This window comes from Gymnogyps californianus, chromosome 2 (genome assembly GCF_018139145.2).
Source record: "Gymnogyps californianus isolate 813 chromosome 2, ASM1813914v2, whole genome shotgun sequence".
NCBI classification, from domain to species: domain Eukaryota; kingdom Metazoa; phylum Chordata; class Aves; order Accipitriformes; family Cathartidae; genus Gymnogyps; species Gymnogyps californianus.
In genome coordinates this window covers 43,683,619-43,827,797 of record NC_059472.1, presented here as the reverse complement: position 1 = coordinate 43,827,797, position 144,179 = coordinate 43,683,619, and the positions used below count along the sequence as shown (strand labels likewise).

Genomic DNA, 144,179 nt, shown 5'->3' with positions numbered 1-144,179 from the left:
TGAGTTTTACTTTTTTTATCTCCTCCCCACCCCACTGGGAGGGGGAGGGGGAAGCGGCTGCGTGGTGCTTAGTTGCTGGCTGGGGTTAAACCACGACACCCACTCACTGACATAACTAGAAGAAAGTTTACAGAAGGCTTGAGGCTAGGTTTAAATCTATTCATTTCAAAGGCAAGGCTGTGGTAAAGTGAAAAATCAAAGTCAACATGCCATAAAGCAACAAATGCATTTTAATATTTCATCCATAATTTGCAACTGTTGTATAGGCTCTATTCTGGAATAGTTATCTTAGTGATAACATAAATTTGTTGAATCATGACAGATACGTAATACCTTTGTCTCCTGGTTTCTGGCTAACTTGCTACAATGCTAATTAGAAAAAATTCTTTTGTAAAACCCAAACATTTCATAATAACACACAAGTATTAAAATACAACACAATCTCTCAGTAAACAGGAATTAAATCTTAGAAGAATAAACATGTTCTCAGGCATATAAATAAGGGCTACAACTCAAAGTACTTTCTATTAAAACACTGTGCACAGTTCTAACCTACAAAGTTTACAAAGGGTAAATGTAATAAAGTGCAAACTACCAAGGTAATATTCTCAGCTGAGAAAAATAATTCATCACCAACTCTAACTAAATTTTGGAGTTACTATAGCTAGAGTTAACCAAGTTATTAAGAGTATGAGCTGCTGCAAAGAGATAAAAGGTGGTCAAAACAGTAATGCTACAGACACAGACCATAGAGATATACAACTTGATGGCAAAAGAAAACGGTTTACATGGCTCACATACCAACATTCACCTGGGAAGCCAAATGCCCTAAATAGGACGTTGGGACAAAAAGTAGTTCCCTAGTAGGCAATATGTATATTCCCTTCGAGACACAACATCCTTGATCCACTTCCTTTTGAACTCTGTCTCGGTCCAATCAAGAGGATGGTCAAGTCAGATGATCTTCGTTTCAGGAAGGAGACGCTGGGAGAATAAGCTTCACAACCCTCCTGTTCCCTCTGACTCACTTCTCTTGCCACTTTTCTTTCTAAAGGGACCTCTCAGCAGTTATCTGTCATAGTCGGTAGAGACACGTAAAATTCAAGAACGGGAAAGGCTTTATACCCATTTAACTATCTGTTGCACTGACTGAGGCACAGAGGTAGCACAAGTAGCTGGTACCGAAAGAAACAAAGGTTCGATCCACCTCATAAAGGAAGGGGTCTGCAGTGACGCCAAGGGAAAAATGGGATTTGTGCCAATTGAATTTCAGGTTGGATTCACAGAGTGAACTTTTCCGTAAACCTCTTAGTTTTCAATTTCATCAAAAGCTTTTAATGCAGCTCTAGTTTAAAGGTGATATTAGTCCTAATTTGCACATGTTTTACTGGATGAAGTCCACCACAGTTAATGTAAATCCCACAAGTTGATATGGAACAAGGCAGTGAGAGACCAATGGATTACACAAGGGGAGAAGCCTGGCTGTGAAACATTTATGCAGAAATTTAATCTCTCAAAATTATAGCAACATCACTCCATTGTACTCAGTACTTACTAAAATAAAATCACTCATTTTATCTGATTTTATTGTGGTTCCATTGCTTGTTTAAACATGTCTCAAAAGAATCCTATTACATCAGCATTTTGTTTAGTAATATGATTAAGTTTGGACAGAGTGTCTGTCTAGATTAACCCCTATAACACTTCAGCCAACAGGATCCTTGACATGACATAGCAGGTGAACACATTTCCATGGGGTTGGAAAATGGGCTTGCACTGGTCTGATAATTGAAATGGCAACAAAGATGTCCACTTGAGCAAAAGGATATGGAAATTATTTAAACAGTTATGGAGTCTTCAGGATTCTTCTTTAATCCATTTTTCTCAGGAGACAAAACTTAGACTTGTTTTTGAAAAGAGTATGTGCGTTTGTTCAGTTTCACTCTTATGGTGTCGTTAGTGGAATCAAAACCAGAACAGAATTCACAGACAATTCTCCACCTGCCATCATGAAAAACCAATAGTCTGAATGAACCAAATTCTTCTTTGCATTAAATCTGTATAACTCCACTGGGTTTGATTGCTTTGTACCATTGCTGAACTCAGCCCCATGAAGCTACTAATTTAATTCATTAAGTTGTTCCTTCCTCACTAGGCATAAAACTCACACATATATACACAATTATAATTATAATTGTGCCTGCCTTCATCCTCCTTTTCTAGGCCAGAGTCACCTTGGCCGGAGATGAGAAGTACAACTGGTGTGTTGAATAAAAAATACATGCCATGGACAAGAACAAGCAGAGAAAAAAACACTCATACCGACTGAGAAGGAGTAGAAAGATGTCATCTGTCAGTCAGAGGGATCAGAAAGTATCCACACATTTTGTGTAAGACAGATAATAAGAAAGAAAATGCAGACTCATAACTCAATAGGCATTTTCCACCCCCAGTTTCAGAAACTGCTGATTTACTATTAACCTGGTATTACTACCAGAAAAATAGTTACTGCTATAATTATCCTTTAAAGAATGTGTAAAGAAAGTTCTACTTAGCTGCTTTAGCTCTATCACTAAAGAAAGTGGCCACCACTCTAATATCTCACAGATACATGAATAAGTGAAGCAACATCTATTTGATAATGAAAAGCAGTTACCATATACAAACTCTCCTATTGTGTTTCTACCAACAGAATATTCTTTATGACCTTCTTACCCCAAGGCTATACCCTCCAGATCCTTATAAAGTAAATATATTCTCAAGACAAAATTATCTTTAAGGAAATTTATGTGATTTAGAGAAGCCCTGCCATGTAAGCTTGGAATATTAGCTATGTAGTTATAATCAGACTTTCTTTCACTTGCTGATGATTTGATGAATTTTACATAATTTTTTTGTTACAAGGCTTTGAAATGGTCACTGTTTCTGTTAGCTGCTACACCCTGGGATGAGTACTCAACCTTTCACTGCTGTCATATTCTTCTTTGGTCATGTGGTTGTGAATGATTTGCTGTTCCCCAGATTTATTCACGGTGACATGAAATTAAAAATGTTTCAACTGAAGTGTTTCTTTCCAGTGTTTCTGCTTTCCTTTGCTGTTATTCTGGCTTGTCACCCACCAGACTGAGATGCAGAACATGGAATAAGGAGGTCAGGTCAGTGGGTTTTGGTAAGTAGAATCTAGGTATCACTGGAGTTGTGCTGTTAGTTTGAGGGTAAAAACGAAGATGGCAAATGCAAGATCCTTTAGCCATGTGCTCCAGCATGACTTGTGTTCCAGACAGAGCAGCCCTTTCTGGAAGGTTACTAGAGCTCTTTTCACTGTTCTGAGTTTATTGAGACTGAAATTAATTGACCCATCTAAGGAATGCTCAAACTTGAAGAAGTCTCAAAGTTTTTCTTTGAGGGTCTCCTTGGAATACAGTGCCTGTCCATTCGGCAGTAGGGACAAGAGTATGTTTCATTCAGCTAAGAACCACTGAGCAAATTCCTATATTTTACCTCAGGTTGACATGGAGCTCTGAGTACCTGATTGCATTTGTGTGATCTTGAACTGCCACTCAGCCACTCTGTGCCCCATTTTCTTATCTGTAAAATGGGGTAGAATTGCTTGAGTAGCACCCTGAGATCCTCAGCTGAGAGACTTTATATAAGTGCAGTTGTGCAGTTCTTGTATGTTCAGGCTAAGTGGTAACTGCTGAAAGCCCAAAGCAATAGCTGAGCTCTCAGAGCCTGATGCCTGCAGGAATCACACTGGGTGCGAGGGAATTGTGTCAGTGTCTCCTCTGGAGGTAGCCTGCAGCTAGTAAATGCTTCCTCTTTCATTAGCAAAGATGAAAGCAGAGTGAGCTTATGCCTTGCAGGCACAACAAAGAAATAGCACTGCCTTCCCCATCATCCTTCCATTATAGGTCATATTGCTATTCTCCTACTTGCCTTATATATGGATTGATGGTCCAGCATTGGCACCATGGGAAGCATACTCTCCACTGTCTGCTTTTAGAGGAGATCAGTGTTACTCCTTCTGCTTGCAGTTCTCAAGCTCCCTCTTCTCATAGGAAAGTAGAGCTGGAAGCAATTACTACATAACATCTAGTCTCACCCTTCTCCAAAACTCACCACTGGCATTTCTGACAGATGCTTGTCCAGTCTATTCTGAAGAGCCTACAGTGGCAGGAGACTCTCCCATCTCTATAAGCAAACTACTTCAATGCTATAAGAAAGTTTTCTTCCCATATAATTTATTGTCATTTACTATAACTTAAACCCATTATTCCTAGTCCCACATAAAACAGGGTGAGTGTGCTTATTCTTCCATGTCTACCTTTAACATAATTGAAGGCTATTATCAAATCTTCCTCAAACCTTCACTTCCCTTCAGTAACATCCGTCTTTGGGGAAGACTAGTGACTGTGCTGGTTATTTGTTTTCTGAGGGCCAATGGCATAGTAGGAGCCCAGGAGAAGCTTTCTGCCTTCTTATTGTTTTTTCCTGCAAGAGAATTGTTCTGACCATTGCTCCAGGCTTGGCTCTGGGAATGGCTGGTACAACAACAAAGCCTGCACCATCTCCTGAAATATATCGTTATTTGAGATTTTAAAGGCAAAAGTTATTGTCTGGAAAAATTAAATCATATCACTAAGAATTACCTAACCCTTGAACCAGGTTTTAAACTGTGATTCACTGAAGACATCAATCAATGATAGAAATAAGCATTTTTCCAGGAAGGCAGAAACTACTTAATAGAAGACTAAGGCCAATAAAAAAAGATCTGTCTCTTAAATCATAGTCCACCTTACAGAAAAGCCAAGAATCTATAACATTGCTGCATTACTGAAATTGCCTATTAGAGTCCTTGGAGAATTTCCCTTAATACTTTTGAAACATTCAGACTGAGAAAGGAACAAGAAGAAAACTACTCTTGATTTTCATCTTGTGTTATTTAACTTGAGAGCAAAGATAAAGCAAGGCAGTGAATTCAGCTGGAGGCATTATTTTTTGGAGGATGTATTTACTTGAAATATTCTGACACCAGCAGTTAAAAAAAAAGGGAATTTTACTGTAAAAGTATCAGCATTTTCACAAATCTGGGGGTCTTCTTAGTGTTGCTTTGCCTTAGTTTAGCAAATCTGACTCTAGCTTCACGAAGAGGCATACTGAAAGGGTTCATCTGAAAACTAGGTATCTCAAAATCCCCTTCCTTCTCCTTCCCTCTTCTGTCCAAACTGTATTAGATGTCAATCCCAAGCACGACTCTTTCAGTACATGTCCATCTACAAACAATACATTTGGGTAGCAAACAGATATGAAGAAATAGAGTCATTACTTAGTGACCAAACCTCCATTCTGCTGTATGCTGAAAAAACAGACTAAGAGCACAGTGCTCTCTCTAGAAAGCTCCAAATGAGGTATCTGTCACTATAAGAGGAAAGGGATTGAGGTTTTCCCATAGAAATGGTATATCCCTGTTCATGCAAGCCAAAGTGAAATGAAAAATTGCTGTCACTGTGTAGGTGATGTACTACCCATAGAAGACGGATTTTCTCTCTTTTACTTACTAAATACTCAGAAGTCCACAGAGAAAGGTGATATGATCACAATAATAAATTTTACAGCTCTTTTGCTCTGATTTTCTGTCTGGGAATTATATATCACTTTTAAAATAGAAGCTTATCAGAGAAGAAAAGGCAGTTCCCATTGGTATCTCTCTGTGAGCTGACAGATTATGAAATAGACTCATAGAAGAAATTTGTGTAATCTGTCTAGAAAAGGCATTTTGTTGCATGGTATAAATTTCTACTGGATAACCTGTAAGAAAGGCTAAAACCCCTTAACTCCTCAGTGAACTTCTTAAGCCTACTCAAGAAAAAGCACTGGGCAGGCAGGAGAGAGGTGTGAGTTTCCTCCTCCATCATCTTACACTGCTTATGAAACAGCCCAAACTCCTTAAAAAGATATTGATCCACCAGGCTTCTTCTTCCTCTTCCTGAGATGAAGTGCTGAAATAACTGGGTGCCACCATCTTCCTAAGCCCTGCCGGGAAGAAGAACCTAGCTCTTGCATGTCTTGCTCTTCAATGGCTGCGAAACAGCAGCATAGCAGCATGCTCAGTGCACACCACCATGGTTTTATGTCTTTAAAAATGCAGTTTGTAACCTCTTTTCCTTCCAAAGTGTCTGCTTGTTTCCCAGGTATTGCCTTGCAATTAGAGCATGCGCCTGGGAAGCGGGTGCAGGGGCCATTTCTCCAGGGGTCCCCTAACTCACATCCTCCACCCGCAGCTGAACGCTCAGCCCAGTCCTGGGCCAAGCGTGCAAAACCCCTGTGTATTACAGTACCCATGCTCTAAGTAGCTAAGCCACTGACGTCCCCTGACCCTTTGATACTAACTGTACAGGTACTTGTTATAGCCAGCATCTTCATCTTCAGCATGTTGCTTATTTGCCCTGTTAACCTGAAACGTTAGTCCAGAAATGAAAGGGGAAAAAGATATATGATAAAAAAAAAATGGAATAAAGATTGATAATATGCCAATGACTTTATGACATTTTTAACGAGATGAATAAGTTTATTTTTAAGTATTCTGCCTCAGTGGATTTATATTGAATTATTAATCTGCTATTGAATTATGGATCTATTATTATTGGTACTTTCTGAAAAACATTCTGAACCTCTTCTTAATCAGCTAAGAACTGGAAATGTGTTTTCTTACAAGCTTGTTTATATCACAAAGTACTAACTGGGAAAAGTTGGAAAGAAACTACTAGAATCGTAAAAAAGAGCGCTCAAAACAAGCCAAATATTCTATTCTAGTCTAACCTGCCCAAAACCTGATAACAATACCTAGGGCCAAAGTTTTCATGGATGGTTTTGTAAACGTGGACAACAAAAGTTTTGTTTAGGTACCTGAAATCAAGCAAAATGTTGAACAAATCTAGAAAGAGAAAAAGAACTGAAGTCAGTATTTAGGTACCCAAGTTTGCAAATTTCGGGCTTTAACTATTGCATCTTACAGTCAGAAAAAAAACAATAATACACTCACCAAATTTCTCCTCAAAATTAGTGAAGTATCTTCAATCACTAGAAGTTCTGAAACATTTTCTAATCTTCAGTATTTGGCAAATAATACCTAATACATAATAAATAAGGATACTACTTGTATTTTTTCTTTAAATCATAAAGGTACCAGCTATAACAGGTATAACAGAGAAACAAGTATGGCAGGCATTATACAGATACCTATAATGTGTAATCCCCCTCCTTAAAAAGCTTGAGTGCTTCATTTATATAATATAAATATATATATAATATATAATTATAAAATACCATTTTCTTCCCCCCAAAAATCAAACCATTTTAATTTACATAAATGAAAAATTTACCAGTGCAAGAAGGAAGGTGTAAATAAACTCAAATCTGGAAAGCAGGCTATATCTCCATAATATATACTAGTTTTGAAGGCTAACCCTGGTATCACTATAATTTCTGCCCAAGGATATGCTTATGAAAACTTTTTCAAAAGAACACTTCTTTTCAAGAAACAATGTTCCCTTTCTGTGTGGCAGATTCTATTTTCTCTAACAAGTTAATTCAATTACAAAGACTCATTCAGCAGTACTAAATATTACAACTCAGATTGCAGTATGAGCTGTTAGGAAACACTTCAACGTGACAGCCAGAAGTTTTAAGCCCATCATCAAAAATTCAATTGCATAACATAGGGACAGGAGCTCGTTGCAGGTGTAACTCTCTCTCACTTGATGACTCATTTCATTGACTCATTTTAATTATTTTAATGACTCATTGTGATGATTCCAGCAACGTAAATTCAGTTTGTTTTGTCAGCAACATACAGATATGAGCTAAACGCTCCAGAGAGAATCAAATAACATAAGCAGCTAAAATTAAATAAAAACTTTTTTTTTTAAGAGTATTATTAGCACTGATGTCAAACACATAAAACCAGTTTTGTTTACAATACTCCTAATTTGCTTGTGGCATTCCTCCCAGAAGAAAGTGGCTGTTCACTTGTTGAACGGTGTTTCGCAGACCATACTCTTGCGTTTCTTTTGACCTTGATTGATGAAGGCAAAGCTCTGAAAGGTCTAGGCCGCTGCTGTTTAGCTACTGTGACTCTCAGCATGTAATTTCAAAGCATTTGTTACAGCTGATGTGTTCATGCTAGTACACTTTCGCTCAACTGAATACACTAATTGCCCTCTCCCTTTGGGAGAGGGGTGACGGGGCAGAGTGGAAGAAGAAATCGCCACCCATCTCCTCCCTTCTGCAGGCTCTCCACGGAAGCTGCCAGACATACACCCGTTTTTCTTGAACTGCCTGAGTCTGCAGCACCCACTTTCCCTAAGGGGTCAGTAAAACCCCAAACCAGTCTGTATCACCATTTCCTGCTGGAGCTGAGAACTGCTAAGATGGGAAATATTTCAGTCACATACCAGTTGTCTATGGGTTACTGAGTGGCTGGGCAGGAGGACACCAACCTCGTTCCCTGGGTTGCTGGTACTCACAGAGGTCCTCGGTAATGGGAGTGCCGAAGGAGAGATGATTTCCATGCCTAAGACGCAGAGAAATATTTCCTAAATCACATGCAGGCTACCCGGCAGCTTGGGTATCTACACATAGATTCAGCCATAACTACCAATAAACTAAAACCTTACAAAACAAAATCATGAACCAAATTAAAGCCATGAATCGTTTAGCTCAGCAGCAAACAAGAACTGTGGACAAAATGCCTTCAACTAAGCCATAGACCAGTCCTCTTTTAAATTTTCAGTACCCAAAGTCTCAGTTAAGCTCACCTTTAAATTCACCTTTGAAAAAGTAGGCTAGTTAGTGTAAAGTATTCTCAGACATGTACCATGCTGGAGATTAACTGTCATCCACTTCACTGAAATCACAAAAAAGGGATACTGTGCTGAAGACAAGCCTATTCTCATTTTTTATTCTACAGTCTTAATATGCAAAACCTTTATCATGTCAAAAAGGCATTTTGTTTCCAATACTGACAAATAAAACTGTAATCTGTAAAATGTATCATATCAAGGGTTTTCACGGCACTTAACAGTCCTAGAGTTCCTAGTGAAATACTTCAATTTTTCAAATTGTTATTTTGAAAAGATCTTCAAATTTTGTTATCAGGGTGTCCTGGTTTTGGCTGGGATAGAGTTATTTTTCTTCGTAGTAGCTGGTACAGTGCTGTGTTTTGGATTTAGGATGAGAATAATGTTGATAACACACTGATGTTTTAGGTGTTGCTGAGCAGTGCTTACACTAAGTCAAGGACTTTTCAGCTTCTCATACGACTTTGCCAGCGAGTAGGCTGGGGGTGCACAAGAAGTTCAGAGGGGACACAGCTGGGACAGCTGACCCAAACTGGCCAGAGGGATATTCCATACCATATGACATCATGCTCAGCATATAAAGCTGGGAGAAGAAGGAAGGGAGGGACGTTTGGAGTGATGGCATTTGTCTTCCCAAGTAACCATTACGTGTGATGGAGCCCTGCTTTCCCGGAGATGGCTGAACACGTGCCTGCTGATGGGAAGTAGTGAATGAATTCGTTGTTCTGCTTTGCTTGTGTGCACGGCTTTTGCTTTACCTGTTAAACTGTCTTTACCTCAACCCATGAGTTTTCTCACTTTTACTGTTCCAATTCTCTCCCCCATCCCACCGGGGCGGAGTGAGCAAGTGGCTGTGTGGTGTTTAGTTGCTGGCTGGGGTTAAACCACGACACAGGGATAAACCTACATTTTTTTCTTTCCATTTCTTATTAATTTTTCTCCATCTCAGATGAGAAAATATTTAACAGCAAAGCAGTCTTCCTCATTACCTATCTGACTATTCAAGTATTGACATTTTGGTCTGATCTATTTTCCTTCACATTGAACATTTTCACATAGCAGTTTTACTGCAGATCTGTGGATAACATGTCTAAAGAGCATTCTCTTGGATTTGCTTTCACTCTTTCTGTGGTAGACACCAGCGTCTGAGCAGGAAGAAAAACTCTTCAGAGACCAGCACGCTGCAAACTACCATGCAAAATGGTGTGCTGCAAAGAAAGTTATGGCAAAATAGATCAAAATGTGTGACACATTTTCACTGCTGAAACCACATCACTTTCATGTGAAAGTAATCCCTAGTCTGATGAGGAGAAGTTACAGAAAATAAAAGTACACAAAAAAAACAATACACACATGCCTCTGAAAGTTAGTGGAAAAGGCAGTTTTTTGTGGGCCTGATCTACTAAAACCATTGCAGCCTAGGCTGGCTTAATATAAATCAAGGTAATTTCACCTAAATAGCAACTTGATTATATGATCTATTAATTTTAGTTCAAGCACTCCACCCCCAATGCCTGACCCCAACTGCCCCATGTACCAGGAGGCATCTTCTTGGAAACAGGTACTGAGCTGAAGTTTACTGTGCTGCAGGAGGATAAATTGGAGGGCAGGGAATATTTATTATCATTTTAACTTTGGAAGAATTCAGCATTAACAAACAGATCTGGGCTTTTTGTAGTGCTAGCATTGTGGCTAAAGTAGCCACAGCAGGATGAGCTTCTAGTAGTTGTGAAGACTGCAATATTAGCGACAACATTAGCGACAACATTAACGACAGACATTAGAAACAAAAAATCCTTCCTACCCAGGAAACAGAAAAAGAGCATCAGGAGGACAGAACATTTCACCTTTGCCCAGTAGTAAAAAAAATGGTCTCCAAGGGATAGATATTAGTTTATTGATATCCTGTTGATTGGTTGATCTTCTATGAAGTTTTTCTTAATTTTTCATTTACCACTGGGATGCATGGGGTCTGTCTGGACCTATATATACATACCCTATTGATTTGTTACTTGGATCAGTAAGCTGTCATATCATTGCTGTTTTAATTTCTACTTATATGGGCAGCAGAGTGACACAAAAGCCAAAGGCCCTGTCATAAAATGGTTTTCTGAAACTTCTTTCCCTGCTTTATTTGCTGTAAATTGAAAAAAGCACTGTCATCACATGAGGATTAGTTAACTACTGTGAGAACATGGGGAGCACTATCCAGACGGATTGCTTTTTCCTTTTTTTTCTGTGGTTGCAGTCACAAACCAACTGGAAAGTTGCATATAATTCAGGATGAGCCCATGTCTTCCAGGAACCAAATGCAGTGTACAGGATTTCATGACTGACCTTAAATCTCATTACCACCAACTACTCTTGGCAAACAACTTCTTGATGAGCTAATGGCTCTGGCTTTTTGATTAGTTTTCCTTGATAAAATGCAACTATGCACTGTGCTTGTCTGTTCATAGAACAGATGACCAGAAGCATTTAAATACATATTTGTTGATCTCGGACACCACAGAATCTTCACAGACTCCTAATTTATAGAAATTCAAGTTATTTCTCATATCTAAGTCAAAACTACCTTTTTTTTCCTATTCTTTATCTTCTTCTGTTGCCACATCAGGTCAATAACATTGAATGCTTCTTTTCATCAAATAAACAAAGTGGCCCAGCCCTGTTACAAAAACCATCCCAGCAGCTCCTCCTAGCTCCACTGAGAGGGACAATACAAAGATGTCCTCCCAGGAGAGCCCTGAAAGCAAGTACACAGTTAATCACGGCTAGAAGTCCAACTAGTTTCTTTGGGATTGTTCAACTGGACCCACTTTTCTCCTCTTCAGTACAGGGCTCCACATCAGCAGAAATGTTTCTAAGGGTAAGCAGAAGAGATAACACCCTACTTTAATCCAGTTTTTGCAACAACAAAAGCAAAATAAACCATCACCATTTGGTCCTTCTGATCTGGTATCGTGATGGGTCTTACAGATAGAGAACTACTAATAACTTGGTTTGGGTTTTGTTTTTCTAGTAGACGTGTGCTCAGGAAGATAATTTTTCTGAAGGATTTATCATTCTCAGAACCTCTTGCTTTGTGTAAGTTTACCACAGTATGAGACCAGAGCAATGTTGGTATGGGGTAAAAACCCAATAAAAGATAGCTAAACTTTAAAAATAAAGCTTTTATTTACCATGAATGAGCAGTCTGGGTCAGTGGGCATCCAAACCATTATATCTCACTAACTTTAAGAATCACGTCCTTTGAAACAAAGAATTGGTTCTGTTTTGCAACGCTGCTAGTCGAGGCCAGCACTTTGGCCTGCCACTGCAGCAGGCTGAATGGTGTCCAGCGAGCTTGCAGGTGCTCCTTTCTTGCTCTGGCCTTACCCGCTGACACTTGCTGTTGGGGACTCTGCTGTAGTGCAGAGGCAGGTTTTGTCTGTGTGAATGAGACCAGTCCAGCAGCATTTGACTTCAGGAGGGAAATACTTGATAGTTTACCAAATATGAAGTAGAAGCAACTCAGACCTGCCTGGTAAGTTTACAGCTAACCATTCTGGTGTAAGACATCATTTTGGGAACAAGGAATCAGCACAACTGCAATGAGAGGAGAGCAAACAAATTTAGGAACCCTAAACTGTCACTGCTTCATCAGTCAAATGGAACTGTAAAGGCTTTAAAGTCAGACACCTTAATGTGCATTAGTGACAGAAAACTGCTCAGGCCTTCAAAGCACAAAATCTACTGAAAATTCAGTCTTGCTGCCTGTCCTGGAACTAGTTGTGACCTCTAGCAATCACCAAACTCTTCAGCTGAACAGGAGCCTTCAGGAACAAGGCACTAGTTTAAATTTTAAAACTTCTTTGAGATTAAATTTAAACTTAAAGAAAAAATCCCTTTAAAGTGGTGTCATCAAGAAGAGTTGTGAACAAGCGTTTCGGAAAGGGCATCATCAGGTGTAAACTAACATATGAGGAATATGTCCTAAAAATGTCGACTAAGTCCAGCCCATATTAGCAATGGCCAACAAACATAAAGGTGTGGGAAATTTGGTGAATAGTTCATTTTTCAAGTGACAAGGCAGAGAAATGACATAATTGTTGGCACAGACGATGGACTGTCTTAAGAGGAAATACATCCCTACAGTCCTTCGAGGCCAAGAGCTGTTTGCATTATGCTGGGCTTGAGCCACGCTCCCAAGACATCTGGAGGAAGCTTGCAAAACTCTTCCATGTTATACCTGTTCCCTAACTAGACAGCAGCTTCCAGACTTCAGGGGTTCCTTTTTGGTATTTTTCCAGCAGGGCTAAAGTATGTTTTTTACATTGAAAACAGGGAGCAGGGCAGGGTGTGGACTCTTTTTGGAAGAGACTGGGTTGGTATGCAAATACTGGAGAACTTCAGACCTTTGGCTACACTCTGATTTCTCTACAATAGTTAAGAAAAGGTCCTCAGCCTGTAAACAATTTCTTGTGAATCTTACAGCAGTCAGGTCAGGTAATAATTATCATTTGGGAAACTAAGGCAGAAGGTAGCCTCCAAATATCTCTGTTCTATGTATTATACACCCCAACTGGGAAATTTTGCAGTTTCTCATTTCCAAATTGACCTCATCAACCAACACACCCTTTAAAGAGGCAACAAAAAGTTAAATTAAAAATGGTGGGAATAAAATGTAATTTCTTGATAAGAGGGTCAAAACAGGAACTTCACCAAAAATTCTGTCAAAAATGTCAGAGAATATTTGAATAGTTGTTTTAAAACAAGAGTCCACTTACATACAGTAAAGTAGATTTCTGCAGCACCAAGCCAAATAACATTAGGGACAGCAATTAAACCCCCTTCTGTTTTCTGTTCATTTTTAATATGTGAAAAGGGACATTTTTTTCCTATTGCAAAAAAATGCAGGTTTTTGCGTATTTCTGTTCTCTTACTACTTTACTTATTCTAACAATTAGGATAAAGAGGGTCTTCAAAGAAACATAACTTTAAGGATACCCTTATGATAAATAACTGAATTCTTTCCATATGAAAAGAAACACTTACTTTTTACATGTCTATTTAGTCAGTTCAGCCATTAATCTGAAGTGTGTAATTGCTTCAGTTAGCAGTCAGAGAACTCAGAAGTTTATACCAACCAAGACTATGGCAGGAAATTACCCAGTTTATTACGATTTATAAGAGAGATGAAGGAATTGAAATACTAAAGGATTGCCTGGGAAAGACTGTCTTTTCAATCAAGTGCAAGTACACAGAGCTTAGCTGGAATCACTCCTACTAAACTTCCTTTAATCATTCACACTTCACTATTTTTTTCTTAAATGATAAGTTCCTGTTTGAGTATTTGTTTTTTCACTGGTACATAAAACCAGCCAAAATTTCTGAAGAATCCTCCCCCCGCCCCATTTAATTGTAACAGTTCTGGTTCCTGGTGGCAATAAATATTTGAATTCCCCTAAAAGAACAGTTTAAGGTTGTTGGGAGGGGGATGTCTTCAACAGCAACCAAAAAAAAATCCAGTGAAACAAGAAAAGTGATTTTTATTCAATTAAGAATATGTAGCTGAATTCTAACCTGATCTGTCTGCTATTACTACAGCTGAAAAACATTTCAATCAGAACTAACAGAGGTTTAATTCTAACTTTTGTAGAAATATAAAGAAGTCTTAAATCACTATTTAAAGGTGAGCAACAAACCCACAAGCTTCTGAAACACCATCTGCAGTGCCCAGAAGGTAATAATTAGAGCTTGTCTACTTGCTGTTTTGCCAGTCCGTTCGTAAATCATAAGACTTAAGCATCGGATCTGCTCTGCATTTATGGAAGAGCTTGAACAGTTCCACAGAAAATGCTGTATCACAGCAAGTAAACAGGCAACCAGCTAAGGAAGGATATTACACACTTAATCAAACAGTAGTATAGGCTGTATTTCAGATCTCAAACAATTACACAGTTACTTTCATTTGTGTTGGTTTTTCTAAAAAGTTGGGCTCACTCAGAGGGAATGGTTTGCTCTGTCTTAAAGAGTGGAGGCAGCTTAAAAGACAGAATTTTTCTGAGCTTGTTTTTTTCGAGTTACCATAAAGTTTAGGTTTATAATACTAGGAACACAGTATAAAAATTTGAGCATTCTTACAGATATCGCTAAGTCCTTTAGATTTTAATAGTCTCTGGCACATATTGATTTCTCAGTTTATTTTATTTGCATAAACTGGTCCACAATCTAGATAGAAATACACCCACAGGGAAAAAATAGAAAAGCCTATTCAAATGCCTTTCCCTCATGAGCCCCTTGTGGTCCAAAAGTAATTTTAGTAGAATCTGGAGAGAAGCCAGAAGGTCGCTAACACAGACCCACATCTTAACAGGGTTGCTGGCGTTTCAGTAGTTGCTTGTGTGAATGTCAGAAGCCACAGATTACACCCTGTAACTTAAGTAACTAAGACAAAAGAACACTTGACTGTGCAAAAATACAATCTTACACAACTATTTAAAGAGAGTAGCAACATTTAAAAATCAATATTAGTGGTATGACCCAGGGACTCCTCTCCGCAGTAGTTACAGACCAGTTTCTCCTCCATGTTCCAGACTGTTTGTTTGCTGTCCTGTGCAGGTCCAGCTGAAAAAGAAAGCATGAAGATTTTAATCAAGGCAAAGATAAATTCCACTCAAATGCAACAAATTCATCACACTAAGTGAAGTAAGCTGTGTCACATGCAAATGTCGAAAGACATTTCGCTGTGGTCTGAGTCCTATATTAGTAGCAGGTCCCATTTGCAAACACCACTGGTCAGACTATACCCACCCAAGAGGTAAGCTTGCAGGAATGGGGAAAAGGATGCATAAAACTTCTTGGGATTTGTCTTGGTGTTTCTCTTCAAAAAGCTCTCCTGAATACACTTTACTGTAAGGACTGAAGCTTCCCCAACCAGTTCAGTTATCTTCACCTGTAATTAAGGTTGACTCTGAAGTTACCCACTAGTTCTCATCCACAGTTCATTCCCAATTTGACTCCCACCATCCTGTCAGCCTGAGCCTCGAGTTCATGCTGGGCTACTGGGTGCAAGCCTTTGCCTGGTCCCGGTCTTTGCAGTGCTGGCAGTTCCAGGACCTTCAATAGAGCAAAACCAACCAGTGCTTGCTGCCTTGCATTTGGCCCTTCTGAACACTGGTTTTTCTTTTCTTTTTGTGCACAGAGGCAGGCATTGTGCAGAGCAATTCCTAGTAGGACTCTACAAGGGAGCCCATCATACCTCCTAGTAATGGGCCAGTAGAGCAAATGGCTGCTGCATTTGATATCGAGCAGGGAGAAACAGCGCACGTGGTCCAGACTGACTGAGGCAACTTGAAGGCTGGCCCTCAGCTGAATGAGCACTCCCTGGTTTCACCCCTGTGATCAGTAGGGCCACCTTAGGCTACTTTGTCCCCTGCCACATACTTCAGCCTTTTGTCACATTGGATCTTAGCTCTCCTTACACTCCCAAGATAAGCAGATGGAAATCAATCCCTATTCCTCTCAACACAACTAAATTGTTATAGCTTTTTGGACAGTAAGATGCTACCAGTGTTTGCAGGAGGAAAATCAAGTGGAGTTGCTGGTCTTGCCTTCATGCTGCACCATCTGTCTGAGCTCCCTCCCGTAGTACCTTCTGCACTGGGAAGCCCTCCCTGGGGTAACAGTTGGCAAATGCCCAAGGGCTGAATAATCTGCCCACATGATCTAAAATGCAGACAAAAATATTCACAGACATCAGAATAAAAGTTATTAAAAAAAAAATCACAAATGAAAAATAAAGGATTTTCTTATGTGTTTTATGTGTAAAGAACAATTCTAGCACTTCTAACTGGTGAATTGGTATACCAGCATTTATCATCCAACAATTTTATCATTCAGTTTACCGTACCTCAGAAATCATCTCCGTGTGTTGAAGAATCAGTATGACTGACATGAACAAGAAAGATTGCAAAGCTTTTCTATAACTCAAAGTCCTACCTCAAGAAAAAACTCTGCTTAATATATGTTTGTTCTTTTAATATAACATTAGCCTTCTCTAATGTGAGCCCAAAAGCCTTTGGTCTTTTTTTTTTTTTTTTTTTTTTAAAAAAAAAACCCTAGAAGTCAAGGTCTGTTCTCTTTCTTTGAAGATGTAGGGGAAATGGTCACGTGCAATGGGAACTTCAAGGCTTTCTCAGCTGATGATCTGAGAACCTTTGGCTTACACTGGTTTCACTGGATAGACATAAACTCAGCCCATCTCAATGCTGCCTGGAGCCTTACAGAATCAAACCCGCATTTGTCTGAAAGTGCTGAATACACCACTGATGTGCCGTTGCTCTAGCTGCCCTAGGATTGACTCTGAAATAAAAGCAAGACATTTGATGAGCATATGGATGCAGGGATTTTCATGCTGAGAGTCATCTGAAAAATGCAATAAAAGCAATAGATCAGAGAAAAAAACCCCATCACTTTCTTTTTATTTACTGTTTAAAAAATTTCCTTTTTTCCCCTTCTTTTTTTTAAAGGGATACTAAAGGGAGAAAAAAGTTTCCTCTTTAAAATGCTTGGTACTGAATCGTTTCCAGATAAAGTGTGGTACCTGATTGGGTACCTGAGAAAAATTACATACTTTAGGTACCCCGTTTTCACCTCTATTATTCGCAGATGCTTTCACACTTTGAAAACCACTGTTGGATCCTGTACTGTCAGATGAGCAGTTGCTTTTGTGCCCAGAGTGTTGCTGCAACACAAGTGAGAAGATATGTAATGTACTGTTGCAACTGCAGGTTTGGAGGGTGGGGGAGGTTGGTTGGTTGGTTTTAACTTTATACAGGACCACAGGCACTTAGCTGGTGGAACACTTGTGAAAAATTGGAGTAATCAATAATAATTCTTGAACTGTTGTGTGCCAAATAACTAAATCCCTGCAAACCTCCACCTTCTCAAGCTAAGAAAGTGGGAATGGCCATATGATCCACACAAAGGTCCTTAGCTCAGGTGCTCTGCCCCAACTAGTTCTCATGATGGCCAGTAACAAAAGCGAAGGGAAGGATTTTAAGTGTTAACAGTGTCTGTGCTCAGTTTCTAGCACCCCAAGGTTTAGAGACTTCCTGAGCCAGCAGTTATATTGGTACCTTCACGTACAGATATACCTTACTGCAGTAAGCAACACAATTTTATTATGCTTTGTGTAAAAAAACATACTATCTTTTGCTTTACACTTGCTGCCTAGTAATTCCACTTGGTTGCCCCACTTTTTATATCAAGAAAAACAGTGAATAATCATTCCCTGTATATAGCTCTACGGCAGCCTTTGAGACAGGCTGCTCCCACCCACAGGCACATCACAGCACCACACAACTGGGCACTAAGGAGTCACCCATCTGGCTGGTAACAACGGTTTGCAAAGCAACCAGCATTGCAAAGCAATTACCCTCATTTGACAGGCATGCCTAGTGTTTCAGACACAGCAAATGGATTGCTGAGAATAGCTTTCTCCTACTGTGAAAGAGTAAATAAATGATTTAAAACAACCTGACATGTTCTAAAAACCAGTTTCAGATATCCCAGGAACCCACGTGTGATCCTTTGAAAGAGGGGGAAACGCTGCCAGGCATATAACTGGTCCTTTAGCTGCAACTATTATACAAAAATAAGCAGTACAGGCTTAACTGTAGTTGGAAATGGAGATCACAGCCCTCAGTGGTGCAGGAGTGCATGTGGTTGTGCTGCGGCAGAGCGAGAGGATGCTTTGCCCATCCCAGCTGGTACCTTACCCAACCTCCGCATCAGCTGCCTCAGCATTGTCATGGGGAAGCACTGGCAGGTGGCACAGCTTGCTGGCTGTCATGCCGGCTTCAGGTGGATCTTGCTGCTGCTGCACCCGACCCCTGTCACCCCACAGCCTTTCCTGAGGAAATACAGTCTCATCCACATCTAAAATTTTTTCACTCCTCCATTTCCCAGGTCTGCTTTCCTCTTCTGTAATCCAAAGCTTTGCTTGGTACCATGAATTTTGCCCCTGAACTTCTCTCCCCTGTCACAGGCTCTCCTACATACCTGGCCACCATGGCAAGTGTCTGAATGTCAATAATAAATTTCAGTTAACTCATTGGGGCAAAAGGATAGCAAAATCATGAATTAATATGTGGTTGCAGTAGGGCTGCAGGTTAGACCAGGAATCTGTAGTCACTGTTGATTTTAACAATGGTCTGAAAAATATGGGGTTTGATACGCTTAAATGAAAAATTAATCTCAACCAACAAGAAGCATGGCAAGCCTGTATCTGTGCAACGACACAGAAATGGAGCTGGCTGCATTGGAATGAAGGTTTAAGTACTGTGCCCTGGTTTCAGCTGGGATAGAGTTAATTTTCTTCTTAGTAGCTGTGTTTTGGATTTAGTGTGAGAATAATGTTGATAACGCACTGATGTTTTAGTTGTTGCTAAGTAGCATTTATCCTAAGCTAAGGACTTTTCAGTTTCCCATGCTCTGCCAGCAAGCAGGTGTGCAAGAAGCTGGGAGGGAGCAGAGCCGGGGCAGCTGACCTGAACTAGCCAAAGGGGTATTCCATACCATGGAATGTCATGCTCAGTATATAAACAGGGGGGAGTTGGCCGGGAGGGGCGGGTCGCTGCTCGGCCACGGGTCAGCGGGTGGTGAGCAATCGCATTGTGCATCACTTGTCTTTTCTTGGGTGTTATTTCTTTTTTTGTTGTTGTTATATTCCTTTTCATTACAATTATTATTATATTATTATATTTTATTATTATTGTTATTATTATATTTTATTTTACTTTAGTTATTAAACTGTTCTTATCTCAACCCATGAGTTTTACCTTTTTTCCCTGATCCTCCTCCCCATCCCACTGGGAGGGGGGAGCGGCTGCGTGGTGCTTAGTTGCTGGCTGGGGTTAAACCATGACACACTGACCAGTAACTTATCAGCCACCGGGTCACTTGTGGTTCATTGATGACCAGTGGGAAGTGAGGAAGGAGGAGAGCAGGAACTGCAGGAGAGAGGCCTGCCTAATCCCAAACTTCAGGACATATTAGATTGTGTCCTCACATAAAAATAGTCAGACTAAGCACAAGTAGGATGGACAACTACCAATTTATGCCCCTGTCTTGCACAGACATTCAGGTTATAAGTGTTTCAAAGCAAAAAAGTCTTGATACACCTATGGCATCAGCTGAAACAATGATAAAAGCATTGCCAAACCAGCAGTGTAGATACACTGTAGGATATCCAGAACCAGGGATATTACTCTGTACTTACAAGGCCTGTATCCCTAGCCAGCAATTCATAATCCCACAACAGCTGCAGCAGTCCAAGACCTTTCCAGCTTATGAAGCCCAGTAAGACAAGATTGCTCCATTTAGTCTCCCAGGCAATCATGATCCCTTCATGGTTTTAGTTAACTGCTGCTTCTGTTTTGAAGCAGATAATAAAAACTCTTTTATAGAACTTAGTCAACATAAATAAACTCGACAGACCAACATGCAAGCGCTCCCCAAAACACCACTGTTCGTCATAACAAAGATGCCATTTATAATTTCCTAAATTGGATGCCTCCAAATCAAAGAAAGGTGATTGCATCCTCTCAACACCATACTTAAAAACTATGTCAGTAAAGTTCATGTAGTAGTTTTAGAATAGGTTTTTCTGTAACTGGTGATCTGTAGCCATCTAACACTATGTTGATACTGTAAAACATTACACTATTTGTAGTGTTTATCAGCTCTTGGAAAACTAGGGGGTAAAATTTTTATTACAAAATTGGAAACAGTTATAGGAGGAGGAAAATAAAGTATATGAAAATTTATTTCTGCATCACACTTTATAATAGTTTCTTCTCAGACATTTCAGTATTTTGTCTCGGATGGGGGGCCTGCAAACTTTCCTGCTTTCTCTGTCCCTCCCAGCACCTGAGACATCCTTTCTCTAAGCACTTCTCACTGCTTTTATTAATGATGAAATTGCCTCATGCTCTCCCATCTCTCTCTCTTTGAGACTTTCTTTGCTGCTATTCACCCCAATTAGCAAAAAAGTCCTTACTCTGCCTTGGAAGTTTCTCCGAATCTACTATCTGCAGTGTTTCTCACTTAACACATTCCTCCTGCCATAGGCAGTCCTGAACATCAGTGTCAGAGACGTGGCCAAACATAGGAAGTCTAGCAGATGCCCTGAGAACGATCAAACATGAAAAAATACCCTCGATCATATGAAGTGAGATTGCAAAAAGTAGCCTGAGAAGGAGATGAAAACTTGGTGCTGTGATAACAGCATACAAAATAACTATCATAGAAATAACCAGTGCTCCAGTGAACGTAGACAAGAAATTTCTGTGCTCCTTCCCTGTTAACACAGGAACAAAGTAGCCTTCCAAAGCTGTTTTCACTCCAAGTGCAATTAAAGTGTGAATAACGTACTGCCACAAAAAGCTGTGAAGGTCAAGAAATCTGCAAAGTTTGAGGAGAGAGTGGTCATTTCTGTGGATGACAGGAACATCCACAGAGTATCATAATTCATTACAACTGATTCAGTGCAAGAGACGTTAAACCACAGCCTTCAGGATTTAAGCCAATTTCAAATGATTACAACTCAGAATAAGACTTCAAGTGTCTGTGGATGAGCAAAGGCCACATAATCCCATTTTCGTCTGAAGTATATGACACTAATCATTGCTGGAGACGTGGTATGGGATTAGGTGGGGTTTGGACCTAATCCAGGATGGTATTTCCTATACGCCTGCTCAGTTCTACTTTTAGCTTTTCTGCTAACCCCCTTCAAGGTGCCCAGAAGCAAAACAACCGTTGCCTGCATTTGTCTTAGCTTGCAACCTTGAGACTAAAATGCTCTCAAAGACACCCAAAGACACAGTGCATCATATAAGGGTCAGGAAATGAATCCTTCTCCCCCAGGAAGAAACGCTATCAAAATATCTCACAGTTTCCATAATTTTGAACACTGCAAAGGGAGAAGCAAACATTCAGGGAAAGTACAGAACAAAGCAAAACTTTTTAGAAGTTCAAATTGTTGTCTGAACTATAATTTTCTATTTAATCATTGTTTCTCAACTCTACTTTTTTCACGCTGGACTTGGATGGAAAGGGCAAAGACTTCTAGCCAACTTTTACAGTGTCAAGAAGGTTGTTTTGAAATACATCAGGATTTGAGAAACCTGGGGAGATCAAACACTGGCTATTCCAAGCATTCTAGTACTACAGGTCAGATCCCAAAGCATCATTTCATAGGCTTAATAACATAGGAATTTTAAAAAAATAATTAACTTTCGATCTATTTTTCTTCTGAAATTAGAACATTTAGTCAAGCTATTTTTGCAAGTTTACACATAAACATAAAGCATTAAATTCCATGGTTCAAGGCTTTAAAAAAAAATAATCACAAGATTACAAGGGCTGGGAGTTCTCAGTTCTAATGCCACTACAAAACAGCCAGCATGCCAGCACTTTTTTCTTTTTCCCTCTGCTCTGATCAAGCTGTGAAAAAAATGAAAAAACAGGGCAAAGTCCTGATATCAAATAAAAACCTCCTATTTGATCTCCTGGAGCCAGACTTTCATCTCATGAATTGTTATAACATGGCCAAGAATTATACCCAGCTATTGTTCAGCTAATCCAACATCCCCTTGATAGCAAACCCATGAGATTCAGTATAAGTCAGCATCCAGAACTATGAAAGGATTCCTGGGAAACCCCTAAGTCATCAACTCCGTTAGAAATAAGGAATGTGATTAAAGAAAACAAAAGTATAAGCAGGCCCTCACAATATTGTACTTTTCTTCCTGGAGCTTTTCTTTACCGTTCCAAATTAAACAACTCACACGATATCTTTTTTCCTCTTTTGCACGCCCTGTTTGCAAGCACATATTGCATCTGTCTTCTCTTCCAATTTCCTTGCTGCCTCCGGAGCTGCTGAAGACTCATCTTCACCTTTTTGATATTTCCCGACTGCTAGTATACTTCACACATCTGTTTTTCCAGAGTAACAGATGTTGTTGCTCAACGAAGACAACAGTCTGTATGTTTAGGCTAGGAAGTGCAGAAAAAGCATTTAGAGCTAGTTTCTGCTTTTTCTCAGCAGATGCTTCAACAATATATAGATTCTGTAAATAAAGTGTATTTCCAGTGCATGTGCCCAGGGTTTACAAAGCAGACCAAACCGCAATGGACCTAGATCATTCTTGCTGCTCAAGAGGGCAAAAGGCAGCATCTTTCTCATATATAAAAAAAATCAAAGCTTTAGCCCTCAAGTGGGCATTAATTGTATGCAATTAAATCCACTATAATTATTTGATTTTGAACAAGATATTAATACATAATGTATTAGTGCATACTAATTGCATTAATGAGATTCTGCTCTATTCTTTTGCGTTCTGGTTTTGGGCCTTGTTGCTCACTAACGTACCGCACCATTTAGCAACAAAATATCTCCAAACTGAGACAGAGAAAATAGATTTCAACTGACATCTAGCAACCCAGCCAGAAGTACTCAGAGATTATCATTCTTCTCATGATTGTTATTTCCTTTCATGACTGTTAAGTTATTTTCATGGATTAAATGAGCGCTTCCTTTCCTGAGATTTTAATACCTTTGTAAATTATTCTATGTCTTTAATGAAACCATAGGTGTGTCCTATATGTGGTTGCAGTATAGCTTGAAAATTATGTGGCTCCATAGAAGAGTTCTTAAGTTCTGCTAAAGTGACATGACTGTGCTAGAAGCTGACATAGGCATTGCTACTCACTCAGTAAGCCAGAGGTCTGTGAGGGCCAGCAGTTTCCCTCCCACATTTAAAAACATGCATCTGATACGTAACATGTCTGAGGAAGCAAATGCACCTCTAATCCTATGAGAATCCACTAACTTCTCTGTTACTGATGACTGACATGTTCTGAATCAGGAGAATTATAGTCTTCTTTTGTTTTGGTTTGTTTTTCTTTCCTTTAGTTTTAACTGTGAAAGCTATATCTGCTATATAGACATACGTATAAAATGTATAAATCCTCACCAAATTAATACTATCATAGAAGTGCTGGTTGGAAGCTACCTCTGCAGGCCATCCAGTCCAGCCCCCTGATTGAGTGGGAGGACCATCTCCAGCACTAGAGCAGGTCAGTCATGGCTTTGTCCAGCAGAGTCCTGAAAGCCTCCAAGAGTGCCAATCCCAGCTCCTTTTGGCAACGTACTCCAGTGCTGCACCACCCTCCTAGACAAGAAAGGCCACTCTGAACTCAGGTTGTGATTTGTCCCATGCTTCCCCATCTTTCACTATCCAAAAAAGCCTGGCTTTACTGTGCTTGTAACTCCCCTTCAAGTGATCTGAGGCTGCCAGCAAGCCTGCTCTCCAGTAGTTTTATCCTGCCATTAACAACCTCTCCCTGCCATAGTCCCTTAGCACCCTTAGCCCCTCCCTACAAGTTAGGTACCTCTGACTATCTTGGTAGCTCTCTGATAGACCTTCTTTCAGTCCCACATCCTTCTCGAACCAGGGGACCCAGAAGAGGACACACTACAGCAGCCTCAGCAGTGCCAAGCAGACAGAATAAAACCTTCCTGCTGGCCATGCTTCTCCCAAGGTAGCCCCAGCATGGGTTTGCCTTACTACTGACAAGAGACCACTACTGACTCATATTAGCCTGGTTTCTGCTGTAACACCTGGTCCTTTTTTATCAGAGCCATTCAGCTGGTCGTGCCACAGACTGTGTTGATGCATGGAGTTTACCTCTGAGGGAACAGAGCTTTGCACATCTCCCTGCTGAAACTTATGGGGGTTTCTTTTTACCCAAATCTCAATTTTCTCAAAAGCCGTCCTAATTCAATGTCATGCACAAATCTACTGAGGGTATGCTCTGCCTCATCACATGAGCCACATCGTTCACGATCTTTCCAGAAACGGGGGCAAGTCAACCTAAAGCTCCCCTGATCCTCTGTTTACGTTTCCCATCCACCTTCCATACTCTGTCACCTGTTGCTCTCAGTAACGGCTCTCCCTCTTCTTCACAAACCATGATAGGGTTGGTGTTCCTGTGAAGAGGATGGGGGGTTGGGGGAGGAAAAAAAAAAAAAAAAAGTGTTGAGTACTTAGTCTTCTCTGCGTCATCCCTCCCTCAGTTGTCACCCACCATTCACCCAAAGCCCACATTTTCTCTGAGCTTCTCTGTGAGCAAACTTGTAAAATACTTCCTTTATGCCCCTTACTACTCTTAGCTCCAGCTGGGCTTTGGCCTTCCCAATTTCATATCTACGTGTCCAAGCAATGCTTTTATACTGCACCTCTGCAGCCTGCCATCATTTCCCCTTTTTACGTGCTCCCCTTTTGAATTTTAGTTCATCAAAAAGCTCCTTGCTTATCTGTCTTCCTGTAAAATGGGATGATTTACTCCTGAGCTTTCAGGGCATTTTCTTTGAAAATCAACTGCTTTCCTGGGCACCATGGCAGCTTCTCAGCATTAGATCCCCTAAACAAGCCAAAGTTTGCTCTCTTTTAAGGGGTATTGGAAGGACAGACAGATTGTCCCTGCCTTTGTGGTATCTTTCCATAACATTAAATTTCCTGAGTTCTGTGTTGACAGAGAAGTTCCTAGCATACCACTCCACTCTGCTGCTTTATGTGTGTACTGTCCCTTTTACATATCTTCCTTCTACAACAAACATCCCATTACTCTCTTCCACTTCCTTCTTGTTTTCCCCCCCAAAAATGGAGCCCTTTTTTCTTCCTGTAGCCTTGACTATTCTCACAATATTATGTGGAACTGCCCGCAAGTTCTACAGAAAAGTAGAATAAACTGCTCTTAATGCAAATATTCCCTCACTGGTACTTTATATAACAGTTATTGAGGGCAAAATACTGGAAAATTTATTACTTAGAAAGATACGGTATTTCTTGTAGTGACCACCAGCTAGCGTTTCCTGATATTCAGTAGTGTAGGACAGTGGATGTCTGGGAATCCTGGACAAATAGGCACAACATGGAGCCAGTATGGATCAGGGGCATGACTGACCATGCAACAACACACTGCAAAGCGTGTACGTACTGGGTACCATGGATTCACTCTGTAATGCAGCGCAGGGTCTGCTCCCACACGTACCCTAACCACAGAGCATCAGGAAGGCACGGAGCCCAGAGACTCCTTGCTTTCTCCAGTATGCTTTCAGGCATTGAAGGACATCGCTCACTATCCCACTCCAGATACGTCCTGGCTGCTTCTTAGACCACACTGCATGTTAAACAGAAGATTTTATTACAAAGTCTACAGACACAGGCCAGCTGTCTCTTAAGTAGAGATGTTAAAATAATATAAACAATAGAAATGTAGTAAAATGCTCCTTAAGACTTCCTTAGAAATAAATGTCTGTGATCCCATAACTTAATTATCTCATTTTCTTAGAACTTTGCTGTTTGCCATCAGAACTTGCATGCGCTTGGAAAAAACTGTTTGCCCATTTGGGTTTGTTCAACAGCTATAATAAGAACTTCCTGAATTTCTGTACTGCTTCTGTGGAAAAAGTGTCACAGCACTCAACTGAAAATAAAATATTTCTAGATGGTTGTGGGTTTTTTCCCTTTATAGAAACCTGCTGATTTTCTAATTATCACATTTTGAAGGCTGCAAGTCTTTTCCCATAATACATTTTGGAAAATATTCCCCCCCACCTATGACATCTCTAACTCATTCTGCTAAGTATCCACTCTTACGAATATTGTTCCAACTTTAGCCTCGCCATTCTCCTTCACTTACTATTAGGGCTACTTTCTCCTATGTGTTAGTTTCTGCAGATCTGCTGCAGCACTGCTTTTTTATTACCCATATTTGGGTAATATTCCTTCCAATTTCATTTGCCTATCCCTCCCAGTTTCAAGAAGAAGTAATAAAAAGGCTGAGAAAAGTACACGAGAATGACCAAAATGATGCACAGGTTTCATTTTGGCAGAAGGTAACATAGCTCCAAATACTTGATATTGCTATTTCAAATCAGCTTGGTGCATAAACTGTTTACAGAAGGCCTCAAAGTCAGATTGTATTTAACTAATTCGTATTCACTTATTGTTATTCTAGGAGAGAATTGTTTTTAAGCTATTAAACAAGGCCAATAATTTCTATGACATAGCCATATTCAAAATGTATGTACGCTGCACCTACATGTTACTTACTAATCTGTAATTTAATCTATTACATCTATGAACAAACTTAAATGTCAGACAGTGAATGCATATAAATTCATTATGCCATCCTCTGAAAATATGCCCTCACACTTGTAGCAGTGTAAAAGCTGCACCTTTCACCTGAAAACGATAACAAAATGGAAACACAATACTGCCCTCCACCTGCAAACTCTCATTGCTCTCAGCAGAGCCCAGACCTGCGCTGTTACAGCGCAGATTTCTGATATAACAAAATGCTATATTAGTCAAAGATTTTTATAAATATGGGTCATGTCTGTGCTATGATGCACTTCACAGCTGTGATGCACTTGTCTCTAATGCGATAAAACTGTCAAAGCTGAAAGTTTCTTGCAGACAGTTTACATTTTGTGATGACATTCCCTTGAATCTTAAACGTAGCAGCCTTTCTTGTTTGTGGGCTTAGAGCTCTCCTCCGGGAATGGAAACATTAGCTACTGATGAAAATATTCATGAACTCTTTGTCATGCTGTTTTTATGGAAGGAAATTCCATCTATATCATGATCATGGAACTGACAAGTAAACTAATCTTTGCTCTTATTAGTCATATTTTCCCTTATGTTCTTTGTAGAGCAAGTGGCACATGCGTATTTAATTTAATTCTGTGTAAATATTCAACGGGGCCTTTATCATTTCACCTTGATAGCTCATTTGGGCTAATAGCATTTAGCCTTAGAGCCAGAAAAACAATAAATTTTTTACACTTACTACAACAGCATGTGACGTTTATCAGCACTCTGCCTTGCAGAAGTGAACGCTGATTTAAGAATAACTAATCCTAAATCTGCACGTCTTTTTAAGAAACTGACCAATGACAACTAGGATTTCCACTTTATTGTTCATTTTCAGTTACACTATTCATCGATTTATCTGCAGATTTTACTCATCATTGCGTGCAAGCATTATTCAAAGAAGCTTTCAAGCGATGATGCACTTGACTTCTCCAGTTAGCACGTCAGTTGGTTTTCTGTACATTGTTAAATGGTTAATAGTGGAGAGTAGAGTACGGATATATCCTGCGTATGATGGTGATTATTATTTAATATTCAGAACAACTTTGTGACACAAGACAAATAAAACAAAACCTCTCTAACATGCTTATTGCCCTCAGAACAGTGCCTGCAGCTTTCTGAAGGGATTTGTGGTTCCAGCTCACCAAAGACCTCTGAGAAACTTTTCTATCTGTTTTGCCTTTTATACATTGCAGAGAGAACTTCTCATTTACATCTTCATCAACAGGACAGATTTCTGCATCACTATTAACATTACATTTGCCATTAAAGGTGCAGGGCAAGCACCTTCACTGCACGTAGCTACACAGTTTTCGTAGGAAGTGATGGGGGGAAAGCTTCCCACCTCGTTTGCCTCTTTTTTAGAGGATATACCATCCAGCGCTCCAACCCCTCAAAATGCAATAGATAACAGGGATGGGAGGAGAAAGAGTCATGACCTTGCAGCTGCACTAATTGCATGTTGGATGGGGCACAGAGAAGCAGCCTAGGAGCTCTGTGCATGAACTTGAAATCCCTGGCTCTACTCCTGCTTACCATTGCCAATATTGCATCATTCCACTAGGACAGCCAGATCAGTTTTCAAACTGGCAGTGAACTGGAGGACAACTAAGTTCATCTTTCCCACCTGTACTATTTATAGGCAAGATTTTCGGGAAAAGTATATTGCACACTACTCTATTTCTGACCCAAACATATGCTTGCAAGGCAGCCTGCGATCACGTACAGCTTAGAAATACAGTGGGACGTAGGAAGGAAAAAACCCTTACGTAAGCTCCAGCATCACTTACACTGTAATACCAATTGAATTTGCCCTACAAGCCAATGATAGGGAGTTCAGCCATCTGAGGAATGCGCCTGGGCAGCCAATTTCCATGATTACCCATTCTGCTCCCTGATGCCTTTCTTACACGGGAAGATGCTCTAGCTGTTTAACTTTGTCTCACTGGAATGTGTTTTTTCAAATGTTTTAGTAAGTTATGACCCTACTTGTCTATGCAATGCAGTTCCTCAAATACTTCAGCTGTGCTCCTCTCCTCTCAGCTGTTTAAGCTGCAAATTCCATAACGCCTGGGATGTTTAGGAAAAAGGGAAGTTTATACCTTGCTAAATAGGGCTGTTGCTACCCCAGTGACAAATTCTCTAGCTGGATTAATATTCGAGAGGACTCTTTTTTTTTTTTTTCCCCCTCCTTAGAAGCATGTTTGTTATCTTTCATGACTCCTGAGAATCCTTCAGGCTGCGCTGGACGTTTTCCACCTCCCACAGTGCGAGTGTCACAGGAGATGTAACCTGCTTGCAGATCTCTCCACATCTGGCATCTGCAGCAGCTGAAGAGATGCTCACAGAGAAAGACGACACTACCTCCCACTTAATTGCTTGTTCCCAGCATTGGCATCATGTCCTGCTTAGGCACAAGTCCTAAGGTGTGGGAAGCCTTGCCGTTCATCAGCTATCAAGGGGCCTCTGCCGGCAGGAGCAGCTGTCAGAGGGACATCATCTGTGTTTGAATGAATTCTGATATTACCTATACCATCTCCCTGCTTAGGTAATCATTTTATTTAACAAAACAAGATCAGAGAAAGATCAAAAGGCTAAAAGTGGCTCCAAACCAAGTTGGAGGAAACAAACCCCAACAACAACAAACCCAACGTATCACGCCCATCACATTTCAAGGCCAGCCTGAAGAGACTGTTAAAAACTGTTTTGAAGGAGTCTGAAAAGTGGAAATCAAATCAGTTTTTGATTTACTGAGCCAACAGCAACAAATGCCTTTGAAGATGTATTAAAACCATTATGTCTACATGAATGCTAAAAGTATAAGTAGTGATACTTAACATTAACTGTTACTGCCTCGATTGCTTTGATGTCTCTTGTGTGTTTCCCCTTGCTAAGGCCTTGAAATGCTGCATGAATTGCTTTTTATATGATTTTAAACATTATATTGTTCTCTCTTCTGAGCAACCCAGAGTCTCGTTTTCCAAAAACCAGCCTGACCTTTGGTCTCTGCAGCTTTCAGACAGTAGCAGCCAGTTAGCAGAAACATACTCGTCACAGCGCTTCACTGCAAATGAGACACCAGTGTGGGATGTGGAAGCAAGATTGTCAGTAGGACCTAGGTTCTCAAAATGACTTTGTTGCAAGCTAAGCACCTGGCAACCTAAATAATGCTAAGGACAGACAGCAACATAGGTGTAAGATAAAATATATTCACAGAAGACAACTCACATAGTGGAGGTCCACACGCATTCAGAAGGAAAAGTGGAGGAAAAGCATGAGGAGTCTCAGGGAACTGGGTTTTCTTAGGCAACACCCCAGCCACCCCACTAGGCAAACCTGGGACCTCTCCCAATGACTCGCATCCGCCAACTATTCCCAACTGTGTGGGAGTTAGGATAGCTAAACCAGACAATTGTTCACAAAACAACTGTGAAAGTGCTACCCTCCTCCTGTATAGAGGTTTAAATCACAGGCCTGGGTAACAGGAGACCTGAACAATTGGCTCTTTCTGTTGCCTGAGGAGACCTGAACAATATTTTTTATAAACTACTTATTTACTGAAAATAACCTAGCATTCCTTTGAGAAGAAAGGCCATCACAGACCAGCAGCTGACAGCACATCACATACCTCAAGGAGACCTTGGCCATGAGCAAGCCTAGAGATAAATCAAATGGTTGACCAATTTTGGCTGGGGGGAGAAGAAGGGCACACAAAACCTCCACAACTTAATGTAAAAATGCAGCCCCAAAGTCCTCTTTATAACAGTTAAGCCATTAAACTCCAAAACAAAGGGCAAAAGCAAAATTCCTGCCCCTGCTTGGGGAGATCCGACTCCACCTCTTCCACCATCTAACCATTTTGCCGTCACATCTAAGAGGACTTGGAGGGAATCATCTCCTGGGAGATTTGTCAGTCACCTTTGTGTGTCTGTGCACTGACACCCATAGTCACTTTTTATTGGTATTTAACCTGCTCAACACACTGGTTTTGGTTACTGCTTTTGAATGTAATAGACACTAGTTTTAAAAACATTTGCAATATTTCTAAATAAGTACTTCAGTATGATGTCTACACATCCAACACAAGGAGAGCACCTTCAGCCATTTTCTCCCCTGGCAACAGAGCATTCAGCCAATGCAAATCTGCCCTAGAGACAATTTGATATCCACCCTCAGGATGACAGTCTGCTTTGGAATTTCTAGTCACAGAGCTGAAGACTGGACAAACACCAAGTAACATGTACACAGACACACAATGGATGCAGGAACTGGACCACACATTCCCTCCTGAGAGATGTGGAGTCTTTGCCCTTGGAGGTGTAGAGCAGTCAGTCTGGTTGGTCGATTTTTGTGAAGGTACCTTAGACATCTGCCCTGCCACAGGCAGAAAAAACCAACCCCAAACCCCATACCTCTTAAATACTTCTTGAGATCAATCTGTGCAAGTCAGTCAAAGAGAAGAATAAGACACAAGTATCTTCAGGAGGGGAAGATGCTTTCCTGCTTCCCATAGCCCAACAGACACAGGGTCACTCAAACATTTTTGCATACAACATACCCCCCCGGGCCCTGTCTAACATGCTTTGGGCCAGAGACCAGCAAAATGAGAACATGGGCTGGAAACTAAGCCACACACATTAGATTTAGAAGTCAGGGCCATTTTTTTTGTTCTTCTTTTTAGAAAGTAAGATTAATCCCTGTAACAAATAGCTAGGAATTAGTGGGAGTCTTGACACCAAGACCAAGTGTCCTTGTGGAAGACAGGCTCGTGTTGTAAGTTATTTTTATTTAGGCAGGTTGTGTTCAATTCAGTCCTAATGGAGAAAAATATAATGGCCTATAGCATACCAAACTACGGTCTAATCAGCTGACTTAAACACTATAAAATTACAACCACCCCAAACATATGAAAACACTCAGTAGAACAGCAGCAAGAGAAGTCATCCTAAGCTTTTCTGGCAGATGGAAGAATTGCTCATGCTGGCTGAATGTGCAGTTATTCTAAAGCCTTTCCTCAGCACTGTAGAAATAGATCAGTCTCAAGAAAAACTAATTATTTACTTTTTAATATAAGGACCTCTATTGACTTACTTAAAAGAAATTCATATTTATCCATAATTGAGACACTTTCTCACCATGAAAATTACTCTAAGAACATACTTGCTAGCTAAAGTTCACAGCTCAATGGATATTTTTGTTTTTTAAGGCACTTCATCTAATTAGCTTGTAGTGGAAGACCACTCTAAAGGGCCAACTCCCAAAATAGTTATCTAGATGTTTCAGCTCATTATAATGAATGTACATTTGCTTAGTCTCACAGCACAATGCCAAGAGATTTAACATGACTATTTTAGTTTTCCCAAGATAAATCAGCATCAGCTTTTTTCTTTTTCTCCCCCCCCCCTTCCAATACCTGTACTTTCCTCAAATATCAGAGGTGCAGAATGATTTTTAAGGACACATTTGGCATAAACCTGTGAAAAAGTATTTTAAGTGAGACTAGATTTTAATTGTTGAAAAACCAAGCATTAAATTAGATAGAACAGATATTGAGAGCTTTAGCTTATACATGAGTAAAAAAAAACCCCTTTAAATTGATATACCTTTAATAAAATCCCAGAAGGCAGCCTTTCTCATGAAGCGTATTTTTGTTTTGACACATGTATTTCTTTGTAGATGGTTGTTCGTTCCTTTTATTATTCTAAAGATGTTGGAGAAAGGCTCTAACAACATTTTTCTGATGAAGCTGGCCACTGCATGATCCTGCAACATCTCCCATGGCGTGTTTAATATGTAGGACTGCTTGAATTCTTGCAGAACACTCCATATCAGTTAGACTACCTTGTCCATGGCATTGCAGATGTTAGAGGAGTCAAAGGTTCATCTCAGCAAGACGCTAATAGAAACCATTCTTACTAAAGATAAGGCTTCTCATGAATAATGAAAAAAATCAAAGGCAATTTCATCAGTTGTCTTTTGGCTCGTATTTCCTGTCACAGATGACTTCTTCCTAATTTGGAAAAAAAAAAGTATTTCAAAGCAACAGCAGGTTTTTCTATTAGTTTCATAACTTCATGGGAATTTCCCACTATTGTGGCTGTGATATTCAGAGATTTAAAGTACCAAAAAAGTATCTGCTTTCCTCATGGATACCCATCCAGTTGCCACTGCATTCCCTAGCAGAAAAATCTCTACCCCTTTCTCCTGCTAGTCAAGAAACAGTTTGTAAAGCTACAAATTCCTACTACAGCCAAAAGAAAAAGAAAAATAAGATAAATCTGCGCCTCCTAAAAATTGGCAAAAACCATTCCAAACTCTGAATGGTTAGGACCGGTCCACTAAATTCAGTTTATAGGTGATGTTTTGCTGTTGCCTGGACTTGCAGGTCTTCCTTTAAATAGCACTGCTCTGCCATCAGGAGGCATTACATTCATTTCATTTGGCATCACTGGGCCTCAAAGCAAGAGAGATGCTTTCCTCCAGCAGGATGGAAGATCTGGCATTTTTAATTTACTTTCTTTTGTGTCTTGAAGTCACTTAATCCTCTATTTGTCCACCTCTGAAGATAATCTCATAAGAAAATGAAGGTATCTTATTTGTAAACACTGTTATCAGAAAGCACCACCTTTCTCCCTGCACACATCATGCTACTGCCGCAGTGTCAGCTGCTGGCATCCTAAATAACAACAGATTTTTTTTTTTTTTTTTTAACCATTGTCTGTTTTGACACTTCAGTGTTAGAGGAACTGCAGATAGGTAGGTTTCTAACATAGTTATTCTGGGTTTTCTGTTAAACAAATCCGAAAACGGCAAAATAACTTGAGAGTACAGATCCTAGATTTTTGATGGCTTTGGACATCATCTTCCCCCCAGTGCTTCGGGATGAGGAAAACGAGCACCTGAAATCATGTATCTAAGCCTGAACTTCTCCGCAAAGCCCTGCATTTCATGCTTAAACTGTGGCTCATTACAAACATTAGACTATCAGACATCCTTCATCTGAAGCCACTGAGATGTTTCTCTGTAGTAGGTGTCTGTACTAGGTAACATTACAGTGAAGCCTGAACATGGATAATGGTACAAGAAATTAAGGGTAAAAGTGTAAGGCAAGTGCCTATTCCCCCCCCCTCCATGTAACACAAACCAGTCAGGATAACTTTGATCTTCCCTAAGCCACCAGCTTGGGCTCTCTTGCTTGTCTTGGCCTTTATTTTTAGCATCTACAGCAGAGCCTTGAGCATTTCTTCAGTAACTCTAGTCAAAGCAGTATGAAAAGGCCTTCTCAAATCTCTGAACTAGTCAGAGACTTTCATGTATCTTTATGTAACACATGAGGGATCGCCATTCTGCTCTGGAAATACAGCCGCACGCAGGATCAGATGTCTTTCATTACTACGTATATTTGCATCTTGTGAACAGTGAGGATTATGGGAACCTTTTTCCATGCTAGAAAACCAGAGATACTGGGAAAACCAGGATCCATCGGACTATTTGGTGAAGCACATGGGAGCCTTCAGAAAACATCCATAATCTTCAGCACAAACACAAAGCAGCACAGCTCACACTGAGCCATGCTGCGGCTGTGTACGTGGCTGATACTACCAGCACATAACTCTTTTGTCAGTGTGGAAACACACATCAGCAGACACTGCTCTGCAGATGTCAATGGGCCCCCTGAGCTCCGCTGGCCTCCCTCCCTCTGGTGGTCTGCACCCAGTAATCTTCCCCCAATCGTCCTTTTGGCTGTGGCAAAATAAATCACAATTTCCTTCCCCCTTCGAAGTTGACAGCTATTTCTGTCACGAGAATATCCAATCTGTGAACTTTCAGGATTATTCTAGAATCTGTATCACATTGCTAATTTCCACCTCAAGCCTGAATAACATCATTTCCACTCTGATATTTCTTACGAATACTGAAGCTTTTTCAAGCAGCTAATACCACGAATTACCAATTTTCACTTTTACCCAGAAGATAGCAAAATTTTTCTTGCCTCTTCATAGTTTTAATATCTTCCTGAAATGGAAGCAGCCATTTCCTCCTTAAAATTGCCATCAAAGAGGCACTCAAAGTGTGAAGTCTTCAGGTCAGAAGCAAACTATCAGCAGACAAGCTTTAGCTGCCTGGCATGGCACTGCTCCTTCTCTTCTTTCACAGTTCAGGACGTTGGGGTAGCAAATGATGTAATCTCCTCAAGGCAAAAAAAATCTATATATGCTCCCACAGCATCAAATAACAGATAAGAAAATCAGGAGACAAGGAAAAGAACAAGGGCTAAACAGTGTAGAAAGTGGGGAAAAAAATCACAAATGGGAGAAAAGGAAAAAGATGTAGAGCAGCTGCAGATTGGAAGGCTTAGTCTATGTGAAACACGGACCTGGAGAAGCAACTCAACCGAGACCCTTATTTCCATCTACCAAAACGTTATACAGAGAAGTGAGTGGAATTATGAGTAACAGCTATTACTAAGTGGAACTACAGTATAGTAAAATATTGTTACTTATCCTTAAGAAAGTATCCTCTAGTCCAATAGCCAGTGGATTAGCTGGCTTTATCCATTAGCTGTAGTTCTCCCTTCATGATTTCTTCTAAAACTCTGTTATTTCTCAAAAATTTGTGGGTTTTGCTTCTTCCAAAGCAGAAGTGTAACCTGTATAGTCCCATGCTTCCCTTATAATTTTATTATTTTTTTTTTAAAAACAGTAGATATGTTCACTCACAAATCAAAATTAGAACTTAGTGGAAAGACAGGAAACACAGGCTACTTAAACTAATGCCTTGCAGGAAATTACTCTTTTTTGATGTCTGTCTTCAACACATGCAACTTCTAAAAGCAGGCCTAGGGGAAGTTGATCTAATGAAAAGACTAATCTCAAGTCAGACAGAAACAGGTGACAGGAATTATCAGCTTTACATGAAGCACATTCAAAACATCACACAGTCATATAGCTATCCACACAGCAACACTGTATTGCTGTTGTCATGCTACATAACCTATATAGAAACATATGTTAGAGGCAGAGCACTAACAGCTCAGGCATACTGCCTTAGTCACAATCATTTTCTGAAGAATGAAACACAGAAGGAAGAAAGCAAGTAATTCCATTGTAGCTGTTACCATATCTATTGTCTACTTTCATTGTTCATCAAATAAACACACACAAAAAGCATCTTAAAACCACAAAATAATTATTTAACTACCCTGCATACATAATTGGATACAGTTTAATAAAAGAGAACCTTGATTTTTTAACTCTGGTTTTAAAATAAGAAAGCATCTAATTCTATATCTTTAAAAATAGATGTAAACATTACTTATGTCAAAAAATTGTATAATAGTTTGCTTTTTTCCTTTTCATTGAAGTAACCCACGGATTTTGTGTTATAAAAAGACTCCTGGATTCCTGGGACACACTTGAAATAGTAACTTATCAAGACCCATTTTATGCCTTCAAAAATTTAATAATAGACCTCCCCTGCACTGGAATTTCATCACATTTTTTTCACATCTAGAATGGATTTTAAATGAAAATACGAAATCAACTACTTCAACTTTCATGTTATAATCACATGCTTGTTTAAAAAGGAATAACTAAGCCTGCAGAAATGGAAGTGCTACTATTGCTCTGTCATTTATCTAATAACTGTGTTCATAGACATAAGAAAAATATTCTCTCAGAAAGAATCCAAAGAAGGTTATGCAACAGTGACAGACATAGTCCTGCAGAAACTATTCATCTATTTTAAGAAGCTAAAAATGTGGAGACTGTACTTTCTGGAGGTGTATTAAAGATATATAAATGCCACAGCCACACGTGGTTGGAACTCTGAATATTTGTGATTGGGAAGAGCCGGAGCTGGCAGAGCAACAAACTGAATTTTTGAGGGGGCTCGTGAATCACTCCTCTTGCGGCATCACACTTTGTAGAAAAGGGGGTAAGCTTCAAACAGTGTCCTCAGTTTAGTTTCTTTGAGAACAACATGTGCAGAACTGCTTCACCACTGATCCTGCACACACCCTTAGCACTCAGCTGAAGGGTTAAACTTCAAGAACAGTTTCAGAAATTACTTTTTGTTCTGCTGGCCAAGAAGCTAAAACCTGTGCTAAAATAGTTCGGACTGTCTGGGTACCAATTCCTGGGATTTATGTTAAGAGGAATCACAGGAAGCTTCTGGCAGGGTTTCTTCAACCCCCACTGTCCTCCTCTTCCTCACACCTACATCCAGGGGTCAACACAGCCACAGCAGCCTGGCTCAACGCAAGGAAAGCCCCAAGGCAACCCAACATCCTACAGAACCTGCCTGTTGATCCTGCATCACGAGTACGGTCACAGGCCAACATCAGAGTCAGAGCTCTGGTCTCAGTGTGGTCTACTGCTCCTCGGCGTACGTTCAAACATCCACTCCCTCCTTCGCTCCTTTAAGCTGCCTCCATCACCTTCACTGAGAGTTTACAGCAACAGGGATAGGGCCTGTAATATGGAAACAAACCAACTCCAGAACCCACAAAGCAGGATTTTGCAAGTAGGTCAGAGTGTTAAAGCATCATATGGGAAAGAGCATTTTGTTAGAAGCAAATATTTAATTCACCACAACGCTAATGCAAGCGATGGGATAATAATTACAGTATGAAGCAGGCAACCTCAACATCCAACTAATAACCTACTAGGAAAACACATCAAACAAGTCACCCGGGCAGCAGAACTGGCCATAAATGGTGGGTGCGTTGCTCCCCTGGAATGTGCACGAGGTGCCATTGATGAATAAAGCTGAAACACTATAAAACCAGCACAGAGCAGCCGGAGAGCTGAGACCATTATGCTGGGGCTTTCCATTACAACTGTTACAACCCAGCCCGAAGCCAATGCGCTTGGTCTACAGCAAAGCAGTGCTGCCATTAATTTCCCACCTGTAAATTCAGCAAGAGGATCGCAAGTATAAACAGTGCATGCAGGGAGGCTGACACCATATTTACTGAAGACGAGAAGGTATGGGCATGAAGGAAAATAGCATCCAGCCTGTAGCAAAGCGATTCAGCTTCTGCAGAAATCCCCCATGGAAAAAAAAAAATCCTACCAACCCAGGGAAATAATTAAACAAGTTAAATATAACAAATATGGAGCAATGGAAAACACGAAGAGCAAGTGAAGCGTATTTATGGAAGATGGTGTAAATTCTATGACAAGTCGAAAGCAAAAGGATTGCCATTTCTTCCCCCCTTTTCCTTTTTTGTACTGGCCTAAGTTTCTCCCCACTGGTCATTAAGCAGTGTTCCTGTACTCAGCTCCTGTGGGTACAAGCTCTCAGCCAAGGCTCTCCATTCTTTAGGCTGTAAAAATTCTTTTTACTTTTAAAGGTTTCCAATTCATTTCTCAGTACCAGTGAAGACAGTAACCATAAAGTCCTACGAATACTCTTCTTACATTGATCAACATGTAAAGTTCAGCAAAATAGGAACCTAGCCATTAGAACAACATGGCAGATTTGTCATTTTTCTCATCTCATCTTTTAAATCTGGTTTCTAAGAACATCTACTGGGCAATGACTGAACAGCCTCATCATGAGATTTATTTCTTATTTAGACTATGCTTAAAAGTACAAAACATTTTACAGATTTCTTTTCCTTACAATAAAAATACTTACTAGTATAACTTTGGTTCTCTTTATCCATGTTGAGGATGCTTGAACAAAAATTTCTATAAAGTCGGCAAAAAAAAAAATCAAATTATGCATTGAACACCTGAATAGGTTTACAATTTCATCTTCTATATCTGTCATAGGAAGCAAGGAGAGATGCATTCATTTGAAGAATTACCATATAGATAATACTATCTTTAAAATGTTGATTTTTGCCTCAAAATTTGATAGCCAGTGAAGTTACAACAGAATTACCTAAGCTAGGCTGAGATTCAGTGACACCTGAAGACGTTTCTGCAGAATAAACTGCTATGTAGCCTGTTGTTTAAAACAAAAGATGCAAAACACATGTATTGATTTCAGTTGTCTGAGAAACACAAAACCAGTAAGTCATTGCCTGACAGGTACAGGAGCACAACATCCTAAAAATAAGTTGACAGAAAAGTTTAAAATACAAACACTTTGTTTAATGGATACAGAAAATATCATTTTAACCTCTTTTCCTTCTCATAGTTTCTTGATGTATCTATTTCAATAGTTGGTTCTAAGAATGCTTTGTAGGTAGGAGAGAGACTGGTGCCACTGATGGCTACTAAACAGCTGTTCCATTGCATAGAAGGTGTTGCAGGTTTGATGCCTAATTGTTGTAATTAAGGAAAAAATGGACTGTGGAACCCCTTGGAGAAAGCTATTTCATCAATGGCCTAGAAGTCAGATAGCAAGGTGTCTTCCGTTAACAGCAGATGACTCCCTTCATGCCAGGTTACACTGTGGCATGTCTACTCATGAGAAGTTTCCTAAGTGTTAGATGTACTTCTATGGGACATTTCACATTCACAAGAGTTGGGATTTTCCAAAAAAGAACTTTCTACTACAGACTTAGCAACCAGCTCCAGCACCAGGGCATTAAAGCTCATGCGCTACTTTTTGTCACCAATGGATAGGTTAAACTACCTACACACAATGGAAAATACGATTCATCTACATAACGAGACAAATGCATTTGCTTCATTCAACCATACAGGGAGACAGAGAATGGACTTGAGTTGTCAAGAATAAGTTCCTCTTTCCAAACTCACTGAAAAGCTGGAAAGAGCAAAATGAGACAAAAAGACAGAAAAAGAAAGATTATCATAGACAGTCAAAAGGCACCATGTAAGAATCATGGCTCATCCTAAGTTTCCTGTGCAGTACTGGGTCATAAGTTTAATAAAGTTTCTCAAGATGATTGCTAAGGAACTATATCCACAGAAAGACTGAAAGTTCAAAATGACACTTGTAGATTAGGAAAGAAAGAAGTAATTTGGCAGATGGAGAAGCACTGAGATTGATTTTTCCTTATCTTTTTTTCAAATACACAGATTATGGAAGTCTAATATAAAGCAGAAAAATGCACAACATCCCAGTAGATACAAATCGAAACCTACAAAACAGCTGAAAATAGGTTATAGTTCTTTAATAAACCATTGTAAAAATGATTTTTTTTAAATTGTATTAGGTCCCCCTCAAAAATAAATTCTAAAAGGGTTATGTGATTTGAGACACAACACAGTACAACTGCATGCCTTGTATTATACAGGAAACTGGATTAGAGAGTAAGAATTGACCCACGCAAACTACCAACATACAGTTTCCAGAGGTACCCGAGAGGAGAATCAGAAGTGTCAAATGGGGCATAGATGCAAGGCTGTAACTTTTAATTCTGGCGCCATGTGCCTTTGCACGCATTGTTTTACTTTGTAATAGCAGTTTCTCGCTTACATAACGGAGAGAGCACAACTTGTGAAAGCACGGTATTTTGAAGATACAAACTGCTACACTCTGAAACAGCACTCCAAGTATCTCAGATTGGTCACCTTGGCTTTCAGGTACCAAAACCAAGTGGATACTAAGAAGTCTGGAGACTCTCATGTCTTACCTAAGAGGCACATAGCAAGCATTCTGCTCAGAAACTGTCATCATAAAAAGGACAAGATTGTAATCATATGTTCAAGGTAAGGTTTTAACGTAGAACTGTGAGAAAAGACGTGGAAGAGACAAGAGCAGCAGGAAAAGAGCACATAATTAGCTAACTGAAAAGTGCATCCTCATGCATATGAAAGCAAAGTCTGACAAGCAGTAATAAGCTGACATTTCCTAATTTTTCAGTGCTTAAAAATTTAATCACTGCAAAAATTGAAGCATACGCCATCACAGTATATACACACAGTGAAATCATACATAGGTTCAAAAGATCTGGTATTCTGGATTAGTCACAAATCAAGCACAACACTATATATATACACTTACACTTTACTGTTAATTTGGAAATTATTTACAAACTCTACAGTGTATTGTTAGAAGGTCAACAGAAGCATATTTAACTGCATGCATCATATCTCTGGCAAATTATTTGTGCTTACAAAAGTTCACTTGATACATAAGAGCTACAAACATAAGGATTATAAATACAATGAGTATTACGAGGTCTAAAATTAAAAGATGGAACAAAACTGCTTAGCTGTTTTGTTGATTAAATACTTTTAAAGGTACAATCTCTGAAAAATTATTTCAGTCCAATTCAAGAAAGCTTAGTATATACAAAGAACGGCTATTTCCAGCTTACAGCCTTTTTAAAAGCAGACAATTGATTTTTAGGCAGTTGGTTTCAATTGAAACTAAATACCTTTTTTCTGTGTAGAGAGTAGTTGCACAAAACAAAGCTCTCTTTGAAGTTTAGAAAATGATCAGCTTTCTACAACACTATCAGGAACTTCTTTGCTAAGTTCAGCATTCATCATAAGCTTTTTCTACTATTTCAACCATTGTGCTAAAAATACACCCCACCATTCACAAGACATGGTAGTCAATTAATGCTGACCAGCACCCTGCGAGAGGCACAGCTCAGCAGTCTCCTGATTACCACTGCAGCTACATCAGACATTAAGTGCTAACATTCCAATCGCTTAAATTAATACAGGCTCAGAGATGCAAAAGCTACTTAAAACTGACTGCTTCTCCTTAAGCATCCAGGATCTTTAGGCTATTTGTTCTTTCTTGATATTTTTCCTACAATCACTATAGAACGGGTAAGCTCGTAAGTGTTAAACTAACAAAACAGAAATGTTTTGGCTATACAAACACAAAGGTACTAGTCCTATAGCTAATCTTCACCAAAAAAAATTTTTTTAAAAAAAAATTGAGGCATTACTTACCTTCTGAATTTTTCTGGACCTCTAATACTCCCAGCACAGGTAAACAGGACCAAAACATGGCAGCTTTGGCTGCAAGTATCAGTATTTGTTAAAGGTGTGTACACAAGCATACATCCATGTGTTTAGAACAGGTAGATCTCTTGTAGAGATCTGGGGCAGAAACAGGATTTATTAATCTGCATGAGTGTGATGACAAAGGTTCTCCATTAACACCCTTTGGTGAACGGTACAAATTCTTGATTAGGAGATAAGATACTAGCAACGCTCCTCCCACCGCAGAAAAATCTGCTCCTTACTCAGTAATTTTGCCTAAAAAGTAAAACACACAGTGAAAACCACCTGTTAAGAGAGTCCCACGACAAATAGGTAAAAGGCAAATTTAAGTCCAACAAGCAAAAGTTAGGCAAAGAAAAGGAAGGCTGCCACCCACAATCAGTTTCAAAGAATTGAGACAAAAACATGGAGCAACTATTCAGCAGTGCAGTGATATACCATAAATTCATGGTACATGAAACATTCTATTACGACTATGAAATGGAAATAATATACAGAACAAAAATTTGGTGTTTGCTGGGAGTAGCCATAGAAATAATAATTTGGCAGCTGTCATTTCTTGCATTTAAAATTCAAAAAAACATTTTATAGTGAAAGCATGTTAAAAGCTAGCATTTACCTAAGATAATGAATTTTTTCAGGGGCAAATTTTAAAATTACTCAAATTATACCATCAGTTTCAACCAAGGCTTCAAAACAAAAGGCTAAATTAGGCGTTTGCCAAATTAGTTGTGAATTCAAGACCTTTTGTGAAAAGGTCACAGCAATTCAGCCTGAGGGGGTTGGACAAGACAACCTTGGGAGGTCCCTTCCAACCTCAACCTTTCTGTGAGTCTGACGCCACTTGAGTGCATCAACATTGAACTCAATTCTTAGCTAGTACTTGGAGTCTGGGGACTAGACTTGCCTGTGCTCCTCAGTATTATATCTGGATGTTGTTAATATAAGTGAGTGTTAATACAGTGAGTGCTAAAGGAAGCAACTGTTTATCCTCTACCATTTGTCATCACTGCTTTAGGGCTGCAAAATGGCTTGTAAAGTGATCTAAAGACATCGGTGACCTTAAAATGTAGCACTGAGACAGCTCATTGAAGTTTAATAGGCAAATGTAGCTTGGAAAGGCAATAGAGTTCTTGTATGGTGAATGCTCCATTTCTAGAATCATCAATTTGGCACTAAGAAATAATTCCTTGCATTACAATTAATGAAAAATTTATAGGAATGAATAAGCACTACAAAGTACTATTCAATTTTTGCTATAACTGTTTACAGCCAGTCTGGCTTCTAGCTAAAACTCCACAAAACAAGAAAGGCTGCAATATTAGGTCATGGAGAAAACTTGTGCTGCAAAAAGGCAAAGAGTAATTTTGCAGAGCAGAGCACAGACTTTCCAGTCCTGCTATGCAACATATGTAATGACAACTATATTTAGGGAAAAGTGTATACTTAAGTGTAAACTGGTCCTACTCATAGACCATCTTAAGATTCAAATGGACCACAGCTGAATTCTAAACAGCACAAGCTCCTGACTTGAGTCCTACTGCAGAGCAGTGCAAAAAGCCATGTGCTTCTCAGAGTATTCAAATGGATATAGTCTTCCAAGAACATTGAAAAAAAAAAATCCCTTTTAAATTTTCACATCCTTTCTTTGTTAAGTCTGCAGGGCAACATTTGCTTTCAATCAACTTTCTCTACCATCCATGTTCCTTTTTGCACTTCAAAAATATAGTTGCCTTTGTCTAAAGCCAGACTTCTGGAATAAACAGATATTAGCAGTAGCACAAGAGGCTTTTCTAGTAATCAGTAAGTTTCCAACATGCAGCCGCACAAAAGAATTAAGAGAAACCTCAGATCATCGAATTTATCCTCCAACTTCCCCCCATCCCCTCTGAATATGCCCCTCATCCAAATTATATAGCTATATACAGTTTTATTATGGAGCAAGATAACACACATAGGTGGTGCATAACAAGCATAATTTCAAGAACTAGTAAGGCTGTGACATACAAAAAATATGTAAACTACATTTTTTTCAATGACTGTTCAGAATCATTACTGAATATGTTAGGAGTTTGTTTGACAGAATTTCCATTTTGAATATACATAAAGATGATAAAATGAAACACATGACAAATATTCCTAAAAACCAAAGCCATTGCTGGTTATTTATGTTTTAAAAATATGATGTCATGTAACAATAACAGATACATCCTGGTATTCTTTTAAGTGGCAGATATCAGCAGAGAAGGACTTTTTCTTCCCTCATAGTTTGCATTACAGTACTTTATTTTAATCAATTTATTTAGGTGCTTCACAAGTTCACTTTCATATATTGCTCATGTGTTTCTGAATTATATAAACGTCAGTCATGCCTTTGTCTATCTTAAGCTAGAAATCAAGCCAACTTTCATAGCATCATAAATCATCACTGCTACTGTCCACATATAACCTTAAAAAAAATATATATTTTAATCTGGGCAACAATAAACTGAGACTAGAAAGTTCAGATTTTTTACAGACAAAGATGAAAGAACTTCTGACATTTTTTTTTTAGTTCTCAGCATGGAGTTCTGTACTCACCTCACTTTTGCGCTCAGGACACCATCCCAGAGCCTGCAACGAACTTCATGGTATGTCATCCATACAGAGTAGCAAGACACACAGGCCTTAGTGCTTAATGAGAGTATCAGAAAAACACTTTAATTTTTGCATGCCCAAAAAGGAGTGCTGCTTGTAGGTGCACAGTCCTGTAGGGCCATCATCAAATCTGCAGTTTTATCCAACTTGGAAAAACTTGACAAACACATCCCTTCCTCCATGGAGAAAATTCTGGGGGACTTTTTAATTGTCTTTGAAGTAGACTATTCAATAACAGAAGAGCAGGGTCTTACGTTGTAGGGCTGGACTGCTACACAGATCCATTGCTGCTACTCAAGGAGTAACTGTCCTCTCAGAAACGGAAGGACTCTGTGCCTCTTAGCTAAGCCTGGTGGCTTCTGGGAGATAATTAGTCCCTGAAGGACAAATAATAGTCACAGCAGTAGGGAGATTATCTGAGGCTGGGACAGTTTTGTCAGTGGGGTGAAAGATATCAAGGCTTCTAAACACTTGGCATATTAGAAGGAATGAATCATGCTACGTGTCCACCTTCTTAAATGACTTGTGACTCAGGCAACTAAAGGAACAAGACTGCACCAAATTGCAGACAGAACGGGATTCCCATTTAGTTGAAGGTGAAAAATTCAGTGATTAAAAAAAATATTGCATCATCTTTTTTTTTTGCTGTAAACCTGTTCTATAGATCTACGTTATTTACATATTTGACAGTGGGAAGTGCTCAACTATGGTAATTTGTTCTTGAAAAACAAGGCACATTTTTTGATAAGTAATTTTTAAAAATCAGCACAACAACTACCAAATTTAACAATCAGGTAAGAATGCAACTTGACGAAATGACATCCTGTTTTCCAGAGATCAACTGTCTTGGATTTATTTCAAAGGTGCGATACAATTACAAGCCCATGCATTTCATAAAAATCTGAACTTAAAATTGTTATGGAACAAAATTTTAAATAAAGCATATACAGAAGTTTCTGGGTATTCAAGTGGACTGGTTAGTCTGGAGGAATATTATTTGCAACATATGGGCAGAAGCACTGACATTTTCATGTGATCATTTCTTTATCTCTTTCCCTCCTCCACTCCACACCTTCTGAAGATAAATCACAGCTGAATAACTCTATGGATTAAGTCCTAGACATAAGCTCATAGTTGAATCCAGTATTTCACTTTCCATTGGCTACATATTTATAGTACATCTCTCTACGCCATTATTAAAAAAAATTAAGACTACATTTTTAAAATGTAGCCAGTATAGCTATTTTGAAAAATGTCATTTATCCATTTAATATGCTGACAAAATTTCTGTCTACTTAAATTCTTTTTTATCGTTACAAGGTAATTCTTGTAATTCCTGAACATTGTTGAATATTAATGCCTCTTGTAGAAAATTTAGGCATTTCTGTGTAATGAAACTGCTAGAGAAATCAGAGAGAAGCTGCAACAGATTAACATGAAATAAGTATTAGAGACAGTATTTAAAAGGCACACAAATACTTCAAACATACAGTTTCAAATCTTTATTGTTTTAAAATTCTACATGTCTTTTACAATTACAATAATTTGTTACTTAAATGACTCTTGTATGGTTAATGTACAATGAGTTTTTTCCTGAAACTCAACCATGAAATACAATTTCATCAATATGATTTTTCTAAATAGATTAATACAAGATTTCTGTTTTGTTGGGAAGAACAAGTGCTTCACTTTGAACACATGGCACAGGTGTCTTCCCTTCAGAATCTGTGATCAATCCATCGAAAGTGCTTTTGAAGATTGCAGATCTAACTGTGACTGATTTTCAAAATCAGTCTATCAAATTACAAGTTTTTTTTTTTTTTAACATTAAAGAGCATTTTCATGTAATGAAACAAGTTGCAGTAGTTATTTTTATTCATCTACTGAGGCAAACTCATGTTGAAGAAAAATTATATGATTATCTGCATGCAATGAACACTCCTCTTTAAATAGTTGATGAATTTTACACATATAAAGAATCTGTTAAAGAGTGCAAGTACTTTGATAATGATATCACAAAAGGACGTATGCTGGTAATAATGGTAACTAACATTTAACATCTAAATACAAGCTAATGTATATTTAACAGGCAATTAACATGGCTAACAAACCATGTTTCATGTGGTTGCCCTTTGAGAAAATGAACTCATTTGGTCCACACTCCTAAAGTTATCTGGGTAAAAAAATTGGAACAGTTAGGGCGAGAGTTTTTGATGAAATTCTTGTTTCTAAAATGTGACCTGTTAAAAAGTAAAAGCAGTATATCAATGACATATCTTGTCACATGACCTCAGTATAAAACGATGGTCTGGTATCTGCAGTGATGAACGAGCACTGAAGGACAAGTCAAAAAAGAATGGAGACAGAATGAACTAAAATTTTGTTGTGTTATACTTTCTTGTTCCATGGTACTGCTTTCACTCTGTAGAATTTTGTACCCAAAGGAACTTTAAATCTGTTTTGTGCCTACAAAAAAAAAAAAAATCAAATTGCATTAGAAATGTGGGATTATTCCTTTGATTTTTGTATTTTTTAAGCAGAAACTGATTACCACCCCTCAGCATTTACGAGACCCTTTGGAGTCTGGCAAGGATCTGGGCAGTATGGACACAACTACCCAAGCCACTTCTCACTTACTCTTTTTTCTAGTTCCCCTTATCTTGCTATTCACTGACTAAAAAAAGAGCAGGAATGGCAGAACCTAGGACAATTTTCATCTCACTTACTATGCAGAGAGTACTCTTCACAGTTGTTACAAACATTAGATGTGTTTTTCTTCTCTATTAATTTTATCAGATGATTTTCCATTACTACTTCCTTACCTTTTTTGCCTGGCAATATTCCTTTTCCATCACTTTTCCTAGCACCCAAGGTCTCCTAGATGCACCTGAAGCTAGAGAGACAATATATTTATTATTTTAGATAATCAATTACAGGTAACAGGATATTACATTCAATACGGTTAAAGATTATTTGCTAAAATGATTTCATTGAAAGCATAATTCTTCAAAAAAACCTTGTTTTAAGTAAATGAACAAAAATTAAATAAATTCAGATGTCAAGACAGGTCACTGGCGTTTTCAAACAAAAAATTTGACTTTTCAGTTTAAATTTTGTTTTAAAAGTTAACATTAGAGGAAAAAAAGGCAAATCAAAACTGAAATTAATTTAATGATTCAAAATTATTCTCATCAACCAAGCCTGACCTTTTGGTCTGATTTAAGGTGAGAATTTCTTGAATTATTTCAAAGGATAGAAAGTCTTCTGTACTCGGCTATTATTATTGCCCTTACTGAAATATTTGATTATTTTTCTGTATTAGTGATGGAAATCAGTTACGCATAAATAACAGTTTTAAAGCCCTACAAGTCTGCTAGTTTTGGTTGCAGTCTTCTGAGAGTACCCGATACTGTTCAGAAAGGAGAAAAGTGAAAAACCCCAATAATAAACTGACAGGTCAGAAAAGCAGCAGTGGGCATAAATAAACTTTCAGCTTGTATCCATTTCTGTAACAGTAAGGAAACGCATACCTGTCTTGTATTCCAAGAAATTATATCCATTTTACTTGCTTTGCTCTTTTCTAACTATCACTAATCACAGCATGAAGAAAACATCGAAACAGACAGAAGGAACAGTTCACATATGCTCTGTGTAATACTAAAATCAATGCTTTTCTAAGCATGACTATTTATGAGATACTGTATCTAGTGACTAGAACATGAGTCACTCAAGAACCAGAGTTTGAAATTTTAATCTTACCCTTCAAGATTGATCTGGCTATTGATAATGGAGCAGATTCTGTTCTACTCCACACTCCTGCAAATCAGTGCAAAGTATTCCTATCTGCCGTGAATGCTCTACAGCTAATATTTAAATTACAAAAAAACTTAAGTTTTTTTGAATTTGCTTGGCTGATAGACTTCATTGGTCTAACAGAGACAGTGAGAAAGATGCAGTTTTTTTCCTTACGTTTGCAGATGAAAACTTCCATGTCCTGAAGACAAGGGACAACACAGAAACCATGCAGTCCTCAACCAATTTCAGTGTTGTTATAGCATTCTAAGTGCTCTTAATGTAGGCAGACACAACCTACGATAGCCTAGATCCTTGACTTAATACTGTAGGTGGATCTATACAGAATTATTAGCTTGATATGTACATGTTGGTAAAAAAGGTCAGATTTAGATGCAACATTTTGGCAGCCCTTCAAATAATAATTTGCAGTACCTAGGTCCACACTAATTTTAATCATAAATACTACTAGTGTTCTGGGTTTCATTTTCCCCACTTCCCTGATGCAGAAATAGAATCAAGACATGGTTTCCTGAAGTACTGAGCTAGAGACAAATGTGTTCCTAAAGCAAATGGTAAGTCTTCATGTTTGTTTTATGTGCAGTTTTCTCAAATTCGAGACTAACTCTGGTTAGCAAGTGGTAGGGAAAGGAGCGAGCTAAGTCCATTTGAAAACAGACAGGTCAGTGAATTGTGTACTCAGAGTAATATACAAACTGATATGGCTTTTACCTTATATATGTAAAACCAACGTTAAGAAAACCAATCGTATTTCACAGTGTCATGTACGCACTACTAATGCCATAGTTCAGAATGTATTACATCTGTAAGATATGAGTTCTTCCCGTATGTTTCAGAACACACATGGCACAGATCCTTCAGTAGTCTCAGAATTCAGAGCTTGGTGGTCTTCTGGAGACTACACAATTATTTAAGAGCTATCATCTTGCATCATAACTGAAATCTACAATGAGTCTGCTCATTCAAAATAAGTTCACAGCTTCTGACATGCAATAACATACAGAAATTTTTACTGATAAATTAGAATTAATAAAAATTTCCTTTTGATCCATGTTCTTAGATATTTCTGCAAAGTTGAGAGCACGGGTGGGTTTGCAAAAAAAATACTACGTGTGATAGTTTAAAGACGTTTACATTAATCTATTTCATGTAGCACACAGTTTAGTGCAAAGCACTGTTATTTTTCCTCATTTAAAAAAGATTAATACTTCAATTTAACTAAGTTTACACAGCTGCCAAAACCAGTCAACAAATAACCTGAACATTAAGGGAGGAAAAAAGCAAATGTGCCATCAACCTGAACATAAGCAAAATATAGAGAAACTGTTCTCTGAAAACTTATGAGCCCTGCTAAACACCCAATTTAAATTGGGCGGAAAAACTTTATCAGCAAAAACATTGCTTGCAATTCCTCATATACTGTGATCTACATTTTGTTATTTCAGACATGTATTTAGGTTCATAAATTCCAGTCACTTTGCAGAAGATGAGCTACAGAGAGAACAAATTTTATCCAAAGACAATCCTCAAAGAACATCATAAAATCAGGTATTAAAAAAATAAGAACAGAGTATGCAGTTTTGACAGAAACATTACCTTGAGTTTTGTACTTACTTTCTTCCTCAAAAAAGACACTGAAAACATAAATCCACATAAAAACAGGCCTGAGACCTACACGATTATACATTATTACTCATGCTACTGAATAGCTAAGTAGCCTGATGGGAATGTTTTCCCCACAGACATATTAACATACTCTGTGTGTGTACAAAATTGGCATTTCCCCCCCCCCCCCCTTTTTTTTTTTTACAGCTTACTTTGAAGATGCAGATATTTTTCCCTATTTTTCCAAGATATTAACATCAATATAAGTTTCTGATTTAAAATGTTCAGCATCAAAACAAATAGCAAAAGCTACAAAGATAGCTGACAGCTATCTATATTACATGCTTCCCATATTTATCACATATATATATATTTATAAAATCACTTACTAAGTGTTAGAAAGTTGAGAGTGTTACTTGTAGGAGAAGATAATAATTGGAAGTAATCTGACACTTACCACACTCACCTGGTTTGAGATCCAGTGCAGCAAGAGATTCTGAGTGCAAGAAATACAAGGTTGGACTAACAGTAAACAACACATAGTTGTCATGCCTTTCATCCAAGATAATGAGAACCAAATCGCCAACCTGAAAACTGGGGGGGAGGAATAAAAAAAAAAAAAAAATCAAGGAACTTAGCTAAAGAAAGCACAGAAGCTTAAAACTACATTAATTACACTACAATTTTTCCCAAGTGTTGCACAAACTGAGACTTAGTTGAACAGCAGCACAGATGTTTCTACTTGTTATGCCAACTCATATACATTTTATATTTTCTGAAGTCAAAACATTCCACCTGTTAAAAAGTGTTTTTGAAACGTTCTTCTACATCCCTCAGCTCAAATTATTTCTTTTCAAAAGAACTGACAGTCTGCTTTAAAATATAAACAGAAGTACCTAACAAAATACTAATGTTTCAATTTTATATTATTTTTATTCACCAATACTTATGGTAATGGTCACTGTACCAGTGTTTACAAACACTCTTTTGATGTTTTAAACTGAAGTTAATTTGAACACAGAAAAATACAGCAAAACATTTGTGTAGCTGTTCAATCTTAAAATTTTAAGCACACAGGACAAAGAAGGGATGAAGCGTTCCTCTTTGACCAAAGGGTTAAAAGCAAAAGAAATACTGTGGTGACTTTACATAAAAAGTTTCAAAAATCTGTCTCTTCCTGACACCAGGATAACACAAGAAGCTACCAAGTTTCAGTAACAGAATTCAGAGAACTACTTCTGTCTCCAACTTGTTTCACAGGGCAAATGTGTTAGAAGTAAATTATTTACCCATTAATGAAATAAAGTCTAAAAAAGCTACAAATTAAGCATTAGACCATGAGAGGGCTCTACGAATAAATATTACTACTACTCTAGAGATGGGGGAGGAAGTGGCAAAGAAAGGGTAAAACTCTTCTCCATAAAAGGAGACTGCAGACACATAGTCAGAGATAAATAGGTAAATCTAGAGAGAAATTTAGCTCATCATCTTTAAAGCTCACTTTTGGATTAAATAAACAATACTCCCAGCTTTTCTGCCTGGACTTATTATGACGACAGACTATACTGACTTAGATAAAGACATCTCTTATTGGACAGATGAATTCTTCTTTCACGACATTTTCCTCAAAGACTACCAAGAGAGTTGCCAGAATATTCAGTTGCTCACAGAAAAAGCTGATTCTGCACATATTGACCTTGTTACAATAAAAATGCAATTTGGTGTAATTCAGAAAACATTAAAGGAATAATCTGTGTTGGTTTTCTTTCAAAAAAGATTTTTTTATATTACTCAATATCAGACTGATAAATTACTTAAGAACATTGTCTGTAGCTTTCATATTTTGCAAGAATTAATACTTCCTTTTCCAGCAACAATTCTACATGCAGCTGCTAACAGATTGATAATATCTAACAAAATATTTGAGTTCATTTAATTTCATTCTGTGAAGGTAAGCCAAAAATTTTGAAGACTTCAGGAAGGTAAAACTTCTCTTGAAATATAATGGAGCACTATGCATAGCCAGGGTGAACAGGATTCCTTCTACTTTTTCTTAGCATGATTTCAAGAAGGTTACAGATAAACAAAAAGTAATCTAAAAGAAAACTCTGGGAGGATTCTAGGAATCCCATGAGATATTATCCTTATGAACTGTGTAAAGAAAGGCACAGAATTCAAGAAAGCCACCAACACACAGAATTCAGAAAGGTCTTTTTTATTTAAAAAAAAAAAAAAAAAAGGTTTATAAAATTTGATTTATACCCAACTGGGATGGTTCAATAACTGACAGCTAAACTATACAGATGACCTATATATCTTTTCACCACAGAGCAAGAACAGAAGAATTGTGACATTCTTTAACTACATACTTATTATTGAAGGCATAGCCATCTGTTTATATGAAAATTAACATGTACTTACTCTCTAATTGCTATTTTTTCAGAATGTCTTGAGGATACTGATGACATGCTCTGGGACATCTATAAGAAAGAGAAAAGCTATAAAGTATTGGCAATCTATGATGAAATGTACTTTGCAGGTAACAATATGGTTAAGATAATCATTTATTATTGATTTCAAACAGTGTCTATTCTTGCAGATCTTATATTCACTCAAGAAAACAGCGTACCTTTCTGTCATCCTGTTCTGTAGCAAGTTTGGTTGTTTGTGGGTTCGGTAGTTTGTTGGGTTGGTTTTTTTTTTTTTTTTTAATAGCTACCTTTGCTTATGAGATTTCTTACATAACTGACTTCTCCCTCATTACTTAATAACTGAGAAGTGCTTTCCAGATCAGTGCCAGTGAAGATTTGTTCTGAGTATACACAAGACCTATGATATAGCTGTGCACTCTAACACAGAAGCCACTGGCATTCTAAAAAAGGCCGATGGTAAAACACTGGAGGTTAAACATGTTTATTGCAATTAAAGTCTGGATGTTGAACTTGATATGATCTCTCAGTTTTACTAAGGACTGTTACATAACCTAAAGTTTACCGTAATAGACAGAGCAGTACTCCCTGGAATAAAACTGGAGTCAAGTTTACTAAGACCAAACAAAGGCTCAATTATGTAAGGTTTTGGACATAATTCTTATCTCCTATATGCATGATATTTGCCTTTAAATCTGTTTAAATTAATTAATACTGGCACATGAACCAACTTCAATAGGATAAACTAAATCTAAAAATGAATGTAAGTGTACATACACTTTCTACAGTAACTGTGATAGTAAGAAATGAAAATGGGTAACACTACTTTGTATCTACAAAGGGATACATAACCCACATACAAGCAAGTAGATAGAGAAGCTGATCTGATGTAAATGTATCCATTTCATTACCCTTTGGTAACTTCTTTACAGAAGACAATTCATAATTGCCCTGTAGAAACTCTGACTAGAGGTCTTGCAGTTTTTCCATAGGTTCCTACTTCCTGGACCATTTATACATGCTATTCAAATCTAGGTTACTCACACTTGAAGTTTAGCACATGATTTTTCAGCTGTAACTCAAATATTGTTACCTACAGCATATTTCCTATTGTCAGTCTCCCCCCCCCCCCCCCACTTGCCTGGAAACAGTATCAGCCTCTCTTAATATGAGCTGGAAGCCCGTTCACAGCTCGTTTTCTTCATTTCTTCAAAGAGTCCAAACTGAATACAGCACAACACAAAAAGCTCTCAACTTCTGATGACACTTTCAGCAGTTTTCTTTATGGGGTCCAACTTCAGATCAATTTGTGTGTGTGTGTGTGTGTGTGTGTTAGACTACATTTCTTTGACTTATTCACATTATACTTTTCTTTCTTGAAAAAGTTGCAGCTAACATGAAAGTTGTCAAACGTGTATAATTTGCTTAGATTGCTTGTGAAAGTGTTTGAGAGTTCTCTTCAGATGTTAAGACCAAAGATTTTCTTACTGTTTTTTAAAACTGGAATAAGTGTTAAATTAAAATGCAAACTAGATTGATTTCTGTATTTTTCATTAATTTCTAACTTTAAGAAAAACAGAACAAATTAGAATGTTAATATTTCCATTAAAACCCAGTAAAGAATGTTTTATGAGTAGAGTTCTAATAGCCTTTACACAGAAAAAAAGGTTCCCTTTCTCAGTAATTCCTATAAAATAATAAAAATCATGCAACAACATTCCTGGTATTAAAAGGAGCACCTTTTTATTTTTTATTGCTTGCAGAGGTAACCCACAAGCTTTTCCTGCAAAAGCCAGTGACCTGAAAAGATTTTCTTTTACTGTGCAGAACCGTTCTGGGTTCCTTATTGGAAGTAGCTTGATAGAAATAAATATTGATATTTAAGCATTGACGTATATTTCAGTTTTAGAAGTGTATTGGGAAGGAGGGGGGGAAGAAAGAAGGATGAAGAGACAAGAAATAAAAATAATTTATTTTATCTATGAAATAACCAATTTATAAGTAAGGAATTGAAAAGATATTATGTTCCTATGCTCATTTAGAAACCAATTTTGAATTGCTTTAGAGCTGTCAATTTCTCCTACGTCGCTTGGTATTAATCATAACAACAAAAAGAATTTTGCATTTGTCTTGTACAACACCGTGTTTTCTTCAATTTCATTTTACTGTGAGATGCCAAGAGATCAAGGGTTTAATTCAGGAAATCTACAGAGAGGTTTAGAAGACTGTCCAGTGTGTTTTGAGTTTTACTGTAAAAACTATGCTGAAATACCTTTTGTGCGCTTCATTGACATTCTGAATAAAAAAATCCTTTTATAAAGTATGCTTTTAGATGTCTTACAATCCCTTCTTACGCCCTGTCCCAGCAGGGTTATTATGTACAGGTTTTAATGTGGAATGGGAAGTGTTTGAAAAAAACTGCAATTTCATACCTGAATATGTAGCAGGAGTAAATTATATAGTAAATTGCAATGCTATCCCAGACAGAAAAATGGCAGCTCCTACTGGAGAAACTTATCAAACACTTTTGCTATGAAATGTAACTTGCAGCTACACAGGTATCAGTTCCTACCAAACTCCTAGATATCACCTGTCACTTACAGTGAGATCTCCATGGCCAGCCAACAAACTACCAAAGGATGTGTCTGTTTCCCATACACACAGTAATTTTTTTAAGACTTAAGGTTGAGACCTGCTAGCAAGGATAAACTGTGGATAAATAAAAGGAGAAGGATTCATAGCACAGGAATCAAGGGAACTCTGTTGGTTTGGTTTTTTTTTTTTTTTTTTTTTTTTTTTTTTTTCAAAAAAACAATCTCTAAGTTATTGCTAACTCTCCTAATTATGCTTAATGTGCAGGCATATTTACATTCTTGTAAACTGGCCTTCAATCTACTATTGTTGAAAACCTGAGCCATGGCACCACTGAAATTAACTCCCTCTACCCCAAGCCTGGATTGTCTGTATTCTTTGGGAAGAAGTCTCTTTCTCTCCAGTCCTGTGAATATTTTCCATGAGAATACTGCTAAGTTGAGGTACCTCTGAAAGGTTATCAGGTTACCTATTTGCCACTTGCCTTAACCCTTAAAACATTTTTGAAGTTAATAACACATTTTTAGATTTTAACAAACTTAACATTTGTAAGCTTTTCTTATTTTTTCATGAGACTTAAAACATGCATTGCACAAATACTTACCAATCTTTGATTTAATCTCTTATTTTCCTCTTCTTTCAACTGCAAAGTCTGAAAGAAAACCTCATCTGATTAACTAATTAATATACCTTATACAGTATAAACATTTTAAAAAAGTTTTGATATGACCAGAGCCAGACTACTTATACAATGTACAGATTTACTGCAGCTTTCAGTTTTAAAGCAATATCAAAACATCTTTTGAACGTTTGACATGTAAAAAAATTTGAAGTCTAGCAATTACCAGAGTGCTACAAAACCCACTGCTAAGCTATGCTTATCTCCATACTCATCCTTCTCCTTAAGTTAGGAAAACATTTCACTGATAGCATAGCAAAAGAAATGTAAAGTATTACTATTTTACAGCTTCTACCTGTGACAAATCCTTTGTAAGCAGATGACAGAATAAAGCATGTAAGTGCTCCTAGTCAGAAATATCCAGCCACTTGCATCATACAGTGCCCCAGTCCATTAACAGAAAACATTCATGTTCTCTAACTGATCACAGATTTTAGTCTAAGTGATTGTCCTGGTTTTGGCTGGGATAGAGTTAATTTTCTTCTTAGTACCAAGTATAGTGCTGTGTTTTGGATTTAAGTGTGAGAATACTGTTGATAACATGCTGATGTTTTAGTTGTTGCTAAGTAGCGCTTATCTTAAGCCAAGGACTTTTCAGTTTCCCATGCTCTGCCAGCAAGCAGGTGTGCAAGAAGCTGGGAGGGAGCAGAGCCAGCACAGCTGACCCGAACTAGCCAAAGGGCTATTCCATACCATAGAACATCATGCCCAGTATATAAACAGGGGGGAGTTGGCTGGGAGGGATGGACTGCTGCTCCGGCATCAGTCAATGGGTGGTGAGCAATTGCATTGTGCATCATTTGTCTTTTCTTAGGTGTTATTTCTTTTTTTTTTTTGTTATATTCCTCTTCATTACGATTATTATTACTATATTATTATTATTATTAGTTAGTAGTGTATTTTATTTTACTTTAGTTATTAAACTGTTCGTATCTCAACCCACATGTTCTACTTTTTTTTCCTCCTCCCCACCCCACTGGCAGGGGGAAACGGCTGCATGGTGCTTAGGTGCCAGCTGGGGTTAAACCACAACAGTGATCCTAGAAAGCTGAAAGCTAAAGACACTTTTTTTTTTTTTTTTGTTTAAGGTCAACTTTGAAAAGGCAAGAAAAAGGCAACTGGAATGGTGTCAGATATGACTGGATAGTTAAAAATTACTAGACTCTGAAAGATTCCAGTGTAACTACTAAGGGTTAATCTAGCCTTTTAACCAAGAATAACTTTTATTTCATCAAAAAGGTTCAATTACTCAGTGTACATTGAAAGCTATGCTCAAAATAAAAGTTGTAACAGAACTGAAAATTTAAGGTATGTATTTGGAAGAAGCAGGGGGATGAGGTATAAACTTAGAATTCTAGCCTGTAGGAGCATGACAACTACTTCAGAAAATTGTAATTTTAAGCACATTCATAACAAGTGTTGTTCACTTTTTACAGAAGCAATACTGTCAAGATTATAATGTACCCCAGGTAGAACTAAAATGATCTAAGTAATAGCAGTCTAAGAGGAGAAATTACCCATTTCCAAGAGAAACAGGTAAATCAATCTTAATTCCTGTCCAGCTGCTTTGGATGCCTTAATTTGAAAAAGTAATCAAAACTTTTTTTTGCTACAGAAATTCCCTAGATCAATGACCTGCCACTCCTAAGAAGAAATATTACACCTGACTCATTCATACTGAAGCCTACATAAACAGAATAAACAAACTTTACACTAGGCCAAGTATAATGTATTAATACTTATTTTGAATTACTTCAACGAATTATACTGATCTGAAACAAGTACAACGAAAAACCATTCCCCGGAATGATATTTATAAGCCTTGCAGATACTATATTGCATCAGAGTATATAACCGACCACAGCACAACTTCACACATACATATTTATAAGTACTTAGTTGTAATGCTTAACCTCATAAACAATCTACTCACTCTTTCTAACAACATTATCCTCTGTTTTTCTTCAGACATATGGACATTTTCACTAAAAGAGAAAGAAGAAAATGGATAAGTTAAAAATTTTTTTTCCATGATCAAAAATTATCTTACCCCCCCATCCCATCTTCACTCAGTGATGAGTGCCATGTATTTGCTAGCACAGAGGGAACAGCACAGAAAGATACCTTAAGAATCAGCATCAACATTTCTGACAGGTTTTGGGGATTTTTTTCCCCTTTTTTTTTTTTCTTTAAACCCAAGGAGCTTGTTTGTTGCAATAAGCCAGTGAATTTTCAGTCATTGATTGGTTTATAAAGTTACATGGGGACATTTCTGCATATTTTGTATTATTTTCAAAACATCAGGATGAAAGACACAGCTCCAAATGCTTTGGCAGTTAACCCTTGATATTGCGGTTCAGCTCTACAATGTCATATTTTCCTAATCTCTGTAGTTTAAAGGCTCTGTGCCCTGGGACTCTCTGGTAGAGACACACTAATGTGAACTTGCTAATTGTCTCTGTTTATCTGTGAGATAATGCTAACATCCTAATAAAAAATTTCCTAAGAACACAGAGAGTAATTCCTAATACAATTAAAATATATTTTTAACGGCAGGTTAATAGGGAAGAAACAATATGTTTTGTAGCCCAAACCGATTTGGTTGGGAAAGAAAATGGACAAGTTTTTGGACGTATAGTCCATTCATCCAGTCTGACAAAACATGCTATAAATCCAAGCAAAATGCCAAGTAGAACGAACAGATTATAATTAAGCCATCCTAATCTTCATTTCAGTTAAAAGGCTGTTTAGCCCTCTTGTAATAGGACAAAGTCAACAGAAACCTGTAATAATTTCTGCCTATTTACTACCTGACCTTCAGTACATTGAGCCAAAGTTTTTTGTTCCCAAGCTTATCTTTTCAAGTTTTTTTGTAAACCTGCCTTGAGAGTTCAGGACTAGAATGATTACTGTAAGAAATAGTTCTCCTTCTAAAGGTAAGTTACTTCAGTGTTTTATTGATTATCAATGCAAGTTTAGTTTGGTAAGCAACGACTGTTTTCATCCTTGCTTCCACAAAGTTATTTAGTGGACTGGGTATATTATTCTGGGTTAGGTAGCACTGGTTGTGATGGGCACTGATTAAAGAGAATGTAAGTATATCTAACAACTCTGCTTTTGCTTCTCTGGCAAAACCTCATTCCACTTGTGTGTTTCCCAGTCAGGTTCATTAGTTCTGTGAGAGGTAAGTAGAAGCCTGGGATTGTTCAAAAAGCTATTGGCACAAAAGTGAGAAAATGCATAGGTTGCAATTGCTTAATGATCTTCCACGAAGATTCTAGGTAAAGGGGTAGCAACCAGGAGCTTACAGTCAGTTATTCTGCTTTCAACACCAGTAAAAATTTGCAAGCTGTATCACGTTGGTGATTCAAAGATGCAGCGAATTTCTTCAGGTAAGTGTTCTTAATGAGCAAAAAGAAACCTTTAATCATATTAGGGGTATAATGAAATTCATCTGGGATTCTAAGCTTTTTTTTCCATGCAAATGAATACAACATTACACTGTATAGTTCTGAAGCATAAATCAAGACAGATATTTTGAGAAGCCTCACAAATAAGAGGAAATAAGAGCATATGAACTTTTGTTTTCTTTTAAATAAGATGATGAGATCTGTCTTCCCAAAATATCTCACTGCACTAAGGTAACTAGAACAAAGCAGGCTTGCTGTTTATTCAGGGTAACATGACACAGCCTGTGATATTTATCAACTTCACAAATGAGAAAGTCTATGGGAGGATTAGGAGAAGAAAGGAAATCCAACAATGCAATCATAACTGATGTATTAAAAGGCTATTAAAAAACTACTGCAGGTGCAAAAGCATAAAAGAAAACATTCCATGTCACTGCTAATATTTAGAAATGCCTTCCAGACCAAATCCAAATTTCCTTAGACACAGTAGGAAAGGATCTTACAATGAGTATTCCTAGTATAAGAGAATTAAAGAAATGCAATCCTCCACCACAAAGAGGTAGACAGTGTTAGCATGAAGAACATTTCTCATGAATTAGTAAAAAATACTAAGTGTTGACTATTTCAGTTTCCTTAGGCTGCTAGAGCAGAACACACTCATACTATAAATTTTTTATTTTTTCTAGTTTTCCCCAGTTTCTATATGGAGTTTAAAAAAAACAATTGGAATGCCCTGGACAAAACTTCTTCACTCTTTTTTCCTGAATTCTCTCCCAGTTATCTATTCTGAATGGATTCTCATACCGCACTAACCACGATAATAGCTGAGTATCTTCTAGTGATGAGTCCTATTTTAATGCACACACATCATGTGCTATTAATTTTGTCCTACTCTAGTCAGAAAGTACATTTAATAGAATGTGCTCATTTTAGTACAGAATTTTTAAGCCTAGCATTCTACATTTGCTAAGAGAAATTTACAAAAATTGTTAAGAAAATTGAAAAAATAAATTAGCATTTTTGCATGCATCATCATAACCCCTTCTCTTGGAGCATCAGACAGTCTTTACTATTCAAAAAATCTTTACAAAATTACTTTAGGTACCTTTAACAGTAAGAATCAAGGCTCTGAACTTGATGTACATTTTCATGGAAGTCAGTATTGAAAAAACAGAAAATACATCTGCAGTAGGCTGGATTCCTGACAACCACCAACAGGACAACTTTGTACCAGTCAGAATTATTTACATTCAGAAGACTTCATAGTCATGTACTGAGACAAGATCACAGTCTAGTAGCTTTACATGTAGACTTAACTTACCAGGCAAGGCACTACATGCCAATACCAAAGTACACTTATACTGTAGGGCACCCAAAATAGAGAATATAGTGAAGCCGGTGACTGCAACAAAACCATTAAGTTCCTTCTGATTACCTCAGTATTCTAATCACCTCAGTATTTCAAGCATAGCTTCAGACACCTACCTGCAAACTAGCCCCTGCCTAATTAAACCTCCGTACAATAAGGGTGATAAACAGCTGAATGTGTGCAATATCAATATAATGTTATTTGACTCTGTTGTAAATCCAGATTATCAACCAGATCCAAACACAAAAGAACCAATTTTAAGTGAAAAGTTTAGTTTGAAGTACGTAAGTTGCTTGCCCTAGCTGTTTTCCTCAAGTAAGGGTTTAAATCATTACAAAGTTTTTTCCCCAGTCTCATCACTGCCTTCTAGTAAGTCAGCAGTGCATCACAGCTGACAGTACTGACGACTCAGAGGTTATACAAACAAAGAGATGCTGAATACCTGTCCTTCTCTCCAATAATACAAAACATCAATCCATCAAGGCCACTTAATCAGCCTGAGTCCCATTACTTATTAGGCTGAATCCTCAGGATCCCAAACTTCTACCAAGCATACCTATCAACCCTTCCCCTTTATCAAGGAATGTCATTATGCTATTTTACAGCAAACATGCACACGAACAATCATAAAGTTTGTTTGTTTTTAAATGAGAGCCAGCCACTGTTCAAAAGATATGCCAATAACATGCAGCCACCCAGCTCATTCTCTATTACAATTGTTCTTCTTTTGTTTGACTTACATTTCATATACTTAGGTCTATTTTTTCATCTCATAATTGTGGGGCCAAGTTTCACCTTTAAAGTTGCATACTTCTAAGTCATCAAAACCACACATTTCTGATGATTGTGACACCACAATTGTATGAGTACATTTAAAAGAATATTTTTAGCAAGAACATCAAAGGCAGAAGGAGTGTTAAACATGCTCATTTGTACTTCACAACACCCAACAGCAGATATTTAAAGAACAAGAGCATGCTTTGTGTATTTCTACTACAATGCCCCATACTTACTGCACAGCCATCATACTGGTTTCCATCGTGGAGTCCATCCTCCCTTCAGCTGCAACGTCAGAAACCAATCTGTCTGTGTCAGTGGGAATATCGGCTGCGCAGGCTCCACAAGCTTCTGAAGCTGCTGCTGAGTAGGCTGACGGAGAAAAACTACTACTTCTCAGTTTATTTACTTCTTCTTCAAGCTTCTTCTTCTCTTCAAGTAAGCGAGCTCGATCTTCAGAAAGTGTTTCAATCAAATCTATGACACAAGTAAATAAAAATTCTTTTAATAACAGCAGCACTAAGGATCAAAACCAATCTGTAGTGAGCGGAATTGTCCTATTAGAAAAGATGAATACTTCTTCAGAACTTTGCTTACCCTTATCTTTTTCTTGCTGTTGTACAAGCATTTTTAATTTGTCACTAAGATCATTAATTATGCTTTCTTTTTTCATCTTCTCTCTTGCCAGAACAGTGTTAAAGTTGGTCTGAAAACAGAAAGAAGTATTACTGAAATCAGAAATGTACTGTATAAACGTAATGCAAAATACATCAATAGAACAAAAAAGTACAAAAGACATCACACATTTCAGTTTCCTAAATTATAATTAAACAAGGAATTAAACTTGTTTACGTATTACTTTGGTGAAGAGATAACACATCTGTACATTTTGTTTTGAGGTCCCTCTGTAACAATTTTTTTTTTTTTTTTTAATTTTTATCCCTCTGGTTCCCCCAAGCCCAATATACACATGTAGTATAATTATAAAGAAATCATCATTAAAAAACAATAATTTGTAAGTTGTTGGTTTTTTTAAACATAATGCTTCATATTCCAGTTAATCTATGACAGTTGCACGTTTTACATTAAACCCAATTATTTTAAGGATTAAAATGGTTATTAAGACAAAACTGCACTGCATCAAGATATGTTACATATAATAAAAAAGAAAGATATCATTATTAATAAACTAGAATTATACTAGAATCTGAATTAAAAATACATTTCAAGTCATGCATTAATTCCTCAGTGAACAATTAATTAATGCAGAAGTCATACAGGAATCTTTGCTACTAGCTTGAATAACTGAACATAAAAGAGGCTAGCATATCCTTTGGTATCAGTCTGACAAATCTTTCTGCTTCTTCAACCCTTCTACTAACCATTATGACCTCACCCCTTCTACTCTTAAGGTTGTGCTGAAGTGACAGACAAAAACTACCAACAACCATCTATTAAAAGGATATTTTAAATTACAATTTCACTTTTTTGGTGAATTTTAAGATTGTCTTGACCTATGCCTATCAACTCTCAGTCTTAAAATGCAAGATATTTGGCAGGCTACACATCTTACATAGTGCACAGCAGCCTTTGGTATACATCTGCATAACAAAACTGTCACACACCACAAGCATAAGTAATACCTCTAAGATAACTTTACTGGGAAAAAAATTACATCAAAAGTGAGGTTAAATACCCAGAATATTCAGTGATCAGCGGAGCCAATCCAGTAAGCTTTCAGCACTGACCGATACACTGTTTTTATAGGTTTGCTTTTGTTTGGTTGGGGTTTTTTTGGTGGTTGTTTTATTTTTAATAAAAGGTCCCATCTTTCCCTGGAATTTGCTGTTAATGTCTCAGAACCTTCCCTTCCACTCTGCTGCGTAAATGAAGAATATTGTTAGATAATGAGGAAAACGGCATATTAAGGCATATTCTGGTAATCATAAGATTTCTTTTTCCATCAATGTAACGTATGAAATACTCCTATTAGAATTACTATGTAAGGTTCACTTCAGTATTAATGTTTGCAGTCCAAAAATTTCAAAAATATTACTTTCTTTATAACTTTCTGCAATTTTCTGCTCTCTGCACCAAGTGATTCATAGTGTTCATTCACCAAGCCGGCTGATCACTACACTGTCTCTGTCCTTATTTGATCCTAGCACAGCTAAAGTAAATAGAGGTGCTTAAAACAGAAAATCCTTTCTTAGTGTTTAAATGCAACAAAGCTGTAGATAATAGCTGTTACTAACAGAGATTTCATTTAAGAACTGAAGACTCATCTACAAAATCTGAGAGATTCAAGATGTTTTGAAAGGAAAAAATGTGTGGATACAGATATAATTATTAATCCAGTGCAATATGATTTTGTATCAAGGTGTAGAGTACATAGTGTTTCTAAGTTTATTAAGTAAAATATAACATCTGCTTTGAACCTCCAACGTCACCTGCCCAGGCTAATAAAGTTTAAAAGCCTTTAAGTAGCATTCCAAGTCAATTAGTATTTCAGATAATTAATTTTGTGTTGTCCACAAATTTTGTGTTGTTAACTTGAACTATACTTAATCGGTATCTTTCTGGAGTTCAAGAGATTAATCGCTAAAACTTTACAGCACTAGCTTAACAACTTAAGCAAAAGAAGTCAAAAAATAACAAAAATTGAATCTGGATTGCCCAGTTCATAGATATTTAAGGTGAGGTTTTTTGTTTGTTTGGTGTTTTGTTTTTTGTTTGGTTGTTGTTGTTTGTGGGGTTTTGCGTTGGGTTGTTGTTTTTTTTTCTTTAATGCTTAAGTGTTGGATTCCATTAACACATCATGTCCTGGCTCCAGATAATAGCGCAAATTTAGAATGTGTAAGTGTTACCTAGCAAAAAAACCCCAATTCCATAACTTCAAAACAGCAAAAGGACATATAATTGTCATGGGAGCAAAAAGTAGTAAAAAGAATCAGCTTTACCTGCTGTTCTGCAGTGAGCGATGTTCTGATGTTCTGCATTTCTTCATTCTTTCTTTTCTCTTGTTCTTCAAGTTGCTCTAAGAACTTCATTTTTTCTTCCTGAAGCTTCTCTTGAAGTTCAGCAACCAAGCTTGATTCAGCAGATGATTCAGTGGGAGGACTTAAAAGAAAATGTTTAGGCTTTAAATTTGCAGCACATACAGAGTCCCAGAATACATGAAATAACAGAACACACACAAAATCAGAGGTTTGTTTTGAGACATTTTTTCTGAAATGTTTAATAAACACTGTATTCTAATTAAGTCACTACTAATCTTCAATTCTACTTTTAATCTTGAGCATCTCACCAAATTCTTACTCTTGGGCATTCTGTTTTTTAGTGTACTACGCTGGCTCTAGTTTTGAAGTTTTGTTGAGGGGGGAGGTTTTTGTTTTCACTTTTCTAACATAACAGAAGGTGTGGAAAGCAGTAAAAAGAGGAACAATGACAATCAACTCCTTGAAGATTCTTAGTATGTCAAAATACAAAGCCTCCAGAACTATCACATAATTAAAGCAATTCAGTAATAAATCTGATGCTAAGGAATCCACACGTGAAACTCAAAACTCTGGGTTGCAGAATCTGGAGGACAGTAGTAATGACCATAAAGAAAGGAAAGCATCAACATTCATTGAGGCAGGAAGGATAACAATCTTAAGCGGCTCTTGAAACAGGCAACGTTACACAGGCCAAATATTTTCCATCACTGAACCAAAAGCATTAACTACCCTCTTCTGTTTTTTGGCTTGAGTTACCAAGAACCACCACTGGAGAACATTGGGATAGAGAAATCCCTTTGTTGGGCAACATCTGTGAAAAACTGTATTATTTTAAATTTCTATTATTCCTTTACACCAGAATCATATTTAATATAAAGAAAGTCCCCCAAACCTAACTCTCCATCTACATACATGTGTCAATGGTTCTCTCTAGTCAGAGCAGCCTGGAGATATGGTGTCCTGATATTAGGTAGGCTGTGCTGAAAGCAAAACATTGTGTGCTAATATACTAACACTCACAAGTACAACTCCTAATGCTAAAAATGCTCCAAGAATTCTTCTTGCTTCATAATGCAAAGCTTCTCAAGATGAAGGGCTACAGAACCTCAGAGACACCAGAAAGATTCAGCACGGAGAATATGAAAGAAAACTGAATTGCAGAGGAGGCAGGGAACCTAAAATTCTGATCGCTGCATACTGGATGGGAGTTTGGGCATCCATGAAACGACCAGTTCCAGCCATTTCTACAGAGTCTTTGCTTTACCATATGATCCAGCATATACTCATTTGCCTCCGTTTCTGCCACCAAGTCTCCCTATCAAGTTAAGAAAGCACAGGATAAGTTTATCTGACAAGTGTAAAGAAGAGGTATGCCTACACATTACTGTACATGCAACAAAAACTCACTCATATTATTCCAGGTTATCTAAATGCCAAGTTAATATATCAGCCTAAACCCAAAGCTGTTAGCTGCACTCAACCAAAGCAGGTATCACCTGCCTCTCTGATAGGCTGCCTGCACTACTGACTGTTTGCAAATGACAGCCAAGTAAAGGATATTGTTATTCTGCTAAGGACGCTAGCACATTACTAGTTTTTAAATTTCGTCACTATATCAGGTATTGAGTTTACATTTAATCTGCAAAGGTCTCGACAACTATGGCAATAGTGACAGCGCCTAACTTTTTTTAGTGTTTTCGAGGTATCAACAGCACATTTCTTCAGAGATTGGGGTTCCTTTGCAAGTAAGCACTGTACTGCTGTAAGATGACAAAGGATGTATTTAGCAACACTACCACTGTTTTACCACATGGGCATATACTGAAGATACAAACTATTATGCAGTAGCTAAGCACTCAAAAAGCCCACAAGAAGTTGTAAATAAAAGAGCTATGAAAGGCAAATGAAGTTCTCAGAGTGGCAAAACAACCTTTGACATTCCAGAAATCAGAAGTACAATAAGCAGAGAACAAAGCAAGTCATGAGACACCCAGGCAAATCTTTTTTGTGCCACTGAGAAAGCATTTTCGTGCTGGATTAAATTCCAATTTATTTCCAAATTAAGCCTAGCTGTGAGAGAGAGCACGTGCTCTACAGAGAAGCCTCACTACTGATGGTGGTCTGATAGAAGTGGCTGGACAATACCAAGGCTGGAAGACACCAAAGCTGTAATTCAGTTTTCAACACAGTCAGGATTCCTATTCTATTTTTAACATTCTTTACAATGTTATAAATCTTTTAACTAACCAGCAAACTGCTTAACAACAAAAGTCATTACAGAAATTGTGTTTTTCAGTTAATCTTCGCTAGTACATACTACATACAGCAGAAAGATTAAATAGGAGAGTTACAAATGCTTTGCAGTTTTATTATCTTTCCTAATCATGATGACTTGAATTTCAGGCACATTATAACCAAAACACATTAATCTTCATATGTTGGTAACGCATGGGTTACAAACATTTCTTTGTCACTTCTAAATATTTCTGTTAGTTTTTATGTAAGTTCAAAAACTAAATTCCTGATATCAGTGCAACACTTGGGTCAAATTTAACAATTCATCTCCCTGTCCGTGCCTTCTGGACCGCTAATGTAACATCGCTCTTGCAGAAAAGAACATTTATCTCTCCAGCATATAGGCACACGCCAAGTAAAAGTTCGTTTCTACCATTACAAGTTAACTGCTAAATGACAACTGAGTGAGGATAACAAGTCAACTCGAATTACTGACATAGCTTGGGGTTTTAGAAACTCAAAAACCAAGCAGCTAGACAGTGACTTTGAAGTATTAAGACAGATTCACTTAACATATAGGCCCTCTGGAGATAAAACACAGCCTGTCTTTATTCCTAGAGAAAAAAACTTAATAGCAGATTAAAGGCATGAAGAGGAGCCTTAGGAGGCAATACACACTTTAACGTCACATTGAAAATCAAATTACTTGTCAGAACTCATAACAAACTACTAACATTTCTTTAGACTGAAGCAGATAATAGTTCTTTGAAATATATTACTATCTGTTTTATCCAGTTTGTATAAGAATACACACAACTGTGCTCAGTTGTTCAAATTTAAGTGTAGACAGTGGGTTTTTAAAAAAGCCTGATGACGTAGCTACATCTTTTCCCTGTTGAGTCAAGTTTTTAAAACTTCTACAGTGCATTAATACATATAAAAGGAAAAGAACATAGAGTTTATCTTTTTTCTCCTCATTATACCATATTTCATTAAGCGAATGTTTTGTTCAATTAAGAAGGGCCGTTCTTAATTTCATTACTTCCCAATCTTAATTCAAAAAACATAATATTATCTTGATGCATTTTTTTTGTACAGCGACATACAAAACACAGACACTGATACAAAATGATGTAAAGATGGATATGTTCACATATCAAAATCCTGAAGTAATGGGACTGAAGTGGATAATTCAAGTGAAGTGGATATTCAGATTTCCCTTGCACTATGTAAGTGAATTGTGCACGTGTTGGACTCTGCATAACCTCCTCTCTCCTTCCTTTTTTTTAACATTACATTGATATTTGAAAGTTAAATGCTAACTTAAGTCTATTCATATTCTGCAATACTCTTCTGGCTTTTATGCTCATTCTGTCCACTTTATTGGTCTTCTCCGATTTCACATACTTGGTATATCATAATACCTAGAAAAAATGCTCTATTTAGGTACTGTACAAACAAGATCTATCCGCTGCGTTCCTTCACGCTACAAGAACATAAATGACAAATTCTAGCATTTCAAAATAGAATATTGTTTCTAAGCAGTAGTCACATATAAAAATTCTACTGTTTCCATTCCGTAACACCATAATCTACTCCGCCGACAGGCATTACAAACTAGTAAGCAGATAAGACATGAGAAGTCAGAAAGAGTAATTCTAGGCATTTATGGCAAGGGAAAAGGTATTTTTCTTTTTAAAATGGAAAAACACTGCAGAAATTAACAATGGTGTTAGGATGTTCTATAAAATGATGTTGCCCGTGTGTGTTTCATTATAAAGCTCAAACTGAAGACCCTGAAATACATAACCGTGGCAGCGAAAGTCAATGGAAGTCCAGGTGGCCATGGGACAGTTCTCAGTTGATCTCATATATATATATTCCCACACACTTTTTCATGCCACCATTAGCACCAACAAGAGTGTATAGTTAGCTAATAAAAGAAAGTTATCAGCCTAAAAGCTAGCCACTGCACGCTTACACGATGCTAATACCAAAGCAAAGGATGGGAAAGAAGAGAGAGGCTGAGACCATCAAAATCAGAATTTCAAGCTACATACTATTGTGGAAACACTCCTTCAACATAACATTACAAGACTGAAATATAAAACCTTCATTGCTGTCTGGAAATAATATTGTATAAGATATTTTACAATCTTTGAGATTAACTACAGAGACAGGAATATCACTACCTATAAAATGGAAGTAACTTGAAACTTGAATATAGAAACTAACCCAGATAAACACTATTACAAAATAGAAATTTTACTTACTGCATAGTGCATCATGAATTTACCATATTAATTACTTTAAAATACTAGGAAAACACAGTAACTTAATTCTTACAGTACCTCTGATTTACTTGCATCTCAAGTTGTTGTATTTTTTCCAAAAGCCCTTTTTCAGCAGCTTCCCTCTGTAATTCAAACTCTTTACAAGCAGTTTGTACTGCATCCTCTTTTTCACAATTGAGCTTCTGAATGAGCAACTGCCTGTCTTGTTCTTGGTTAGATACTAACAGTTCTTTCTCTTCCTTAAGCTTATGGATAATAGCTTCATATTTTTCCTGCTGCTCACAGAGAGACAATTTTTCTGTTTTTTCCTTTTCTAGGGCATTCGCTTCCAATTCTAACTTACTTTGTAGTTCCGTTATTTGCTCTGAAAGTCTTTTTTCTGCCTCAGAAGTTTTTTGATGAAGAAGTGTTACTTTATTTAGTTCAGTTCTAAGCAAACTTGATTCTTCTTCATATCTGTTTACTAGCTCAGAAATGCACTGATCTTTCTCAATTGTCATCAGAGTCCTTAGTTCCGATAAGCCCACTTGATATTCATCACTGTTAATTTGTATTTTATTGTTTAATTTATCTATCTCCTTTTTTAAGCTTTCAGTTTCCTTATCAATCTGAGATTTTAAGGTCTCTTGTTGCTGGTTTCTGCTTTCTTCCAAAAGAAGCTTCATTTCATCAGTTTCTGCCTCTTTCAAGGCAAGTTCAACTTCTAATTTGCACCTCAAATCAGACAAATCTGAAAGCTTGAGCTGTAACTCTTCTACTTGTTGTTGTTTCTCTTGCACAACTACTGCATGGGACTCCTGCATTTGTTCAAGTCTATGCTGGTTCTCTTTTTTTAATTTATCTAAACAGTCCTTGTGCTCAGCTAGCACCTTCTCAAATTCCTGTAAATGCCTGGCTTCTAGTTTGTTTTCCAGTTCTTTTAAATGGCTTTGCTCTAAACTCTCGAGTTCTGCCCTCAGGAGTTGTAGTTTTTCATTGTTTTCAACATGAAGTTTTTTCAAGTCTTCAAGTACTACCTCACGTGACTGTCTCAGTTCCTTAATTTCACAATTTTGTGTCTCCATTTGGCATTCCAATTCAAGTAATTTCTGGTCTTTTTCGTTCTGAAGGAAAACTACAGCTTCTTTCTCATTTTTCACCATTGCAAATTCATCATTCTTATTCTGAAGAACTTCCTCAAGGCCTAATAAGTCACCTTTTAACTTTTTAATCTTATTTTTATTTTCTTCACCATCCTCCAATAACTTATTAATTTTAGTTTCATAGTCACTTTTCAAAGACTGTAATTCTTTTTGATGTTTATCTTTTAGTGTTTTTTCAAGTGAAAGTTTTACCTTCTCAATAGTATTTACTATTTCTAACGAAGTGCATTTTAAAGAATTAGAAAAATCACACTGTTCTCTTTGTACAAGTGTTCTAAAGTGGCAAAGATCTTCTTTTATACCTCTTAAATGTACTTTTGAGTCTTGAGCAATAACCCTGCACTTCTCCATGCAAACATTGAGAGATGCATTTTCTACTGAAACGTCCTTTACGCAAGAATTTGTATCTTGCATACGTCTACTGTCTATTGCATTGATAACTGAAGAATAAAGAGATTCCACCATCATTTCTGGACTTTGTGGATCACTTATTACATTAGGAGATACTGGATTTTCTTCTATTACAAATTCATTTACTGCTGACATAAAGTCAGATTCTGGACTTTCTGCTAATGAATCCAAGTCTAACGATCCTTGCTTAAGAGCTTGCTCCAAGTTCGGATGGGCAATAGTTTCAAAATCAAATGTATGAGCATCAATGCTGTCTGGAGACAATTCTTCTAGTGGAGCTGGGGGACATACAGGAGGACACAGGGGACCCTGAAGACTGAGTGATGGAGGAGTTCTTGAAGAGGTAGCAACTGCGGTTCCTGTTGCACTTTCCATCCTTGGCGTGGTAGCAGATTGTGGCGATGCTTGACTATTGGAGGCCTACAAGTTATAAAATATGAAACAAACACTTACTGAAGTGATAGGCAAAACTGTTAATATTTTAAATTGATTCAAAATTACCAGGCAAAACAAGAACTTAAAAAGTCAGCCTTATCCGTAACAGTCCAAAATACATATGACTAAAATTTAAGTAAAAATTGCAGAAATTCAGAGAGATTTTCCAGTAAGTTTCAAAAAAGCACCATTTGTAAATACATAAATATTAAATGTTCATCTATCCAAAAGTCCTACATAGATCACACATAATTGTATTTGAAAGGGCTGAAACATAAGTTTGGATGATACAAAAAAACTGAAGTAACCAGTCAGAAATAAGCTTTGTTTTCTAACGGCCTATTGATTTCAGTTTTCCTAATAATTCTGTTACTAAAATATTTTTATTTTATTGTTGCTAATACTGCTATTAAAAAATCAGTGTAATACAGTCACTATTAATATACCAAACCAAGAAGGTTTACAAAAAGCTTTACTACAACAAAACTGTTGTCTACTAACATATCAAAAACATGCATGAGAATTGTTCTGCTTGTGAGAGTGTAGAAGTAGTACAGTATAATGAAAGGCACATTCTAATTAAAAGCAACATTCTGACTTTTCAGAATGCAAGACATCACAGCCTGAGTGGATTTTTTTCCCCTTCATGCTGCTCCCATCGCTCCCAATTTTTGTCATTTTGCTTCTAGATCTTGGATACCCCCAAACCTGATTCTGTAGCACCAGATCCTTCAATACTCAGCTGAAAAGCTAATGATTAGAATAACCACTCATAATCATCCATGAGTAACAGCAGCTTGTAAACCAATACAAAGATTAAGCAAAGTTTCTCCACTTTCACAAAACTGTTCCCAAGTAATTCTGATCAATTCCAGTGCTTTTGATTCTCAAAAGGCTAAAAACTTACCTTCAAATCAATTTTCCAATTAATTGTGATTAGATAACACGTTTAAATCTCATTATCATCAGTTCTTATTCATTACTATATGAATTATAAAGCAAGATCAAGTTCTAGTGCATACTCTGCTGTGAAGTGTAAATTCAGGCACAGTGTGTGAAAACCAGTCTTTGCGATTTCAAAGACATCATACTTTCCTATACTGCCATGGAATATATACTTTAAGTGAATTCAGCTGAAGTTTGATTTATCATAGCTATAATAGTTGTAACTGCAGGTCAAGTTACATGCGCTTATTTCTATGCTCCTGAAATTCAGTAAAGCACCATTTTTAAACGCTTTAAAAACCGTAATCAACCTCAGCAAGGCCTTAAAGACTGTGCAAACAGCCTGTGTTCTGTGATTTTTCAAGCTTTTCGTATGCGACTAAAACTCAATTTAACTTACGGTATGATGTATCTAAAAGATTACACCTCAGTTACAGATTTTATCTTTGCTATTTAATAGATTTAACATAATAAATTTACTGCTTGCAAGCTTTGTTTGACAGAATAAGTGAAGTGTGTATTAAAGTCCTCTTCCTTTGCTATCTTCACATCTACCAGAACTAGGAACAAATGGTCAACCTGCAGTATCTTATACTATTAACTATTAAATACAACAAGGAATATAGAAGCCCTAATACCAACAATAATATCATCTGCAGATTCTTAGAACAAAAATATAAACCTTAGGCTTCAGCAAGTACAGAACACATCCCAGTGGAAGCCAAAAAGCAATGTACAGCCTCAGTATCCACCAAGGATGCATTCCTGAACAAGTATGTAACAGGATGGATAGTGAAGCAATTTTTCCAAGGAAAATTACAGTGAAATACACACAATTAAAATATGTAAGGAGAGTATCTGTGACACATAGGGTGAAGAGGTATGAGGAGGATCATCTGGATCACAAACTGGAAGAGACGCTGAGTTTTTTGAACGGATCAGTGTTCTGAAAGATCTCAGATGCATTGTCTGTAACACCATAGCCCAACCGTTACCTTGCTTTTCCATCCTTCATCCTTGAAGGACTTGTTTGATCTTAACTCATCTGAGGAATGTGACCATCTTGAAAAGAAACTGTTCCTAAAGACTCATGGGAATATTTGCAGTAAAAGATTGCCATAGGATGTTCAGTCTCAAAGTGCTGGAGATCTTTCAGAATGGTGCTCTTCTCCAAAAAGCCAATACTGCCTCCAGCTGATAATCCTACTCATGCCTCTTTTCCAAACCAACCGTACTGTCTCCGTACATTTAAACCACGCGTCTCGTGTTCTTTAGCACGTTAGTTTTTATTGAAGAAACTTTTGCTATCCATTCAACTCAGCTACTTGACTGGCGACAGTTAGTGGAGCTGGGCAATAAATGGTCAGCAACAGAACTCCAAAAAAACTAGACAGAAGTGACAGATATCAGACTGCTGATGTATAAATAGCCGATTTTTGTTTTCTCAATCTTTTACAAATGGCTGCTACCCAAAAAGGGACCCTCTTCTTCTCTGTACCATGTAAATGTTCTCCTAATGGAGATGTAGTCACTAACTGAATTCTGAACTGAGATTTAGGAAGAATCTATTTCCAGCTCTGACACTCATCTATTTAGCAGAGCTGCATTTACACCTCACCTCCATTAGCCTTTGCATCTATATGAAAGTAAATCATACAATGATTTTGAAATCCAGCGATGAAAACTCACTGTAACACATGTTCATTATATACAAAATACTGTCTTTATTTATCAAAAATGAACAGAGGACACGAGACAAAAAAACTTAAAGGGAAATGTTCCTTTTGTTAAAGGTACTATTAGTCTAGGTTTAAGCACTTCCCTTGGGTTTTTCAGCTTGCTGTTTATCTAAGAAAACTTAGAAAAAGAAATGTTGAAGGATACTGTATCTGCTGATACATGCTTGGATTCAAAGCATATGCTTTATGTGACACATATTTAACATTGATAAACTGGAGTTTTAGCAGTAATAAAAGCTAGCATTACAGATGTCAGTAAGCACATACTAAAAAAGCACTTCAAAGACTTTGAATATTAGCAGACCCTACAGAAAGCCACATGCAAAAGAAAGATGGTATCTACTTTTGGCACCCCTGCAGAATCATCCTAGAAGGTAAAGAGTAAGGATATAGCATGAAGAAGAAAAAAAAAATTGTCACTATGTGAAGAAACACTCTACTGAGCTTGGTTTCCTCATGACCTGGGGCTGTAACAAATTCCATGCCTCTGCAGTGGCTGCTGTGAGCTGGGTCTCTAGTCAGAGTACCAGATTACTGCCTAGTGAAGAGTTAAATCTCACATTTTGAGTAGCTGAAACTATATGGAAGACTTTGTTTACTGTTGCCTATTTCCCTGAGAAGCTGGTGCCTGCCATCTAGTCTATTTACAGTCTACAGGCAGCAATGTATGCATGTGTCATACACTGTAATTCTTGTGATGACAAAGGAAAAGGAGTCAAGAGCAAACAAGTAAAAATAGAAAGCAGAGACAGAGAAGCAGAGTTAATTTTTAAGTTCTCAGGTGCTGCTGGATTACACGCCTTGTTCTAGTTATGTTACTACAATAAACATAGTCAGGGAATGGGGCAATTCTTGGAAGGATTACAAACAGTGTTTGAATTTCAAACTCAACTAGAACAAATGGTAGATTCATAATCTGATTTGAAAAGTCTGCTTTTCTTACAAGAGAAACTTTTAATACCAAAGGATTGCATATGTTAATCACCTACTAACTGTGGAGAAAGCATCTTAATCTTACCTGACTCCTAAGGGCACCTTAACTTTCTCCTGGACAGCTTTAACCCAATCACTGATCTGCTTAAACTTTGTCTGTATTAGGGAAATGAGAGGGCACAGCACTATCTTTGGTGTGAGACCATTAAATTACAAAGAAGAAACAGAAAGCTTTAAAAAGGAAAACAGATTTCAAAGCAGTAACAAATTAAACAAAAATCCACAACAGTGTTCTTTAACTACTCTGATGTAATACTAAAAAAAAAGAAAGCTGATATCAGATAGAGAAGCATATCATCATTAATGTTCTATGAACTTGAAAGCTGAAACAATAAAAGTTACGAGAACACTTAAAAAGAAATGCTACTAACAACCCAAGTAAGGTATTGGATCTCCTCTCTGACTTGCTCTTTGCTCACTTGTCTGCAGCCACAGCTTTTCTCTCCTGCCTAAAGCAACTAGCCAAAGACCAGCTGCTGTGGCTGATGCAGTAGGATGAACTCCCACCTGACCCAGAGAGAGCTAAACTGCTGCACTATCAACAAGCCAGGGCAACTATCCCAGTCCAACTTAAAGAACCAGGCTTCTGCTGCCACTTGCATGGAAAGGGAGGTTGTGTTCGAGTGTGTCTCCTTGGGAGAGTACAAGAGCAACATTCTGCTATATGGGCAACACTCCATGCCTGCACAGTCATCGCCAGCTCTGCACCAAGCTGGGACGACATCTCACAGTTCACCAACAGAATGTTTACGTGCACGAAGCTGTAGGCATCTTCAGGACTATTATTAAATGTTTATTCATCCTTCTAATTATATACTGTAAATTCCCAGCAATACTAAGGATAAGAAAAGAACATTTTCAAATTATTTCAGTAATTCTACGCAAAAAAAAAGAACATGGGCAAAAGTAGTATAATTTAAAAAACACTTCTAGATCATCTGCAGAATAAAGCAACACAGAGAAAGATCTAGTATCTTTCATCAAGTAATAACAAGAGCACTGTCGTTGAGAAGGAAAAATCTGACAGATCTATTTGCTTCAATTCCAAAAAAGAGTTCAAATGGATCACTGAAATTATACAGAGATGGGCATTTTCAAGATAACATCATGAATGGCCCAGCTCTGACTGTGCAATGCAATTCACTCTACGGAAAGAGACAATCATCTGAATCTGTCTAAGCACTTGACATTTCTTAGTCAGCCAAGAATCCAAACTGGTCAAAGCACAGCAAAAGAGAAGAGTGGGAAGAACAGATTCACCTGATTTGGCAAAACGCCTTTTTTGTGCAGCCAGATACTGATAAAAATTTCTCAGATAAGCAAGTCTGAACCAAAAAGGGCAAACCATCAAGACTTGAACACGGCAGGCACCTTTTCTGTTTATGTTTCTACTGTTATTATGTATATTTTTAATTAAAACTTACTCCTTTGATTTATTTCACACTCTTCTGACATTGCAAGCCTTAGTGAAAAATTAATTCATTAGAACACCTGTCACTATCCTGGTTTCTTATGAGATAAATTTCAGGATGCTCCAAGTTGGGGGTGGACTTCTGTATTTCAGAGCATGGGCTGTCGGAAGAGCATGTTCAAAAAAATCCCAGATTTCACAAAATTTACACCACTTCTAGCCATTCCATTGGCTAATACAGTGGTCAGGCCCTAACACTCTTGTTCTTAATGGCTGTTCATATAAAAACCAATCTTCATAAAGAGAGAAAAGAGCTAAGAAATGGCATAAATAACACACCTTTTCTGTATTACAGAACAAAGAGCAGCCCAGATCTCATATTTTACAGAAATGAAAGACTTCCAGTAAATCTCTTGTTTAAGTCCTAGAGGAATAAGAAGATAGAGGACTTCATGTCACCTGGTTTGCTAACTGAAAATTGAACACGCCCATAACCTTGGCAATTATAGAAGATGCTTCTAGTCAGCAAAGTGCATACAAACACACCGTAGATGGTAACATGGAGTCCCACAAAAATGACACCTTTTTTCTATAGCAAAACTGCTAAAGAAACCCAATTTGAAGCAGTCAGCTTCACATAAAATTTTAAGCATTGCTAAATTCACCCAGAGTTTCACTGGGACAGGTTACAGTCAGGAGCTAAAAGGACCTCTGTTTGGTGTACTATGAAAGTTAGAGGCTGAATGCACAGAAGAAATCAAAAGTGACTGGCAGAAACAGAGAGTTTCTAGGGGAAAGAATCTCCTTGACAGGCAGAGTGAAACTAGGAAGAGATCTTTTTGCCATCTGTTCCTTCTATACTCAAAGAAAAAGACTGCACATATTTCTTTCCTTCCCCAAAAAGCAGGACTGCAACAAAGGAGTAGGTGACAGATCAACATTCAGGCTAATGGGGACAACCAACCAAGGCCCCAAGTTCTCCTTAATTGCTTGTGCCAAAAGGACTAAGAAGCAATGCAAAAAAATCTAGAGAAGTAACAACAACAACTTCATTAAATACAAACTAAAGCGACAAAGGCAAAATGCACACATTCTACACACAGAAGCTTGAGGAAATGGCAGGAAATAGAAATATTAACAGAATAATTCTACAATTTCTGTGGAATATAAGCATCTGTTAAATGTTTAGAAGATACTCAATATATTTTGACTATTCTCCAGACAGACTCACTTTACTCGTTGAAGAGCTTGAAATTCTCAGAATATTTACTAGCATGTGATTAGAAAGGAAACTATTATTATGCAGTTATGAGACCAACTAATCTTTTGAATAGAATATTCTCTTTTCTTGGTAAAGAAAAACAAAAATACCTTTTGTTCATTCAGCAGGTCTGTAATGGTTTGTGACATTTCATCCAAACTCTGTGCTGCCTTTACCAGGTTATGTAGAGCACGTACATGCTGGTGAAGAGGTTCAAAGTCACAAAGTATGGGAACCCTTAAAAACAGTATAGGATTAAAAAATATTAATTATTTATTATGTGTATATTCCAACAAGACTAAGCTTCCCTCTGTATAAGGTTTGTACCTTTTTCATTTCATCTATTGTACATGGAAAATCCACTAAGACCACCTGGTATTTGTGTTTTAGATTAAGAACTTGAGAGCTTTTAAGGATAAACACAATGATGGGGAAGTAATATGTATGATGGGGAAGTAATATGTCAGTCTTTCCTTCCGAGGAAAACATTTACCAGTAGTACCCAGAGTTACAACAACAGTAACAGAAGAGAATTGATAGTGATTAGATCTATAATTAAAGCACTTGTTTGCAAATGATTCTGTTGTTCTCTCCAGTTGGATTCTCTCCAATCCAGCTCTTCCTTTGAAGTAGCTATTAATTCTCTACTGTTTTATTTAAATGATAGGTAACCAATTAAAAGACTGATTAATGTGTCATGATCACATTGCAAGTGTTGCAAGGTCAGCTTTCGATTGCAAGTTTTCTAAACTTGGGAAAAGCAACATTTATTTAATTTTTCCTGAGAGTCCATATATCAAGAATTTTTAATTTGTTCAGGAATACCTCCACTGAAATCATGAAGCCGGAGTTCATTTAGATTAACAATATAATAAAAGCAGATTACACTTCAACGTATTTTGCATTCTCTATTCAATATATAGGGCAAGTGGTATCTAGTGTATTTTTGTAGAATTAAGATTTCAATAATTGCTCAAACATACAATTTCAGAGACTGAAGCATTGTAAGTAAACAGAAGCATCATTTTAATTATGCAGCTCAGGGGTTCAGTGCTGATAGAAAAGGACTTTGCACTGGGTCTCAGTTTGCCTACTGCTTGCTCTTTAGATGTTAAATGAAAATACCAAAGAAAGTACTGCTCTTAAGTTTCTTCTGAAGCTCAGTGTCTACCAAGGTGTGTGACAGCTTTACCCACTCGACTTGCAAGTCCACCACTATCATCAATTTTTCCACCAAATGTAATTCTAAGTCCAGAAACCAGGAGGAACATGACATAATCCCACCTCTATTGCCATCAAGTGGAAAGCTATGTCACTATAATTTGGACCAACTAAAACAGATTGGTTAGTGATTGGTTTTCTGACAATAGCAAGGCAAAATTCTTCCTGAACTCAGTCCAAACTTCCCAGGAAGGTTGTAAAACTCTCACAAACCCCAAAATCAGGCAAACATCAGCCATATGATATTATAGTTTGCACTTTTTTCCTGCAGAATTACTGAGGAGCAAGCCTAAGAGCATAACAACAGAAATTAAAAGGGTACATCAGCTGTATCATGATCTAGGGCAAATCCACTGTCACACAGACTAAGCTCACTATACTTATTGTTAATTCCAGCAGCAATACCATAAGGATGGCCAGGAATTCTGAATCAAAAAGCATGTCGGTACAAAATATAGGTGAAAAACGCAGTGAATTCAGCTCCTGCACTGTGCATCAATAACAGGTATCAGGCTGATATTGTTGGTGAACCTGACAGATGACAGCAGAGCATCTTCCTTTTGGATTTACCTTATCATCCTTTGTGGGATTGTGGCCTTGGGGCTAAAAAAAATGGAATCTCAGAAAATCTCTAACTGCAGATCTCTTCTAGAAGGATGACAGACACATGCAGCATCTGATTGTGGTCATACTGATAGACAGATCTCCTAGACAGAACCTTACATAGAACTTGCTACTGCCTATTTCTTGCCCGTTATCTTGGCTGACATTTCTCTATCTGATTGCTACAGGTTTAAGACGTACGAGTTTGAAAGCTCACTAACAGTCAGCTTTTCCAGAAAGACGTCTCCAAGTTCTAGATAAGAAACTAATCCTGTCAAGCTGCCTGTGAGACAAACAGTAGCTTTCCTGTCTGCCTCATTGTTGGGAGATAAGAACCATGGAAATAGAGCTTCTTCTCAAAATGGTGGATTTCCATAGACAGTAGAGGCACTTAGAGAATACACTTTTAGTAAAATCAGTCTGTCAGAGAAAAAGCAATAATTGAATACAGGAGATCTCTATGATCTCATGCTGGGCTGAAGAAATTTATTTTATTTCCTCCAGAATACCACTTAACAAAGAGCAAATGAAAAAAAAAAATCAATCTAATTCTGAATCTGACACAACATACATAAAGTTAGGAGTTTACTTCAGTTTAAAACTGACAACAAATTTTTTTGTTTTTTTAGCTATGAGGCAGCTCTGTATTCTTCTCAATACAGAATACATGTGTTCAAATCATCCACGCTTGAGTACATGAAGCATATAGATAATATGTATCTGCATTAAGTCAGTGAAGACCATTGCTTAAGAATGGTATCAGTTCAAAAAAAATCCTTGTCTGTTCTTTACAAAAAATGAACTGGGGAGGTGGCGCTGAAGGGGGTGGGATTGGGGGAAGCTATTGCCATAACATACAAAGTTTAAAAAGGTGCTTTACCTGAGTAACGGCTGTACTTCCGAAGGACAAAAAGACTGCAAAAACTGCAAGTCATTTAATGAGATATCTGGAAGCTCACTGTCAAATCTGCGAGGCTTTCGTGTCTGTATTAAGAAGAAATTAATTTACATATTGTTGGTAAGGTAAATAATATCAAGATAACTAAGGAAGTATTAAAAAGAGCTTAATTAGTAACATGGAAAAGTTGGTGTTAAACTGATCTCTCTCTCAAATGATTTCATAATTTTTTTAAAGGAACCATGTCTGGCCCCACCCCCCTAAAAAAACCATCATTTACATTTATAGTCACTAACTCTATCCATAGTGCCTCAGGCAGCAGTAGAATAGAGTATTTCAGTTGGAAGGGACCTTCAATGATCATCTAGTCCAACTTCCTCCCTATTACCAAGCTTCATAAACATTACGAATGTGTTTAAAAGGTTAAGGGATAAGAGATGGCACTGAAGCTTTATTTATTGTGCTGCTAAACATACAGCCAAGTATTAATTCAGTTCAGTATTCAAAACACTGGAATGAGTAGCATTCTTATTTTCCAAGTATCCTTTAAAAAAAAAAAGCTGCAAAGGAGAAGCTGAAAAGGTTAAATGAGGCGAAGTGAGATGGCAACATCAGAATCATGGAGAGTTACCTTACTTGAATTAACCAAGCTGTACAAAATCAAAGTTAACAGGCAATGCTTGATTACAGCTATACTTTTTCACCCCTTCATGTTATCAGCCAATAAAGAGACGAAAATGCATTTCCAGTGATTATAAAAAAAACATGAAAACCTTTTACTTGCTTTTACCATCTTATTAACTTTATGGCTCTATTAATCAGAGGAGAGGACTAGATGATCAAATTATCCGTCCTGGCTTCTTTTTTCTGATCACTAATAGCAATTTTTCGTTCAATACCACAGACTCCTTGTTAAAAAGAAGTATCGAGTTGACATTTCCTCTCCCACCACACTGCAAGTTATGAACCAATGTTAATATACGTCACTTGAAACAGCAAAGAACACTAGCTCCCAGCTTTTTCATCTGTCAGAGCAATGTGACAGGCATATAGCTTAAATTAATTAAGCTTAGGTTTTTAATTTATGAAAGTACTGTTTATAAAAATGAAATAAAACCCAAAAATATATTGAGTACATACACAAAAAGATGGAGGCCAGGAGTCAAGTCCTCTGAACAAACGATTCCTTAGAAAAGACTTCCCTGGACAAAGAAAAAAGATGTTTATTTAAAAGAAAGAAATGCAACATACAAACAATGCCTCAAGAGAAAACTATTAAGCTACTGTGGTTTAACAGCTGAGCTAAATTTGAAAGCATTACTATGTCATTTCTTGACAACATAAAAATTGCAAGTGACCACAGAACTTCACACAAAACCCACCATCCAAGTAGAACCTCCCACTTCATTGAACCCTCTTTTTGCTTAATGTTCACCCCTGCAAAAGCCTCAACTCCTTTTTCAAATTTTCATTGTAATCTTGCTAATCTCCTTTCCAAAACTTTGATAACCTTTTGCTCAATTTTCTTATTTTAGGAGTTCATTCAGAACATAAGTTGCAGGTTTTGCAGAAAAAAGAAAAAATAATCAGATTTCTTTTACCAGCAACTTCATTTTTAACTTTTTTTAAACTTCTGGTCAAGGTCTTTAGACATGGGTCTTTGTTCTTGTTTTTTTCTGAAATAGTACAGAGAAAGTCGCAGCAATACCCAGATATTCAGTAATGGTTTTAAAAGTGTTATTTAAAAGAACAGTAAAGCTCACAGAGCACGTTCAAACAGAAACTGCATTCAAATGTAATAATTAGAAATCCTATCTTTTACAAGCATTAAACTAATTAGAACTTTCACAGGATTTTGGGTAATCTATATGAAACAGTTCATTACTTTGATTAATAGAAAAATAGAAAAATATTTTGTTCATAATAGGACCATCTGGCACACTGCATGCATTTTCTATTTAAGTAAAAAAAATTATATAGGTATTTAAACTACAACATAATGAAAGTATTTTAACTACAAAGACAAAAGTCATACTTAACCACAACTCTGATTTCACAGAAGAGAAAGTACTTACTGAATAGTTTACCAAAAGATTCCCTTTTTGCCTTTTCAGCTTCATACAGGTGTTTCCCATCTTTTATTAAAGCACCTGCCCACTGTGGAAGTGAAAATATGTAGTTAGTTGTTAATTTATACATTGACACAAAGGTTTGGTCTCAAAGTTTTACTTACCTCCCTGTAGTGTTTTATGAACATTTTTCTCCTCACAACCTCAACAACAGCTAGACAGTACATTTGAGGAACAGTACTGAGAGCCTCTACAACCTTGACCCTTTCTAGGAGCTCTGTTACAAGACGAAGCAAGGCTTGTAGTTTCTCTCCATCTTGGTCAGCATGAAGCATTACAAAACAACACCACCTACAAAAGTAGGTTACACTTTAGAAGATAACAACTTAGTCATCTTTTCTGCATTTAAATTTCACTGAGATTAGCAACATGTCTGGATGAACTGAACAATGATATCATTTTACATGGGACAACAACGGGCTATCTGGAAGTACAAAGCAATTCAGAATTCAGTAGTCGCCTTGCAGTTCCCTGTTAATTTCTCACAGTAAGATATCCACATCAGTGCTCAAAAGATGAACACTTACCACCATTTGAGTTAAGGTACTGGTTTTGACAAGTAATGCTCTCAGCATACATAACCTTAGGAGGAATGATAATGTAACTTCCTCCAGAAGAATTAAAAAAAGCTGGTACATCCAGAGCAAAGAAGAGACTACTTTTGGTTTACAAATCTTAAAAATACCTATTGAAAAGCATTAACAAGAAATATTAAGGGTAGGAACACTGTCAAAGAAATAAGATCAAAACACTGTTTGGGAAGACAGCCACCAACATAACTAAATCACAGGATAACTACTGAAAAGGCGATCAACTGGTGTGTTTGAAAGGAAACACTACAGCAACTTTGCCACCAGAGAAGGCATAAGGTGGAGGTATATCCCGCAAGTAACAAAAAAATAAAAATTGTTTTATCAACAGAGATGAAGTAAAAGTGAAACAACAAATACAAACAAGTCAACATTAAGCAACTAGGAACACATACTAACAGAGAAACTACAAGACATGCACTGTTGACTTTCTCATACTGATGAGTAGTAAGAAATAAAGAGGGCATTATACGAAGCCAACAAGTAGCCAGTTCAAAACACAAAGGGAAGTACATTTTCCACACAACATATAGTTAAGTTGCAGAACTTGCGAAAAATAGGAGTCTGTGGATTCAAAAAGAAGTTGGACTAGTTCATGGAAAAAACCTCCATCAGCAATTAAAAGCAAAAGAGCTGCTTCTACATCAGATAAGAATATTCTTCTCAAAGAATATTTACATATAGTTAAGTTTATGTTCCTTCCTCATTATTAGATTCCCATCATGGTCATTTGCTACTACCTGCTACTGAAGACAAGCTAGAAGAACCTTTGGTTTGACCCAAAATACAGTGGGGTTTTTTGTGTGTTTGGTTTTGGTTGGGGGGGGGCGGGGGGGAGAGGGGGGGCAGTGTGAAAGTGAGGGCAGGTTGTTGGGTTGGTTTTTTTGTTGGGTTGTTTTTTGTTTTTTTGTTTTTTTTAACATCTGTGCTTCATTCTTCTCTGCAGATCTATCCTCTATGCATTTACTCTCCACACCTCACTAGCTTATTCCTTACAAAGGGATGCAAGTCTTTTCCTCAAATAACTCATGAATTAAGCGTATGCTACACAAATACTTTAACATATAGGAAATGAAAGTGATATTTATGGCAACCTAGGTTCTACATACTATCCCTAAATACCTGCTACAGTGAAAAACGCTGGAAAAAAGTCATCTTTTCGTTGGGCTAAGAGCAGATACATAGGCAACAAAGACAAATTCACATTTCAATTTACCTAGAAGTATTTTACAAACACAACAGGATCTTTGTCGCTAGTGCACTGCTGATTCTGCTTTATGTCTTCCTGCACCTTGCACCTGCCTCATCTATACAAACTGCAACCTCTTCAAGAAGAAGAAAAAAAACCTACTTGATGGATATCCAGCGTGCAAGTCTAACAGGGTCACAACTTTGTTTATGCTAGCAGCTAATAATAAGGCAAAGTTTTTTCTTCCAAAAATTATTAAACTCTGTATACTTTTCCTATGTATCTGACATGACAAATTATCTAAAGCTTAATTACTAAGTCTAGTAGTGTGAAAAATTGTATTTCCCATTGAGCAATATAGACTACTTACTGCCTTCCATGTTATACAGTAATGATGCTTCCATGAAAAATTGCCATTTTTACTGGCTGTGACTGGATATAATTATTTTTCATGAACTACAAGTAAATCAAACTACTGGCATGTTTTCCTGCTTTGATGTGATCACAAGCTGCTGAAGAGCGTTTCACTTATGCTTATTATAATCCTTTGAAAACGTCAATATAATTGCCAGTCAAATTTTAAATAAGATACTGACAGCTTCTGCGGTTGATAAGAGGAGAGGGGATTGTAGGTTCCTGGATACTGTTTCATTGATATGAAGACCATTTAAACTCTAAGAAAAGTTTCTCTTAAAACAGTATTTTGTTTCACACTTACAAATAACTTCATATACAAACTGAAGTGATCTAACTTTTATTTTCTCTCCCATTAAGGAAAACTCTATGCATTACCAAAGATTTTCTTAAGACACACATTCTTTAAACAGTCTTGATGCAAGTGCAAGCAATATAAAGTTAAAAAGTTGTAACTTACTTCAGTCTGACTTGTAGATTATTTGCAAGCTCCTGTTTGGCAGTGGTACATTTCTGTTTAATATCTAACAGTTTTCTGTGATTATTTAACATAATCATCAGCTGATTTGCATGACTCAAACACAAATCAGGCAGCACAGAAGGATCTTTCAAGTTCTCAGCTCTCTTCTGATTAGCCAAAAATCCCTAGAGGAAAAGAGACATTTGTTACACAAGCTTTGTGACAATCAAAAAGCATGGAAGTGATCCATCTTCTCTGTAAGAATGCAAGCATTTTAATAAACTTACTGTAACCATTGAGGAGTATAACAGAATGCTACATAAAGAAGTCAAGTGTCAAAGTTGCTTTCTTTTCATTCTATAATCCAGTCCAAAAAAAAAATCTTATCTGATATTTCCCTCCCAAACAGTTACCAACACAACCCCGTAAGAACTTTACACAACTAACCAACACCAGTGAAAGACCACAAAAGTTAATGCAGCAGAAAAGTAGCTACTAGGATAGAGGGGATCAACCATTATTCTAATTTCTGCAAACAACCAACTTGTTAACTTCTGGCATATGCAAGACTTAACATCAATTTGGAGCATATTCAGTACTACTGTGGGCTAAAGAATACATTTTCTGCATAAAGAAATTCATACATGAAACTAATTCTTCTTGAGAGCCAGGACTGCAGCTAGACATCTTGTTTGCACATAGGAGTTGGGCATGGCAAAGAATTATCTGTTGCGGATGGTAACAGGCAACCCCTAAAAGGGTGAGAGGCAAAACAGGGAAGATGGACTGCCTTAGATAAACACGTCTTAGACAGCTGATTACAAGAGGTAACATATGTACACATACATAGAAGAGACAGGGAAGAGGGGGGGCTGCTGGCGCAACAACTTCTGTGCCAGGCCATTGTCTCCTTCATCAAGTTCAACAGGTGAGATAAAACACCGCTGGAAACAGTGTTGTTCTTTAAGCAATAAAATACCACCCAACAACATCAATTTCAGCTTTGATTTTGTCCACATTCATATCATGTCTCTGACATGTCGCTTGAACATCACAGTGGTCGCTATGTTTGTAGTTCTACAAACTTATTAAGCCTTTGTTCTCTTAATAAAGAATTCAAAACCAGACAATAGTTTTAAGTGTTTCTTTCTGAAGCTGAACTTGAGAAGAACAGTAAACCATAGAGAGTTACACAAAACTGCTGAAAAATGAAACCACTGTCATTACTGATTTGATATTGAATGTAAAGCGATCTTGTCATAAGATGCTATGAAACACATTTGCAAAGCCTGCAATAAATATTTATATCCTAGTGAGAACAGCACAGAAATCAAAGTAAGTATCAAACAAGTATATTAAGTGTAATGAAAAGGAAGAAGATGCACACTGAAGATGGAAGAGAATACTGAAGAGTCAACCGTTTACTGAACTGTGAGCAACTTATGCACTGAATGAGCAGAGACCCTCTGGGAAACAAAAGCAGGCTGCAAACATTTTAACTGTATGTATTATCCGAGCCAAGTGAATGGAAACCAGAAAAGGTGGGAAGAGCTGTTACTGAGACAAAGAGGAGGACAGCCCCATGAAAAGAACTTGGGTTGTTTAGTCAAGGAAGACAAAGACATTGAAGAAACATGCTGTGATAATCATTAGGGAATTACCAAGCACCAAAATGAAAGGCAGTATAGGCATGAGAGCATATAGATTTGAAATAGCCAAGAATACTTTCAGATCCGAGATTAACGGATGTTTATAAACATTAGGACAATCAGATTCTATACAACTTTGCAACAGGAATAGAGAGGTCAAGAAAATAATTGCTTTTAAATAGCAGCTCAGTAAGCTTTTTAAACGAATCACATGGCATAGAACCTGAAGTTACACAAAACTGGATGCAGTGAGCTAGAAAATCCCTTCCAGCTTTACTCTCAGTTCCAAAAGGCTATTCATAAATTTGAGTATCTTTTGCCATTTCTGTATCTGTAGACCCATCTTTAAAATAAAATTTAAACTAAAATTACTCTAGTATACAAATCAGAAAGAAAAATCTCAGCATACTAGAAAAAGGCCAGTTAAGAAAAACTACAGTAAACTGAGAAAAAAAAAAAGCAGGGGGAAACCCCAATAAACTGTGGAGAAATCCAAGATCTATATAATGAATTGTTCTCACAAGTTCTTGCCTTTCTAGCCCTGATCAGACGACAGGATTCATGATATGAGCACCACAGTCAAACTAAGAAGCAGGAGGAAAGTAAAAGTACAGAATATGAAAGTGACAAAGTCCTTTTCCCAACAACTTCAAGTGAAAGAGAACAAGCCCAGAATCAAGAAGGCCATCTGCCAACCAGTTTTTTTGACTATGTTTAACAGAGCTAATGGAAGAGTAACACTTCTATGAACCTAATTGATGGAAATGCATTTGGATGTAACAAAATGTTGTTAAAAGCTACACTACTAATAGGGAAATTAAAAATAAAATCAAACACAAGAAAACGTTGGAAAGGATAAGCTACTGGGCAGAATCACACTGAAAGATTAGAGGCTCCAAATGTTCTAGAGGCATACTCTTATTACATAATGCCACCTACTGACCACAATTCTATATGCTCATGTTACAAATCCCAGCTTCCACAGAGAAAAATAGTTTTTTAATTTAACAAAGCAGCTTTCCACATTAAATGTTAGGGACTGGAGACCAACTATTCAACTACATAACTCAGGATGTAATTTTTCATATAAAAGGCTGTTTAATGGTCAGTTAATTGAAAAGGCTGACTGGAAGCAAAAGAAATCTTAAGTCAGGAACATGCAAATTGACTAAGCAATGAAACCTTCTAGCGGCAGATGACTTTGTTCCATGGGATAAGTTTGGTTTGAATTTCAATAATGAAACTGAGGTTGGAGCAGAAAGTCAACTCAAATTCTGGATAGAACATCAGCCTTTTCTGGCCTGGGGAAAATAAGCCTACAACTTCCAATATAAATACTGCCAATGGGATTATCATTGAGATGTTCCTCATCCTTGCTCTATAAAATACCTCCACTTTATTTCTTTATGAACAGAAACAGTTCACTGCTGGAAGCTGTGATGTAAAGGAAAACTGTTTAATTTTTTTTCAGATAATACCGAATATTAACAGTTATCACACAAATTGTGAGCACTACCTTTAAAAATACACAAGTCTTCATCTATATTTTTAAATATAATTAAACCCTTGCACTTCGTCATTCTTCTTAGATTTCTATGCAGACTATCATTTGAATGAGTAAAATGATACCAGCTCTTAATATCTTACAAGCGCCTACTTTTTTCCAAACAGTATCCAAACAACCGCTAAAACTGGTATGAAAATACTTCCTAAGGCTCAAATATAAAAATCAATGAATAAAACCATCTGGTAATACACTTAATCACTTGTTTAACCACAAACATTATATAATTGAAGCTTCAAAAAAACCCAACAAAAAATCCTAACACACCATCACATTCTATCTGATTGTTCTTAAAAACCCGTATATCATAAGTAAAGGAATAGACAATTTATAACAAGAAAAGGCAATGATGAAGATTTGAAAGTTAAAGTCTCTGACAAGTCTTCAAAAGGTACAAATTCTAAAATTTACAGTAGCATTTAAATAAGGTGACAAAGTATCTTTCTAACTGACTTTGAGGCATCTCACACAAAAGTGGGATTGGTAAACTTGAGGTAGGCTCTTCATCCAAGTGAAGAGGGAAAACGTAGCTTAAACCACCACCCAAAGCACTGGGCAACCAAGTATATGGATGGAAGAGCAGCTTTTCCATCATGCGAAAGTCCCTTGGATTTAGCACTGGCCTACAATATAAACACTGCAAGACCGAGATTTAGCACAAACTTACTTCTAAACTTACTCATTGAAATTATCTGAAGACAGGCTCCACTTTTAAACAATGCTGCCATAAGTACTGGTAGCACCCACCTTTACATACCAGTCAGAAGATGCAGCAGGAAGCCTGGGCCCGATGCAACTGTCGGCCCAGTTCTCTCCTCCTGAAAAGGGGGCTCTAACCATCCCAAGACAGGGAGGCAGCATTGTTCACTTGCTCCTACTAATAATATACCAATGTGCAAGCAGAAATCAGAAACTCATGCCTTTCTTCAGTCCCAGCTCTGATGTAATGGTGAAAATGTGAACATCAGATAATGACCACATACAGGTTTTAATATACTTTCAGTTGCAAACAACGCATTAAAGGACAATCTTAGGTATAAAGACAACTGAAGCTCTTCACAGAAACTGTATTTAATAAAGAAGTTTTGATATGGCACTGTAATGTTTTTAAAAAAATAGGTGCTATATATTTTACTTTTAAAATAGTCTTTAATCAAATTTCTTATCACTTCAAATGACACTGTCTAGTGCAGGCACACTACTCACTCTCCTCACTACGAGCTTGGTGATCAACCATTAAGCACGTTACCTCTTCCCTGATCCTGTATCGAGTGACAAGTTACCAAGGACTCAGTATTTCCCTTCAAAATTAAATTTAACCTACTTATCTCTTATTCCGTATCTCCAACTGAAGTTCTGATTTTCTAGCTGTTTTTCTATTTCTAGACCATAAGGATAACAGAAAATCCCTCCACAACTCAAACCTGAAGTATATAATGCAGCAGGGTCATAACTCCCCTTTTCAGCTCAGAAAAGAAACCAACGTGCCCCCTCAGAACAAGAAAAGCTAACTGCATAGAGTGGCACATGAGCTAAATAACATTACCAAGAGAAAGGATAAAAGGATAGTGGAGCAGCTCACCAACCGTCTGGTTATATTTGACCCTGGATCTAGTCAAAGGTCAGAAGACAACGACATATTAAGAACAAACCAATGAATTAGTTGGTGTGACAGGAAGCATTCAGGACATGCCACCTGGGCATGATGCCAATTTCATGCATCATTTTCCCTGTCCATTATTGAGGGTTTTTCCCATTTCTGTCTTCCATTTAATGAGAGACTGGATGAACTAGCAAAGATGAATCAATTCACAGCATCCTGGTCTCCAGCATATGAGCAACTGCAAACTATAGGCTGTCTTTGACAGTCTACCATGGGCAGAAAGTTGTCTGCTCTTAAATGTAGCTGTAAACCAGGTGGAATTTAGACAGATTTGACAAAGATATGTACAGGAAGATACTAAGATAATATTTAAGCCAGATGTTTTCTTTTCCTTAAGCTAAGAATACTCATTAAAAACATCAATTTTCAAATAAGCTTTAAAATAAATATCTACAAAGTCTATAGCTGTTAGACGTCAACAGATCCTATTTTTATTAGCAGCTTTCTACATTAACGTGCAAAATGTTACACTAATACAGCACAATCTGTTTGTAAACCATTCACTAGATTTAACAAGATACACCTTAAAAGGTATTTTCAAAGTTTTTAAATTTTACCATATTCTAAGTGATTCTTACTCATCCAGAAGAAATCTAATTTCTAAAAAGAAAATAAACTAGATGTATTCTATTCCAGAAACAATACCATATACTGATGTATCTCAGAAGCCAGCAATTTTACAGTGGTGTTTTTATGAGAATGCTGATTGCTGAACTGGAATTAAATTTATTTTTCCAAATTATAACCAAGAGAATGTTGACAGAAATACTTTAGCTATAGAAATATGCAGCTTAATATGCAGTTGACAAAGCTGCAGTGAACTACAGCTCTGCATGTTCCTAGTGCATTAAGTCTAGGATATTTTAAGCAAGACATTTTTATTTTGTAGAGTGACTTTCTCCAATATAGATGAAGTGACATAAATAAGCCCTATATTTAACTTCCGGTGCTGTCCGTCCCACTGCTGCATTTTCAACTAGTTTGATGTTTTAAAAAAAGTATTTAAATTAATGTGGTCGTTGGAATTATAAGCTGAAAATATGACCACAAGATGTAAAAAAACCTACCAATATTTAAATGTCAAATTATTATGAATACAGCACCTTTCTGAGCACCTTCTGTGTCGTATGTTTAAAACTATCTTGCATTAAGACATGCAATGGTTTTGTTGTAATCTTTAACAGCATACACATATCAAAAAAATCTACCATCTTCCAATGTTGCACACACAAATGTGTATTACCTGAGCAAGTTCTTTTTGTTCATTCACCAGTCTGCTGCAGCTTGCTATCATCTGGTCCAATGCATAGAGCCTATCCTCAAGGCCTTTAATAGCCTTCATGTTCTGATTATCTAGTTTGGCGATAGTTTGGCGACATTCTGCCAGAAAGGGTTGGATGATCCTTGGATCAAGCTAAAAAAAAAAAAAAAGGAAATAAAAAAACATTTATTAGCAGTTGACATACTGAAAAGTGATGTGAGCTAGCTAAAGAGTTTTTATAAACTTAATATTTTTCTTTTTTTTTTTTTAATCTAAAGTGTGCCTATATCTGTCATCTGTTTCAGAATTCTGAGTTAATGAGTCTGTGGATTTTATATCACAGCATGAATTTCTTTTAAGTATTCCAACCAGACCATCATAGAAATCAGGATCCTTACAAGGGGAAGGACATTAGTTGAGGGGACACGGCAGGGGGGGGGCGGGGAAGGGGCAGGAAGAGGCAGTCTAAAGCTAATGGACACAGTCTACCCTGGAACAGAGTCCATACAGCTACAACCAAAACAAGTGATGAATGTGACCAAGTGGAAAGTGCAGTAGGGAGGGTGATGGGAAAAAGCTGCAAGACCCATTAGCCTTTTCCCACTAAATGAATGTTTTAATTGATCCCTTAGACAAGCAGATCAGTTCTAAGTAACTGGAAAACAAGCTACAGAAAAATAATACATCTGTAATACTTTTTGCTAATGGTTTTTCCTAATAAAAATACATTTTTAAAATTATTTCATCATACTCCTTCACAGGCCATTATCCAGAAAAAAAGTGTTTGAAATATTAAGAGGCTACCAATGTCCACAGATATTACGAGTGGCTCTTCAAGTTTCACTATAGGAGTAGTGAATTAAATTAGAGTCTTTATTTCCTTAGTCCTAAAAAACCCACAGGTAATTGCAACAGCTTATGTAGGACTAGTAGTTTAGTCTAAACCTGGAATATACTAGTTAGGAACATAGTAAGAGTCATCAGGTGTTAGCAGAATACTAACAAATTTGCCCACATTTATCCAAAATGGTTATGGTATGCCATCTATTATATGAGAATCTAGTGAAAAGGACACTATCCTGTGAGGCCATACTAGCTGTCACAGCACTGGCTTCTTTCATCAACATGCAGGGTTTATGCCACTTACAGAGCACACAAATTAACCCTCAAAAAAGAACGCACTTATATGACTCAATATTAACATAAATAAAAGTACTGTTTTCCCCTCAATCTATTATTTAACTGTATAAAAGCTTTCACACACAGCACTTTTTCATTCTGGAAACATCCCTCCAGGGTACAGAGGAATCTGAAGAGGAAAAGCATTACAAATTAAGGAGCAACTACAAGAATAGGTCTTTCATTCTCTTCAAACAAACAAAACACTCCCCAAAACCAACGAAACAACAAAAAACAAAAACACAAAGGGAAGTACCAAAACCTGCTAATTAGCCCAGAACTTTTCAGAATAAATAGTTAATGCTATTATTAATGTGACAAAATACATCGAAGTTCTCTGAAAACAGCAAAGGCTAATTTTAGTATGTTATGCATGGTCTTATGAACCTTGGTCTTTCCCAAGTGAGTTGTCCATCATCAAGAACCAGTAATAAAAATAATCTCTGGGATTAAACCAGATTGTTTTTATAGGATCATCTTCATTGCCATCCTATTCAGGACTACTCCCCTGTGGCATCCCGAATTACTCCACTGCAACATCCAGAACAGTTTCTTAACAGACTAAATACTAAAGAATAATATGGTGGGGTTTTTTTTCTTTTTACCTTCAATAAACTAATTGTGCTTTATCTCTCTTTACAAATAATGCCTATTCCTCTCATTCCACCCTGCAATTTATTTCCTCCATCCATTCTTTTTATCCCATCTTCAACCTAATTGCATCTGTAGCTCTCAGCTCTACTTTCACTGGTAGATAATTTTGCTCTCCTCATTTTTAAATGTCTCTTCCTTTTCTAGCCTTTTATTTAAGTAGCTATGACAGCACTTAACAGAAACATCTGGTTAGCTCCTACTTACCCACTGCTTTTACTGCAGCCTAGGTTTCTGCAATTGGAAGTGTCATTTTGTAGAAACACCTAGAGGCTAGAAGAACCAGGTACCTAGCAGCACTCTGTGCAACACACCAGTTCTGCCAAGACTACCAGTATCAAAGGTATAAAGCTCATGCTCTGATACTTTACACTTTCATGAAAATCTTACCTGAATTCAGAGTTTCAAATAAGAATTGCAATCACACACCATTTGTATGGTTCATATTTCCAAGAAGGAAAGGGCAGGGGGAGAACACAGGAAAAACAATTAAAAAAAAAAATTAGTGCCGTTTTATTCTAGCTTGCTATGTTAAAGTGTCATCTCAAGTAAACATTAAAAGAACAATTGTGTTGCAAGATATTTATTTAGTATTTTCTTTTTCTTTCCAGCTACAGGCCAATTCTGTTTTCAAACTAATTCTAAATCAATGGCAGGCAAAGATTTAATCCTTTGTCTGTGCTGCTATGGAAATAGAGTAAATTAATGTTTTCCTAAGGAAAACTAGGAACTATCACATTACTTCAAAGCTTTGGGTTTTGTGAACCAAAACAGATCAAGACTGATCAATCACAGTTGTTCTGGTGGTGGCCAGAATATTCTGACTAATACATTTTCCCTACCTGCCAATTCTGCTTATGCCAAGAAAACAAAAAGAAACTTTATTTTTGCAGGAGCTATCACATTTTTTCCCTACAAAAATCAGTTTAAGTTACAAAACAATTACAATAGTTGAGACAAAGGAGTTCTGACTAGTCTTAGATAAAGCAAGGACAGAAAAGCACACAATTACAAGATGGCCTCTCTAAAACATGTGATGTATTGTCAGATAAGACTACAAGCTGATCAAAAAAGGTATAATAAGTATTTAACTGAAGTGGTTATTTCTTCATTTTTGTATCTTTAGTATCACTATAATTTATGTGGAAGCAACTGTTTAATGTCTGTATCTTAAAATACTCATTTTTAAGAGACATTACATTTGTGCCCTGTTAATATTATGTAGAAAGTGAATTTATTCTCTCGCAACTGAACTAGTGAGTTTTGTTACTCTTGTTTTAAACTAGTAGAAAGCACCTTATTGCATTACTGAACAACCAGGACAGAGGATTGTCTCAGACTTCAGCAATTAGGAAGTCTTTCACACACAAAACCGAATATTGTTTTTGCTAAAGAAAAATCTTGTAAAGTCCAATCTTTCTCTTAGCCTTTTCTGTACTAGTAAAATTTAGACAGCTCAAAATCTTAAGCAGCCCTTAATATTAAACACAATTCTCCAACTACTTTTAAGACAGAACTGAAAAATCAATGTATAGAACTGACTGCATCATAATGTTCCCTACAACAGATGGGGTTTAGACATAACAGACAGTCTTCCAGTCCTACCTTACGGAGGAAATAAAGTGTCAAAGACAACAGAAATTGTTTTCTTTGTTCAAGGTATATTGAGTTGTAACAGTATAAAATTATACATATGCAAACAAGGCTAGACAATGTAAGAAATATAAGCTACAGTGAAAGCAAAGGAAGAAGGAAATCTCTAGGCAAAAGGATCTTAAAAGCCTATAATGCTTACTGGTTAAAACAATCATTTGGAAAGCAAAGAAAGTGAGCAATGTTTTATTCTACCAGCAGCAGAAATACAAACTGACATGTTGGGCTCTTCTGAGTGCATCTGCATCAGCTAATAAAGAATGCATATATATAGATATAGTACGTAAATTTATCACAATTAACCATATGAATTTGTCCTATATTTTAATAAAGGCTTCAGTATTTTTAACACAAAGAACATTAACGTTGGTCCAGGAAAACCTTTACTTTCATTATAAGCATAATTTCTATGAAAAAGGCAAAGAAAGAATAGAAGTCAAGTCACTTTGCTAATACACTACAAGAAGCTATTGGCTTTCCAACAGGAATGGCTACTTGAGAAACAAGCAAGATAACAAGCGTTCATTGTGAAATTATACACTTTCCTAAAGGTCAAATTCTTAACACTCAAGAACTCTTAGAATACTTCCCACCCCACCAGTCTCTGCTTTGGTCTCCATTCAGAAAGTTATTTGAGAAACAACGAGTTACAAAAAGTTGAGTCACTTTAAAAGCACTGACATCTGGAAAATAAACAGCAACATTCAATACAATATAATTTGATTTTTAAGAAATTGTTAACTTACCCTGCTCATAGAATCAAAACATTTTCTGACCAGCGATTCAACATCATTAGGTCTATCTTGAACATTTATCCAGTCTAACAAAGATACATTGAAGGAAGGCTGATCATCATCTTTCAATTCTACTGATGTTTCATTGTCCTGGACAGTAGCATTTTGACCAGATTCCTTATCATCTTTTACATTTTCAGGATCTGTGCCTTCCGAAGCTGAACGTTCAACTGACTTGCAAAATGAGGCTAACATTGATTTATTGTTCACTTTAGCTATATCAGAATAAAGCACCAATTCAGCAGATTTCCCATCCTCAGTTTCTTCACTTTCTGCCCCTCCATGCTCAGCTGAAGAATCCAGTCTTCCTAAACACTCCCTGTAACTATGTCTCGTTAGGCACTCCAGCAGTGGTATCTTGGCCATCATAGAAACAGCAGAACCCAAGCTTTTTTAAAGAGTGAAAAGAAAACACCATCAGTATCTAGAAGCCAATGTGACAAAAACTCAGATACAAACCACCCGTAATATAAAGTGCTATTTATTTTAGAATTGAAGCAGATTTTAAAATTAATTTGGTAACTATCCTTTCAAAATACTGTGTCAGTACCAACATGATGGGAGGACAGCTAAAGTTACAATTTTTGTTCTCTTCCACTGCTGAATATGAACTCTTCTAAACTTCCAAGTAAGCTTACGTTTATAATGCAATGAAAAAAAGGACAGTTCGATAAAGTGAGAAATGCCCCCCCCCCCTTTTTTTTTTCTCTTAAACACACAACTGGGACTTTTATGTTTCTAATATGCATGGATACCAATCCTTATTAGCAAAGATTGAGTGTCCTCTGGCTGACTACTTTTGTAGAGTTTGAATAGTTTCTATATATTTGGTAAAAGCTATTAACTTTTTTTTTGAATGTAAAACATATTTATGCTTTGTTTCTTTAAGTATCCAACATCCATTTACAGTCTATTAGGCAAAGCACTCACAGAAATACCATAATACTATAATGTCCAGAAAGATGTCAAAGATTTCCCTTGAAGTAACATCCAGAGTTTGCAGGATACAAGTATACACACATATATATACACACACCCCCTCAGAGGTATACACATACACCCAAAGTTTGTGTTATGACTTCATACTTTCAACATAGATCATCATTCTTAATATCTGCTCAAGTGTATTAAAAAGCAATTAATTCAAAAGTGCAAATATGCATTTAAAATGTTGATTAATGATGTCTAAATTTATTATCTAGCTATTTCTAGTGCACATTTGGAAGGACTCCAGCTCTTAAACAGCTGCTCATTAATGAGCATATCTTCCACATAATTCAATACAGGTTTCTGTGTGCTGATGAATACAAGGAAAAAATGTCAGTTAAAAAAATGACTAGCATAGAACAGAAAGAATGTTCTGTGACACACAATCAAAACAAACACACACATGCTTGATTAATTAGAACTAGCACCAGACATACAACACTCAAAAAATAAGTTTAAAATATAGTAACTTTGGAGATTGAGGCTGAATTTAATGGCAAACCTACTTTGTAAGTTTCAACTTGATATCATCTATGGACTGCAAATAGCTTGAATATACATTTTCAAACTTGAAAAGCAGCTTTTGGTAAGAGTATGTACAATCTTCCAAGTTGGCCATTATGGCAGCCCAGCCTTGATGCTGAAGATGTTCATCATGTACAAGACCTTCACAAAAGGAGCAAAGTTTCTTGGCAACCTCATACATTTCCTGTAAGAAGAAGAAAAGAAAAAAAATCCAACAAAATGCAAATCACTTCAGGTTATTACTGTGGTAACTATATAAAACACTAAAGTGAGACATTTAGAAAATACTAACATAAAAAGTGTTAAATTTAGATAGCTAAAAAGTTGTACACCTTAAAATTTCATCAAAACCAACAAAACTTCCTTCATTCTCAAATAAAAAATTTAATTAGATGGCAAAAAAAATGTATAGACGATTTACTGAGAAGTATCTTCAAAATAGGCAGGTGAAAGTTGCCGTTCCAAAAAAACTTTATAAAATTAATTAAATGCTACTAATATAAAATATTCAGTGCACACACACATGAATAATAACGCTTGTACTAATCTGATAGAAGGAGCTGGCAAACAAGGTCCATTAAGGAGAAAACTATTGATGAGCCAAGCAGAAGCTCAGAACAAGACAATGAACTGCAGGATCAGTCGGCAGAAGCGCAGGTGCATCAGATGCAAGAATAGATGCATGAGGAAAACAGCAGGGCAGATAATTAATTGAAGTCTTCCACTGATTAATAAACCAGATGCAACATGATGAGAAACAGTGCAGAGTGTCCACAAAACTCTAAAACACGCCCTGAAACTTGGCATATGCAAACCAACATGGAAGCTTTTCTGTTAAAGAACTGGATGACACAGAGGCATTTTACTTCCACAAGAAGGCGAGAATTGAATTACCACCCAACTTGGCAGGTTAAAACAGACTTACATATGGCAAGTACCATATCTTACTAAAAGTGTACTAACAGCAGTGCCTATTATATTCAATTCCAAAGTTTTAAAATAGTAACTCTTCCTACTAGTTAAGTTTACCAATTTAAGAGAACAGGCTGTCCCCCTCAAAGGGCCTACTACTCAAACACCAAAATGAGAAAGTAAAACAAAAGTCATACAATAAATCCTTCAGCTCAGTACTTTATCAATAACATACTACATGGAAAATATTCTCCTGAGCATACTTGTATGTTGGGTTTTAATATCTACCTACCCTCCAAGAAAGAAAACCTTACTACTTTTTGCAGGTTGAGCATACTGTTAAACTAGGACTGAACACATAACTTTCCTCTGCTATAGTACTTGTGAGAAAACCATGCATGGAGAAACAAGTTATACAAATACAGTGAGAAAGCAGTGTTAAAAACCCAACACATCAGTATATTTCAGAACGCATTTGCTGCTGAATACATGGTTAGCAGCACATATGCATACACAAAAAAATTTAGAGCCCAACAACACTTATCTTCCCGAAATAAAACTGCAGAGCATTTTATCCAAACATTTCAGAATTAATATTGACAAAACCTGAAAGTTATGAACAACCTCTCTTTTTTTAAAAGTCCAAGTCTTGTCTCAACCAGCATGACAAAAATTCCACTGTCCTTCAAATGACTGGTATCTAAGCTATCAGCAGATGAACAATGAACATACAAACATACTTATACATGCAACTCCAAGGAAATCAAAAGCTATTACAAATTTCTATCACTTTGTAGTAAAGATGGTATTTGTCGTCTTGTTTTCCAAACTTTGGTCACCTTCTGTGCACATGAGCACAAGGGTTTCCAGTTTGAAAAGAACAGTTATTTTATTTGCTGCATGAGCTCTCACTGCCTAAGTCAAAATCAACCAATAACACAATTGGGTTGGCATCCAGATAGTGCTGAAATCTGCAAGTCATTTTCTTCAGACTGTCTCCAGTTCATCTATACAATTTAAATTCACATAAGCTGACTAATGCAATATTGACAACTTGAACAATTTTTTATTTTCTTAAATTCATTTTGTATACAAGTTAGTCAAAGGCAAATTCCACAGCATATAAAAAAGCAGAATTACTGCTTCCTCAATTATCATATTAAGAACCAAAAGAACAGGTTGTTTTACCCTAAGGTACACTAAAAAAATACACCAAAATACGAAGCTGAAAAGGTAACTGAATGTCCCCATTGTGTTCTAATGTATGTCCTGGGAATGTACACAAGCATTTTACTTTCAACTCACAAACACTATTCTCTTCCCAAAGTCAACCTTCCTCCAAACTACTGCAATAGTTCCAGAAGTGAGAGCATATGCAGAAGCACACATTAGTTTGAAGACTTAAAACAATATAAGCCATCTACAAAATCAAAACTGATCATAAAGTCTTTTTATGCAGTTCCTTCAAGTGAGAATCACAGTTTACTGGGGAAAGTAAAGACTAGACTTCTCCCACCTTCAAACAAAAATGTTTCTTTAAAAGCCCTGGGTAGAGGCTGTTGTTAGTTCTATTCTCCTTTGGACAAACTCACTTAGCATGGCAAAGCTCAAATGTGTAATAAGGAAATGTATACACTAGGCTTGATATGACCAGACTTTCTGCCCTGAGACATACTCTTAACTAGTGGCCAACATTTGTTTTTTTTAGCTACCTCTATTTATTGTGTTCACAATGGAAGTCAAAAGTTACAAGTTAGTGTTGTCCTATGAAGCTTTATGATATGTCATTCTTGATGCTCCCTTGAGAACCCAAGTGTTGTCAATTTAAGACTTTAGTTTTAACAAGGTTGTTTCCTCAGCAACACACTTTCAAACACAAAACAGAAGTCACAAATTACTGAATTTTAGTAAGGGAAAAAAAAAATCATTACAATTGAGATCACTTATTACACTACTGATGACCAGCACTGACACTCTGTATCTAGGAGTCTAACCTGTCGCAATTTACCCAAATTTAACCAAGCCAAAAGCTTGTGTCCCAGCAGTCTGACTCCTAGAAAAGTGAGAGTGAACAACAGTATTTCCCAGAGCGGCAAATTAATATTGCTTTATTTTTTAGAAACCATGTAACAGAAGGGCATTTAATAAGTGTCAGGATCTTTCATATAACAGAGACATGCCCAAAGGAACTGTTATATAAAAATAAAAATACCCCAATGCCATCTAAGTATTCAACCAGGTACTCATCATCAGATGAGCTGCAGCTCCTTGTTGTACACACAGGAGATGTGGACATTAAAACAAAAAATCCCCTTATGAAAGCAATCATAAATACGATACTGAGAGACAAAAGATTTTTTTCTGAACTATTTAGAGCTCAAATTGAACTAACTGAGCTCAAAATTCATTAGCCTGAAAACAGAGCTAAGTTTCTTTCAAATAACATGTTTTCAAAGTTACCCGTAAGCTAATACACTACAAGTCAAATTGTATAACTAAACAGAGACATGACTGTTTCAGGGCACATATGCAAGATATTACAACAGCACTCCATATTATCATCCTCCCAAAGTTATTTTTACACGTGTATCCCAAGCGCCAAAGAAATTGTCTCTGGGTGATGGGGGGCAAGCAGTAGAATTCTGAATGAATGAACGAACCTCAATGAACCCAAATGCAACTAGAGTCTGCAGGAACCCCGTACTGCTTTTGAAGCTAGTTCCTTATGCAATATCATGAAATAAGCTCATTACGTTCAAATAGTAAAGAATATTACTTTGAATTCAGGGGGTCCAAGTAGATCGTTCTAACAAAGTTCAAACCACATGGAGTAACTATTTGTCCACCTATTAGAACTGTTTCAGTCTTAGACTAAGTAGATACCAGTGCAGGGAACAAGATCACTATGTTAAACTTATTTTATTTTTTAATGCTGCATCGAGGGTCAAGAAGAAAACACTGTTTCAGTCAATCCTACAACCCTGCTTTCAAAATGTGAGGGTGTGCAGCAAGAAAATGAAGTGGTGAAGCTTTCTGCTTCCTTTGGAGTATCTATGTAGCTTAAAAGTAGTTACGAAATTAAAAACAACACAGATATATCTTTCATATTCTATCACTACTGAAATACATCTTCAAGTGATTTGGCTTGTTCTTCCTACCACCTCCATAGACAACATTTCTGGGGAGACCTCTTCAGGCTACTTTAGAAGGATCAAAACCGATCTATTTCACATAACCAGTATGTCTGTATGCAGAAAAGAATTAAGCAGCTCTCTGCTAAATGAATAAAGTCTGAAAACTGAATTATGTCAGGCATATAAATAAAGGCCTGCAACCCAACATATGTTTTAACACTTCTCAGTAAAGTTGCCAGCTCCAGCACAGAAAATGAAGCCTGCCTAACAACAGGCTTGCTTTTGTCACTGATTTTTCACAGATTCACTCAAGGGTATTTGGCAGACACCCAATGGTTCACAGAGCATAAAAATTAACTTCAGTTGCCTTATAGAGCTACGTCCATCTTACTCGGCTATACCAGCATACCTAGAACACTGACAGCTTCACCACACCACTGGAATGTGGACCTCAAGAAGCACCACTACCAGTACAAGACTAGACAAACCCAGGCTAATCTCAACTTGCTGTTATGTTGAAGAGTAAATAAAGGCACCTTCACTTCCTAATTTGTCAAGAAATTCACAGGCCCACCAGAAAGATTATCTTTGGCTGGGTACTTTAACAGAGTGTTTACTTGAATTATTTCCTTCGATCATCATAACTTAAATTTAGGTGATTCTTCTGATTATAATTACTTCTGTTTAGTACGTTTCAACCAAAATCAGTAGAAGCAACAAAATACATTTTATCTAAAACAGAAATTAACTGGTAAAGTGTTTCACATAAATTTCAAGACTTTGTCTTTGCATCCTACTGTCGTAATTCTGCTCATCTGAATGAAAAAAATCCAGGGAAAGTCTGTTTGTCTTAAGTGGTCTTTGGACTTACCTCTAAAGAACAAAAGTTCTCAGGAAATGCAGGGTTCTTTCCATTCTCTACAACCCTGTGGTAAAAGGAAACAAGTCATCAAAGTCCTCTATTGCCATGTGTCTGAAATCCTGTAAAAAGGACTCCTTATAGGTTTCAGTCGCCCTAAAAATCAACCTCAGGCCAACAAAAAATATCCTTGAAAGTGAAATTACACATGCCCATATACTATCACAGCAGATAAACGCTTCCACAAAAGGTAACCATTATCTTGCTTACCAAAATTAGTAACCAAGACCATTACCTCCAATTCATACACCTCCAACTAAAACATCAGTAAAGCTACTAGATTAACAACTTCAAGATTTCAGTTTCTAAAACCTGTAATTAGAACAGTTAACTTCACTGTGAGGGAGACTTTGATATTTCATGGCAATTTCTCTCCTTTCATTAGACAGCTGATTATTCCATTCTCCTTTAATATTGGTCATTTTTGGTGACTGTGTCCTTTGGACACTTGTCCACACAGTTCACGGCTTACTACATACTCAGAAAGTATTTAGTTCATCAGCATAATACAGAATAAGTTATTCTGTAAGTCATAGCCTAATGACTTTTTCTTCAGTACTGTTTTCACAAGCTCTTCGCTCTGACATTAAAAGCAGGCTTGGAGAAGTCAAGTGACAGAAGTTACCGCCAAAAAAAATACTGAGAAGCTGACATTAAACCACCACAGCCAGGAAATCAAACCATAGTACAAGGTAAGTGATAACTTCTACTAGCTTGATCCCAAGCCACCCAAGTCTTTTGCTCCTGGTGAATTTTCTAAAGCTTGATCTAACAGTTCTGGTTACAAAGGCCAACCAAAACAAATGCTATATCTTTTAGTATACCTTAGGGTAGATCTTTTAGTATATCTTAGGGTAAGCTAAAACCTACTCCATTTTAACCCCACCCAGCTCGATTACTTCAAAAGATTACGAGATTGATTGCCAATCTGAGTTACAAAGAAGTCTGGACTTCTGTGGAGGAGCTAGAAGCGTGTCTGGCTATCAAACTAATAATTTAGGCAAAAAGAATGAATAGCATTAATTTAGCTACACAGTTGTTACAAACATTACAACGCCTTAAAGAACATTAAAATTTTAAAGTAACTCTTTTCCAGAGGATTTCAAAACAGCTTTCTAGTAGAAGTGAAAGAGTATTTCTCTAAACAGTAGATACGCAGTTTTCAGGAAGCATGACTATACTTCTTGGCTTAAGTATTACAAAGCGTTTGGAACTAAACCAAGAAAGATCTAGGTACTATGACTACAGCCATGGTTTTAGCCAATCAAAAGAAATGACCACACAGCTTCTCATCCTCATTCCCATTTCTCAAAGAAAAACTGACCGGAATTGACAGTTTGATGATCAGAGCAACAGTATCACATGAAATGCAAAACACACCCACTAACAAAAAGTCCAAGTTTCCAATATCCTTCTTCTAGGACAAATAACACAGGAACTTCAGTTAGATGACTAAAAAAAAAAAATAAATAATCCTTTCCTAAAGGCTAAGCTACCAGAAATTATTTTAAGCAGTAGTGTTAAAAGACCACAAGATTAGACAAGATTCACACAACGTAGTTTATTGCACAATGCGCTGTGCAGAGAACAGCTTGTCTTCTCCTAAGCTGGTGCGTATGTAACTTTTTGCAAACACTCTGTGCTCATTGTCCACACACTGCAGCTCAAGGCCAAAACTGCTGAACTGGAAGAGAGGTGGGAAAGCAGGCTAGTTGTAAAAAGGCAAGCTGTAACCCTTTAGGCACAGACATCTCAAAGCTAAGTTTTTAGTCAAAGGGAAACCACGATACTGAGACATAAAATGAAAATAGGCTTTGGAACTTGCTTTAACTGAGATTTAAAAGCCAGACAGCAGATGCAACAAACACTGACCAAAAAGGATCTGATAAAAAAGTTTGTAAAAGAAAGATATTGCACCACATATGACAAAACCTAGGGCAAGAATTTCAGTTTAGTTGGTAAAGGAACAAGTTAAGGTAACAGACATAGCTTCTTTAAAGCTACCTAATCTTTATCCTGTGAATTCTACATAATGAGATCTCAGTTAATCAACAGGAACTTAAGAAAATCCGTATAGATGTTAAAATCATGAAAGCAAAAAAGAAAGAAAAAATTGAGGTAACTTGATATGATAATCACAGTATAATGGAAAACCAAACAGGAGGTAGTAAGTTTCTCACAGGAACGATTTTTGGTTAGGAGGTATTAAAAACTAAAAAAGGCTACATATAAGTTAGTGAAATCAGTTTCAATTGGGAAAAAAAATAATGGCTGCTTTTACATATACCTATACCCTATACATATATGGACAAAAGCCTATAAGAATGCCAGGGCCTCCAATGTGGCAAAAAAATTGCAGAAAGCAAAAGCAGAATTTAAATCAATAATGTTCAGTTTTAGACAGGCAAAAAATGATGGAGAGGAAAGAGAGGCATGGATTAATAAAAATACTTGGTAAAGGAGAATCTAAACTACTTGTTATTGTGAAAAGAAAGTTAAAGGCCATATACCAGTGTATACAAAGTATGGATCAGAAAGAGTGAATCAGAAACGTCTGTCCACTTTTCTCCACAGTACAAATAAGGTTCAAAATAAGATAAGGTAAAAAAAACCACCTTTCATACAGTTCTACAGCATAGTTGCCAAGTAGTGTACAGTTCCAGTCACAGATGCTGAAAAACTTAATTAAATTCAACAGTTTTCAGGCAGGCTTAAAATGAGGGAGAAACAAGACAGAAATAAAAGTATTCACACTCCGAAATATTCATAATCTTCCACACGAGTTTGCCTATTACTAAAGTAGATGTAGGGCATGAGGTACAAGAGATAACCAAGAGCTCTTGCACAATAAGTTAGCAGCCATCTTCTAAGCAATTTTCACTATTTCATATGTTGTTTACAATTTCGTATCGTTTGATTTTAAAATCATACCGTATATCCTCTGGGCAGAAGAGATACCAAATTAAATAGAAACTGGTAGCTATCAAATATTCTCCCCTACTTTTACATAGTTATACATCACTGTTTCTTATTGTTGACAAGAATAGGTAAGACTTTCTATCATGAGCAATGACTTAGATTGTAACTTCTATTTTCCTAATACAAAACATTTTTATTGTGTATTAGTACATGTATTAGTAGTAAATATTAATTAAATTTAATTAATTAAATTACCCTAAATAATTACAACAGGCAAAAACTCTCCATCAAGTACTGCCACTCTGCTTTGCTGGTAAAGCAGGTTACTGTCTCTCAAATCAATAAAAAGACAAAGCTTGGATCATTATAAGGCAGATTTTTCGTGCCCATTTTGCAGGAAGTCTCCCATGCAGTACTCTCAGTGTGGCTTTGGACGCACCAATCTCACAATGCCAGAGGTTCAGAGCTTTTCTAGCTGTCCCCAGATCTTAATCAATTTTGAGAAGGATTAATATCTCATGTTCCCTCTTCCTCCCAGCCAAGAGGCTTATGGTGAACCTTGAAGAAGATTAAGGTTCTACCCACATTCCCAGTCCTTCAGTTTCTTCTGAATTACTGCTCAATATGTTTCAAGCAGGCATCATGAAAAACTGCTTTAGTACAATACTGCGATACTCCTTTATACAGTTTTCACACCTTGGTACGTCTAAAGTCATTATAGCCTCTTTACTAATTTTCCACCATACATGATGGTTTTGTCATTCCCCTGACCTCCCAAAGAAGTACCCAATGCATTTTCACAGCCTAACACAGAGCCCATGGTTTTGAAAGATATAAAATCTTGGATAAAATTAACTGTGGGTGTAAAGGTGTATCAGATTTAAGAATATTACTACCTATTTAATCTTTAAATAAATTTCTAAGTTTTTCACAAAAGATTCTACTATCACTGTAGCCCTTTTACAAGCAGGGAAGAACTGGAAGAAGTGGGGAACAGAATCTTTTTCAAGATAAATCTGCAGGCTAAACATAAAATCTCCATTCTACTTAGATCCATGTTTAAAGACCTTTAAATACTAAATTCCTCCCCCCATCTTTTAATAATATTAATAGGTGCCATCAAGTATGGAAAGATTTATTTTCTTCTTGCAAATCAGCTCAGGATCACTCTGTCTAGATAAACTTTTCAGTCTCTAGCTAAGTATTACAGCTCCAGTTGGCCAATAAAAGCTATACCCCATGCAGAGACTTTTAAGAATATTTCTGAAATATGGGCTTCCCTTACAGAAGACTTGCCACCAGAATGAGCCAGTAAAGATCTAAATAATTAATTTAAAGAAGAAACACTGCAATAAACTTGCTTGCTCTGCATATTAATACATCCTTCAGAATCAAGGGGGAAGAGAAGGTAGCACTAACAATTATTTTCAAGTCTAAGTAGGAGTATTTTTAATAAAACTCCTGGAATATAAAAAGCTTACTCCAGACGAATTAAATCTGTTCTATCAGTGTACACTAACTTCACCAGACCAAAACCAAAATTAAGAATCTTCAAGACAACAAAATCAGGGATGGGATGAAGAAAGAAGATAAAATAACAACAGTGAGAAATGTGAGACTGGGTACCACCACCTTTCACTTCCCTTACCTTAAGTAAAGCACAAACATGAAGACCGTAGTAATTACTACAGCCTCCCTTTCATATCAAATCAATGTTAAGCATTTAACAGGTATCAGTCTTGCTGACTTTTATAACATCGTCTTAACAGCTCACAAAAAATGGTTTTAAAGCACTTTCAGTTTCAGCTGCTAAAACCAGAATCCTCACACTCATCAAGGAGCACAAATGAAAACCTCCCACTCCTAGCTGAATTCACGTCGATATCCATTCTTCTCCGTATGACAGTCATATGATTCACAGATCCCTAATAACTCAAGGTCCTATTTACTAAGTCAGCAGTAACTGTCAACAGGTGGTGGAGAGAGGAGGAGAGTCTACTGGACTCAGTCCTTGCCTTAAACCAGACAGTATGTCAAGGTCAGATTATTCAGGCTAACTTTCCCCCCCCCGACAGGTCAGGAGGCCAAGGGGGAAAACAAAAAAAACCCCGTACTGTATGCAAGACTTAACACCTTTCTCTGAATTCAGCTGTACTGTATTAAAAACCAGCCACTTCAAGTGCTAAATATTCTTTTGGACTGCATTAAAGTTGTCACTGAAACTAAGAAACTTTATTACCAAGTCAACATGCTAAAAACTTATATTACTATTAATTTTGTGCTAAGTGCTACACATAACTATTCCCCCACTCCCAGCTGTTGGAAGTTTAAATAATCTTTAGAGACATGAAAAATATTTAATGCATTTAAATGTAAAATTTGAGAAGGAAAATGAGGGCAGTATTTCCTAACATGAAGAAAAGCAATCAGTCCAGCTACTGAAGGCACTGTGTCACTCTTGAACACGCAGCTGTTTCTACTGCATGCACACTTGGGATCTTACTGACCATGTTGCAGGGAACTAGTTCCCCCTATCAAAATAATACAGAAGTAATCAAATTGGAATTCTGACAAGTTTGCTTTCTATGCAAGTAAGAGCCAGCACTCAATAATAAAAGATGTGAATTGTAGGAAAAGGAAGCTCAGTTTTATTAATTCCTCACCAGTTGTTTAGACATATAAGATGAAACAGAAGCTTGGCAAGGTGCTTTTAAAAATTATACTGCTAATTTACTTCAGAAACGTTGTTAACCCAAGTAGAAACTTTTCTGTTTTCAGGTTGACGCAGACTGAAGACACTGAAAATAAGGCAGAGCATTAAGGCATGGGTCCAAAGCAACCAGATTGCTTTTATTTTGCAAATGCTGTAAACATACACATCCATAAAGGTGTATTACAATATGCTTTTGAAAGAAGCTTTGAACATGCTGAAGAAGCAAGCACGTTTCAATACCTACCTTTAAACTTCGAGACAAAGGCTCTGAAGAATACATCATTGCTAATATGCCATTCTTATTTACTTTTGAACAAACTATTTCATAATTTATATCAAGCTTCCCCTCTGACATACAAAAAGGTTTTCCTTTGGTGTGCAAGTACAGTAAGAATTTACTTACCACAGCAAGTTGTGTCCGTGATGCTACTGTATGAAACACTGCAGGCATCATGAGAGATTCTTCTACTTTCAATTCCATCTCATTCTCTGCTGAAAACGTGGTTTTGGGGATAGCTGGTGGACGTTCACACAAGATCATTTCTTTGTTGAATAAAAAAATTGGGTTGGTATCCTACACTCAAAAAGAAAATGAAACCAAACACTGAGTAAAGGCAACATACTGTTCAATCACCAATTATTTCATCATGTGGGTAACGTGTCTTAAGAACATGTTAAAATCTACATGTATAAGCTGAATACATAAACATCTGTTTCTCAAAGCAAAGAAATCCAGCAAACAGTATACTACAGAAAAATACTTTAAAATCCCGTAATAAAACATCTTTTTCTTCCCCTATAAATGACAGTTTAGATGAAGAATGCAGTATGCACTTACTGTTCCAGCACTGTAACTACACACTCTTCTGTCTGGTGCCATACACTCCCCTCCATTGACAACCAGTACTTGGTGCTGAATGGCAATCTTATACTTTGTTTGAATTGCATGTTTCAGATCAGCCACACTGGGGAAAAAAAAAGGGAAGAGAAGACAACACTATCAGCATAATTGTGTCTCTAATTGTACATATTCCTGTAATAGAGACAGGCGACTTGTCTGTGTCAAAGCAGAACTTTTTTCAAAGAACTATTACTTTTTATTCTGCACACTGATGTATTTCTAAGTTTTGTAAGTGCTGTAATGTGTTGCATTCTGGATATCCAGCTAATAAGCTATCAGCTAAAAGAAGATAGCCTCTGCATTACTGGTAAGTCATCAGCAATCTTTTTCAAAGAAGATCTGATAGCATGCTGAAATTCTGGATTAAGTCACATCAAGCATTTAGAATAATAACTGTAAAAGTCATATTATGTTCTTTGAATATATACTACATGAACAAACAGCTGACTTACTGAAACCCGAGAAGATGACAAGAGTATTCACACTCCATTATGCATAACGTAAGCACAATTTCATCTAATCAACTCTGATTTACTGTACATGCAGTGCACTATAGCACTTAATAACAGGAAATTAAACAATCCATATATATGCAACAAATTCATACAAACATTACACACACTGTTAATGCAGAAACAGATGATCAATAAACCATCCCTGTTTTTGTTCACCATCCTCATACCTTTAATTCTGGGTGATGACATCTTCACGTTAATGCTTATTTTAGACAGTTTTAGACTTTATCTTAAAGACAGACAAACAGCAAACTAAACAAGAATTTACTAATATGATACAGTAACTGACCCAAACTATAACACACTGGGGTAGTACCTGTGCAAAGGTATTAAAAAGCTTCAGAGTATCAAGTGAATAATCAACTTAAGCATCAATGGTTTTGATATAACTGGCAGGAAGTATAACAATGTTACTGGCTATATGGTACTTGAAAAATAAAAGTTCAGTTATCTAAAATAACCATGATTCAATATGACATCATGAATTCACTACAAACATCTCATGAGCACAAGCTTGTGCTCGCTAACTGCATTACAGTAAGCATTCACCTACCATCTCCATGGTCTTTGGGAAGATAGCTTGGCTTGTCCATGTACAAGGACATAGGCGAAGAACTCAAAAAAGTTAGTCTTGCTAGAAAGAGCAAGTCTACATATACAGATATACAGAATAAGAAGTTAAACTGTTCAATTGAATAGTCTTGGATTTTGTGTGGTTCAGCCATTGGAAAGCTTCTTTCTCAAAGAACTATCCAACTGAGCAAAAAGTCGGCCCACACCAGACTATTAGGTGCCTGGTCTGGCAGTTCAGATGCTGTACCCCACTCACCATGATTAAGGAACAGAATGTCTCAATGTACCAGATAGCATACAGGGGTGCTGACACATCTGCAAGTGACCCAGTAGAACCAGAATGGCTCAAATGAAACACACTTTCATGCTCAATAATACCCTAAGTGTCAGTGGGCTTTGCAGAAGAGCATACAAAAAACAACCAGTGTACACAGTCTTATGGCCCTTCCATCCCAAACAAGTTTCAAAATCCAAATTCACTTGTTGAGTCATGAAAATTCCGAACAGGAATTGAGGAGAAAGGAAACAATGCATTTGAGCACAAAATCCATGGTAGAAGTCTGTCAAGCACAATTACTTCCAACTCATTCATCACTGATAGAATATGAAGACAACAGGTAAGCTTGGCTTTTGTGAGCTCCCAGGTGTATGGGCTGTCATGATACTATACATGATTTACTTGTTAGATCAGTCCCACATGAGAACAAGGAAAAAAGATACAATACATCCAGTATATCTAGACCTCTCTAAAAGCATCTTTACATTTGCAAGATGCTTTTAATGTGCAGTGAAAAAAAATACAAATAGCAAAGCTGTTGGGACTTAACTGCGATTCTGTAACGCTGCTCAGGTTTCAGGCAGTTGGGCATTCACAAGTTCATGCTTTACATGTAAAATACTGTAAAACATTTTGGAGCCTTATAACATAGGACAGAGCCAACTTTTACCCATCCTGGACATGAGACAAGAACCTATACGCCAGTTCTTTAGCATCCAATCTAAAAATATTACAGAGCGCACATTATCTTCAGGATGAGTATATACTGACAGGAGAAAGCAATCTGCAGAATTTCTTCTATGACATCAGTCAGTAAAAAATAAACCTTTTACAGAGGACTCCTAAATAAAAACACCATCCAATAAAAGGTCACAAAAGATCAGAAGTCATTCTGACAGTTTTTCCAAAAAGCACCAAACGTAACACCAGACTCAGCTAAGAGCAGGTCATGCCCTGTCACTGCCCCAGAAAGTAAACAACCTCTCCACTCTTTCATGGGACCTCAAACACACACAATCACCTGCAAGGCACTGAAAATGCTAATCAAAAAAACCCACCCAAAATTCACTCAAATACATGAAAACCTAGAAGATAACTACACGGACATACTGAAAAACAACTGAGTATCATCTCTCTAGAACGCAGTATACAAAAAGTATATATACTTTTTTTTTTTTTAATTTAAAACCCAAACAATACACAATTAATTTACTTTCTTACTTTTGTACAGCAAGTTCCGTATCAAAGGTAAGGGTAGTTCCAGTGTTGACCAGAAATACATATAACTTCATGATGATTTCTTTAGGTCTCTGAAGTTTATAACTTCCACTGCTAAAATCATTTAGAAACTGAAAAAAATTCAAGTGTTAGTTTCACATACAAGTTACGAAAGACACGTACATGCTTTTGAAAAAATACTTTTAGATAGATAGTGGGTGAATACATCAGCTCTCACATTCCACAGTTCTTTATCTCTTACTAAACATACAGATGCTCCTCTGACCAGAAACATGGGCAAGGTAAGCCTCCGCATATGCAGATGGTTAGGAGAACATATGAAAATATACATTACAGAGAATTAAAACAAAAAAAAAAAAAAAGAAAAAAAAAAAAGAAAAGATGACTTTTAGTTGCAGAGGCTACCATCTCAGATCATTACCTGGCTCTTCTCAATTATGAAATGCATTTTTAAAGCCACAGATACAGTTATTTCCAGACATCTTTTCTAGATTTTTACAAACAGCAGCATGATCTATGCTGTAAGTATTCATTCCTCAACTTACACCTACAAAGCCTATCTGCTCACTACTATCCCTATCCATAGTTTTTTCACTCAGGCATAAGGAAGCATTGGCAAAAAAATTAAAATAGCTAAGATTACGTAATTTTCTTTTTGTATCTCTCCATAATTAAGTAATAGTTTTAAACACTTTTCTCTGTTTTCAACACTAGCTAAATCTGTAGCTACTTTCTTCATCACTAATAGCAAATAGAGTAATCAAGAAAGAAATTGCAGTTCAATACATTGGAGGCATTTTCAGTCCTGTGCACTACGAGCATCTGGATGAGTGACTATAAGCACACATTTTTCCAGTGTACATAACAGATGAAAAACATTGAACTGCTTTGTAAAACACTGAGATTTAGTCTGAGATTTTATCACTGAAATACTCGCTACTTCTGAGCCTTTTTCTCTTCTCCTCCATAGGAGCTCAGAAGTTTATTAGTAGTTTCCTCCACACTAACAATGTTGCTGCAGAAGTACAACTAGCACTGCAGTCACTCATGACCTGAAATTTTTTTCATGGTGAAGGAGTTACGAAAAATTAAGCTGTAAAAGTTTTAGCCTCTAAGCAATATTCTCATATCATTATAAAAATGACTTTTTGGAATAAATTACTTCACAGGAAATATAAGAAGTCCCTCTTTCCCTGAAATATGAAAAGGACACACACACACAAGGTCTACATAGCTAATTGTATTATTCTAAAATGAGTCTGAATTTGCATTTATCTCTTTGCCTACAGAGAAAAATTGACAAACCATAGAGAAAAATAACAAAAACACCATTAAAATGGGGAGGAGGGAGGTTTTACCAGAATAGTAAATCCAGAAAGTCGAAAGAGCTTTCTTTCAAGAGAGTGGCTTTCCACACACTTTTCAAGCATTAATTATAGTACATAAACCATTCAAAACATGCATTTTCACAACAAGGCTTCAGAAACAGAACTATATCAAATAAAAAAGCCCCAGTTAAATAATTTGATCTGAATTGAGTTTTGTTATCCTTACATTTGAACTCTACTGTACTCAGCGGCACCAGTTCCAATTTATATTGGAAAAAGAAGAATATACTCTATAAACAAAGTTATTAGAAAAAAACTGCTGAACACCAAGAACAAGCTAGCAACAATTTATTACTAAATTCTTTGGCCTAGGTTTCAGAATTTATCAGTCTCATGCGTACAGAGAGAGACTTCTTTTCACAAAGGGTATATTGGCAACTGTGGTCCAGGTAGAATTAGAAACTAATGTTAAATAATGCAATGCTTAAAGCAAGCACCATGGAGCACCCACCAAAAAAAGCTCTTTTCCACCTAAGCAGAGTAAAAGGCTTGTACAATATCTAGTTTTCATATAAACATTACTTTCCAAGCTGAAGTGGTATTTAAGAGAGAATCTGTCCAGAGACCTCATGTACATAAAGTGAAATTTTAATCAAACATTTACCCCTCCGTACCTTAACACTAAAGCTATTTAAAACATAGAAAGAAAAAACATTATCAAGATCAAAAATATTTATGACAGCATCTGCCACGCATGCATCAGCAGTCTCAAACTTTTTAACTTCAAGTAAAGAAAGAATTACCTTCAGGCACTATACAAAGCTACCACCTTCTTCAAATTCAAGAGGAGAATAAATGCGCACATTTGCTTTACTTGATTTTTGGCAACAGAGTAGCATGGCTGTTCAAAGCCAGAGAAGATCTGCAAAGAAAAGATACAGAAAGCAATTACAGGTATTATTAAAATGTCAGGATTTTATGGTCATCATTGCATCTAACCCAGAAATCAGTGTATGTCAATGCCAGAAAAAATAATTATGTGGTAGTATTTTTTTTTAATTAACAATGCTATCCAGTTACAAGTCTGCTCAAAACTGCTACATACCTCAATATTTTTGCCCATAAGTTTGGTTCAAAATAACCATTAGTGATATTCTTCAGTACTTACAAGGAGGTAAATTTAGTTCACTAAAAAGAACTGCTTGTATTTCCACTAACTGAAAGTATTTTTCAGAACTAGTGCAGAATGCTGATATGATGATGCTAAGAGCAACAGAGAAAGTCATAACAAAATGCAATTTATCTAAGAAAATCCAGTGTAAAAAGGCACACATGCTACTGCTGTTGAATGAACAGTCTTATCCTGCAGCTGTATCCCAGATTCCTTCAGGAATCAGCATCACCTTCTTTACCTGAAACAAGGTAACCTTGTTTGTTAAGCCATTCACCTACTTTCAGAACATTTGTTAAGGTTTTTGTTTTGTTTTGTTTTTTTAAATAAACAGAAGATGTTACCATTCCCAGCTGCTTGTCACTGGCATCCTTGCCAGGGGCTTCCTCTCCCAGAACTGCTGTTTAAACTACAATGGAAACTACAACAATCAAAATGAGCCAGATCAGCAAAGGTGGTCTTTTTAGGCCACCCTAGTTCGTTTTAACTGTTGTCAGTGAAGTAGCAGTGCCAAAGGAGAAGGAGCCCTTGGCAAGGAAGGCAGTGATGAGCAGTTGGGCTCAGGGCAGTTAGGCAAGTGCACAATCAAACTCTGAACTGCAAGCAAACATTATTTCTATCATGTTAATGCCCTAGCAAGCTTTCTGAGAAGATGATCAGGCACTATAAAGGGTGATAATCCATTACTAAAAATAGGTTTGCTGAAGCCTGAAAACCATTAGAACGTGTAAATCATTTTACACAACTCATGCTACTAACGGTAAATCAAAAACACTTCATCCCAAATTTGAAAACTTTATATAGGAAAAAATTACACAACTATTACATGCCTTTTACATGCATGGAACAGATAGCACTTTGTTAGGCTGTTATTTGTGCTATTATCTTCCTCCCTCCTGTCCACTCCCTCTTTACTCCTATGCAAAATACACACATCACCTTGTCAGAAGCAAAGGTGCAATAAAAGGGAAAAAAGCAACATGTTTAAGTACCACCACTGGAAAATGCATAATTGAAGTGACCTCTTCCAGTTTAGCTATCAGTAGTCAGTAGCTGTACTTGAGCAAAATAAATTTATGAAAACTTGCTTTAGATCAAAGTAATGCACATTAACATGAATAACAAGAAACTACTGAAACACTTCTGCCACAAAGTAGGATCACAACACTGTAATCTCTATTCTTCTAATTCCTTTGTAACCATTAAGAACTCAAAAAACAAGTGTTGTTTCTTCCACTCAACATTTCAACAAACAATCCTGGGGGAAGAGAACTACACTTACACAGGCAGGACAAATTTGTATTCGGTTGATCTTTAAAGAAAAAAAAAAAAAAAAGTAGAATTCACCCAGTCCCAAGGTTCCCACAAATTTCAGTGAGTACTTGCAGGAACAGAGGAATCACGTGAAGGAAGGTTTCAGAGAATACGTGCCTTTAACACCAAGCTCTCCTGCAGATTCACCCCGGTGCACAACAAAGGCAGGCTGCAGCCCTCCCTTCAGCAGGAACTATGTCGAGTGCCTCACTCCAGCTGCCTGTTTTCACACCACTAGAAGAAACTGAATTTTGAGAGCTCTCCCCAGTCTTGCATCTCCGGGCAACATCTGGCTGAGTCTGGCCAATGAAGTCCAAGATTAGTTAAAGGGGGAGATGCATGAATACCGGTCACAGTTGCCTAAATCTCTTTTCTTTCAAAGGTCAGGTTACAGTAGACTATTATAAGCAAGGTCAGATACATATCACAAATGAGCCTTTAAGTTTGTTCCCAATATTCAAGAATATAATGATTCGGCAGTAACACAAATTTTTAACATAAGCTTGGAGTGAAAGTCAGGCACCATCAAGCTTCAACAGAATATATCCATAAACACATACATTTTATTCTTCTGTTTGTATTACCTCAACAGGCCATTAAGAGAATTTTAGGCTTTTTTAGCATTACACTGTTACGTAGTGTTGAAAGTTTCAAGCTTTTTAGTGTTACATTGCTGAAATTACTTTAATTCATTTTAACAGAGGTTGAACAATTACAAAATTTGACAACTACTGAAGACAGAGCTGCTAACTATGTAATCAGACAAACTGTAACAAAATGACTAATCCACCCAGATTATTTGTTTGAACTGTGTGACCTGCAGCACTAGATCCATGCTATCATATAAACTAGATCCTTCAAATTATGGGATGGAAGCTTGTACGATCAACAGCCATGAATTATCAGTAACACCATTAAAAAAATAGCTGAAAATTTGAAAAGGAAACTTCTGTAGCAGTTGCCAGGGCAGACAGAACATGGTAGACACGAACATAAGAAAGAATGAGATGACAAAAATGAAAGTAAGAATAGCACAAAGTAGAAAAAGCTTCCAGAATTAATTCAGAAGATGTATATTTTGTTACATTAGCTAACAAAACACCAAAACCAGTCATGAATACATTATGCTGGTTATAATATTTATTTCACTGCTCTACATTGTGTTTACATTGCAATGCAATTACTACATCTGCTTCACTTCATGAAAGTACTGTAAGCTTTTCCTACCCAATATAAACTCTTCAACAACCAAGTACTTTTGAAGCCTGTGTTGATCAATACTTTCAATGCATGTTGTTTAGAAGTTTTGAAATGTATCTTATTTAGTTCAGAACATGCTCATTGTTACATCTGCAAAAGGAAATGAATGTCTGTTTACAGACCTTTCCTTTCTGTAATTACAGTGCAGGTATCATGGGTTTCACAGCACTCCACAAATAATCCTATGGCTACATTAGCCATCCATTTCTGCCATCAAATGCAGAATCCCTGCTCAGTTCTGACTGTTCCATTGTTTCATGGTACAATTCTTTCCAACTTCACAAACTCAAACACTGAAATACGGCATTCAGGGCAGGACAAAGATAGAAATCAACATTTATGCTGTTTGGGTTTAAAGGGGCATTATCAACTTCAGAGTCATTAAGTTTCCTCTATGATATCCCAGTATTTAAGTTCATGCACATGTTTTTGACATCTTATTTCCCATGCCTCCTTTATAAACTGGATTACAAACTAAACTTAAGCAAATGAAGATATTAATACTTTTTTCTTTAACTCCCTGGAATTTAAACTGAACTATGCCGAAGTCATGGCTTTCCTTGAAACCCGGTGGTTTAAAATTCCATCTTCTACAACAGCAACACACCAGCAGTATAAGGTACCTTGCTTTTTGTGCCTGGGGAAGTACTGCTTCACATCTGTACAGTAAGTGCCATACTTATCAATGCTTCATCTCCCAGGTCATAGAGGGTCAAGAGGCCCAAACTCTTTCGCCCCTATGTATATCTCCAGGTTGGAAGGGGTTCAACTCTGAAAGCAGACAGACAGAACTAGCTTAACTACCTAAGCAAGGCAAGACTCTCACTGAGAAGTCTGCAGTTCCACATCGCTAATTATTAGACATTCACATAGCTCTGTATGAACATCATCTGTATGCTGGTAATAAAGGAAGTTTCTCTTCTGTTACTGCAGACCAGCTGAGGCTATACTGCAGGTAACAGTGCCTCCAATATGAGTCACAAATGTTACCTCTGATTACAAGGGTCAGGCGTCTCACAGGACATCACTGCAGAATTCCTGCCTGTCAAAAGGGCAATTCATCTGAGGCAAAGGCTGACAAATCTGTCACATGCTTAAAAGACTCAAGTGCTACTCCTCGTTCACTGAATCTCTTATCTAGAGAACATCTCCCCTCAAGGAGAATATACCTTTATTACCTCTGGAGATGGAGAGCCAACTTTGGGGCACATTAATGTCTTATTAAGCTGTGCTTCATTTCCATACAGCAAATCTTAAGGTTTGTCTTTGAGATGCTGCAATTCCTGTGATTTCACCTTTCTCTCCTCTCCTTTTAGAGCAGGATTATTTCCCGTTTCACTTTGACTTAGGCAACTCTATAATAGACAAAGGTACAAGACTAGCGCAGAATGTTCCTTCCAATTCATTTTGTTTTCTTCTACAAACCTGTCTTCCACCTCTATTTCCTCTGTTTTTTCAGGTGCCCTTCTCAAAAAATGCTCTCTTGCTCCAACTTGCACACCTCACCTTGTAAGCAAAGGATGCTATAGCACATAAATCTAAGCATCAAAGGAAAACAAACATAGAGACTGAAGCTGAATTTAAGGAAACAAACACCTTCATGTTAGTTGTAAGATCATCTCTAAAAGTAGACTTCAAGGAGCTTTCTTCAATACTGCAACCAATGCATCTAACCAGAAATATCTTAATTTTGGAGAAGACTACTACCACCACCAGAACATACAGAATGACCTCATCATGAGGGCACACATTCTTTATGAATGCTTTTAGCAACAGAAATGGCTTAGTTTCTAAACCATAATGCAAATGCTTACCCATATCTGGACAACCAAGTGTTGAAAGGAAACATGCTTTAAAAGGCACTTAAATTTAAACTTAAAAAAAAATAATAATCCTAAGCTATGTGATGAATAAATAGTAGGGATCCTCCTGACCCAGTTGCAGAGAATAATTTCATCCCCCGCTCCTCCAAAATAAATTTAACCAGAAGACCATCTAATCACCGAGATAAATGTTACTCCAGGTGGAGATCCTATCTCCCATTACCACCTTATATCAAAGCCTATAAACCTCATGTTCAAGCCACAATGTAGTCTTAAAGAAAGGCTGTCAATCCCTGACATCTGTAAGGTGCCATCTGGAGCTCTATTTATACCATGTTGAGATGTGCATCAGGCACAGAGGCGGTTACTTAATTACAGCATCTCCAACAGTCACTGTTGTTAACAGCTCTCAAACTCAGCTGCTGGTCAGTAAAGCACGTCTTTTCCACTCAACACAAGAACCAAGCTGCAATTCTGCAGAGTAACCAGGAAACATGTCTAAGCCCCTACTTCCCAATTCACTGAAGAGGAATTTCAAAACTCAGTAATTCAGTATACAGTAATTCATAGTATAAGAGGCTTCCCCCCCACCCCTTTAGGATTAATTGTTTCACACAATACCAACTTAAGAGTTACATATGACCATCATATTCAGAGTTGCAGGAGCAACTCCGAATTACATGGAAGCTCCTCATTCAGCAAAGTAGGTGCAGCAATACCTGCACAGATCCTCAACAATATCAATGGTGGAACAGCAGGAGATCAAAAGCAACTGCATCTGGGCAGGTAAGAAAACACTGTGCATTAAAGAGTAACTTTGAAATTGGTGTGGCCCAAAACAATGCAGCTTCTTACAAGTTCAGACACAACTTATATCATGAATTCTAGGAAAGCAATAGATTCATATATGCTTATGAGGCAACAAGTACATTATTAGGCATTGTGTCATGATTCCATATGTACATAATTATAAAACTTCAGATCTGAGGGTTAGCATCTATTTACACTGCTGTTTTCACTGATTTGAGGAGCTGCCAAAACACAATCCACATAATGGATCAGACAAAAGTTTTTCTCCTCCAACAGTAAAAACAAACAAAAAACCACTTTACCACATTTTTCAAAACCCCACATCTCTTACCTGACAGAAAGTGAAACTTCTGTGCCTCATTTAACAGGTACAACTCAGAAAACAAACTGCGGGTTTCTGACATTCTTATTGCTAGGCAACAGCCCACAGCCTGCAGAAGTACCCTTTTTCTTTCTTTTTTTGTTTTTAATTGATGGAAACCGTCTTTCCACAGCTGTCTGCAACTTGGTTTTTGACAAAGTTAACTGAAGGTTTTGTCAGCTTTTTTTTTTTTTAAATGTCTAATTTTGCCATTTCAAAAGCATCTGTAGACTACAAGTCTCCCTCCAATTACAGAGATTAATACATTCACTTTGCAAAGAATGGTGCTCTTGGGTATGTGGAGCTTCAGGTGGTTTTATTCAAGTTACTGACTGACTCCATACTGGTGGGAAGGTTCTCCCTGTAGACATATACTCTTTAAAAATAATTAGCATGTAAAATCTTACAGCGTTTGCAAACAATTCTGCAAGAAACAGCCAACAAAAATTCCTTTACTTCTTACATCAAACTCAGACAAGTCGGTACCAATGCTTCTTTTGCTAACACTCTCTCTCTGGTTAACCAAGACCACAATCACATAAACACTGGTTATAGAGAGAGCACCAGACTTATGAATCCCTTTTCCTCAGCCAGTTCTTCTGCTCCTCTCACTGCACGAACTTTCAGTGGTGCAACTTTCCATACTTCTATGGAGTAAACTGGATTACTTTGTTGTAACAAGTTAGAAACAACATACTTCCCCAGGTTACTGCTAGCTTGAATTAGTTCCATGATCCAGTTCACTACACAGCTCCACAAACTGGTACACTACAACTAAGGCTGGAAAGAGGCTGATTAATACAGGGGGTACCGAACATCAGCACCATCATCCAAAAAGACAAGTGAGAACTTCCAGAAGGCATCATTCATATTCCTAACTGCCCATGCCATCATCAGTTATTAATAGATAACTTCTTATAAATGGTAACCTATTAAAAAAAATGCCAGTATCCTCTTAAAGAGCAGGCTAAGATAACTCAAAAATGGCCAATTACTACAGATGCAATTGAGGACAGAGTTTCTCAAAATGTAGACTATGAGGCCACTTCTCCTGCCCTCCCCTATCCAGATACACCATCATAATGCTACAAAGTTTTTTTTTCTCTTTTATGTGGATAGTACAAGGTAACTCAGCCAGACCTACTTTAAAGGATGAAAGCACAGAAATTAAGATTGATTAAATGGCATTTATTTCACAGGAATTAAAACACTACAGATAGAAAAGACAGTAAAAGATTGACAATAATGAAATGTAAGACAAGTAAAGATCCTTGTGATATAGTCTGATTGCCTACATAAAAGTCACAGGTTCTTCCTTAATTAATTTCTATTCATAAGCAATCATATTTTAGAGTAACATTAAAGTTTTCCAGTAATAAGGAAATCCACCACCATCTTGGTAAACTGTTCAAATGATTAGCAACTTACAAACTTGTTTCAAATTTTTCTTATTCATATGGACGTTTAAATTTAGCATTTGAACTTTCATGATCTAAAGACGGAATTTCTCTAATTTCTCATTTTTAAGTTCCTTATAATTCACATGTCACCTATGAACCTCCTCCTATTTATCAACATTATTTTTTTCAGTGGTATCTGAAACAGACAAGTAAAGGATCATCAGTGACATGCAGAGTCAACATAACCCCCACCCTCCCTATGAATACATATTCAAAAATCATGCATAGATTTTTGGCAAATCAGCTTACTACTCTATTTGCATGTTACATGGTTATAAATCACCTTCAGATCTCTATTGGCATCAATGCAAAAGAAGGTAACAGTAGTGTATTGAGAAATGAGAAAAGCTGCAGGATGGGTTTGAAGAATATTAAATTTTATCTTATCTCAAGATGGCGTTTAGTAATTTTCAACTGCTCTTCTTTACCTTTGTGGGATAAATCTTTGGCAGTTTAAAAGAGCTAACAAAGTGCACTAATAAATCCCTTTATGGAATATTACCAACTTAAGAACTACTCAACCTCACAAAAAAAGCCCCAAAAACACAACCCACAACTGTTGAGATACTACAACTGTACTCCTACCTTATTGAACCCTGGTTGTGCTGTTTGCAGCCACAACATGCATGTGAAATTGTTGGTTTATTTCATTTGCTTTTTGAAATGTATAGTTATTTTATCTGAGTCTGTCACATAACATTAGTAAAGGAAAGTTTACACACTACACCCCCTCTTTTCGTTCAGATAGAACTGAGAATTTTGAGTCATATTTTCATTTTTTGTTTAAAGAACATTTCACTGGGTTTGAATCAAGTCTCTTTCAATCAGTAGACAACACAAGTATTTATAAAGAATATTTTTAATTACCGTAGACAAGTAAGTCATCTTGAGCTTACTAGCAGAATTCTTGCAATATAGCATAAGCATAATACATTAGAAGAGAGCTGCTAGTCCAGTTACACAATATATTCTTATATAAGAATCTCCACTTCATCTGAATTTAATAAAAATACACACTCTGGAGGATGGAAGGAAAACTGTATAAATAAAAGCACCATTTTGTCAGTATGAACTGTCTATCCTAGGCACAACTATACTAAGTAAGGGTCAAATATCCACACTTTTGACATACCAGCACAGCTACCTGGCATCAACAAACCCAAAATAAAATTTGAGATAAACCACTGACATTTAGAGTCCCTGCAATATCAGGAAAACACCACCATTCAAATAATAAAGAGAAAAAATTGCTGCAGCCATATCTACAATATACATAATACACAAAAGAGCATATGTTACAGAATGTAGCATGAATATATTCAATCGTACAAAAAAGTGGCAGATAAGTCAGTTACAAAAGAGAACCTGAACACTAAATCAAAATAAAATTTGGGAATTTAGGAGCAGCTACCTCAAATGTTCAGAAACCAGATCTCAGCAAAGTGCCATTCTTAACAGAATTTATATTTTAGCTTTGCTAAGACTGGTCTGATTTTTTAATCCATGATAAAAGTAAAACTTTCCCTTTAATTAGTTCTTCAATGCTGCTTCCTACCTCTAAAATACACAGTTTTCAATCTGTTCAAACCAAAACCAGCATACTGGCCTTTCAAACACATCTTCAAGAATAATAATAATGAAGATCGATGTATTGTGTTTCTACCATAGAGACACTAGTTTCACCTAATCCCTCCAAATAAAAAGAACAGGCAATTGAAATACTGAACACACTATTTCACCACCACCACAACTTTCCGACTGTCCTGAAAAAGCAAAAATACTGTTTCAAAAATAAGTCTTAGGAGGTAAGAAAACATGAGCTATTTCATAACAAGAAAATAAAAGCATATTCTGAAGTAAGCAACTCAGTAGAACATTCCTTAAGCAGAGCTGCTCTCAAATATTCACACATCTTTCCTCTTATTGGACCTATGGCATTACACAGCAAGACAGATGCAGGACATTTGGAACCCAACTAGTCAACACAGCAGTTTTACATTTTGCTTTCAATCAACAGGTAATCAATACAGGTCATACAGAAATTCACGTAACACTTAAACAAGTCATTTCACATAGAAAGCAGGCTACCACATTCTACAACAGCTAATTTTCTAGATGCACAAACTACTAGAGATTTATATACAGCACACTGTAATCATTTCACCTTGATGCGATAAACACAGCAGGCCCAGCTGCAAAATCTGTTCCCAAAAGAAACTGTCAACATCTTGGATGCACGTAAAAAGCTACGTTGAGCTGCTGCTTGAGCTGGTCGTTTGAGCTCAAAACCCTACTGGAACCACGGACTGCAAACCTGAGCAACAAAAGGAAAATACACACCTGGAGATGGACAGAAGACAAGCAAGAATTGCCCTGACATCCCAGGTGGTTCTCCTGACCAGCCAACAGTATCCAGCCCCATCTGAATCTCTGCATGAAAATTTTGTATCAATAAATTTGTTTTGATATTTCTATCGACAAATGCCAACAACTAAGATTCAGATATTATTTATGTATTATTAACAATTTAGTTATGCTCAAATCCCATTAGAAAACACATCACCAAAGTATATCTGCTTCCAACCCTGCTTACGAATGGGGATAGAAAGAGCTGATACATGGCTATGATGACTTCCAACCTCCTTCAGCTGAACTCAAAACTAAATTAAAAGTGGATCTGCAATATGAACTAACTCATAAATAGACAAGTGACTTTCACAATAACCACAGAATGCTAATTAGCTCACAAAAATCATTGTTAGCAATTTCTCTATCACCATTAATCATGCTGTAGGCTTTTACAACAAAGAATTCATGTAAGGATTTTTCAGCTTGTGCACTGAAATCATTACTCTGACAAATCAACTGAAAAATAGACACTTTGTAATTCTAGCAATTAGATTAGTAATTTACATATTACTGATACTTTTTTTGCCTTCTTGGTATCAGTGCATTCAATCAGGTCCTGCAGTATAATACAATATTATTATATAAGTTGGCATCTTGTAATCAAGTGTTTGTAATCAAGTCCCTGAAAGTAGCAGGGTATTAAAAATTTCTTTTTTTTTTTTTCCTCTTCAGGAACGCCCCATATAATGTCACTGAGCTGTGGACCAAAATCAGGAGCACAACTTTCTTGAGCAATATGCATATGCAGAAGGAGACACATGACTGCTTGGACACTGTCCAAATGACTCTGAAGTAGCTTGTGTGACGGCCGGGTACGCACGCTATAGTTTTTCATTTTCACTCACTTCACCACAATATGCGAATGAACTCAACCTGTGCAATAAAAGTCTCAAGACCCTCACACCACTCTGAGCCAGTCTTCCACAGAAACTAACTGCTAGCTTAAAACCAAATAAAGATCTAAGAACACACTGACAACAACCTACCCTACAGGATAACATACTGAAAAATTCTTTCAAACGATCCTATTGTTAACTGCCACTCTCTTATCAAAAGGAACAAATCGGTATGTGTTACTCCTATCCCCCCACATACACTCACCCCCTACTTAACTAGAATAACTGAAATTCTAAGAAATGTACTAACAGCTTAGAAATTACGTTTTTCATCTTAGTTTTTGCAAGACTATGTAACTTTAGCTGTGTTCAGACAACAAGTAGGGACAAACAATGTTTTAAACAGACACCACAAAAGACCTCAAAATAACCCTTGCCCTCTTCTCCAGTCAAGAGTGAAAGTCTGCTGCATACACTTCTAATTATAAATATGGTAACATGACATGGGGAGAAAGCCAGCCCCTCGAATATGATCTCAGAGACTACTAACCCAAATCTGTGCTGAGCACAAGGCTAGATCAACACAATGCAGCGTAAGACATGTTTGCTATTTTTAAAAAAAAAAAAAATCTACAAAAACATACAGCTATTTGTACAAAGTGTACAACAATAATATACTTCCAAAGTGCAATTAGGTCTATCTTACACTAATCCATTATCCCGAAAGATCCTCTTTGTGTTTCCAGCTCTATAACTAGCACAGCTGAAGCCCCTTACCTCACATTCTTCAGTAAGTTGTTTTCTTTACTACTCCCAACATAATAAAATTTTGAGTTCCAGACAGCATTTAGAATAAGTACAAATACATCCTCTGCACACTTTCATTTAAACTAAACTTAATGATGTTTAAACATCTAATTTCTTTCTTGTTAATATTTGCTTCTTGGCACTGAAGTTTATGTTAGAACACTAGATAACAGTATAGTCCTTTCTTCATGTGCTTCATCTTCTAAAAACTTCCCAAGCTACTAGGTTGTGAACTACAAGTTCACAACTTAAATATACCATAATAGCACACAAGCTTTCTTTATTGTTTTGAAGTATTTATAGTGTCTAGTAGTCCTCACAGTACTTCTCAGCTGTATGAACTTCAACTGTAAGAAGCATGTTTTTCCATCCTAATTATTTCTCCAGCATCGTTGATATCTCTCTTAGTATGCAGTCAACCAAACACCTTCAGAAGTATAAGTTCTTCCATAAAGCCAATGGCATAAACTGCTTCTAACGCACATTTGTGTGAGTGGCAGAAAAAAAATACTCAACCTCTTTATTCTCTCCCACAAAGAAATAAAGGTGAAAGCTTTAAATATGAACCACGGGGAATGGCTCATGGCCAGAACATACCACTTAATTACTTCACGCAAAAAACAAATGACACAATAAAAAAAAGCTATGGCTATAAGAGGACTAAACTAACATTTCTGGGTTGGTTTCGAGTATCTCAGGTTCAGACATTATTATTTTTCTTTTTTCATCTCTAGATGAAGTTAAGTATTAGCATTTCTACCTCCGGATCACTGTCAGCCAGAACTTTGGGGGGCACTGAGAAAGAAACACCAGCACGGATCAACAAAACAGCCCGAAAGTCTACCAGAAGGCAATAACGAGAAACCGACAGGAAAATTCAGCACAGGACATATGCTTCCTCGCGAGCAGAAACAAGTAAACAACCGAGGGAAAGGCAGAACAACGTTTGTAAACACAACACAACGCTTCTGCACGGCGCTCGTCCGACCGCTGCCGACGGCGAGCACGGAGGCGCAGCCAGGCTGAGTCATTCCTTGTAGTAACTTCACCGCCAATCCCTCGCCCTGGCCGCGGAGCCCTGGGCACGGAGGGAGCACCCCGGCCCGCCCGGCGCTGCCCCGCCACCGCCGCTCCCCGCTGCGAGCCGCCGCCCCCCGTCCCCACCCCCGGCTGCGCGGGGGTCACCCCGCCACCCCAGGACCGGAGCCAGCGGCGGGATCCCGGTCCTTCCTGACCCCCTCCCCTCCCCCCCTCCCCGCTCTCTGTCGCCCGCCCCACGGGTGCAGCCCTGACGTCCAGAGCCGGGACCGCCGCCCCTTGCCAAGGCCGCCCTCCCGGTAACGGGGTCCCCGCCCTCCCCCCGGTTGGGAGGGGCCGAGACGAGGAGCGGGGCGGCGGAGGAAGCCCGCGCCTCACCCGGCGGCACTCACCCGAGGGTCCCGCAGCAGCGCCGCGCATCCTGCGGCGGTGGCGGCGCGTCCCCCCGCCCCGCGCGGCCGGGCCCGACGGCTTCGCGGGGGCACGCACCGCCTCAGCGGTCACCGCGCCCAGGCGGCGAGAGGCGGCGGACTGGCGGGCGGGGAAGGCGGCGCGGGGCCGGCGGGGCGGGCTAGGGACCGCGGGGACGGGGAGCCCTGGCGCAGCGGCCGCCGCCGATGTTTGTTATTGTCGTCAGCCGCTTCCGGCGCGAGTGCATGCCGGGAGAGGGCGGCCCGGAGGAGGAACGGCGGGGCGGAAGCAGCGACGGCGGCGGCGGCGCGCGGGCCCGGGCCCGGGTCCGGGGGAGGCGGAAGTCGCGCCCTCGGGCTCACCCCGGAGACCGTTGAAGCGTAGGGAGGGGGGCGTTCGATGACCAGTGGCCGTTAACCGGCCCGGCCCATGGGGATGCCTGTTCCGAGGCCTCGCCGGCTTGGGGCCACAGGCCGCCTAGGCCTTACCCCAACACGGGTAGCGAGGCGGGCAGCAGCTCTCCGCATTTAACAAACGTTAAATTCATCCCTCCCCCGGCGGGAGAGGGCAGCTCCGGGTGTACTCACCGCCCAGGCTGGGCTCCTCTTGCTGCCTCCCTGCAAGGGCCGCGGGGAGGGATGGGGCCCCTGTGGGGGCTCACAGAGCTTTGGACACAAAGCAGGCTGTAAGCTGTAGGGTAGGAACCGGCCTCTTATTCCTGCCCTGGGAAAACAAAAGTGAACCTTGCACACGTCACTTTCAGGTTTCTCTTTTATTATAGGTTTCTTTAGAGGCTTAGCCTGCTGAACTTTTCTTTGAGATGAGGACGTAGCCACATAAATCAGAGAGGAGTGGATTGGAGAGGGGTGTGAGGAAGCGGCTTGTTTTACTCAGAACTGCAGGTGGGGGTCACGATGCTGAAGTTAGGGACACCCCCCAGCAAAAATCCCTTGAGCACAGCCTACGGCTGGGTCATAGCTTCTCAGCTGCCGCACTGTGACCTCTCCTTCCTCCATAACATACACCATAGGCAGCAGGTCATGGAATATAAGAAATTCAAAGCACAATATTGCAGCCAGAATATGAAGCAAGCATATCAGAAGAGGACTGCAAAAGAGAGTGCAAGCGTCTCATTTTCAGCCTGCAGGACACATGCATTCAGTAAAATAGCTAGGTTCATTATATAAAGCATTTTCTTCCCCTCACCTAAAGTTTCCTCTTAGGCCTGTTTAAACCTCATATGCACAGCCCTTCACCTAATTTTATTTTTCACTTCTAGTTCATCAGCTTGTAAGTCTACTGCTTCTCACAAGCTGGACCGGGCTTATGGTTTTCACAGTAAACCTTTAGTAGCTACTTCTGCCATGTTGAAGAGCTTCCTGCCTGTCTGTCGTGTTAAAGACAATGTTGAATGGTCACAGCCTGTCCAGACAGGTATTTGTTCTTGGAAAACGCCACTGCCATGGGCTTTTGAAAGTAAACACGACTTCACTACCCCCAGTTGCCACCTTGTGGCACCCGATAAACAAGCGCTCTCCAATTTTGCAGCTTGCTGGGAGACGTGTCCTAGTTACCCACATTCTGAAAGACATCTTTGGCACTTCAGACTACAACAGCGAATGGACATGATAAGACATGTGTACTCGGATGAACAGACGTAATGGGAAATATAATACAAGTTTCTAACAAAGCAATTCAAGGCACCTTTGTGTAATATAACACTGATTATGTCAAAGTTTCGCGTTCTTTTAATTCTACAGATGTCAACTTCTGCTTTTGGCATCTCCTAAAACAGTCTTCTTCATAAATTCGTTGAATGTGATGAAGGACTAATCTTTAGCATGAAGGGAATGACATCCAGCTAGAACTTCACAAAACAGGTGCCATACATGCTATAAACAGGGAGGTAAGACAGAGGTAAAAAACAAATTTCAGGTGTAGTAAGCCTGAAGCACCAGTGAGCCTCATTAAACTTGTCTTGAGGAGATACTACTGAGAGTGACCTCTTGCAGTTTGAGGAGCTGAGAGATCAGCCAGAGAAGCAGCAGCAACTATTCAAACACTGAAGCTGCAGCACCGACAGGGTTTGTAGCTTTCTGGCAAAGCACCTCTGCCACTCAAGATCAGCACTTGCATAAAATGAGGCTCCAGGCACTTAAGCACTGTTGGGTTTTTTACAGCACGTGTGGGACAACTGTTGATTTGAGAGGCAGCTCAGGCAGGACTGAAGCAGGAACTGGGGAGTAAGCAAAGCGCTGCTAGCAGAGCAGGTTGGTCTGGCTTGTTCTTGTAACATTTCATTATGTTGCTTCCTCTCAAAGTGATCCAGAGCCACTTCATGCCAAGCAACTAATTACAGGGTTTTTTCACGAACCTGTCCGAACAAAACCAAAAATTTAACATCATATCTAGCACTTCTGTCCTGAAAAAGCAGGATTTTATGAAGATTATTTTGCTCCAGGATATATGAAAAGAAAGCATTAAATCAGGGTTGCTGATAATTCTTCACATTTTCAAAGTGCTGTGCCAAATGTAGGTTATTATTCTTTCAAGATACTGTTTAGGATTCACCTGTATATTTTGTTCACATGCTGTAAAATAGACAAGAAGGTTGAAGGAGTTTTTCACTGTATGCTTTTAATTTTGGGTGCTAAATTTGGTATACCAAAGAATGTGTCTCTTTTAAACTACACGTTTATGCAGCTGTAGTCAGGGAGCAAAAAGAACAGGCTGCTCTGCAAGGGAAGGCAAGCTGGGAGCCGAGGCTGGCAGCAAGGCAGGCAGGGACACTGTCATGGACAAGGGGCACAGTCCCACAGTACCGGAATGAGGTCTGGTGACAGAAACCTGGTTCAGCCACCAGTTCAGTGACTGGCGGACAAGTCCATGGTGAGAAGGCAGGTCTGGGGTAGAGCCAGTGCAGTGCAGCAGGATCGGTGGGGCCACAGCTGCAACCTAGCTCAAGAAAGGTCCAAGGCCAAGGGCTGAAGCTCCGGCGCAAAGGGGAAGCAGCCCCCACACAGCGCTCTGACAGCAGCCTGACCAGGTCCCACAGCCACACTCTGTTGGAGCTGGCCTCGAGCAGGGGCAGCCAGGCCCCTCAGAGGGGCAGAAGGGGTTGCAGAGCCTGTTAGTGCTTCCAGGGCTGTGACAGCTGCCATGACTGGAAGTAGATTTATATGCAAAGTCAAAACACAGTGTAGATACAGAATCCAATATGAAATAAACAGGGAAACCTACTTCTGTTACAGATTACCATCTCCTACTTAGAGTCAATCTCAAAATTGATTTATCTGTTATGAATATTTGTTCCCCAAATTATTGTCAAATTATATCCAACCTAACGCCTGAATATGGTAGTCCATTCTGCCTTAGCTGTTGTATTCATGACCTTTTAGCTTATGCACTGACTCTGCTTCTTTTAATTTAAATATACACTTCTCAATAGATTTTGTATATTAGACTAGATACTGTAAATGTGATTTATAATTAAAAATTCCAATTGTAAAACAAAATTATACATATAAAAAAATTGGAAGCATGGTTGATTAGCTACTACAAACTATGGGAGTGGTGGATTTCTTGAAGTCAAGAATGCTTTTTAAGAGATAATGATTTAGAGAAAAAAAACAAACAAATTATTGAGTTCATTCAATTCCAAAAGAGAATTAGGAGATAGGAGTTAGCCTGAGCACTCCACTTTCTTCTGAAAACAAATGAGAAAAGACTGTGAAAACTCCTGTTTGATTTACAATGTGTTTTAGGAAAAACATCGAGTGTGAGTCTAAGCTTTCAAGGATTACAGTGGCTAATTAGCATCATACTATTACCTCAACTGGGCAGTTTCACTGTCAGCCATTTAATTTGTTATGTGTTTCTCTCTGGAGATGTCTGTTCACATGTGGTTCCTTAACACCTCTTAGTTTTCTCCATGGCACCAAATAAACTAAGCCTCTTGAGTTCTGCTCTTAAGAGTTTATTCCCATAGTTCATCTGTAATACTCTAATACATCAAGCACCCCTCTTAAACTGATAACATCAGGTCAGAAAAATTATTTCAGTATCAAACAGAGAAGTGGCATATCTTTCTGTACGATTGTAATCTGCCATGCTAGTAATGGACCGATACTGTCAGTATTTATTTAGTTCCAAATGTACTTGAAAAACCACATCTTCCTATTTTCTTTAGCTCTACTTGCCATAAATTCTCCCTGTGTACTTCTGCTTCCCTTACAGTTGCTATCTTCATCAACTTCCCTTCATTTGTGTCTTGTCTTTTTTTTGTCTTTTTTTTTTCCCCTTAATATTGGAAACAGCTGTATTCACTTCCCTGCTAAGCCAGGCTGATGTTTTAAACCCAAGTTCCTTCCTTCTCCGTTGAGGCTTTGTGGCATCTTGTAAAGTAATCTTGAACAAGTATTAATTTTCAATTTAAGTTTTCCTACGACTAAACAATTTAATCACTTTAAAAAATAGTAATTTTTTAAAGCACAAAGCATGTATTACTGTTGTGAACTGGAATATACAAAGTAAACACGTCTCCAACAACACAAGTTCTCCTGCATGTTAGGGAGAGATACTTCAAGAACTTCAATTATCCTTTGATGTAGCCTGGCAGTCCATAGCAAACACCAAGTACTATCTCATCTCTTGCTTCTTTTCCAGAGCACTGCCAGGTCCATAAGCTCTCAGTAATTTGTTTTTGAATGCTCAGTGACTCAGGAGCAGCTGATGCCATTTTTGAAAGCATGCCACTCCCTCTGACCCCTTTATGGATCATGCCTAACCAGTGATTTTAACATCGTGTGGCTTCCCAATATGTTTCAGTAATTCTGACTACACAGGTTTTGAATTCATAAGTGATTTTTCTTGTTTATTGCCAGAGCTCCTTGAAGGAAGGGGATAGTTAGTTTCAATTTAACATCTAGGTCATGAGATCAGTTCTTGGTCCTGGGCAGAAGTATGCAAAGGACATTTAAACCTCAGATAAAGTAGTCAGAATGGACATACCCTCAGAAGTGGTTAAAGACAGAAGCTCTCAAGGGAAAACAGGTAGCCTAAATAATCCTATAAAAATCCCCTGCTGTGCATTTTGATTTAAGAAACCCCATTTGTGTAATGTAGCAACTGGACCTTCACAGACCATCACCTCTCCACAACACACAGATGATACTGAACGCAGCAAGGCCAAGTAATACACTGAAGACTACATGGAACAACAGTAATATTACATTTATAGAAAGGTATTGCTGTATTACCATTACTGAATATTTAATGTTACTGAGAATACAGTTCCCATTTTTTACTGTATAGAAGCTTTGGGTTTTTATATTAAAGCGCTTAAGTCATGTTCATAACTAATGAATAGTCACTAATCATAGAATCATAGAATGGTTTGGGTTGGAAGGGACCTTAAAGATCATCTAGTTCCAACCCCCCTGCCATGGGCAGGGACACCTTCCACTAGACCAGGTTGCTCAAAGCCCCATCCAGCCTGGCCTTGGACACTTCCAGGGATGGGGCATCCACAACCTCTCTGGGCAACCTGTTCCAGGGCCTCACCACCCTCACAGTGAAGAACTTCTTCCTTACATCTAATCCAAATCTACCCTCTTTCAGTTTAAAGCCATTACCCCTTGTCCTCTCACTACATGCCCTTGTAAAAAGTCCCTCCCCAGCTTTCCTGTAGGCCCCCTTTAGGTACTGGAAGGCTGCTATAAGGTCTCCCCAGAGCCTTCTCTTCTCCAGGCTGAACAACCCCAACTCTCTCAGCCTGTCTTCATAGGAGAGGTGCTCCAGCCCTCTGATCATCTTTGTGGCCCTCCTCTGGTCTCACTCCAACAGGTCCATGTCCTTCTTATGTTGGGGGCCCCAGAGCTGAACTCAGTACTCCAGGTGGGGTCTTACGAGAGCAGAGTAGAGGGGGAGAATCACCTCCCTTGATCTGCTGGTCACGCTTCTTTTGATGCAGCCCAGGATATGGTTGGCTTTCTGTGCTGCAAACGCATGTTGACGGGTCATGTTGAGCTTCTTGTCGACCAACACCCCCAAGTCCTTCTCCGCAGGGCTGCTCTCAATCCACTCATTGCCCAGCCCCTATTTGTGCTTGGGATTGCCCCAACCCATGTGCAGGACCTTGCCCTTGGCCTTGTTGAACTTCATGAGGTTTGCATGGGCCAACCTCTCAAGCCTGTCAAGGTCCCTCTGGATGGCATACCTTCCCTCCAGCATGTTGACCGCACCACACAGCTTGGTGTCATCGGCAGACTTGCTGAGGGTGCACTCAATCCCACTGTCCATGTCTCCGACAAAGATGTTAAACAGTGCCGGTCTCAATACCGACCCCTGAGGAATGCCACTTGGCAGTGGTCTCCACTGGGACATGGAGTTGTTGACTGCAACTCTTTGAGTGCGACCATCCAGCTAATTCCTTATCCACCGAGTGGTCCATCCATCAAATCCATGTCTCTCCAATTTAGAGACAAGGATGTCATGCGGGACAGTGTCAAATGCTTTGCACAAGTCCAGGTAGATGACGTCAGTTGCTCTTCCCTTATCCACCAACACTGTAAGCCCATCGTAGAAGGTCACCAAATTTGTGAGGCACAATTTGCCCTTAGTGAAGCCATGTTGGCTGTCATCAATCACCTCCTTATTTTCCATGTGCCGTAGTGTAGTTTCCAGGAGCATCTGCTCCATGATCTTGCCAGGCACAGAGGTGAGACTGACTGGCCTGTAGTTCCCCGGGTCTTCCTTTTTTCCCTTTTTAGAAATGGGGGTTATGTTTCCCCTTTTCCAGTCAGTGGGAACTTCACCGGACTGCCATGACTGCTCAAATATGATGGATAGTGGCTTAGCCACTTCATCCACCAGTTCCCTCAGCACCCACAGATGCATCTCATCAGGTCCCATGGACTTGTGCTCCTTCAGGTTCCTCAGATGGTCTCGAACCTGATCTTCTCCTATGGTGGGCGGTTCTTCATTCTCCCAGTCCCTGCTTTTGCCTTCTGCGACTTGGGCGGTGTGGCTGGAGCACTTGCCAGTGAAGACTGAGGCAAAAAAGTCATTGAGTACCTCAGCCGTCTCCATATCCCGGGAAACCAGTTCTCCCATTTCCTTCCGGAGAGGGCCCACATTTTCCCTAGTCTTCCTTTTATCACCGACGTACCTATAGAAGCTTTTCTTGTTGCCCTTGACGTCCCTGGCCAAATTTAATTCTATCAGGGCTTTAGCTTTCCTAACCTGATCTGTGGCTGCTTGGATAATTTCTCTGTATTCTTCCCAGGCTACCTGTCCTTGCTTCCACCCTCTGTAGGCTTCCTTTTTGTGTTTGAGTTTGTCCAGGAGCTCCTTGTTCATCCATGCAGGCCTCCTTGTTCACACATACAGTCATAGTTTTAAATGTTAAGTCTAATTCCTGCCAACAATAAAATTAATTACATAAGCAGATATTTCAGTTGAAGAAGTTATACCAGGAATTAATTTGGCCTGCATTGCTAGAAACCTGATTTATTTTTCTTTCTACATTTATGGCACAGGATATACTGTCCCCATTTGCAAAATAACATTCTGAATATCTAATGGTCTTTCTGTTCACAGATAACATACTCTGATCCTTTCATGATTTGCATCAGTCACTCTCCTGGTTTGGTAACCATAAAGACAGAATTTATAAATCAAGGGGTGCAGCCATACCTGTGAGGCTTCAGCTCCTCCCTTAGCCCCAGCAGTGAACTTTGCCTCTCACTATAACCCCTGGAACAGTACGGGAAGCCAGATGCAAATGGCAGTATTGTTCCAGGAACAGGGATTTTGGGCGTCTCCAGCTGAAACCCCAGGCCACAAGCCAGCCAACATCACAGCATCCGGCCTGGAAATGTGCCTCATCAGGCACTCCAGTGAGACAGACACAGATGCTTCTAGACTATGTCCACTCCTTCTATATTTAGATTTTAATGGGCAGTGTATTTTTTTAAAGGCTAGAAAAGTATGATTATATTTAATCTAAGTTGCTAATTTAGACGTTTGTGGTTTTTTACATTTTGTTAATAAGGACTAATTGCCTTTTTAAATAAGCATATAAATTCCCTTCTCCTCCCCAAGCTTCCTATCAACACAAACTGGAAATTCAAGATGCAGATACTCTTCATTTAATGTATTTCATTAATTATATTTAAATAAACTACTCGGAGCCTTAAACCAAATATATAAAACCCACTTTGTGCTTACATGAAGATGAATTGTTAAATGAAAATATCATCTATTAACATATTGAATTAATTTTTTGTCCTTTGTTCTAGTAACTTACAGCATTCAGCCCTTTTTGTTTCATTTTTATTCCTGAATGGAACAGAAACAAAACCATCATTTTTTTCCAGCTCCCAGAGTCTCAATTCAAAGAATTAGTCATTGACCTCAATTAACGGAATAAACTGAAATTATGGACTAAGTAAACTGAAATGATCATTCTTTGCATCTCCAGAAGAGACTACACCTATCAAACATTCCTAAGTACCTAGTTACATTATTTTAAAAGATACTGTAGGAGTAGACTAATTTAAACCAGGTTTTAAATCATTTTCAAAAAAAAAAAAAAAAGGAAATCTGACTGTTCTGAGTGCACTTGCATTCATTACTCATTCTTAGGAGCTTTTTTATATTCATTGATGAGATCAGGCGTGGGTGCTGGTAGAATCCTCTTTCAGGGCTTTGCAGCTTTGGAATTTGCTCTGCACTTGAGCTTTCCAATACAGCAACTCAAATGACTGCTGGTTTGATTGCATCATCTATGTTCCCTATGCATTCTAAAAGCATGTATAGATTGTTCAAATCAGTGAAGACAGGGAATTGTTTAGAGAGATGGAGATTGTGGTAGGCTATTTTGAAGTTAAGAATATCCAAAGCTCTTAAATGAATGTCTTTCTAAAATGCATTTCTAAAATGATTGCATTTAGTATATTTATACTCCAATGTATGAAGGACACCAAAATGGAAACTAACACATAAAAATCTCTACTAATTACAAATTACTCTCTTCTGCTGAAATAAGCAAGTTAGAGATAATAGAGATCAATACCTGCGTAATTATTTGGGCACAGTAAAGAAAGAAAAATATGTCAAAACTGTAATGCTCCCCCCCAGTTGGGAAGAGGATTCTTTCCTTGAAGCCTGGTTTGGGGTTTTGCTTTTCTTTATTTTTTACACTGTATGTACAAAATCAGATTTGTGCGTAAATTTTTGCATTGTTCCTGATTTAACAGTGAAGAAATTAACTTCAGTAAGCAGTATGTATATTATTTCCTCAAATACATAATCCCAGTCAATTAAAATTTACTGGTTTGGATCCATTTTCATAAAACCTTTCTGAGCAACATTAACTGTGTTCTTAATCCTTTTAGCTGTATTAACTGTGTTGAACTGTTGGCATCATAAAGAAAAAGTGTGATATAGGCATCACATCAAACTATAGATGAAGCAGTTTTATCTATTTGCCCTTTTTGAACATTGCCCTAATATTAGTACTCTTTCAGTCTTCTGAAGTTTCCCTGATTTTCACATTTTTATTAATATTAACTCTAGTGGACCACAGTGTACCACCCCAAGTTACCTGGACTTACTTCAATTCTGTGTCTAGTAACTTTCTTAATTAGCAGTAGACAATTTTCATGTCATTAGCATGTTCAGCAGCTTGTTACAGGCTCAGTGTTTAGTTCTAGGACTTTGGGAACAAAAGAGCAACTGACCCCTGCCTTGACTGGCTATGGACTTTAGCTTTTCAGTGTTTCATGTTTCATAGCTTCCAGTTCACATTGCTCCTATCCATTTCTCTTTTCCTTTGGTGTGTTACATAATACTGATTAGTTTTGTTGTTGCTGCTGTTGTTTAATTTCGAACTATGTCTTTTATATAACCGGTGAATCTGGATAGGCTCTTAGCAGTAGCTCTCTCTAGATTGCGAAGTTGGGGCTTTTTGTCTGCTTATTAAATCCTTTGAAAGAATACTCAATTTTCATCCACATTTTTCTTTGTATGTGTCTTTTCAGATCAATGTTGCTCATTAGCTTTACCTCTGGAAAATTAGGCAAAAGGAATTGCCGAGTTTGCATATGTCCCTTAATCTGAACAAAATATACCTGTTCTGAATGTGAGACGAAAAGTATTGGTGGTCACTAAAAAGTCACAAATCCCAGCTGAGGAATTAGTTAATCTAGATTTATCTGCAGGAGGAATTGTTTTTTCCAGCTTACTTATAAGAGGTTATTTTTGAAAAAGCTGGAGAAACTGTCATAAAGAATTTTGTTTAATATTTCTCTAAGCACTAACTCAACTTTGGAGTTTGCTTAGGATGCAGAAGAGAAACCCCTGGTCTGTCCCAAATGCTTCTTAAAATCTGAGCCTGCTTAAGGTTGTGTTTGCATTATGCTCTCCAGAGCCATATAGAAATTCAAGCATCTCCTGCCATTATCTTTAATTCAGAAATACTCCAGACTACCATCTCAAAAAGCCTTTGTTTTCCACCCACCCCTAAGATCATTGTGCCACTTAATATTTTGTGAGGTACATTCTAGCATGAATGAGGGTGTTTTGTGATTTTACTGCAGACAGCTAATCTTAGAATCGACACACAGTGCTAATGCTCTATATGGGATTTCAGATCGTAGAAGCGGAGTGGAACTTGCTTTACGCAACTGTCTCTTTTATCTGTGACAGCACAGCTGAAGCATCATATGGCTCAGCCAAGGCTGCAAAACCAGCGAAGGGGAAACTCGCCATCGGCTAACCCAGCCTGAGCTCTGTGTTGCTGCAGCTATGGCACCGGCAGTGCTGCAACCAATTTAGGGCTAGCAGAGTCAAACCTTTGACGAGAGGTTTTATGGTGACTTTCTCTCTAATTACACGATTACATTTCTGAAAGTCTATGCTAAAAATCATCTCAAATTGCAGATAAAGATTGGCTAGAGTATTGCACAGATGTACTCTGAAAAAAACATCGCCACATTGATACAGGAAGTAGCAATAAAATGGAGGCACTTAAAGAAAATCAGAGCTAAATAGCACATGAAAACTCTTACAGCTGTAAGGAATAGCTCAGCAGTGTGCTTAATGTTGTTAGGAAGAAAAAAAGAAAGAAATATTAAGCAGAAAAAAAGTGAGGAGCAAGTGGGAGCAAGCCAGATCCAAAAGTGGGATTAGGCACAGAAATGTTACTCTCTTCAGTGCTTGGTGACCAGAGCAAGCCCTGGAAAACCCTAGGAAGATCATTTTGTGATTTCAGTTCAGCTATGTTTGTGAAGTAACCCTGAATCCTCAGGTAAGCCACAGAAGGGTTTCACAGCAGATTTCATATGGTCTTTTTAAGCATCCTGCTGTGGTGATTTGTCCCTAAAGACAATTTTCCATATTTCACTGAAGCTGTAGTCTTTTTTTTTTTAATATTTAGTAGAAATAAATTGATGCCACTTCTTAAATAATTGCACAGGAAATCTAAAAGCAAGGTCTGAGTTGTAGGAGTTAGGCCAAGAATTCTGTGATGTTACCAAAGAGAAGTATTGTGTTTCCTCTCAAGCATAAACGGGCAATTGATTTGTCTTTTTTAAACCACATCTGTGCATGTAGGCTTGTTCTGTTCACGCTCATGGCTGATAAAGCTAATATGCAACAGAGACATTTGCTTGTGTAGGGGACAGTAATAGCCTTATCCTTGCATGAAGGTCATCCTAGAAAGTAACACTGCTCTGTCCTTTCTCTACAAATGGTCCAAAGGATGCATATCCAACAATAATATGAAATATAATGGCCTCTCATTTGCTCTTCTTGTTGGGATTTAATTCACTTTCTTCTGCTCCCCCTGTCTGTCCTGGTTTCAGCTGGAGTAGAATTAATTTTCTTCCTAGTAGATGGTACAGTGCTGTGTTTTGGATTTAGGATGAGAATAACGATAACACACTGATGTTTCAGTTGTTGCTGAGCAGTGCTTAGACTAAGTCAGGGACTTTTCAGCTTCTCATACTGCCCTGCCAGCGAGGAGGCTGGGGGTGCGCAGGAGACTGGGAGGGGACACAGCCGGGACAGCTGACCCCAACTGACCAAAGGGATAGTCCATACCATATGATGTCATGCTCAGTATATAAACTAGGGGGACAGCTGACCGGGGGCTGCTGCTCAGGAACTGGCTGGGCATCGGTCAGCAAGTGGTGAGCAATTGCATTGTGCATCACTTGTTTTGTATATTTTAATTCTTTAATCGTTATTATTATTATTATTTCTCCTTCCTTTTCTGTCCTATTAAACTCTCTTTATCTCAATCCATGAATTTTACTTTTTTTTCCGATTCTCTTCCCCATCCCCCTGGGGAAGGGGGAGTGAGCAAACAGCTGTGTGATGTTTAGCTGCCTGCCGGGTTAAACCACAGCACTGTCCTACCTGTCCTGGGCCTAAGAGCCAGCCAGAGTGGCATCTCATCTGATACATAATCCTTGTTCTTGAACCAGGTGCAAAGAAGAGTACAGAAAGTTCCCCCCCGTATCATCAGAATCAGATGCTATCAATCCAAACAGTATTCCACTAGTTTTTACTAGGTTTTAAGGAAAATGGCAGAGTATTTCTGCTGCTGTTAGCTTTAGTTAATAGACAAAGCATTTTTTCTTCTTTAAAAGAGCTGCTTCTGTCTTACACCACATAGCTGAATAATACAGTCTAGAATTACCTGGCTGTTTCACGAATGCTGTGGTTTATTGCTAGGAACACTATATTGTGGTACTTCAACCGCAACACTAGAGGTCATTGCTAGTCTTTACATTTTTAATCTGTCTGAAGGCAAGTGTTGGAACTCTTGAGTTTAATGATAGGAATTACTTTTTTTACTTCTTTAATCATACACAGTGTGGAGTACCTCTGGGATCCAAATCCACTCTTGATCTATGGTTTCATACGTTTTCACACTTCATTTTGGATTTTTTTTTAGAATTTTTTTTTAAATAGGATTGTTAATTATTTATTTTTTTAGGAAATTTTTTAGGTGTAGGACAGCAATCCCAGAACAGACAAGAGAATATGTACGTTAAAAACAACACAATGGTCTAGCAACCTGCATGTCAGTCCTATGTGATTTATTTCTTACTCTCTAATTGGTTCTTAATTATTTTCCCATTCTCTCATTTAGCAAGGATGAATTTGCCTTTTGATATTTTCATTAGAGGCCAATATTAGGAATTTCTACTGAATTCTGATGCGGAATATAGTATGTAGAATCCTCAGTGAGGTTAGGAGGGTTTTCAGAAAGAATTTTTATCTTTGTTCTGTTTCTTTTACAGTCCAATGATTGCAAAGTTGCCTGAAAGTCTTTTACTATATGCAAAAAGGCATATCCTTGAATATTTCTAATGCTCTAACAAAGAGCAAGTAGAAATTTAGAGGTCTAATGTAGCATGTTATAAAATGTTTAAGTACTGATACTTAGATATTTTACTAGATACATTTACTTCATTTCACAAAGGACTGAAGTTGTTGGAACTGCTTAATGGGTTCCAAGGTTATGTTCCAATTGAAAATTACGGTGTTCAAAAATCAAAGATAACCATAACAAAAAAAAAATATTTTTGGAACAAAATTTTTGTTTTCTTAACATTTTAGGTGGAACAGTCATCTCTGCTATGGTATTTTCTACTGAGTTCCAAAGTTACTATTAGATTTTCTTTCAGCACACTTTAATGCAAGGAAATTATAGTTCAAATTTACAGAATAAATTGTTTTCTTTAGAGAAAATGAGTTAAAATACTTTCAGAACCCCAAGCTACTGAAATTTCATTAGTTACTAGGTGAAGCAATAGACAGGATAATAAATAATGCACATATTTCACTGGGTTCCAAATGTCTTTGCATTTGCCATATGGACCTCTCTGAGGACATACTGGGACTTAAAAATCAACTTCTATTCATCTTATTCTAACACTAACCAAAATTCTGTAATCAAGACATCACCACTCATTACAGTAAGCTGCCAACTGAAAGAGGATGACAGTGTGTTCTTTCTTTTGCTCATTAAAAACTGGTAAACGTGGTTGGTTATTTATATATGTAGTAAATACAGAAAGAAAACTTAAAAGTTAAGAAAAGTCCTGTTAAACAGGTTGAAACCTTTATTCTCCTTATCCACTTAAGTTCAGTATCTACCTTAATCAAGAATAGCAAATTTATTTTACTCTTACACTAACTGCCAAATAAATATTTTAAAATTAATTTCTTGTGAGGGCTTTATTATTTTTTTACTCTTAAATTGTATGGATACCAAGATTCCTTCAGCTGAACTTGTAAGAATATTGCTGCCCTGTTGCAAGGATGAGCAGATGAATATGGATCTGTTCTTTTTAAGCCTTTAAATCAGTGCAACATTTACCTGTTCTTTAATTATTATTATTCAAAGAATAAGTGTAATATTCTGATCAATTTTTTTGCAGTCTAAGGTGGCATGAATCTGATTTCTAAAGACTGAAAGTTTCTTTTAAAATCTTCATATCTTTCATAGGTCATAAGAGGGTGGAATTAAGGTTGTTTCTATATTTGAATGACCTATTCACCTACATAAACAGTATTGGGTTTTGTTGTTTTTGGTTTTTTTTCCAAAGGCAACTTTTCACATATTTTTTAAAAAATCACCCTTTTATTAATAAGTTCTATGTTAATAAATTGTCCTTATGTCATTTTTGATTACTTAGCTTCACTATACTACCTTTTACCCTTGGAATAACATTTACGAAGTAAACAGATAATGTACATTTGGCAGCAACCTTACATTCAAGAACAGTTATTAATGCCCTGCATTAAGTTTGTCATTTTAAGAGTTTGGTGCTATGGTTCCTTGAGGCTAATTTCAGCAGGGCTAAATAGATTAACATCTCAGGTTATTGACATTTAATTTTAATCCTGTTTCCTTTTGGATATGTGAGCATAGTCCCCACTTTCTCAGAATATCTTGTGCAGTATTTGAATGTTGTGAAATGAAAGCTGAATTTGATCATGTGGCTGTGGCACGTACATGTAAGTAGAAACAACAGTTTCATATGATCTTTCACTTTGAAAACTAATAAATATTTCCTTCAAAAGGTGATCAGATATTCTCAGTGTAATATTACTAATCAAAATTATAAACATGGGTGTTTATGAAGAGTAAGTCTTAAACATAATAGCTATGAATATGGCTCTGTTCTTCACTATGCAAGCTGAAACAGTGCACTCACTAAAATACCTTGCAAGTGCCCTAGAAAGCATGACTCAAACCTGTCATGTTTGCTTTCTTGTTACTTTATGTAGAAAAGAGGGATAATTCATGGGAAAGTATGAAATATATTTAATGCATGTTCTTGTTTCAGCAATTTAAAGTTTTAGTTGTTTTTATTTATTTGGGGGGGGGGGGGTAGCAATATGTCCTAATGTTTTTCTTCACTAGATATTTTTACTTATTTCTTCTGTTCAATTGTACTGAGATATTTTGACTGTGCTTTCTTCTAGCCCACAATACCCTTAAAGCCCTGACACAACTGGGACCTGCAGTCCCTGTTCCTTCCACTATCTGCTCTAATGGTATTGTTTTTTAAAGCCTGGTATTTCCTCTCCATTTTATATTTCCTTGCTGGACATGCATGTTCAGCTGCATAGACTTTTTCAAGGCTGAGTACCTATATAGACAGAAGAAAACCTTGAATATCCAAACTTTAGGAATTACTTTATGATTAAAAGTTTTTAAATGAAGTTGGGAAAAAATAGTATTTCATTCTTCTGTGTAATCACCAAACACTTGCAGAAAGTTTTTTGGACACTAGATGACACTGGAGGATAGTAATTGCAAACAGGATTTTGAAGTAGAACATAATTGGAAACACATATTCAGTAAGGTTATGTGTTACGATCATTGACACACCACTAATGTTATTTCTGGAATTAGATATTTTGCATGTAAAAGGGAATATTATTGATCTTGTCAGTTTGGCTTAATTTAGTTTTGGTATTTAGAATGTTAATGCCCCAATTTTCTTTCTTTTCTCAGAAAGTTATGGTGTGTTTAATTCACAGATAGATGGGATTTCTGGTTTTCTAACACAGCTGAAAGCCAAACTTGCACAACAGGATAATGGGATCACTGCACTAGAAGGGCAGGACCCATATTCCACTTTCATTTCATATTAGACTTGAGAGAAGAAGTTGATAACAGAAAAAAAAAGTATCTGTATGGATATTAAAGAAACGTTCTTTTTATTTCTAATTATCGTATCTTGATAAGGCCAGACTTTGCTTATACTCAGTGGGTATTTCTGAAAATCACAGCTTCTGAGTGAAGTGAGCTTGTGCTTTGGCTCACAGTCATTTTAAAACTAGATGTCCATCTCTGACAAATGATCTAGTATCTGGAATCTTAGATGTTGGAGGTCTACATCAATTCCTGGTAAGGTACTATCCAGTCATTTCCAATTTCTCTTTTCCTGCATCCAGCTCACAGCCAGACCTAACAGAGTTGGATAAATGTAAAGTATACTCTGGTAAAAGATCTGCTTTTGAATTCTTTATCTGTAGATCTTCAGGTCTAAAAAAATGTTCCATTGTGCATGTAAGGAAAGAAAACAAAATTTCGCATCACTGACAGTTTCATCATTAAGGACTTTGAAAACCAAATTAAAAGAGGTACTTTATCTATGAATTCACATGCAGCAAAGCTCTGAAGTCTGAAAAAGCATTTGTCTGAATTATTCTTGCCTTAAGCCATTGCCATTCCTGCTATCAATAATAAATCCAGTGTAATAATAGATGAGTAAAAGTACACTTTTTTATGAACATCTGTGGAAGGAGCAAAATAAAGACGGTCAGTAGTTAAAAATATGGCAGAGCCAACAAACTGGCAACGTATTTGTGTTTCAAAGGAAAACAAAAAGAGTAATAGAGCAGATATAAAAGAAATATGCTGTTTACAATAAAAATGGAAAAGTTATATAAATCTACAGGAATAGGTCCTGGGACACTGTTTTTAGATGGATGAGATAGCCTACCAGAACTTTAATTTAAAAATCATGATGCTTTCTGGCAACTGGAGACAATATGTTTTGGAAAGAACAGTCTTAGTTAAAAGTCTTTGTTACAAACATATAGTTGACACTAAAAAAGAGAACCTACTCCAGACGTTTGATCACAAAGGCTTTTCCAGGTCACATATCAGAACACTTTCTCTGAGAGGCAGATGATGGATTTAGCCTGTAAAGGGGAAACTAGAAATACTGTTTCCTGTCTTATTAAAAAGTGATAGATTTACACCCAAGATATACTCCAACAACACTGAAATTTTTATGAAACATGGTCTGGAGCCAATGACAAACAGCAGAATTACCTTAGATTTCTTCAGTGTGTCTAAATCAAGAACATACAAATGAAAGCTTGCCCTTTTTTAACATGCTACATGATTTAATTAGTTTCAGGATAGTGGAGTAAGTATATTGAGTACAAAAGAGCAGTATGTGTTGTCGTGATAGTACAAAGAGCTTGTCATGTCTGACAAGAAGTTCCTACTGTAGCACAACAAGTAATCCCAAAGTGATGGGTGAATTGCTTCATTAGTGCCACACTCAGGTATGGTTAATAGTGAACTCTGATACAAATGCTGATTTATAAATGCAGCTAGAAGAAAAACTGAAGAGAGGGCTGATTATTTTCAGTCAAAGAAACTTTAAGGCAGAATGAAATCTGTTAAACCAAACCAGTGTTCCCCCACATTTCTCTCTCTGAAAAGGAAGTGAAACTAAAAAACACAGAGATATCTTTCCAAGCCACATGCTGTCTTGCAAGTCTGTGAGGAGTCCTTACAGAAGCCCTTCCAGGGAGTGTCAAAAGCCTAGCTGTATTCAGAGGTAAGCTTGCACCAAGTTGTGGAAGGCAGTGGAGTTTACGCAGAGGGTTTCCACCTGTTTAAGAGAACGTTCATCCCTGCGACACTGTCAGTGGGATGTCAGCATCTACAAGCAGCAGGTAGGTAGTTTGAGAAAAAATCGGTCCCAAAATATGGTCAGTAGTAAAAGTGCACCTCCTCCACACTGCTTTAGAAATAGAATTGCTATTGCATATCCATAGTAAACAAATAATTTCTTTAAGCTGCTTGTCAGTTCTCATTCCGCAGTTGCTTTCCTGGGACCCTAGAAGAAAACAAATCTTTTCAGTTTAGTACTCAATTTTAGATTAAAGGTCTCAGCCTGGAGAATGAACGTGTTACTGGTGCGTGTAACGGTGAAGCATCTAAGCCTGCTTTCATGGCAGCAAGGGTAGCTGAGGCTGAAATGCGGTTCCTCTGGGGCGACATACAGCCACGATAACTGGCTGGATAGAAAATAATTTGTGTCAGGGATTTTTGCTTGGGATTAATTGCCTTTAGCTCAAAGTTTTATATCATAGACTTAAAAACCTAAAACTGTTCAACAGAGTCATGCTTTGGAACAGGAAAAATTCCCCGGGAAATG

The 144,179-nt window shown here is 37.6% G+C and overlaps 1 protein-coding gene across 3 annotated transcripts; it reads right to left on the bottom strand.

Annotated features, from left to right (window-relative positions):
- Positions 1-45,747: 45,747 nt before the first annotated feature.
- Positions 45,748-125,849, bottom strand: RB1CC1 (RB1 inducible coiled-coil 1). 3 transcript variants are annotated; one of them, XM_050892888.1, is made up of 24 exons: positions 125,670-125,849; positions 112,792-112,910; positions 110,643-110,770; positions 107,994-108,120; positions 107,559-107,729; positions 96,540-96,742; positions 94,999-95,434; positions 90,752-90,922; positions 84,633-84,817; positions 82,084-82,270; positions 81,926-82,007; positions 80,991-81,052; positions 79,833-79,936; positions 77,239-77,365; positions 68,849-70,764; positions 64,224-64,383; positions 61,861-61,969; positions 61,500-61,740; positions 57,641-57,692; positions 55,633-55,680; positions 52,429-52,487; positions 50,465-50,601; positions 47,412-47,482; positions 45,748-47,055 (listed from the first exon to the last, which is right to left on the bottom strand). In XM_050892888.1, exons 3-24 carry the CDS (start codon positions 110,711-110,713, stop codon positions 46,978-46,980), a joined length of 4,797 nt encoding a protein of 1,598 aa, XP_050748845.1. In that variant the 5' UTR covers positions 110,714-110,770; positions 112,792-112,910; positions 125,670-125,849; the 3' UTR covers positions 45,748-46,977. The 3 variants fall into 3 exon arrangements, with proteins under 3 accessions (XP_050748845.1, XP_050748847.1, XP_050748846.1); XM_050892890.1 differs by having other exon boundaries at positions 50,474-50,601; XM_050892889.1 differs by lacking the exon at positions 125,670-125,849 and adding an exon at positions 116,357-116,369.
- Positions 125,850-144,179: the final 18,330 nt, after the last annotated feature.

What these genes read in the sequence shown, in the direction of transcription:
- RB1CC1 (XM_050892888.1), bottom strand. Translation starts at nt 110,713, where the DNA reads ATGAAGTTATATGTATTTCTGGTCAACACTGGAACTACCCTTACCTTT. An exon ending in ATCAAGTTGAAACTTACAAA is followed by an intron (nt 95,435 to 96,539) that starts GTAGGTTTGCCA and finishes TCTTTAAAAAAG; the next exon opens with CTTGGGTTCTGCTGTTTCTA. An exon ending in AGAGATTAAATCAAAGATTG is followed by an intron (nt 52,488 to 55,632) that starts GTAAGTATTTGT and finishes TCTTTCTTATAG; the next exon opens with ATGTCCCAGAGCATGTCATC.